Source organism: Phacochoerus africanus, chromosome 1 (assembly GCF_016906955.1).
Source record: "Phacochoerus africanus isolate WHEZ1 chromosome 1, ROS_Pafr_v1, whole genome shotgun sequence".
Classification (NCBI taxonomy): domain Eukaryota; kingdom Metazoa; phylum Chordata; class Mammalia; order Artiodactyla; family Suidae; genus Phacochoerus; species Phacochoerus africanus.
The window spans coordinates 189477837-189622015 of NC_062544.1; the positions used below are offsets into that span (position 1 = coordinate 189477837).

At 40.5% G+C, this 144179-nt stretch overlaps 1 protein-coding gene across 1 annotated transcript; it reads right to left on the reverse strand.

Moving 5' to 3' along the window:
• Positions 1–878: 878 nt before the first annotated feature.
• SLC7A14 (solute carrier family 7 member 14) lies at positions 879–116353 on the reverse strand. Its single transcript, XM_047755219.1, has 8 exons — positions 116139–116353; positions 54483–54938; positions 27791–28027; positions 24840–25057; positions 17755–17901; positions 15019–15227; positions 12243–13120; positions 879–1417 (listed from the first exon to the last, which is right to left on the reverse strand). The coding sequence occupies exons 2-8, from the start codon at positions 54784–54786 to the stop codon at positions 1095–1097; spliced, it is 2316 nt and encodes a 771-aa protein (XP_047611175.1). The 5' UTR covers positions 54787–54938; positions 116139–116353; the 3' UTR covers positions 879–1094.
• Positions 116354–144179: the final 27826 nt, after the last annotated feature.

A 144179-nucleotide genomic window follows, 5' to 3' on the forward strand; every position in this document is an offset into this window, starting at 1 on the left:
AGTTGCTGTGCTTCCATATTTTTGTTTTCAGAGTAGCACCCACCAGTCAAGTGGCTGCATATCTCAAAAAACTACAAAATTTATAATTTTAGAAATCTGAAATAGAATTTGCAATGTGATCTCAGTGGCTGGGTCACTTCTCCTTGTAAAGATTTTTTTATCTGATCATAAAACAAACAGCCTACTTCTTGAAGGCATATTAGTGTCATGAAATCATGCTCCCACTTTGCCTCTTTCATCATATCAGCAGGAGCTTAGAGTCTAGTATTAGAGAAGGCATGACAGACAGTTAATTTCTGCCAGTGCCCTTCTGGCCTTCACTGTAAGAGATGATTATTTAGTTTTTTTCTGGGCATTAAGTAGAGCTTTGATGGTGCTTCTTACCATTTTGTTGAGTTTGCATGACTGTTTTATGGTGCATCTGAAATCTTTGGGGTTATGGTCTCAGAGTCCCTGACCTTTGCTGCATCCTGAAGTTCTAGTTTGGAGACTGTGAGAAACTTGGCAAATAAAAAGAAGCATGCATCTCCATGAATTTGTTTTTGTGAAATTTCAGGACAAAATGTTGCTTGCTGAGGAAGTGCCAAGTGCCACCTGACCTCAGTGAGCAGCTCACAGCCCAGCATGCTGAGAACAGCGCTTTGCCCTGTGGTCTCAGGTGATTGAGATGCTGCCTTGCGCCCACCCCCACCTGCTTTGGCACCTCTCCCAGAGGAGCTGCAGCCTCAGTGCAGTTCAAGAATTTTACTCCCTGCTTCTTGGGCCTTAGTAAAAAGTGAAAAGATTCAATCGGCAAAGCAAACGCCTGGGAAACATTTGCTGCTATCAGCTTTGGTGGTTGCACTTTAGAATTTCTTGTAGCTTTTTTTTTTTTTTTCTTACAAGGGGACCATTTATGGGACCTGTGTGAAACCCTTTGACAGAACTGTCCTGAAGAGCAGAAGTGGCAAATGACACGCTGTGACTAGGGACTGACTTTGGGGGAGGCTGGAATTTTGAAATGAGAGCCAAAGAAGTTTCTACCTCCTAGCCCACAGGTTACATTACTGAAAGTAAATCATCAACATTTCTACACCTTTCTTGGGTGTTTGCTCTTACTCTGGAGAGTAATCTAACTCATCGTTTGCAATCAGGGCCTCTGAGTTCTGTTTGTGTTTGCTTTTGCTCTTCGCTTTGCTGCTGGTCCGGGTGTTTGCCTGCGCATCTGACATCTGCTGGTAATAGAAGCCTTTGTCTTCAGCCGGCCCGCCCCAGTTCTCCTGGCTCTCACCCTCAGTGGCATAGGAGAAACCCTCCTCCACTGAGAAGGGGTCATCCACGTCGTAGCGCTGGTACATGCTTTGGTGCAGGGCTTCTTCTCGGGCACTGATTTCCAGGGTGCTGTTCCAGATGCCATACCCAAAATAAATGAGCATGCCTGCAGTGGGGGCGGGGGTGGGGGAAAGCACAAGTGAGTAGGCAGTTGCTTTGGAACCATAGGACAAGCAGGGAGATCACTCCTAATGGTGAAAGCAGAGCAGGTGGTTGGATGTGTTTTCCATAGTCTACACAGTGTTTTGTAAAGACCCCAATTAGATGCCATTTAAAAGTTGAGAGGTCTTACATTAAGCAACATACATTTACAGCTTCTCCTAAAAACGTCAGAAGGTCTGACAACACTGTACCCACACTCCTGTATGGAGACTTTTGGCTGGAGGCGAGAATTGGCTGCCTCTGTAGACAGGCTGTGGGCTGGTGAGGTCACCTTAGTCCCCACCTCCTCTTTGGATGTACAGGGTGCCACTATACTCACGAGGTACCAGCCAGGAATTTGCATTTTCTACCCTGGGTTAAATAGTTCCATGCCAACAGTATATTCCCACCTTTCTCATAGCATTTTATTAGCTCCCACTTAGGGACTCTTTTATTTCACTTCTTAGCAATATGCATATATTAGCCTATGATTTACTTTGCCGTTTTTCATTCACCAAAGACATACTACATTACTGCCACTCAGAGCTTTCACTTTTGGACTCTCAGAATGTCTATTGTGCCACCGTTATGGCCCTTAGAACATCAGTTGTGTGATAGTCTGTGTGCACAGGATGGTTCAGTTTTATAGACTCTGCAGAAATCTGGCACTTAATGAATGTTTGTTGAAGGAATGAATGAGAACTGATGAGCATGAAATATCCAGGGCAACCTCCTCATTTTTATATCATTCCAGGCAAAGGAAAGAAACCTGCCTTCCTAGTTAATATGTAGCATTAATATGGGCTAATGCTTCATTTCTATTAGAATTTTTAGGAAAAAATATATGAAGATAGTCTGAGAGCCTCCATATTTGACTTTGAAAAGCCCATGAAGGCTCAGGGCCTGGAACACTGAAAATCATAGCCTTTGAGGCCATGGGGCATGATGGTTAAGAGTGTGAGGCCTGGGTTCAAATCCTGCCTTCATCACTATTAGCTGATCAACCCTCGACCAGTTACAGAGTCCCTTGGTACCTCTGCTTCTATGAAGCCATGAGAGTATTGTCCCTATACGATGGGGTTGCTATGAGGAGGAAATGAGATAAGCAGTGGTTCTCAACCCTGGCTGCCCCTGGAGGGTCATGAGTTTTTGCACAACCCTGATACTGGAGATTCTGATTTAATTGGTCTGCAATGTGACCCAAGCATAAGTGTTTGTAGAACTTCACAGGTGATTCCAGTGGTCAGGTAAGGCTAAGAACCCCTGAGATCAAACACATTAAAGCTCCTGATGCGTATCTTCACTGCCAACTCCAGCCATTTTGTGGCCTGGCCACTGGGGGCCCCTCGGTTGTGCACCCTCCTTTCAGGCCCCAATACCCCCTTCTGGGTGGCACTAGTCTCTTTGATTTTGCTAACTCCGTGGGTATCTGCTGGGCTGTTTGCTTAGTATCACAAGGTGAAGCCTGTTTTCCGTTTTGGTGCTTGAGGTATCATGCTTCCTTTTGAATTTGAAGTGTGTCTTTTTAAGCTTGAATTTCTACCTCTTGGTCTCAAGTGGCTCACCCCCACCCCTCCCCCCATTGAAACCAACTTTCCAGGAGCCAAAGTAAGCAGAGATTTATAGTCCTAATTGGTAATAAATCCTGGAGCTAATCATTTGCAGATGTAGCCATTCTCAAATAGCGACTTCATTTTTCTGAGCATAAATCTTTATTCTTTCTTGTCTGAGGGTGGCTGATGGCCATGGGGGATAGTTACTATCCTTGTGAAGAACAAGGCACCAAATTAAGGCCTCTTATTAAAAGGCCAGCATGCAGCTTTTTAGAGAGTACCTCTGGTGGAAGCATGTTTGAGATCTCAGAATAAATTTCAGGGAACTGAGTTTATCATCAGGCACACACCTTCTTTTGCCCAGTTTTTCTTTCTTGCTATCTTTTCTCCTAGACATTCAGGCAGGTGCCAAGGCTTACCTCCTCCTGCTTGGTTATATCTATCTATATCTATATCTAAAATATCAATTCTTTCTCTCTTATCCCCTTCTCAGATTGTATTTATAAGCATGTTGTTTCCCTGCTAAACTTAATACTATTTTTTTTTCTTTCTTCCTTGCCCCTGGCTTCTCCCCTCTGTGCTACACATGTCATCTCCTCATTCAAGCACTGGTTTGATATCTATTCTGACAGACTTTCCTCTGCCCCTACCAGGTATTGGGGTGTCAGGTAGATTAGTTTATGGGAACTATCTGAGAGTCTTGGTGTGGTTCTTCATAGAATCATAATCGTGGATATTTAGAGCTGGAAAAGAGTCTATGTCATTAGTCTATTTGAATACCTTTATTTCACAGAAGAGGGAATAGAAACTGGGAAAGACTTAAGTCACTTGCCTGGGTCTGCGAGGGGCAGCACCAGCATTCTATGTGGATAGAGAGAAGGCTCTAGCTTATCCAACCCTTCATACCCCCATCCCTTGCTGGGTTATAAACTATGCATAGTGCAGTAAATATTCAGTAATAGGTCTTATTTGGGGAGTGGCCTGACCCAGAGGGAACATAAGTGTATGTGTGTACACAGGCACCTGTGTGCACACACATAAATATATGTCGGTACACAAATGTGTTGACTGTGATTCCTTTGCAAAAGCAATCCATGGAAACCTGCCACATAAATATTTATGGGCCTTTTAATGTTTGCTCTGAGCCCCCTATAGTTTCACAGGTATGTACCTCTGTCTTCAAAAATACATTTCAGATATGAGTGCTGTGAACCAAGAAGCCACTGCATGCATGCAGCCTGACAGCATGAATAGCTGGCTTGGGCAAACATGTTCTCCTAGGGCTTGGCATTCTGTCTGCATTTATCTTTCTTGCTGGCCCTTGAGTTAATTCAGGAACAGTGGTATGAGGTGGAGAAGGACTGGAGAAAAGGGAAGATGGAGGGGGACAAAGAAACAGAGGGGAACAAATGAAGGGAGGGAGCGAGGGAGGAGAGAGAGGAGAGAAACATGTATTACCATCTGTCGCACATAAACAAGGGCTTTGTATTGGAGGAGTAAACAGAGCTGCTAAAAGCCTCCTGTGTAGAAGTGTTTTGTTTCTGCTCCTTTTTTCAGTTGGCTTAGAGAACTAAGCATGAAGTAGTTTCTGAAAAATCTGTAGGGATTCTGGGAATCCTGAATCATCTGGACTAAACTTCACCCAACACCTCTGGGCACCTAGGTCCTGCAGTGATGAATCCTTTATGTTGCACCTTTCCCTCAAAATGTTATACAAATGTTATCTTTTAGATGCCTCCTAACTTGTTTGAGTGTGTGTGTGTGTGTGTGTGTGTGTGTGTGTGTAGGTTATGGTTATGTGTGTTTCACAGACGGGAAACTGGGGCACAAGACAAAACACAGGGTTTTCCACAGGCACACAGTCAATGTTTAGTGTTCGGACTGTGGATGGTTCTGTGCCCCTCTGTGTCCTCCTAATCCAGCTGCTTTCACCTGTTTGTTTCCCCCACCTAGCCATGGTAGCTGCCAAGTATAGACTGATTGGAAACAATATTGCTTTACTTTACTTTTGAAGAATTTAAAACATGTAGGAGTGGAGACAATGGTAATAAAGAAGCCCACATACTCATCATTAACCCCTTCCCTTCTGATACCCACCCCCCTGCCTCTTTCTCTTTAGATTATTTTGAAAAAAAAAAAAAACCATTTCATCCTGTTTCATCTGTAAATGTTTTAGTAGGTATCTTTAAAATAAACTCCTTTAAAAGACTTAGTCCATTATCACATCTGTAAACTAATATCATTTGATATCCAGGAGCATTAAAATTTCCCTAATTATTATATATATGGGGATAAACTCTTCACTTTTCTAGGCTACTTTTCTAGGCTATATACTTATTCCAGTGATGCTGTCATTGTGTGAAATAGCCTTTGTGTCCTGTTATTTAGGTTGTTGCTGAGATTGGCATCATACTTGTTTGTAAACCCTTACAGATGGCAAAGTTTTATCTTTTGAGAGTGGATTTGCTTTTGGCATAAGCCAGAAGTCATTTGGAACCAAGCTTCAAGAGTAAGATGGCTAATGGGTAAATAATATGATTTATTCCATTTGGACTTATTTAATTCTCTTGTTCCATAAAAATTGAGATCTACTGCTTTGTAGCTTCACATCTGATATGTGAATAAATGAAAGGCAGATGAGATGTTAAAAGTCAGAAGCAAATCAGCTTTGCACTACAGCAGGGTCTTGGAGGCCTCTCTGCTGGGCTGGAGTTAATTATTTAGTTCGTGGATCATGGGGGAAGGGAATTTTTTAGTTGGTGGATCATGGGGGAAGGGGGGCTCAGGCAGCACCTAGTTAGTAGTAGGCACAGAAGTGTTTCAATATTTTAATAGCACCTATAGCTTTACTGGTTGCTCAGTAATGGAATGAGTCCCTTGAGAGGCTGTTAGCACCGACGGGAAGCATTCAAAGGGAGGCTCTGGCTTCTTTTCCAGACAGAAGTTCCCATCTGGGAACTAGACAAGATGAAGAATCATGCCTTCAGCAATTGAATGGACTTTCTTTATGTAATATAACACCTTGTGATTGGAAACCCCTTTATACAAATGCCCTTTCTCATCCATCATCCCAGAGAAGTTAAGAACTAAGCAATATGTCAATGATGGAAATGGTACTGGAGCTTTCATCTCTTGAATCTAAGTGGAGGGTTGCTCCCATACTATCCAGGGGCCTCCAGGGAGGGTTTGGGGATGGCTGGCTGCCTTCAGGATGCTGGGGCACCTCAGAATCAGCTGGGGAAATACCTACTTATTCCACTTGTGTTGGTCCATCCTAAGCATATTAAACAAATGACTCCCAACCCTACAAGTGAGAGGGGTAGAGGTAGGGCGAGAGGGTCCTCTGGATCATGTGGGAGAAATCCTAGAACAAAAACTCAACTCTGAGAAGAGAGTGGGTGACCTGGGACTAGAGAGATTTCCAAGTCTGTAGGAACAAGCTAAAGTTGTGAAGCAGGTGCCTGACCTCTGGAGTCCCCTAGGAGCTTCCTGTCTACTGCATGCAGCTCCATGCTCAGGGCTCTTGGGCCAGAGGAGGTAGGTCACCTGACCTCAGGCTGGGTGGAGCTGCCTCTTCCTGGGGTGCACTTTCCATCAGGAAGCCCTGCCCGCTGCAGATAACTAAGGCGCTTTGTTATGTCCAGACCGTTTTCATTTTTACTACTCTGGGATCAACTTTCCAAAACAGACACTTGCTAATGCACACATGAAGACTGGATGGTAATGAGAAGGTGGCCTCACATCAGCACAGTCCCCACCAACTCCCACTTTACTGATTATTTTTAAAATCCCACCACAAGCCCTTTTGATTATAATAACAGTAAGGTTTGTTTAATATGGTGTGGCCAGGAAGAGCAGGCTCAGGATGAAATGGGGACCAGGGGAGCGTCTCTCCTGGCCCTGCAGCTGATCTAACATCAAGTCATGTTCTTTAGGCCTCAGTTTCCCATTTGCAAAATAGAGCTGGGGACCCTTATTTTACTTGAGGAGTGCAATGGCTATGAGACAGAATGTAGCCTTGTTAAGGAATATTAAAATGCTCAGTGATCCAAGTCAGCAATTCCATCTCTAACTCAGCAGAAGCCCAAGGGAAATGTGTCCGTGTGTTCACCAAAAACATGTACAAGAATGTTTGTAGCAGTTCTGCTTGTAACAACCCCAGACTGGAAGCATGCTCAATGTCCACGGACACTAGAACAGAGAAATCGATTGTGATATATCAACACAGTGGAACACTCGATGGCAAGGAGAACAAACAAATGGAAACAACAGGCATATGCGGATGAATCTCACAAATGTAAGGCTGAGGGAGAGAAGCCTATCACCTGCCCTTTCACTGTGGTGGCGGTGTCTGTTTTGGGTGCCCTGCACTGGTCCACTCCGCCTTCATTCTCAACTGCCTCCTTCTCCTGAGGCCTTTCCCTGTGCAGCCCAGCACTTTGCCAGCAGGCAGCCTCAGGTGTTGCAGGATTTATTTGCACCCTCTCTTCTTCTTGGAATCACCCTGGCCCTGTTGCCTCCTCATCCTGACCTCTGTGATTTTAGTTGCTCTTCTGGGCATGATTTGATGTTGAAGCTGTCAGTTGTTTTCTCTTTTCAAAGGAGAATTTCAAACTTATTTACAGGACATATCATCAGGAATTTATCTTGGTGCCCTCTCTGGTCCCAATTCATGGCCCCCTTCTCTCCTTCCTCTTCCCTTCATCACAGTGGCTGCTTTGGATTAGTTTCCAATAGGATTTCAGATGAGAGCTCAGGCAAAGGTGTACAGCATCTTCTCTTTGGGGGTATTTATGGTTTGGTATAGGATTTATGAGGGCCATTCCCAGATCACGAGTCCTATCTATTCTCTAAAGCTATAGACAAGAATTAAGTTTTCCTCAGAGGAACTGCAAAAATTCCAAATGAACACTTGGCAGTCCCCAGAGTAAGGGTGCCTTTGACGTGATTAATTTACAATAAAGGTGCACAGGGACCAGTAGACCTGACAGATGCCTGGAAAATACCATCGAACAGTCTTCTCACTGGTTCCAGCTGGTTTCATATTCTCTGAGATACTGCCCAACCCCTTGAGGTATCTTTTACAAAACTGCATCATCTAAGAGAAAAGGGAAATTAAGTCTGCTTTGTGCCCCTTTTGTTGGGATTTTTAAACATTTGCTCTTTTCTATTTCTCTTGTCTAAAGGGAAAGAAACAAGTGCTGGGTAATCTTATGGGGACTGTACCTCGTTTCATGCTATGAATTGTGCTCTTCTGAAGGTCGAATGTAGCAAAACATTGTTTAAAAATGCTGTAATTAAGATTCATTTAGAGAAGGTTGGGCAAAAAAATGTGTCTAAGAAGATTATCAAGTTATGACTCAGCCTAACCATGTAAATATTTTAAAAAAGTAGCTGATGTTTCATAAGAAGCTCCATTTAGAAATCTCTCTACTGTTCTCCCCAGGAAACTTGTGTTATGAATTGAGAGATTAAGAAGAATAATGTGACATTTTTTTGAGGCTCAGAATTTAGAGATGGGATATTTATTCTGTAAGGCTATTAAAGATTTTATAAACCAGTTTAGGGTTGTGGGATGGATATATTTTATATATGCAAAAATATGGAGCTTATAATTAAATTACCTGCCTTGCTTGCTAATATATTTTTTAAATGATTTTTTTTTCCATCATAGCTGGTTTACAGTGTGCTAATATCTTCTTTTCGTTAGATCAGTGGTTCTCAAATTTGAGCATGCATCAGAATTACCTGGAGGGCTTGGTAAATTGCCCTCAGAGGTTCTGATTCTGTCTGTTGGTCTGGGGTGGGGTCTGAAATTGGCATTTCAAACTAGTATCCACAAAATACTGATACTGCTGGTCTGGGACCACACTTTGAGAACCACTGTTCTAGATCATTGAAACCTGGCTATACTTTCAAATTACAAAAGGGAGCTTTAAAAATACTGCATGCTTGGCCTTATGAGACCAACTGAATCAGAGCATCTCTTTGGGGGGGATCCTGGGCATAGAATTTTTCAGATGTGACTCAGGTGATTCTGAGTGTATTCAGGGTTGCAAATCTTTGTTCTAGGTGAAGTTTACTCATGTACCAGCTTTCAAAGATCATGATACCAAAGCAGTTAGTGTCTAGCAGCTGTGTGCTTATTGAAGTACAGGCTCAAGTGCCCTCTGTCTGGCCAGCCCAGGCTGCAGGGTGGCATCCTCCCATGCCAAGGAGTCTCAGTTTCTAGAGCCAGTGTGAAATTTGTGCTATCAGCAAGATTACAAAAGGCTCTCTGGGAGTTGTCTTCTGCCTGATAACTAGAAGGGCAGCCTGAGTCAGAACAGGTTCACGTTGTACTTTAGCATGTGATAGCTAGTCTAGGGAACAATGAATCATTTTAGAGTTTTAAAAGGAAGTCAAGAAAGAAATAGTTCTTATTACTTTTCCTGACATTTTCAGCAACCAGATCAAGGTTAGAATTATCTGCAGTTTTACAGATGAGTAAACTGAGGCCCAAAGGAGTTAACTGAACTTTCCAAGGTCACAAGGAAGTGGCTATGATTTCAACTTGGTGCTGTCTGACTCCAAGGGCAATTGCCCCTGCCACCACCCTGCTTTTGCAAAACTCCTCTGGTGCTCCAGAAACATGGATATTATGTAGGACCAAGTACATAATTGGTGGGTTCCAGTGCAAAATGAAACCATGGACCCTCTTGTTAGAAAATTGTTAAGAATCGAAGAAGACAGCACCAGAGCATTAAACCAAGTGTGGGGCCCAGTGTGACTCCACAGATCATCTACCCATGAAGCCAGCTCTGATGTTATGTGTTAATCTGTACAGGCCACATATCAAACATTCTGGGCAAATAAAGTTGCTCAGAGGCACTCGGGTGGGGAGGTAGGAGCCCCAGATCTAAGCATGGAGATTTCTAAAGTATAGTAATAACTCTGTGAATAAGTTCCTATTACTCCTTTTGACTTCGAGCATATTATTTAACTTCTTGGAGGTTCAGTTTACTTCCTGTAAAATTGAGGGAGAAGTGGGGAAGTGGTGGACCATGTCAGTATTTCTCAAACTTTATATTTATTTAGATTTATATACTGTATTTTTAGTAGGGTGACTATGATCATGGACTCTGGACCCACACCACCAGTTCTAATTTGGCTTTGCAAATTCTAACTATCTGACCTCAGTCAAGTGCCTCAGTTTCCTTATCTGTAAAATGGAGGTGGTTGTGAGGATTAACTAAGTTAATATAAATAAAGCCCCTGGAATGATGACTGAAATGTGACAAATGTTGTATGTGTTAATTATTACTTTGAATCATATGGCACATGTATTAGTACTAATGTATTTCCTTAATTTGACGCACTTTTAAAATTTAAAAATAACCAGATTCATGTGAATAAGTGAAAGTAAATAATAACTATATAATATTAAATAATTCATTCATATACTTGCTAAAATCAGTCCAAATATTAGCAGTGGAATGGTCACTACACTCTGGGGAACATTGTATTAGATGTTGAAGGCTTCTTCTGGCTTGAATGACCCAGGAAAAAATGAGTAAATTCACGTGTATTTGCGTCTATGCCTTCATTCAATTGATAAATACGTGACTCTAATATTTCTACTGACTTCAGTCATTTCTATTGATAGTAGCATTTGTCCATTGCTTAGCTTCTTGTTCCAGTAGAAAAATGTTTAAACAGAAAAGAGAGATTTGTGAATAAATCACATAAATGCTTAGAATTTTTATAAGTCAGTGGGGTCCTCTCAAGAGATCCCTGAAGTCTAACAAAGGATGAGGCTTCGGGTAGTGAGAAATGGGTACACAGTGCTTCCAGGAAGGCAGAGGCTGGCCTCAGAGGTGAGGAATCTGCTGGGAGACATATGCCCTTTCCTTTGAGTACTGTTTCCCCCTCCTTCCCACTATCTGAATCCTGTCTTACAGCCCCAGTTCAGATGCTGCCTTCTCAAAGTCCTTTCCAGCTATTCTGATAGGAAGTTTCTTTTTTTTCTCATCTGGAGTGCTTTATAATCATAGGGCGGTATTTATTAAGCACAGACTATGTTCTGGGCACAGAAGGCACCAAGTTGAACCCATATCGTTGACCTGGAGGAGTGGATGGGCTACAACTCAGTGAGTCTCTATGATGCCTTCCCCATGTATCTGTCTTGCCCCTCCTTAAGATGGGGTTACTTATTCTTTACTTTCCTATTCCTTAAAGCACTCTAAGGATCCTTCTTAGCTAAGTATTTGTTGCCAGAGACCCCAGGGTTACCAAGTTGTATAGGAAATAGAAAAATAGTAACTTTAAAATTAGTTTTCACTTAAACATCCCTCTCAAGGTGTCATGAGCACCAATCACCAGCCATTTCATAAACATCAGTGACGGTCATAGAGGATAAATATTTAATGTGAATATAATATAAATTGGTCCTAAAGGAAAACTAGAAATCTTGGGAAAGATACAGGACATCCTGAAGCAATGAAAGTGAGTTTAGAGAGAGAAGTGGTACTTCACTCAAAGCTGTGGACATCAAGGACCCGACAGAGTCCTATTAGTTGTTGACAGAACAAGAGAAAATCAGTGGGATGATGTGTGATGGGTGCTTCCCAAGAGAATGATTGGAATATCAAAGGGTTAAGAAAGACGTTGGGAAAGAATGAAAAACTCTTGAATATTTTACAAAAGTCATTAAACAGTGAGGGCTGTTAAATGGTGTCATGATACACTTTTGTCTAAAAATTGTGCCAAAAACCTATGCTTAATTCATACTTTGCTTCTTTAAAAGTATGGCATGATTGCTATTTTAATTTTGTCAAATATAAGATAAATAAAATTTTTAATAATTTTTTAGTTTCATAATTTTTAGTTTTTAAGAATTCCACTCAACCTTTCCCACCCTTGCTTTTATATGTCATTTTTGTCATTTTTGAAATGTGGATTCATTTTAAATGGACTTTCTATGGTACTGATTATCCACAAGAACGTCCAGTAATAGTATTCAATGAAGTGAGGGACTGATCAGTATCATTCTTCAGAATCACCAACCAAGATCTTAACAGGCAGAAAGGGCACAGTTGGCTCTTTTGACCCTAAAGCAGAAAGCAAGAATCCACAGAAACAACCAGCCAGATTTCTCTTGGATTGGGGATGCTGAGTCCAGCTAGGAAGTAGTTTTGGGATAATCCTGGACAAGGCCTTAATAAGGGACCTCCCAAGGCTCCAAAGGAAGTTGCTTACCCACAAAGCACCAGACCGCGAACCGGATCCAGGTGATGGTGGAGAGCTTTAGCATGAGATAGATGTTCACCAGCATGGCAAAGGCAGGCACAAAGGGGAGGCAGGGAGCCATATAGGGCAGTTTCTTGGGGTTCTCCGGCTGCTGTAGGATCACAAATACCAGGGCACTGATCAGCAGCACCATTAGAACGACCAGAAGGATGGCCCACCAGCTCTGCTCCGAAATGTAGTCGGAACCAAAGATAATGAAGGAGCAGAAGATGAACATGAGGATGAAGAGCAGGAGCACACAGATGGTCACCGTGTGCCCTGTAGCTGCTGTGGGCCGATCCATCTTGCCTGGAAGGCCCAGCCGGATCCTCATGGTGTAGTAACGGGGCCCAATCAGCTTCTTTAACTTGATGAGATAAATGTTTTCAGATTCATCAGCTTCTATGCCTGTGGTCATGTCCACGGTGCCATAGTTTGGGTGGTTGACGTTGTAGGTTGACTTGTCTGATTTCCCTATGAGCATCTCATTGTCACCCAAGGATGGTAAGTTCTTGGCCCCACATGTGTTGGTGGCTGGGCCGGAAAACTCTTCCCCTTCACTCACAGGAGAACAAACTTCCTTTTCACAGTCAGCCAGAATCCCCTCCTTCTTCTTTGTGTGCTCCTCAGACAAGAACTTGACAAACCCATCAATGTCACTCTCTGGCTGGTATCGAAGGAGCAAGACGCAGACAGAGACCAAGGTGTAGGCAAGGAGGGTGCCGATGGACATCATCTCGATTAGGTCTCTCAGGCTGACTAATAGGGAGAGGAGAGCTGCCAGGAACCCTGACACGATGCAGGCCACCACTGGGGTCTCTGTGTAGGAGCTCACATGAGCCAGGAACCTGGAGGGAGGGGCAACAGAGGGTTAGTGGTGAGCTGCACTTGGTGATTGATTCAACCTGACTTAACACCTCCTGGTCCTGCTTCTCCAGTGTACTTCTGGATTCATTGCTTTAAATACAGCTGCTGTTCCTACCCCAGGGCTTGATTCCTGGAATGTAATTTAAACAGAATTTACTTTAATTCCTTGGATTTGAAGCAGACTTCTTTATTATAAAGTTCCTACTTCATTATGTGGTGTGATGGGCTTACTGAATCTAGGAGGTTTTCAGAAATCTCAATTGAAGCCCAGACATTGCGTTGAGGAAGGCATAGTTGAAGAAGTCACACACCTGCTTGGGGGTCTTCCACACCTGTGTTACCCAAAGTGTGGTCCATGGATCAGCAGCACTGGCATCACCTTGGAGCTTGTAAGAAATATGAATTTTCAGGTTTCAGCCTGAGACCTACTATATCAGACTCTGTGGGAGTGGGACCCAACAAATTATGCTTAAAAGAAAAACAAAAAACCCCAGAAGACTTACGCCAAAGCTTGCGAAACACTTGCTCTATAACAAAAGTACAGAGACTTATTTGGCAAAATAACATAGTCATTAAGAACATGTACTCATACATGAAGGCTAAATCTGGCCTGTTACTAACTGGAGAAGATAGAGAAGACCAACAAGATGGTTGAATGGCAGGGGCTTCTCTTAAAAGTTTCTGAGGGCTTAGGTAAGTTCCTGCCCTCCTCCTCTCTTCTCTTGGCACTCCCTCCTCCCTCCTCTTCGATTTCCCCCTGTATTTCCATGATTCACACAAGAGTCTAAACTGTGCTTGGAGCTCCAGTATCTTTCCTCTTGGTTTTCTTTGATATCAGAAGGGCCTTTTGGATATATGAAGCTGTCATACTCCACCATGATCAACCTCTTCTTGATCTGTCCCACTTCCCCAGGATCACAGCTCTGACCTAGTGGTTACTTCAGGGGGTATGCAGAGGAACTGGTGCTGAAGATGACAGATGATGGTAGAGATAAAAGTTCCTGAGCTGGATCCCTCTGCACCCCTGAGAGATTCTTGGCAGTTTACTTCTTGTTCTGTGCACTTGAAGAATACCTTCTCTGTAAGGCCCTCACACAGTGGGCACTAGGAACCAAGAGATGGGGCTACATCCCATTTCTATCATGGGCAGAAAGGCCACTTCATGGCCACCTTAGGGGGCTGGAAGTGTCAGTACATTGGTGTGGTTAAAAGTCTGGTTGTTGGGGTCAGATAGTCCTGGGTTCAAATCGTAACCCCCTCACCCAGCAGCTGGGGGATTTGGGAGCAAGGTTTTGTTTTTGTCTTTGTTTCTATTTTTTTTAACCTTTTTGAATATATTCATCTAGGGTACTTTTCTGTAAAATAGAGTTATTGTGACAAATAAATGGGATACTGTATATCTGGGGTACACAAATATTCAATAAGTGGTAACAATTGTTGCTCCTATTAGGTTCTGTTCAGAGAGTCTTTTCTTTAATTGTAACTTTGAATGTTTTCAACTTCAGAGGGGCAGTTATCAGGTTTCAATGTGAGGGCAAACCCAAGATGCCCTTGAGATGGATTTTTCCTTCTGGCCACTCAGTGTAGCATTTTGGCACCCATCATCTTTACAAAGGAGCACAGAATGTCAAATAAGAGGGGAAGGGGGAATTGGTGGGAACATACCAGTCTGTGCTAGACTGATAGATCCAGTCAAACTGAGGGGCTGTTTTAGGACCTACACTATTTTTACTCATATTCTTTGCCAAGATATGTGGCAAGTTCCATAGTCTGTGTGACAGGCACTTGCATCAAAATTACAATCAGGCTGACAGTAGGTGACAGTCTCCCTGGGCAGGTGTGGAAGAACAGAATAAATGCCACAGAGTATAACACTTACCTGAAAAGGAGCCCATCACCAGCCATGGCATAAATGACCCTTGGCATTGGGAAGAGGGAGCCCAGCAAGCTGACTGTCAGTCCTGCAACGGACCCGATGGCCACTACGAATTTTGCAGCATAGAATCCACGAGCCACAAACATCTCCATGAGCGGGGATTCTGTGTCGATGGCATCATATGGCACCATCAGAGTTAAGATCATGCTCACCTGTTAAAACAAAAGGAAACATGGCTGGAGGTAGAGGGGTCTGTCTGAAGCATAGGTGGAGGTTCTGTAGGAGAGGAAAGAGGTCTGGTCCTGCATGGGAGCTTGGATTTGCCACTTCTTAGCATGTGCCTTGATTTTATACTAGTTATTTGGCTTCCGGAGCTCTTGGTCTCGGTATTTTCTCCCCACATGCGAATTTAATGGACTGGACTAGATCATCTCTAATCTCTCTGTGACCCTTTCACATCTGAGGAGTAGGTACTGCAGCTCCATGAAAGCAGAACTACACTGATAGTTCAATGAAGGCCAGATATTATCAGATGGAAGGAGCTGTACCCAAAGGCACTGGAGCCAAGGCCTGGCAGGGACCATTAGCACCTTTCCCACATGGACAGGACCCTCATTTTTAAAATATTTTCAGGGTCCTGCAAGGTCACAACTGTACTACTTCTTACCTCAGAGACCAAAGATCAAAGCTCTACAAGTAAGTGCATAGGAGATCCACAGCCAATTAACTGACAGGATTCATATTTCCATTTCCTCTCTGTCACTCAGTCCTAGGAACCAGGCAGGCCAAGAAATAAACTATGGCATCAGGATGGAATCCAGTGCTACTCTGGGCTATAAGACCACTATGGCTTTGCTTAACCTGGATTTATTTCTCTTCATATGTCATTGATCTTCTCTAACACCCCTTCCTTCATAATTGGTCCCAGACGTTGGAGGTAGCAGTCATAAGGCCGGGGACCCCCTGCCAATCCTGGCATCAGGAAGGGAGTCCAGAGCCCGAAAAGGAGAATGGTTCACTTCTAGATCACTTTTTTTTTTCTTATTTCTCAGGAGCCAACATCTTCCAATGAATCCATGGGCCAATAGGGAGGACCACAGGATGAATTACTGTAGCTCAGCAGTTTGGCTCTTCTCTTGGTGGTAGAATGGCAGCCTGCTGACCAACACAAGACCAGACAACCCCCCAGGCATGGTTAGGGCCCGTGCATTTAAAAGGGAATCTTTCCCAGCAACATCACTACTTGTAACATCTTCTCTGGGGATACGGTGGGGTAGACTGGAAGAGAGTGGGATTGATTCTCATGGCAATTCTCTGTGAGTCTCGAACCCACATTAGGATGTGTAAAAATTTGGTAGTTGCATAGAAGTACTCTGTAGTCTATAAATCACTATTCTAAGGAAGGAACTGTGATTAATGATTTCGTTGTGTGTGCTATAACAGTTGGCTCCTGGAGGAAGGGGAAGTGTGAAGGAGGAACAGGAGGGGGAATGCAGAGCACAGTGTTTCTACTGCTCCCCCTGCCCGCCACACTCCCCTTCCCCCACCAGTTGTTTCTGAACATTCTGTCTGCAGTGATTATTAAGGTTGGTTAAGATGAAGTCAGTTGCATGTGTGTGCATAAGGGAGGTGATAGCTGACCCCACCATAAGCATTTGGGTGGGCAAACCATATCCAATGCTGCTCTCATGTTTTCCTTTGGCTTCCAGGGCAATCTTATTTTGCGGTTTGCCTTAATGATCAATTGGCCTAGCTTCTTCGGGTTGTGGCTAAAGATGTTGTTTCTTTTTTGGCAGGGGTTGAGGGGTGGAGATTCTTGCCACATGCTATGGCAGCAGGAATAGCAGGGCTGATGGGGGTTACCCCAGAGGCCAGCTCTTTCTAATCGTGGTGATTGAAGTGAGTGGGACCATCAGGACTTGGGAGGATTGTGTAACCACACACCTGTTGGCTTATCAACTGGTTCTCTCCATTGCCAGGGGCTCAGGAGATGTTGGATGTAGCTGAACTATTTCTGTGATAGAAATTCTGGGATGAGAGCTGAGAGATGACACCTCAGAAGTGTGAGGAGTGTTCCTGAGGAGAAAGCCTGAAGGCTTCATTCTGAGGACTTCCCTTGGGAAGGAAACCTGAAGGAGCAAACTTGAGCCAGTATAAAAAGAGGGAGCAACAGCGGAAAGAAATTGCCATCTCCTGTCTTTGCCTCTCCACCCTCAGATTTAAGGGAAAAGCGTTTCTAGAGGATGATGTATTCTCTTTCCCTACTCTGGGAGAGCCTTGCCTCTTTGCTGCTGGGAAGCTCCCAGAAGACAGAAGAGCATTGAGGAGGGTGCACAGAGGCCCACAATGCCTCTGCTTGCACACCCACCCGTTACTGCCAGCCTATGATCTGAGCTCCTTGGACGGCAGCCCACTCCCTGTACACTATCCTCTGGGCAGCAGCAGACACCAAAAGCCTGTGCATAGGGTGAAGCAGGGTTGGGGGCCATGGCTGAAGTGAGGGCCTGGGCCTTCTCCTGTCTCCAGTTTGGTGCCCTGATTTTCTTCTTGTCTTTGGTGGGTGGGGTGAGTTTGGGCCAGTGTAAAAAGAGGGAGAAACACGAAACAAAGTATACAAACATGAAGAAGGCATAAGGAAAGGATTCCTTCCTGGCAGAAGGAAACCCAGTCCAAGAGCCACGTCTTAAGGTCACTTATGAAAAGGCCATGTGGTGGGTCCCCTAAGCATTTGGTACTTACGGATACATATGCTGTTAGGCAGATGATCAAGGAGGCAGTGATTGCATAGGGGATGGATGTGTTGGGATTCTTGGCTTCCTCTCCAGTGGTGGCAATGATGTCAAAGCCAATGAAAGCATAGAAACATGTGGCTGCTCCTTGCAGCACCTGTAGGGATGAAGACATTTGTCACACCCAGAGTGTCAGAGCAGCACTGGGGCCTGGCATATGGTCCCCGCAATTGCCCAATGCCCAGCAGACATCACTGAGTGGTAGAGGGGATAACATGGTGGAACTTGTGCTAAATGCTTGAGTTCTAATCTCTGCTTTCTAGCTGTGTGACACCGGGCAATTCCCTCATGTGTAAAATTAAGGGTAAGGATAATTATACTCAAGTAAAAACTAGATCATTCAACCCATTCAAATCATTTTTGAAAATAATTGGGGTTATAGATAATAAATTGGCTATCCCTATGTCTTGGAAACTCATTAACTTTTTTGTGTTTCATTTTCATTCAGTGGTTTTCAGCCACGATCAGGGGCTGTGTGACTACTCTTAGGAAATGTTTGGAAATATGCGGAGGTACTTGTAGCTACACAGAGACATGGGTGGGCACTTCTGGTGTTTAGTGTAGGGAGCTCAGATGCTTTTGCACATACAGTCCTGACCAGATTACCATTAGTGACCCTGATAAATCACCTCCAGGGCAACTTTCAGATCTGAAATTATATAAAAGGTTTTCAGATCTTCAAATAGACTCTTGTCTTCCATGGGAAGATAGGTAGAGATAGTTTGAATTTTCTGCTCCTTTGGGGGGTTTGAGGGGCCTGGTTGGGCAACAAGGTAGGGGAAGGGATGAGGAGTGAGGCAGTATGAAGCTGGGGAGGTGGTGACCAGTGACATCTGCTGGATGTCTGCCTGACAGACACCTATGTGATTCTAAGGGTGGTTGGGGCTTGATGATTCAAAATGTCAGAAAAAAATCTTCCATTGGGGAATGTGTGACTTTCTTCCAAAGAATCTATTGAAGTTTAAATTTTGTTTTCCCATCTTAATATTCTCATTATCAGCTGAAGGTAAGAAATGTACCTCTTTGAATGCTCGGGGATCCCCTTTTAGGGGAAGTTGGGAGAGATTTTCCTGGACTTGTGTTTATGGGGTAAAAGGATTTGGCAACATGAAAGCTCTAGCCACGGATCTGGGAGTGAGGCTTATTGTGTACTGGACTGTTTTTTTCCCTCCATGTTTAGCTTATAAGTGATGAAATTCTAAACATGTGCCAAGCAGATACCTGTCCCTAAATTTTTACTCTTACCTTTCCCACTGACTTCTCAAGAAGTAAAAGAGGAAATACGCAGGACTAGAACCTGCAAGGTACATCGCAAAGTGGAAGATGGTCTCAAATTTTCCAAAGCAGCCTTTGCTCATCTGTAAAGTGAGTTCATCTCTTCTACAGTCTCTCCCATTAGGATTCTACTGTTTAAGTTCTCCAACTGGGGATTCTTATTCTGATGCTTATGTAATTCGGCGGGGGGGGGGGGGGGAGGGTCCTGAGAATTTTTCTGAGGAAAAAAATGTCTATTTTCATTAACTTCTGACTGAATATCATCATTTCTTTCAATTATGAGTGTAGGTGACAAACTAATAGTACCTATGACTTTGTAATCAATAGCAATAAGGTATTTTCCCACATATTAGTTGTTGCAGAGATCTTGAAATATCTCTTGTGCGCATGCTGCTTCCAATTTATGACCATTATTGGACATAGATATTAATATTTAAAGCACAATAAAGAAGCACTTTGTTATATCACATTCTAAAAATATTTTTGTAACTATATTTCAATATACAGTTGACCCTTGCATGATGTGGAGGTTAGGGGTGCTCACCCCAGCACAGTGGAAAATTAGAGTATAACTTATAGTGACTCTCTGTATCCATGACTCCTCTGTATCCTCAACCAACCACTGACCAATATAGCACTGTAATATTTACTACTTAAGTGGAACTTCTCCATTCAAACTTGTGTTGTTCTCAGGTCAACTGTAATTGATTTTTTCAATTTCCTATGTAATTAGGTTATTCATTTGTAAACACAATTTATACATGATATAAACACAATTCAGAGGAGTCCATCAGTTTCACCAGACTACCAAAGAGTCCACAGCACAAAACAAAACAAAAACCACCTTAAGAACTCCTGATCTGTTCTAGTAGCTCAGGTAGAAAGATCTTCTCAAACAAGCACTTCTCACCAGAGGAGATAATTCCCAGTTTCACTCCAGTGAAGTTCTTCATTTCAGGGCTTGGAGACTATCTTTGGTCTCCAGACAAGGATATTAAACAGATCTCACCTCATTGTACATGGGCATTCATAGGTTTGGAAATGCGCTTGTTTTCATGTGGTAAGTACAAAAGAAATGAAACTGTGTATGGGTGTGTTTCTACTCAAATAACCACTAAAACTGCTTTCCAGATCAGGACACTTTCATGCATGAAAGAGTGTGTGGTGCCTAGGGGTGAGCATCTGTGAATAAAACTGGTGTGTGTGTGCATGTATATCTGTTTCTTGATTCATTGGTATTTTATCTTAACTTTCCTTAATGTTTTATGCAAATAAAACACAGTAATGACTTTTTAACTTGATGACATACATGGAAATTCTTTTCCAGAGTCCACTTGGTGTAACTTCTCTGCTAGTTAATACAGGTTGGTCCTTCCCTCTACAGAGCTTTGTGGGGAAGCAGTATATGCCTCAGTTGCTAGAAGCCTGGCTGCTCAATTAGTTGTCAAAAGAATGTCATTGGTTGTCTGCTCCTTAGCATCTAGGATCCCTAAAAGCTGCCCTGTGCCTTGCTGATATTTGAGAGGTGTTAGGATGAGATGGCTCTCCATATTCTGCCTTGGTGAGTCTGCCAGAAGCCTAGGAGATAATTAGGCACCTTTATATAATCCTCTCCCAAGGTAACAAGACAAAACTCCAACTTTAACAGCATTTCCAAATATCCTTATGCTCCATATCTATTAGCAGTCTGTCCACAGGGACAATGGAATGTGCTAATGGGTCCCAACAAATGGATTCAAATGTGGAGACATGGAAAACAACTTTTGTTTGGAATCTGTCAGCATTCTGCACAAATACTTGCCCTGAACCATTTTCCTGGGAGCTGTTTGTGCTGGTAGAGTGTCTTATTTGGTTAAAGAGAAACCATAAGATAGCATCAGGAACAAATAACATGCAGTGAACACGCATCCAGCAATGTTCAGGGACTGAGGAATTGCAGATGGAAGCAGGGGGTTCAGCTGAGGGCCAGAAGTTACTTGATATAGGGGAAAAATGTTTGTTGTTCTTAAACTCTTCAAGACCAAAGCAGCATTTGACCCAGAACCTGTAAGTGAGTAAACTATTCCTTAAGCTGTTTTCTTTGGAAGGAAGTAGTTGAAGCAGGGAAAGAGTAGGCTTCTGAGGGGTCCATGGCCAGAGGATGGACTGACCATTAACCCTTTCAGAGTCCTTGAGAATTGTTTCAAGTCATGTAATGGTATAAACCATTCCCTCCACAATAGCTTCCTTCATCCCCTCCTACCTCAAGAGACTGAAGAATAAATAAAGTAGATTGGGACTCTGACTAGTCACCTGACCAATAGGGGTTAGGTTTTCCTTCAGGAGTGAAGAAGTTCATGCAGCTGCTAAGTAGGCAACTTGATTTTGTTGAGGATTGTTAGATAACAGAGTAGAGCATGTGTTTATTCACTTGGTGGATGACATGCTCATGAGAAGGTTTTAGACCTTAAAAAATAGCATCTTTATTCAAAGTGACCTTGTGGAACTGGAAAAGTGACCTGAAACCAAAGTTGAGCAAGAACAGGTCTAGGCAGTTGGCTGGGAAGGACGTGTACGATGCAGAAATCCAAGCCCGGGCAAATAGCAGAGAGAATGAGTCAGCATCATCCTCACACTGGGCTGTCCTTTGTGCTCAGATGATGTTTTTAGTTACAGAAACTAGCACACATTTTAATTTCCTGCAGGGAGAATGGGTTTGCAATGATAAATCCAAAATCCCAGCCAAGCTTTTTTTTTTTTTTTTTTTGTAATGACAAGCCTACTGTAGATTTGGGTTGGAGTGAGGTCAGTAATCAAAACTGTAGAAAAAGATAGTTGGTCCCAAGCATCCAAACATGAGGGTGGTGGAGGAAATATGGGCTATGGCTCATCCAGGACTGGAATTGGATGTCAACTCTATTACAATCTAGATCTGTGATCTTAACTTCTCTCAACTTAAGTTGTTTCAATGTAACGTGGAGATTACTGCATTTGTCTTGCAGGGGTGTGGTGGAGATTAAATGAAAAGTGTATATGAGAGTGTCATAAGGAAAAAGTGTCAGGGATGGCATCCCCCCCCCCCCTTTTAAAATATGCCTGTAATCCGATTTTCTTTTCTTGCTATAGAAGCTGGTGGGAACCTGGGTTGGGTTTAGTGGGGAGCCTCTAAAGCTGGCTTACTTAGCTTCTTCCTTGACGAGGCAGCTCCTGACTGAGGAAGGATTTGGAGCCCCTGAGGGGGAGAGGAGACCCCTAAAGAGAATAAAGACCCCAGAACAAAGCACAATGGGAAAGGCTGAGGACTTGTTCGTCTTCCTCAGTATGGACAAAGGGTATTCAACAGAGGATATTAACTCTTTCCAATCTTCACATGGGGCCTAGACTACGCCGTGTACCATTTAGATAAGCTGCTAGGAAAGTATGAAAATTAAACAAGATCTGAGTAATTAAGGGAAGTTTACAAATTGCTTTAATATGATGTCTTATAAACAGTGCACATTTGGCCTGGGCTGGCTTGACTATGTGCCTATCTTAATGCTCCTCCCAGCCCTGAGACTTTAGAAAGGCTTAAAGGAAATGAAATGTAACATGTCAGATTTTTAAAAAAAATTTTTTATTTTCCCACTGTACAGCAAGGGGGTCAGGTTATCCTTAACATGTCAGATTTTAATTACTTTTTTTTTAAAGTCTCGGAAGGAAGAGGTCATTATACACAAGGCACTCAGTGTAGTGGAAGGGGCTTTGGAGCCACACACACCTGGGCAGGAATTTCAGTCCTGGCACTGACTAGCTAAGTGACTTCAGGCAAGTTAACCAATCTCTCTGAGCCTTGTGTTCTCTGCCTGCAAGTTAGGGATAGAAGGACTTGCTTTCATGTTTTGTTATAAGAGTGAGATAATGTTCATAGAGTACAACACCAGCACACCCAGCAGGTAGTGGATAAATTCTAGCTCCTTCCTCCTGTCATGATTGCCGCTATTGCTAATAACTGCACAGTGTACACAGAGAAACATTTAAGATTTTATCCTATTTTGCAAACATTTGGTGCAATTTGTTTCACCACTTGATAGATGGGAAAACCTGAAAGCACAGAAATTTAACTGTTGGCCAAAGTCTTACAGTAAGTCCATGACCCAGTAATTTCTTACATTGTTAAGAAAATGGGGAGAATATTTTCATGTGCTGTGATGAAAATGCAGTTGAATTCCGGGAAAACATTCTTTCTTTGTTATAATTTGTTGTTTTTCTTATTTAATAGGAAAGGAACGATTTGTATCATAAGAAAATATAGACTTGGGAGTCCAGAATGGGGTCAACAATGTTTCTTTGTCTCTTCTTCTGATTTTAATCAGTTTCAGGATTTACTCATTTCAAGGAGGAGGGACGAACTTTGTAGTTCTGCGGAATTCTTACTGATAAGCAGAAGACTAGAAATCTTGGCTTAAATTGCTTCCTTGCTTATTTCTCTGCATTGAGCAGTATGGCATGGTTTAAAATTCACAGAAGTTATTTGTATACACTATAAATATATAATATTTGTATATATATATAATTTACAAATATATAATATTTATAATGTATTTTTATTTTGAGTCTTCTGTAAGAGTGATTTCTGGTTCCTGGACCTCTTGGAGGAAAACCAATCTAAGCAAAAATTACAAAAGTAAAACTGGTGGAATCTTGGACTTGCTTCTGCCTCTGGTCCTGGGAAGGTTTGCCTCTCTTGGCCTGTTAAATTTCTTCACCTGTTAAATGGGGGGATGGGACCAGGTTGCCCTCTAAGATCCCTTCTAGCTCAAAATGCTCTGATTTATGTTCTACTAGTTAAAAAAAAAAAAGAATAGGCTGGTGGGTTTTACCAATGAACTCCAAAAGCATTTTTTAGTCATACTAGAGAAAGAACCCAGGTGTGACTTAGAACTTGTACTTGTCAGTATAAAGGGTTTGCCACTCAGACCTTTCCATCTTTCTTTAGTATAAACCAGATCACAGGGATGAGGTCTGAAAATGTCCTTTTGGTCCAGTTCACTCTCTTGCCAACCCCCAGACCATACCAGGAGGGCTTCTGTTCTGTGAATCATGCCACTGGAAAGGGATCTATAACCAGTATTCACTGGGCCTGCTCAGCTGCTCTCCAACCCCAGTGGGACTCTCTACCTTGAGTCAAACATTGGGATTAGATTTAAAAACTTTATTTTTATAGTTCCATACCCAGGCAACACTCATCCCTTTCTCACCTGCCTACTGTCCTCTCCTTCTTTCCTGCCTTGTCTATTTATGGACTGTCTTGTCCCTCTGAATAGGTTATAGAGAGATTCCATAGGACTGAGCTTTTCAGGTTTCAGACAAAGCTTTGGGTCCTGACTTGCGTATTTACACTCTGTGCTAAATAGCAAGTCATTTGACTTCTGTGAACATGAGTTTTTTTCATCTGTAAGACCAGAATATAAATGTCATCCTTGCAAGGTAATTAGGGAGATTAAATGAGATACTACATACAGAGCACTTAGCATAGTTTTATGCATATTGCAGGTGACCAAAACTTCAAATCTATTATTGTTATCTGTATAAAATATGATCTCAGGAAATCTTTGTGAAACAACAAATAAAAAAGAACCACTTCTTCAGAACATTCTAATTCAATTCAGATAAAAGGAGATAAAGAGAGTGTCATTAAGGTTATGAAACAAGCTGCATTTTCTTGAGAGCATGTCTCAGACTTCTCACAGGGTGGAAGGCAGAGTATACGACAGGTACACTCGGATTTAGGAATGAACTCACCCCTGACCAGCCGTGGGGCAAGAACCGGCCCTCAGCCCAGTATTTCCCATTGATGAAGAAGAAGCCTGCAATCATGATGAACACCCACACCGCCAGGTTCAGCACGTTGAGTACGTTGTTGAAGCCCACGGAATTTTTCACCCCCAGTGCGACAATGACAGTGACGATGATTGCGATCACCAGTGCCAGAAGGTCTGGGTACGATTGTTCTCCTTTCCCTAGAGGGGAAAGACATGAGTTACTATTGTCTAGGGGAGAAAAACTCCCAGGCCCATCCCACTGCCTCTGCACTCAGTTTGGAGAAGGAGAAGGGTGGTCCATTTTTGGTGGAATGAGAAGGAACTCTGTGTGTGTGCACACATGCGTGTGTCTCCACTGTGGTCCACAGGTGTCTGTTTGCAAATGGGAAGATTATGATATTTAGGTGAAATGACCTGATATTATCCTGGACCAAAAATTAAGATACATGATATCACAGTTATAACAGTACCTATGGAACCATGGTATGGAACATCTGAAATCATGATTGTCCAAGGACATTCAGGTGTATATATGGATATAATATGTTATTTGAACTATTTTATTTGGTTACTATTTACTTTATAGTCCATAAATTTTCCATTTCATTCTAGTAGTCTTCTTTTTATTAGCAAATTAAAATATATGTGTCTTTGAAAATTACTGGAAGAAGGGTGTTCTCTCCATTTGTGCGAATACGGTTGCAGAGAAAATGGACCAAACACAGCCTGCCTGTTTGGTCTTGTCTGTTGGCTGGTGGACTCCTGCCCTCTATGGAGTGGAAATAGCACTGCCTTGGCATTTAGGCTCCTGATTTTCAGCTTCAGTTTTGCCGGTAACTATGTGGCCTTGGGCAAATCCCTCCTTTCTCTGGACCTCATCTGTAAAGTGAACCTGTTGGGTTACCTGATTTTGGAGGACTTTTTCAGACTAAAATTCTATGAAATCAGTATACTGAGAAGATGTGGTCTTCATTTTTACCTTCTCATGGTACCTGGGTACTCAGCATTTTGGTCAATTCTTTTGAGATAGGGCCACCAAGGTCAAATGACTTGCAAATGGCCACTGAATTAGTCCCTGGAAGTTCTGGGGCAAGTCCCCAAAGCTTCCTCAATTACTGTTTAGTTTCTCGTCAATGTAAAGTCAGACATCAGGATGGAAAGTGGGTGGTAAGTGAGCACAGAGCCTGAAGTCTCAAGATTTTTGTTCTGTGTGCTTCTGATTATTTAGTATTCACTCATTTTGGTTAGCCATCCATTTATTTCTTTTAAAAATATTTTTTCTGGAGTTTCTGTCATGGTGCAGCGGAAACGAATCAGACTATGAACCATGAAGTTGTGGGTTGGATCCTCAGCCTCGCTCAGTGGATTAAGGATCTGGCATTACCATGAGCTGTGGTGTAGGTGGCAGACACGGCTCAGATCCTGCATTGCTGAGGCTGTGGTGTAGGCTGGCAGCTGTAGTTCCGATTGGACCCCTTGTCTGGGAACCTCCATGTGCCACGGGTGTGGCCCTAAAAAGAAAAAAAAAAAATTTTTTTTCTCATTTAAAAATTATTGTATGCTTCTAAAGAGCACATAATTATCACTAATTCTCTGTAGCATTCAGTTGATTCATCACTGTTGTATTTAAATGGAGCCCAAGTGCTTGGGTTCAAATCCCAACTCCATCACCTCCAGGCTGTGTGACCTTGCACAAGCCATTTAATAACTCTGAGCCTCAGTTTCTTCATCTGTGATAGGTAATAATAATAATAATCTGTTTCATCATGAGAATTAAAAACAGTCATGTGTGTTAAATGCTTAGAATGCTACCTGGTACACAGTAAATAAATACACTAAATGTTTGTGAAAAAGAAAGTGAAATAAATTATAACCCCCCACATAAAAGTTATTGTATGCTTATTTATGAAAAATTAAAGAAATCTTCTGAGGAAATCATCAGATAAGTTCCTTACAGTTCTTTTTCCTGCATTAGTTTTATTTTTAAGATTTTTCTTTTTACAGCCGTACCTGCAGCATATGGAAGTTCTGGGCTAAGGGTCACATTGGAGCTGCAGCTGCCAGCCTTGCTGAAGCCACAGCAACGCTGGATCCAGGCTGCATCTAGACCTATACCGCATTGTAGCAAAGCTGGATCCTTGCAATGAGTGAGGCAAGGAATTGAATCCTCATCTTCACGGACAGACACTAGGTTGGTTTTTTTTTTTTTTTTTTTTTGGTCTTTTTGCCTTTTCTAGGGCTGCTCCCACAGCATATGGAGATTCCAAGGCTAGGGGTCTAATTGGAGCCGTAGCCATCGGCCTACACCAGAGCCACAGCAATGCGGGATCCAAGCCATGTCTGCAACCTACACCACAGCTCATGGCAACACCAGATCCTCAACCCACTGAACAAGGCCAGGGATCCAACCCGCAACCTCATGGTTCCTAGTTGGATTCATTAACCACTGTGCCACGACGGGAACTCCTAGGTTGGGTTCTTAACCCACTAAGCCATAATGGGAAATCTTGTTTTTATTTTTATATAGTTATTAACATGATGCATGTACAATATGTATCCTTTGTGATGTGGCATTACATCAAAAACATATTCCATATTAATTAAAATAGTCTTTCTGGTCATCCTTTAATTGCTAGGTCCAGAACACTCTGCCATAGTTTACTTAATCATTGTTCCATTGTAGAGTATTTAAGCTGTTTCTGATTTTTTGCTATTATAAGTAAGGCTGTGATGAACATTTTTTCATATAAAGCTTTTATAGAAATTAGAATGTTTTCCTTAAGATAGGTTTATCCGCGGGGAATTACTTGGCCAAAAAAGAGGTATTTAAGTATTTAAGGCCCTGGATGCCAAATTTCATCCTGAAAGAGGAACCCGTTTATTTGGCTCAACAAGCATTCATGTTGGGGTTAGAGGCTGTGGCAGTCTCACCTAGGCCATTGAGGGTTCCCACGCTGTCCACCATCCAGCGGCTGATGGTATGGTTGGCCAGTGAGTCAAACATGCTGCTCAGAGCGCTGGCACCAGCTGCAGTGCCAATCAGGTACTCCAGGATCAGGTTCCAGCCAATGAAAAATGCTACAAACTCCCCGACAGTGACGTAGCTGTAGGTGTAGGCTGATCCCGTGGTCTTGGGGACGCGGACTCCAAACTCTGCATAGCAGACGCCTGCATGGGACACACACACATGGATGGTGGATTTCAGGAGATGAGCTAATCTCTTGGTGGTTAACTGTCTTGGGTAGAAAATGCTGGAAATCTCTGAGGTTTTAGAACAAATATGCAAAGTTTTATGTATATGAATCAACTCAAAGCCAGTTCTAATGTTTTCCAGCTTCACTTCTGAAAAACTTTTTAACCTGAACACTAAAACTAATTCTAAGGAACTCTCAGAAACTGACCTTCTTTATTATAAAAACTCCCATTTATTATATGTGTCTCTGTCATTGTTCCCTAGGTGTCAGTTATCCTGAGTGAACATGGGTCTAACTCATTATGACCCCACAGTTGGTGGCAATAGGGTTAGATTACGCTAGCGTTCTTCTCTGTTGTTTTCACATCTTACAGAAAGTGTTCCTCATTTGACAGTGATACTTCAAGCAATTCTTGAAAATCCTGTGCTATATTTGGTGGTGGTAGGGGGTTAATAAAAATGCTAATATGAATAAATGACTAGTTATTAACTAGGAAATTTAGCACATGCAAAAGATAATTTAATGAGCACTTTTTTTTTTTTGTCTTTTTAAAGGCGTCACTTGAGGCATATGAAAGTTCCCAGGCTAGGAGTTGAATCCGAGCCACAGCTGTGGCCACAGCCACAGCCACAGCTTCGGGGAATCTGAGCTGCATCTGTAACCAACACTACAGCTCATGGCAATGCCAGATCCTTAACCCACTGAGTGAGGCCAGGGATCGAACTCACATCCTCATGGAGCCTAGTTGGGTTTGTTAACTGCTGAGCCACAAAGGGAACTCCTAATGAGCACTTTTAGAGTGCCTATTATGTGCTTGATTGGGTTCCAAGTTCTGGAAATAAAAAAAGACAAGTGGGGCATGGCCCTGCCCTCAAAGGGATCTATACCAGGAAATCAGTGCACAAGAGCTCAGTAATGCAAAGGTGTACAGAACAAAGAACAAAGATGATCCATGTACATTAGCTGGTTTCAAAGTATATGGAGGAATTAATTGGGCACAGAAGATGGAAGATGAGGCAAAGACTGGTGGGGTGAGAAAGTATGGAGTTTTGGGTGAAGGGGATGTGCATGAGGGGACTAGGAAGAGACGAGGTGGGAGAGGCAAGCAGAGCTGCATGTGTTTTCCAAAGCGAGTCAGGGCCCACTTCCACCAGAATCATTTATTGAATTGTAATTTCAGGAGATGGAGATGAGGAATCTGCATTTTTACAACCTTCCTGCTTATTTGAGAAATACCGGTATATTGTCTTATTTTTGTTTTATAAACTTAGAGATCAAATTAGAAAGAGACTAGGAATACACCAGACTTTTGGAAGTTGGGAAAGTATTCTGCAGAGTTCTAGGAACTCTGGGTTTGGAGCCAGTGGGTGGGGTACCAAGTGGGAGGACAGACATAAGACAGCTTGGAGAAAACAACAGGAATGGCATGTAGGAGGATGTAGAGGGGAACCCAAAGTAAACTTTACTTTCAGTCCCAGTTTTGTTAAGGGCCAGCCCTGAGGTTCTCTCATCACAAATCAGCAGACAGTAGTTCACTCTTTTGTGATTAAAGACAGCAATTTTTTTCTTCTTTTGAAGGTAGTGAAATGCAAGGAAGCAAAAACAGAGATGGCAGAAATAACGACACATTGAATAACTAAATGCGATGCCTTCTCTCTCTTCCATCCCCTCAGTGGCAACAGTGTCAAGGCGTCCATTTGGAAGGAGGACCTGACCAGCCTGCTGCCCTCTTGTCTCGACTCTACCTTGAACTTGTGTACCCCTTTACAATGTTTCCTTCCTTGTAAAGTAGAAGAATTAGGCTGGGATACGCTCAAGGGTTTTCCTACTCTGACAATCTAGGACTCTATAGGATTCTGTCATTATATTGAATTTTGCTACAAAGTATATTGAGCATAATTTACTTCTTTAAATTTTATTTTTATTATAGTTGATTTACAATGTGTCAATTTCTGCTGTACAGCATAGTGACCTAGTCATTTATATCTATCTATCTATCTATCTATCTATCTATCTATCTATCTATCTATCTATCTATATCTATCTATCTGCACACTTTTTTTCTCGTAGTACTTTTTCTTTCACATCAGTTGCTGTATTATTACAGTTCTGTATTATGGAGATGCTCTCTAGGCTAGCAAAGCTGTCTGTCCTTACCTTGAATGGCCCAGACCGGTATTTCTTTTAAGTTTCTCTGTCAGCCCCCTTTCCTTCACTTTGTAAAGTACTTTTCCATCTCCTTCCTGGTGGTCAGACCATCACTCCTTCCTTCTTGTTGCTGCTGTGGGGCTTACCTGGAGAAATCCGACCTCTTCCTTTTCTAAATTGCTGCTTCCAGCACCTGTTGTTTAAATCGTTAGAGTGAGTCTAAAATTAAGAGGAAGTGGTCTCGAAAGGAAGGCCTGAGGAACTCCTTGGTGAGGAAAGTATGGAGTGTGTTAAGTGCTGTGTGTGAGGACCTGGTGATGCTTTCTTGGAAGCTTGGGGGTTTGTGTGTTCTCTTTTCCTAAAGGGAGCTGAGTTTGCACATAAAGAGTAGGTTTCTCTTTAAGTGCAGTGTGAAGAAGAAATTAGGAGGCAACTAACCTATTCAGGGTAGGAGACACAGCATTCTTTATCCAGTCGTTCTTATACCCAGTGAACTTCTTCTCTCCATCATTCTTTACCCCCTGATAATGTAAAAGGCTTAGAAATAGAACTTTCTCTAGGCAGTGCTTTTGAAACAGGGATTGATTTGATTGCAGATTTAATTTGAAGAGCCAGTATTGTAGAGTTTGAGTAATCAGACTTTCTCCCCTTAATATTTCATTTGCAAATTAAATTTAAAAACACCCAATTCACCATCAGAACCCACTGGCCAAGGGCAATTAGCCAAGAGCCATGTCTTCTTTAGGTCTCTGTCCTGAGTGAGAGGAGGAGACCCTGTGCTGTGCACAGTGCAGGAGCATATGGAATCTTAGCCATTCATTTCCCCAAACCTGCATGGATCCTAATGACTGGAGTTTGGGAAGAACAGTGGGAAAATCAGTTACCCACTAAGAGTGTAAGACAATTTTCTGCCCCCAGAAATCAATCTTTGGGACACTTTCTCTCTCTCTCTTTTTTTTTTAGGGCCACATCTTCAGCATATAGAGGTTCCCAGGCTAGGGGTCGAATTGGAGCTACAGCTGTCAGCCTATACTGCAGGCACAGCAACACAAGATCTGAGCTGCATCTGCAACCTACACCACAGCTCATAGAAACGCTGGATCCTTAACCCATTGAGCAAGGCCAGGGATCAAACCTGCAACCTCATGGTTTCTAGTCAGATTTATTTCTGCTGTGCCATGACAGGAACTCTACTTTCTCATTTTGAATGCACTGTAAGGGGTTTTATCTTTGAAACCTTCTGATTTATTTGTATGCAGGAATCCAAGCTTTTAGTGGGCACTGGGGAGTATCCAGCCTTCAGGCACTGAAGCTCTGTGGTGAGGAGTGAGTGAGTTCAACCCCAGGTATGCTGTAAAAAACTGGAAAATGTCAGTCATTCAGCTTTTCCCCCCAAGTATCTCCTGTGTAAGGGAGACCCACTCAAAGTATCTTTATAATTTCAATAAGAAATAAAAACCTCAGAACAGTGCCTCTCCACTTCTGTTAGAATTAGCCATGGCAAGTTGGCATGAAACAGGGAAGAATAATGAAGTGCTGCAAGCATAGGCTCTGGAGTTAGACTGCCTAGACTTCAACCCACCCACCTCCACCATTTACTAGTCAGTGTCTTTGGGGAAGTCCATGTCTCAGTTTCATCTTCTTTAAAACGAGGATAGGGAGGCGGGATTAAGATGGTGGAATGGAAGGACTGGAGCTCAACTTCTCTCCTGAAAACAACAAAATTTACAACGAAATGCTGAGCACTCTTCAACCAAATAGACCGAAGACTTTCAAAAAGATATTCTACTCCAGAAGATAAAGAGGAGGCCACATAAAGAGGTAGGAGGGGAGATTACACAGTATAAGCAACCCCATACCTCCTGGGTGGGAAGCCCCATAGACTGGAAGGTAACTCTTTCACAGAGACTCACCTATAGGATTGAGAATTCTGAGCCCCACATCAAACTCCCATGTGTGCGGATCTGACACTGGGAGAAAGAGTGCCTGGAGCATCTGATATTGAAGGCCAGTGGGGCTTGTGCACAGGAGCTCAATGGGACTGGGGGAAATGGAGACTCCATTCTTAAAAGGTGTACAGAGACTCTCACGTGCACTGGGTCCCAGGGAAAAGCAAAGTCTCCATAGGAATCTGGGTCAAACCTGACTGCAGTTCTTGGAGGACCTCCTGGGAAAACAGGGGTGAATTTGGCTTGTTGTGGGGGAAGGCCATTGGAAGCAAAGTGCTCTGGAGTATTCATCAGCGTGCCTTTCTCTGGAGGTGGACATTTTGGGAAAATCTGGCTCCACCCATCAGTGCTGAGGAGCCCCAGGCCAAACAACAATCCAGGTGAGCCAGGGCCCTCAGTAAACAGGCTGCCTAAAGACTCCCCAGGCACACAGCCACTTCTAATCTCACAAAACCCCACCCATCAGAGGGATAGGAATCAGATCCACCTACCAGTGGGCAGGCATCAGTGCCTCCCATCAGGAAGCCTACAGCAAGCCCCCTTACCAACTTTAGCCACAAGAGGGGCAGATACCAGAAGTAAGAGAGGCTACAACTCTATTATCTGTAAAAAGGTCACCACACCAAAAACCTATAAAAATGAAAAGACAGAGGAGAACTATAACTCAGAAGAGGGAGAAAGAAAAAACCCCAGAAAATCAGCTAAGTGATCAGGAGATTTTCAGTCTCCAGAAAAAAGACTTTAGACTGTTGATGCTGAAAATGATGCAAGACATTGGAAATAAACTGTAGGCATAATTTACAGGAAACATTGAGCAAAGAGATACAAGATATAAAACTTAGGAAGAGATGCAAAATACAACAACTGAAATAAAAAATTCATTAGAAGCAGCCAACAGCAGAATACAGGAGGCAGAAGAACAAATAAGCAAGGTGGAGGACAGATTACTAGAAAGTATGGATGTAGAACAGAAAAGAGAAAAAAGAGTGAAAACAAATGAAGGGATTCTCAGAGAACTCTGGGACAACGTTAAACACATCAACATCCATATTATAGGGGTGCCAGAAGGAGAAGAGAGAAAGGGACAGAAAAAAACTTCCAAGAGATAATGGCCAAAAACTTCCCTAACATGGGAAAGGAACCACTCACTCAAATCCAGGAAGCATGAGTACCATATAAAATAAACCCAAGGAGGAACACCCTGAGACACATATTAATTGAACTGACCAAAATTAAAGACAGAGAAAATCTTGAAAGCAGCTAGGGAAAAGAAACAAATAACATACAAGGGAACCCTGATAAGGTTATTGGCAGATTTTTCAATGGAAACTCTGCAGGCCAGAAGGGAGTGGCATGATGTACTTAACATGATGGGAGGAAAAAACCTTCAACCAAGAGTCCTTTACCCAGCAAGGCTCTCACTCAGATTTGAAGGAGAAATCAAAAGCTTCACATAGAAGCAAAAGCTAAGAGAATTCAGCAATACTAAACCAGCTTTACAACAAATACTAAAGGAACTTCTCTAGGCAGAAAAGAAAAGGCCACAGCAAAAATACCACAAATGACAAGGCTCACCAGTAAAGGCATATATACAGTGAAGATATGAAATCATCCACGCACAATTATGCTACTGAAATCAGAAATCATGAGAAGAGGAGAGTGCAAATGCAGGACACTGGAGATGCACTTGCAATTAAGAGACCAACAACTTAAAACAATCTTGTATATATAGACTCATATCAAAACTTCAGAGTAACTGCAAACCAAAAATCTACAATTGATACACAAACAAATAAGAAAAATCAACTCAAATACAACACTAAAGATAGTCATCAAACCAGAAGAGGAGAGAACAAGAGAAGAAGGGAAGAAAAAAAAGCAACAAAAACAAACCCAAGCAATTATTAAAATGGCAATAAAAACATACATATCAATAATTACCTCAAATGTAAATGGACTAAACACCCAACCAAAAGACATAGACTGGCTGAATGGATACAAAAACAAGACCCATATAGATGCTATCTTCAAGAGACCCACTTCACTTCTAGGGACACATACAAATTGAAAGTGAGAGGATGGAAGAAAGTACTCCACGCAAATGGGAATCAAAAGAAACCTGGAGTAGCAATACTCATATCAGACAAAATAGACTTTAAAATGAATATTTTGAGGGAGAAGGAAGGTTACTACATAATGATCAAAGAATCAATCCAAGAAGAAGATACAACAATTTTAAGTATCTATGCACCCAACATATGTTCACCACAATATATAAGCAACTGCTAAAAACCTTAAAAGGAGAATTCAAGAATAACACAATAATAGTGGTGGACTTTAACACCCCACTTACGGCAATGGACAGAACCTCCAGACAGAAAATCAATAAGGAAACGCAGGCCCTGAATGAAGTGTTAGGTCAGATGGACTTAATAGATATTTATAGGACATTCCATCCAAAAGCAACAGAATACACATTCTTCTCAAGTGCACATGGAACATCCTCTAAGATCACATCCTGGGCTACAAATCAAGCCTCGGTAACTTTAAGAAAACTGAAATCACATCAAAAATCCTTTCTGACCACAACACTATATGACTGGAAATCCACAACAAGAAAAAAACTGCTAAAAACACAAACACGTGGAGACTAAACAACATGCCTCTAAACAACCAGTGGATCACTGAAGAAATCAGAGGAAATTAAAAAATACCTAGAAGCAAATGACAACAAATGTACACACTCCAAAACCTATGGGATTCAGCAAAAGCCATTCTAAGAGGAAAGTTTATAGCAATACCAGCCCACCTCAGGAAACAAGAAACAGCTCAAATAAACAAGCTAACTTTACATTTCAAGCAGCTAGAGAGAGAACAGACAAGACCTAAAGTTAGCAGAAGGAAAGAAATCATAAATTTGGAGCAGAAGTCAATGAAATAGAAAAGAAAACCATAGAAAAGATCAATTAAACAAAAACCTGGTTCTAAGAAAAGATCAACAGAATTGATAAACCGTTAGCCAGACTATCAAGAAAAAAGAGGACTCAATCAATAAAATTAGAAATGAAAAAGGAGAAGTAACAAGAGACATCACAGAAATACAAAGGATCATGAGAGGCTACTATATGCAACTATACGCCAATAAAACAGAAAACCTAGAAGAAATGGACAAGTTCTTGGAAAAGTACAATCTTCCAAGACTAAACCAAGATGAAGCAGAAAAGAAGAACAGACCAATCAGAAGAACTGAAATTGAAACTATGATTTAAAAACTTCCAACAAACAAAAGTGCAGGACCAGATGGCTTCACAGGCAAATTCTATCAAACATTTAGAGAAGAGCTAACACCTCTCCTTATGAAACTATGTCAAAAAATTGCAGAGGAAGGGATACTCCCAAACTCATTCTATGAGGCCACCATCACCCTGGTACCAAAAACAGAAAAGGTACCACAAAAAAAAGAAAACTACAGGCCAATTTCACTGATGAACATCAATGCAAAAATCCTCAACAAAATCCTAGCAAACCAAATCCAGCAATGCATCAAAAGGATTGTACATCATGATCAAGTGGGATGTATCCCAGGGAGGCAAAAGTTCTTCAATATATGCAAATCCATCAGTGTGACACACCACATTAACAAACTGAAGAATAAAAACCATATATGATCTTCTCAATAGACATGGAAAAAGCCTTTGACAAAATCCAACACTCATTTCTGATAAAAACCCTTCAGAAAGTGGGCATAACGGGAACCTGCCTCAACATGATAAAGGCCATATATGACAAACCCACAGCGAACATCATTCTCAATGGTGAAAAGCTGAAAGAATTCCCGCTGAGATTAGGAATAAGACAAGGATGTCCACTCCCACCACTACTATTCAACATAGTTTTGGAAGTCCTATCCAACAGCAGTCAGAGAAGTAAAAGAGATAAAAGGAATCCAAATTGGAAAGGAAGAAGTAAAAGGATCACTATTTGCAGATGACATGATTCTATACCTAGAGAATCCTAAAGACTCTACCAGAAAACTGTTAGAGCTCATCCATGAATTTGGCAAAGTCGCAGGATACAAAATTATTACACAGAAATAGACTGCATTTCTATGTACTAACAATGAAAGAGCAGAAAGAGAAATTAGGGAAGCAATCCCGTTTACCATTGCATCCAAAAGAATAAAATACCTAGGAGTAAACCTGCCTAAAGAGACAAAAGACCTGTACTCTGAAAACTATAAGACACTGATGAAAGAAATCAGAGACGGCACAAATAGGTGGAAAGACATAACATGCTCTTGGATTGGAAAAGTCAGTATTTTCAAAATGACTATACTACCCAAGGCAATCTACACATTCAGTGCAATCCCTACCAAATTACCAATGTCATTTTTCACTCGAACTTGAACAAAATATTTTAAAGTTTGTTTGGAAGTACAAAAGACCCAGAATAGCCAAAGCCATCCTGAAAAAGAAAAATGGAGCTGGAGGAATCAGGATCCCTGACTTCAGACTAACTATAAAGCAACAGTCATCAAAACCGTATGGTACTGGCACAAAGACAGAAATATAGATCAGTGGAACAGGATAGAAAGCCCAGAATTCAACCCACGCACCTACACCCAACTAATCCATGATGAAGGAGGCAAGAATATACAAGGGAGAAAAGACAGCTTGTTCAATAAGCAGTGCTGGGAAAACTGGACAGCCACATGCAAAAGAATAAAATTAGAACACTCCCTAACACCATACACAAAAATAAACTCCAAATGGATTAAGGACCTAGATACAAGACCAGATACTATAAAACTCTTAGAGGAAAACATAGGCTAAACACTCTCTGACATAAACAACAGCAACATCTGCTCAGATCCACCTTTTAGAGTACTGACAGTAAAAAGAAAAATAAACAAGTGGGACCTAATCAAACTGAAAGGTTTCTGCACAGCAAAGGAAACCCTAAACAAAACGAAAAGACAACCCATAGAATGGGAGGAAATCTTTGCAAATGAAGCAACTGACAAGGGATTAATCTCCAAAATTTATAAACACCTTCTGCAGCTCCATACCAAAAAAACAAACAACCCCATCAAAAAATGGGTGGAGGATCTAAGCAGACAAGTCTCCAAAGAAGACATGCAGATGGCCAAAAAATACATGAAAAGATGTTCAACATCACTCATTATTAGAGAAATGAAAATAAAACCACTCTGAGGTACCACCTTACACCAGCCAGAATGGCCATCATCCAAAAGTCTACAAACAATAAGTGCTGGAGAGGGTGTGGGGAAAAGGGAACCCTATTACACTGTTAGTGGGAAAGTAAATTGGTGCAACCACTGTGGAAAACTATATGGAGATTCCTCAGAAAACTAAACATAGAACTACCATCTGATCCAGCAATCCCACTCCTGGGCATCTATCCAGAGAAAACCATGACTCGAAAAGACACAAGTACTCTGATGTTCATTGCAGCACTATATACAATAGCCAAGACATGGAAACAACCTAAATGCCTATCGACAGAGGAGTGGATCCAGAAGATGTGGCACATATACACAATGGAATATTACTCAGCCATTAAAAGGACAAAAATAAATGGCATTTTTAGCAACATGGATGGACCTAGAAACTATCATGTCAGTGATGTCAGTCATACAATGAGACACCAACACCAAATGCTTTCACTGACATGTGGAATCTGAAAAAAGGACAAACTGAACTTCTTTGCAGAACAGATGCTGACTCACAGACATTGAAAAACTCATGATTTCCAAAGGCGACAGTTCGAGGGTTTGGGGAATGTGCTGGGGTTGTGGGATGGAAATCCTATAAAATTGGATTGTGATAATCACTGTACAACTATAAATGTAATAAATTCATTGAGTTAAAAAAAAAAACACCTCAGGAAGGGAAACCTTAGTTTTTATCCTAGATTAAGTGGTAACTGAGTGTCCAAAGGCAAGTTACTTACCTCCCATGAGTAAAATGAGGGGCATTCAGAGAACATTCAGTCTCTCTTCTTGTGCTCTTGTTCTTTGGTTTCATAGCTTGAATTGGCTTTTAATCATTTAGGTCAGTGGGGAAAGCCCTGTGGGAAATACTGTAAGCCAGTGGTCTCGGCAAAGGTAGTATCGCCTCCTAGGAGGAATTTTGGAAATCTGTGGGTTTGTCTGTGGCTTTTATGATTATTGTGGGCACTGTAGCATTAAATGCGCAGGTGCCTAGGCTGTTAGAAATTCTGCAGTGTGTGGGACCGTCCGATAGAATGAGGCAGTATCTTGTGTCTTACATGACTCCAAAGGTCCTGGTGGATGTTCATGTAAGTCTAAACCTGTTTATAATTGCTGAAATTGAATCTATATTCATTTTACATGTTAATACAAAGATTTTTTTTGCATAGTTTTATGTTCCTTGAATTTTCCAGGGCTGTAACCACTAGGTAAATTGAGGGACAGTTGGCATTTAGCAAGAGTTGGTCATCATTTGGGAAAACCACAACATCAGCAGCTCAGGACTCATGGTCTTTGAGTACTAAATAGCACACCTACCTGAGTGTGCATTTGTAGCATTTGAATTCATAGTGGTTCTACACATGACTTCAGGCAAATGATGACTTCATTGTGTTCCCTAGTGTACTTATGACCCAGCATTCACATGTAGAAGTATTCTTTTTATTAGACATTACTTTTATTTATCTTCCATACAGAAGGCATAGTGATTTTTTTTAATAAAAAAGTTAAGTGCATAGGAAGGTAACATTATCTCTAGTTTGAACTGCAGAATAGTAAAACAAAAAAAGAATCTAAAGTTGATTTGGTATACCAGGATGGAGAGTCTCTATTCTAAATGAGAGAGAAGTTTATAAATAATCTCTACTCAGTTTTGTACTGCATTTCAAAAGTTTCTTGCCCCAGAGTTACCTTGCCAATCATATCTGCCTCGTATTGTTATCAAAGTCATTTTTCATTTCTTGGCTATTCATCAAGTGATTGGAGAGGGAGAGGCGTATTGATTCCAAAAGCATAACCATGTAGCTGGAGAAAATCAATGTAGAGTACAGTGTCAGGCTGCAGATGGCCATCAACGAGTGACTGTGTGCCACAGACAGCATGATGGAAGTTTTTGCATTACAGTTGTTCAGAGATGGCAAGTCTAGGTCCTTGAGAAATATGGAGGATTCATTGCAGCAGGACTAGAGAGAATAGGAGTGATTCCTCAGAGCCCGCCACTCTGATGCCCTTTTTCAGTTATCCACCTTTTAAATATAGTATAAACATACCCCTATTCTCATTTTGTAATATCCCTAGTGTTTTGCTTTATTTCTATAACTAGAACTATTTTTGGTTAAATTGACTAATTACTAGCCAAAAAGCAGTCCCACTTAGGACTTACATATTAAAAGGAGAGTTGGAACAAGATACCAGAAGATTCCCTATTTGAAACATTCTCTGTCAGTCCCCTTGTGTGTACCCCAAATGATGTGTGATTTGAAGTTCAGAAAAATTTGGTACCTTTCAATGTGAATTTCTTTTTATTAACTCTGAGATGGTCCTATCATATGTAGGTATAATAAGCCATACTTTGTTTAGATACTCCCAGAGAGCCTATAATGTAGAACTTTCCAAACTGTGCTCAAGATAGCACTGCCCACTAGTAAAGATAATTGCTATGTGTTCCTCCTCCTCACATGTCATCCTGTCACTCACAGCCTGCCCTGGGTCTCCAGTGCCCTCTGTAGAAGTGGAAGGCAAAGATTCTCCACCCTAGGAGGGTTAAAGGAGAGAGATCCAACTGGGAGCAGACAAAAGGTAGAGAAGGATTTCTCCACTTGAGAAATACATTTCCCTCCATCTTCCACCAAAGACAGCCATCAGACAAAAAGTACTTTTTAAAAGTGTACTTGTGCCTGGAAAGATTAAATCTAGTGTTTGTTTACATCCGAATGCCACTTACCCAGATAGAGGTTTTCCCATTGCATGTAGTTTAACTTGACTAATTCCCTAATCTACTGATCAGTAAATTTACTAACTTCCTGAATAACTTCTGACTTCCTAATTTCATTCCTTTAGTGCCTATGAAATCAAGCACTGTGGTGAATATTAGAGACATAAACAGTAAGTCAGGCAGATCTCCTGACCTTGAAGTGTCTGTATTCCAATAAGGAAAGAGTTTAATAAATATTAATAAATATGTTACTCTATATGGCTGGTATTTAATACTATGGAATACCTATGAGGTGCTCTGGGAGCCCAGTGAGGTGAGTGCGGTTTTTAGGGAGCATGGTTCTTTGGTTGCTGGGAAAGTGGGGATGAAGGGGGGAGGCTTTTGAGTTGCATTTTGAAGGGTGAGCTGGGCTTTGCTAGGCATAAAAAATGGGAAAGGGTGGTCTGGGGCAGGTGAAAGGCATAGCTAGAATGGCATATGCAGGCTACTCTGGGATTGAGGAGGATGAGTCTGCAGGGGTGGACTGGGATCAAGTGTCAAGGAAGTAGGACCTATTTAATAGTTTGGTGGAACTAAGTGAAAAGGATGGTACAGTTCAGCTACTATAGTTGTAAAGCTTCCTCTTGGTTGTAAAACACATTCTGTACACCAAGTCTTATTTGAGAGCCTAAATACATAAACCAGTAAAAGCAGCATGGTTCTCTCTAAGGAGGGAGTGGGAGACCTGAGACTCGTCTGCTCAGGATCTTCCTCATCACACACCTCTGACCGTCCTCTGTGGACCTACAGGCTGTGCTGAGCAGGGTGTGGAGAGGGATAGCAGCTGCTCATGTGGGTTGTTCACTTACTTGACAGATGATCCAACTGAGCTGTGTATTCAGTTAATGACGGAGCTGGGGCTAAAAAGGAAGTCTCCTAATACTCAGTTCCAGGAGCTGTCCGATTTCACTTACCCCAAACATTTACAAGGTACCATCTCAATGCATCTGTTAGGTTTTAGGGACATAAAGGTGAATGGGAATAATACATTTCTTTTTTATGTGTCTTATAGTCTAGTGGAAAAGATAGACCAGAAAAGCAACAATATAGTAAAACAAGAAAGGAGATATTAGTTGCGGTGTGTGTGGGAAAATGCATGGGCTGCTTTAAAGAACTGACACTGAGTTCCGAAGTGAGGCCTTTGAACATTCAGAAGGACTGTCCACAGGGACAGAGGGCATCAGGAGGTATGAGAAGGAGTGGAGAGGAGCATCCAAGAAAACAGTTAGCCAACTCTGCAATTTCATTCAGGCCTCTGGGATCAGTCCCATCCTGCGTGTTACACAGAGGGTCCATCAGGTCTGATTAGTTGTTTTGAACATGCCAGCAATTCCTCGTATAAGAAGTCAGTTCTTCCTGAGTGCCAATTACCTGCTGTCTCCCAGACCCAGGAAGGAATCAGCCAGCCATTGGATGATACCAGTGCAACTCACCGCTTAGGCCCAAATATGTCTTTTTTTTTTTTAGGGCCGCACTCATGGCATATGGAAGTTCCCAGGCTAGGGGTCGAATCAGAGTTACAGGGGCTGACCTATGCCACAGCTATAGTAATTCAGGATCCAAGCTGAGCCTGCGACCTACACCATAGCTCAAGGCAACGTGGGATCTTTAGCCCACAGAGCAGGGCCAGGGATCGAACCTGCTTCCTCATGGATGCTAGTAAGATTTGTTTCTGTTGTGCCATGATGGGAACTCCCCAAATATGTCTTCAAGGAAGTTCTCATCAAAGATAGCATTTCGCTGAGGTGGTTGTTACCTATTTCATCCTCATTTTCATGTTTTTAAGAAAATGTCTCTGTTCCATTTATAAATTCACAGTAGGACTATACATGTTGTATATATTGCCATGGTTGCTAGTACTGCTTATAATCACAGAACCTTAGACAGAAATAAGAGTGTGAATTCTCCTGGAAACATTTGTTTTCTCTGCAGCACTGAATTCCAGATGGTGGTAATGAAGTACCTCCACTGCCACTGTCCTCCCTGAGAAGCAGGTTGCTGGATCCTGAGAAACATCTATTCTGCCCTGTGTTGAATGTCGTAGGATGCTGTGGTCCTGCACCAATGTCCTCTTCCCAGTGCTCTTGATCAACCAAGAAAAGTATGGTTTTTTTTCCCCCCCTCAGGGAGTAATCCATCAGTCTCTCTCTTCCTTCCACCTCGACTGACTCTTCTACCTGAATAACCTTGGTCATTCCATCACCTGTCAGTGAAGCCCAGGCTATTTTTATAAATGCGTCTGGAAGAAAAGCAATTTGTCTGGGAAATGCCTGTTTCTTTGTGTCTGAGAAGAGACTTAAAATTTTTCTGCCAAAGCGGGCTCCAGGTGGACAGTAAGAGCCCGTGTTTAGGGGATAGGCAGCACTTTTAATCAGTGGGTGGGCAACACTCTTACTTACTGAACCTGATAGGCCTTCAATTAAATTTGCATAGGAAATAGAGACCTGGAAGGTTCCCCAGCCTATAGTACCAATACATCAATATAGAAACAGGAAGGAAAGAAGCTGTCCTCACAGCCAAAGAAGTGACCCCCCAAATAGGTCAAGAAAGTTTAAAACTTATTGATTAATTGGGACCAGACTATTTGTTTACTCTCTTGTCTAGATCTCCCTCTCTGAAAATATTTTAGAGGTTGTTGGAGGTTGTTTCCATAATGTGATGAATTCCAGTATTATAATTGTCTGATCATGCCACTGTTAGTATCATCACTAGTGTATATTATTTTATTTTATTGCTTTATCAAATGATAATAAAGATAAAATAAAAATAAAGATAATGTTCATGTGGTTGCTTTCACCTAAAGAATCTACAGAGTTAGCTATTCCCTGAGCTCATTTTCTGGCCCAGATTGGTTCCCCTTCGTTCCAGAGGTGGCAGGTGGGCTAGAAGTGCCCTTTTTTCTACTCCTAACATTTTTATATAGGTGACCTCAGGTTAACATCAAGGCAGCCTTGGAGGGGAAAAGATGTTACAAAGGGGAAAGGTATATGTTCGGTGACAGTACCTACACTAGGCACGTTGTACGTGGTTCCTCATCTGATGCTCAGGTAAGCTGCGAGGGAGAGCTGGGGCCTTCATGAGCAGCCCCTGTTTGCTTTAAGAAGCTGTGAGGTGTCATAGGAGCCACACAGCCTCTGAAGAGAGACCCAGAGAGCCCTTACACCAATCCAATGAGATAATGCACACAGGTCAATTTTTCCAGTGCCTGGCACACAGCAAGTGCTTAACTAAATGACAGCTAGAATTATTACTAACTGTGGCCTTGAGCAAGTACCTGATTCACCGAGCCTTAGTTTCTCCACCTGGAAAATGGCGATGATGTTGCCTACACTGCAGGTTGTCATAGGTCTTAGCATCTATCAGGCATTCCTCCAGCGGAAGCTGTGGTTATTATTGCAGTTGGGGAAAAGGAATCTCAGACAGCTTTACCTAACAGTAGCTTTTGGAGTGTTTATGCAAGAGCCTTTTTCTTGCAGGTGGGATGAAAAAGACTAGAAGTGAGTATTGTTGGCTGATAGTTTTAGAAACTCAGCATTGTCAGGGAGATCATCTAGAGTCTAGACCAAGCTCTATGTGTGCTTGATTCACTTCTAAATCAGAACCTGGAAACATTTCTTTCTAGGTTCTTAATCTTTCATCTAGAAATATTTGTTCTTTTCTACAAGTCCAGTTAGAAATTGTGAGGGTGAAGAGAAAGTTCTCATTTCCTCACTCAGCCTTTTTTTTGTCTTTTGTCTTTTTTTTTGTTGTTGTTGTTGCTATTTCTTGGGCCGCTCCTGCGGCATATGGAGGTTCCCAGGCTAGGGGTTGAATCGGAGCTGTAGCCACTGGCCTACGCCAGAGCCACAGCAACGCGGGATCCGAGCTGCGTCTGCAACCTACACCACAGCTCACGGCAACGCCGGATCGTTAACCCACTGAGCAAGGGCAGGGACCGAACCCGCAACCTCATGCTTCCTAGTCGGATTCGTTAACCACTGCGCCACGACGGGAACTCCTCAGCCTTTCTTTATGAGGCCAACTGCCCCACGTCCAGATGCATCTGGTGACTGGACCAAAAAGCGTTGTGGAGAAAGGCAAGGAGAGCAGGCATTGAAGTGACAGCCAGTTAAAAATCTTCCATCTCCTCTCTTTCTAGGAGTAGGGAGTGCCGCCATTTCTAAAGCATAAGAAAGTGGCACTGACAGAGATGAGAGTCTAAGAAGCTTCTGTGAGGGGAGCAGGCCACCACCCCCTGGCCTTGAAAATTTAATGGGCAGGATTAAAAGTGAATGCTAAGAGAACACATTTGAGGTCTTGTAGGGCCTCCTCAGTCCATTTGACAAGCAGGTGGGACCAGGTTCCACTGGGGCAGACTGGGTTCTCAGTGGATGCCCGGGAGAGTGAGACCCAGAGACTCTTTCATGGGCCTAGACCTGCTCTCAGTGGAGGACCTTCCCAGAGACACAAGAAACCCCTCATACGAGAGGGGCCATCTTAACTTTTTTCCAAACTGGGCCAATGTGTAGGGAGGGCAGAGCAGGGCCAGAGACTCAGGATTTAGGAGAGACTCTAAATAGAGAGAGACTCTTCTGGATGTGGGGATTTTGTTACAGTGCATACGTCTTTCTAGTTCTCCTCTCTGCTGGGATACAAACGCCTACCATTTTTACCTCCCTCCCTCCCTTTCATTTCCCCTTTCTTTAAAAGGGACTTTACAAATCTTTCCCCTCCCTGGGTTCTTTTTCACCCTAACGTGTAAGGCAGTCTAATCTAAACTCTTCATTTTGCAGAGGAGGAAGCTGAGGTTGAGAGATGTAAGTGACTTGCTCCAGGGTCCCAAGCTGCTGCAGGACAGGGCTAGAACTAGATCCCAGAAGCCCTGACTTCTTTCTTTTTTTTTTTTTTTTTCCTGATCCAGGCCCTTTGTCTCTTGCAGTGCTCACAGTCTGCTTATTTCTTTGCATTGATGCTGAGCCTTTTATCTCAGTTCTTTCCTGTCTTTTGCAGCACCTCTACCATGCTGAGCCCAGAGCAGGCAGCAGTCCCTCCCACAGCTGTGCTGAGTGGTCTTGGTCTGCACTGTCCACTCCAGCAGGTGCTGGAGAAGACATAAAAGAAGCCCAGGTTTTCTGGAGGAAACTCATTTTCACAATCAGCAGTTTAATTTCTATTAAATTGCGCTCACCTTTTCTGAACTGGTAACTGACATCCTTCCTACAGGGCTGTCAATCCAGCCCCACATAGAAGAGCTACATGCACTTTACAACCCCCTTCTCCAGGTGACAGGTGACAGAAAGGCACTGAGCTTAGAAGTCATTTTTATGACCCAGGTTGCAGAAGTTTTGATCTAGAAAAATGCTCTTCTAATCAATAGAATAGAGTGAGCTACAGGCTCTTTTGAAAACCAGTAAGCGTGAGAGTTTCCTTGATTCATTCAGTTCTCTCTGGCAAGTTTTAAAATTTTGAAGAGTGTATCTGCATGAAGCAACATGGGGATAGCAGTCTCTGGAGAAGGCAGAATTGGATTTAGGCTTGCCTTTTTCTGCTGACTGCTCTGTGGTCCTAGACAGGTCACCCAACCTCTCTGAGCCTCAGTTTTATCATCTGCAAAATGAATCTGACAGTGGTACTTATTTTGTAGAATTTGTTGCAGGCGGGAATGGATTATGCAGCTGGTGTTTAGCTAGTGCCAGACATTTTTTCAGTCCTTGATTATTATGATCCGTCAGACAGTGGGAGCAGTACTATCACCAATCAGGGAGGGTGTATATGCATGAGTGTAGGGCACAGTATTGGCTTAATAATAATGAGAACAACAATAATAATGTATTGAGCATTTACAAACTTATCTCTCAGAGATTTTTCAACCCTGCCATCATTATTAAGGTTTCAACCTCTGGAGTTCCCGTTGTGGCGCAGCAGAAATGAATCCAACTAGGAACCATGCAGATTCGATCCCTGGCCTCGCTCAGTAGGTTAAGGATCCGGTGTTGCTGTGAGCTGTGGTGTGGGTTGCAGATGCAGTTAGGATCCTATGTTGCTGCACCTGTGGCTAGGCTGGCATCTGTAGCTCTGATTGGATCCCTAGCCTGGGAACCTCCCTATGCTGTAAGTGTGGCCCTAAAAAGCAAAAAAAAAAAAAAAAAAAAAAAAAAAAGTTAAAAAAATCAAAAAAAAAGAAAAGATTTCAACCTCTCATCCCTCCAGTTAAGAGCAGTTCTCATATGTTTGGGGGAACAAATAAATGCAAGCTTTTGGCATGAATGAGTGATCTTAGATCACTGAAAATAGGTTGCAAAAGGACCAACCCTCTTGGTGGTTGCCTCTCAAGTCTGCTTTCAATTTGAAGAGAGAAAATGGTTTGTTCTGAAAAACAAAACAAGGAAACTCATCAGACTATCTAAATAGACCCTAAATACTTACAGCTCTTCCTCAGTCATGAAAATCCAGCCTTAGATGATCACTGGAATGGAGAGACTTTGCTGAAACCTTCTGTTATAAACATATATACATTCTTTTAGTATTCCTTTCCATTATGGTTTATAGCAGGAAATTGGATAGAGTTTCCTGTACCATACAGCAGGACCTCATTGCGTATCCATTCTAAATGGAATAATTTGCATCTACTGACCCCAAACTTCCTGCCCCTCTTGGCAACCACAAGTCTGTTCTCTGTGTCTGTGAGTCTGTTTCTGTTTTGTAGGTAGGTCCATTTGTGCCACATTTTAGATTCTCCATATGAGTGATATCATACGGTTTGCAGTATTTTAAACACAAAGATTAATTTACTATCCTCTTGGTGTTCTATGGGGGGGGTCCTCTTTACTAGAGTTTTCTGTTTCTCCTTTTGCTTTCTGTCACTGGGATGGTATGATAAATCCATTATTCTAATGACATTATCTCAAAAACGTTCTCATTTATTATGTCTTTTCTTGGCTAGAAAGAACATTTATCTTCACATTTCCTCATCCAGCCATGTCCAGATCCTCTCCATCCTAGGCTTCTTGTCAACCTCCATATCAGAGCCTAAGGCGTCTTAATCTCTGGCATGTTCTAAGCAATATGCTTACAACCAGACTCCCTACCTCTATCTCTCCTCACTGCATTACTAAAATACAGATTTGGTCATGCCACTGAGCTTCTCAATGACTACAGAATGAGAGCTAGCCTTCCTGCCCAGGCTCCTAAATCCTTCCTCTAGAACCCACTTTGTTTAAATGAATGACCTTGGTGGACCATTTTGGTTAAGGGATGATAGTCTTTGGAGAATGGCCAGGATGAACTTGAAGGGAGATGGAGAGATGTGCAGACCACTCTGGATAAGATATGGACAAGAATTTTAGGGCTTGATTTGAGTAGGCTAAGGAGTAGAAGGTGAGTTTGGAGGAGAAAGGCTGCCCATCAGTGGGGCTGGAGGATGGAGTCAAGAAGAAAAGAAGGTTGGTGGACATCCTCTAAAGGCGGGGAGAATTAGAACATCCTCTTTTCAGTTGTAAGCTTGTTGTCTGCTAGCATGGACTGCATTATACCTCTCTTCTCTGGCCCAAACTTTCCATGAAGTTCACTGCACATACAGCCTTAACTTGCTGTTATTTGGAGGACAGGAGAGAGTGGGGTATCATCTAGTTGGTTGATGAAGTGAAGAAAAGGGCAGAAGCAAATGAAACGTGGAATGGAGTAAACTTTAAGCAAATTATCAAATTTTTCAGAAGCCTCCTTTTTCTCATCTTTAATATGAAGATAACCACTTGCCACATAGGGTTGTTGTGAAGATTGAGTAAAATAATGTTTAAAGCAGTTAGAACTCTTTTAGTACATAGTAAGTGCTTAATAAATGGTAGCTGCTGCTGCTACCATTACTACTATTATTACTATTACTGTCATAATTACTTATCAGGTTTACTGTTTGTCTTCATCAGTGGAGATAAAGCCAGTAAATGATGTTTTTTTTTTTTTGTCTTCTGTCCTTTTAGGGCCACACCCGCAGTACATGGAGGTTCCCAGGCTAAGGGTCTAATCAGAGCTACAGCTGCCAGCCTATGCTGGAGTCACAGAAATGCCAGATCCGAGCCGCATCTGCGATCCACACCAAAGCTCACAGCCAGATCCTTAACCCACTCAGTGAGGCCAGGGATTGAACCCGCAACCTCATGGTTCCTAGTCCAATTTGCTTCTGCTGAGCCATGACGGGAACTCCAAGTGATGTATTCTTTAGGGTAAAGACAATTTCTTATTTTTTTTAATTAAAAAAAATTTTTTTTTGCCTTTCTCTAGGGCCACTCCTGCGGCATATGGAGATTCCCAGGCTAGGGTCTAATTGGAGCCATAGGCACCAGCCTACATCAGAGCCACAGCAATGTGGGATTCAAGCCACATATGCAACCTACACCACAGCTCACAGCAATGCCTGATCCTTAACCCACTGAGTGAGGCCAGGGATTGAACCCGTACCCTCATGGTTCCTAGTCGGATTCGTTAACCACTGCACCATGATGGGAATTCCAATTTCTTATTTTTCTTACTGCCCTAGGACTGGCATATGGTGGAGACCCAATACAGCTTTCCTGAATCATATCTTATTAGATTTTTGCCACTATTTCTTATGGGCAGATGATCAAAATTAGTGGTATTGTGCACCAGGCAGGGGGCTGATACTGTGTGTGCAAACTGCCACTTAATCTTTATTCAAATCACCTGCGATATGGGCTGAAAGGGTTATAGTAGAAAGTACATGAGCTTAGGAGTCATTCTGACCTATATATTCTGTTAGAGGTTCAATTTTATTAATATGAAAAGAACTAGAAATAAACAAGTTTTCCTTCCCCACTTGTGTTCATGGGAACCTCTTGGGGCAGATGGCTTTGAATGGCCAGATGTCACTGGCATGGAGGCTTTGCTTTGTGTTTCATCCCAAGTTAGCTGAATCTCTATAAACCATCCTGCTTCCATCCCTCATCTCTCAATAAGGCTATAGGTGGGAACCAGGAAGGAAAAGCTATTTCCCCTATCTGGTTTATACAATCTGAAATATATGAAAGGGTTTTTAAGTTTTGGCTTGGGCATGAGGTCTGGTTTTGGGCTGCTGAGCTGTTCAACTGTAGATAAGACCTCAACAAAGGGTAAAGGTTATAGCACAAGCTGCTTCCTCTGATAAGTGCCCCTCCACCCGGGATAGGGTTGTGGGCAGTGATGGTGTTGGGGAAGGAATGCTAGGAGGCATCTAGGAAGTCATTATAACTTCGGGTCTTATGAAATTATAGAGAAAGTGGCTCTTTCTCTTAGTCACATTTGTTTTATGTTATAAGCTGATTTGCATGGCATGGGGGATGATTCTACAGGGCAAACTCTCTTAAGAATCCACTGGCCAAGTAGTTTCTATCTTAACATATGTGTCCACTTCTCATAGGTCATGGCTGTTCCAGAGGTAGGTCCTGGTTCCCACAATGGAGGCGTTCTTAACCCTGGCTGCATATTAGAATTCTCTGGGGAACTTTAAAAAATGCTGACCCCTGGGCTCTACCCCAGGCCAATTGAATTAGAATCTCTAGAGGTGGAGCCTGAGCATTACTTTTATAAAAAGAAAAAGAGAAATTAAAAGAAATGTTAAAATGAATTACAAACTGAGAAAATATTTGCAAAACCTCAAATCTAATAAAGGGCTTGTATCCAAAATAAAGAAAGAACTCTTAAACGTTAATAAGAAAATGAACACTCCAATTAAATAATACAGAAAAGATTTGAACAAATACTTTACCAAAGAATATATATGCATGGCAAATAAATACATGAAAAGATGCTTGAAATATTCATAATTAGGGAAGTGCAAATTAAAACCATATTGAAATATCACTATATACCTTTTTAAAATGGCAAACAAACAAAACAACCACAAAAAATAACACCTAATAATTCTCAGTGCTGAGGAGGAATAGAGCAACTGGAACTCTCATGCATAGCTGGTGAAAATAAAAAATAATATTGCCACTTTGGAAAAAAGCTTGGCAATTTATTATAAAGTTAAATATACACTTGCAATGCAACCCAGCGATTCTACTTCTAGGTACTTAATCAAGAGATATGGCAACTTGTGTTCACACAAAAACCTGTACATTAATACTTATAATGACTTTATTCACAATGGCCCTGGTCTGGAAAAAACCCAATTGTCATTCAACTAGTAAATGAATAAACAAACTGTGGAGTATCCCTACAATGGATACACAACCTAACTTAATCTTAGATGCATCATACTAAGTAAAAAAAAATGAACTCAAAAGGGATATGGAATGATTCCATTTATGTGAGATTCTGGAAAAGGCAAGGATAGAAATAGAAAACAGATCAGGAGTTTCCATTGTGGCACAGCAGATGAACCCAACTAGTATCCATGAGGACGCAGGTTTGATCCCTGGCCTCACTCAGTGCGTTAAGGACTCAGCATTGCCATGAGCTGTGGTGTAGGATGCAGATGTGGCTAGAATCTGGCATTGCTGTGGTTGTGGCAGCGTCGGACAGCGGCTACAGCTCTGATTTGACCCCTAGCCTGAGATCCTCCATATGCTGCGAGTGAGGCCCTAAAAAGCAAAAAAAAAAAAAAAAAAAAAAAAAGAAAAAAGAAAGAAAACAGATCAGTGGTTTCCAAGGTTGGGGGTGTGTTGAGGGGAAAAAAATCACAAAGAGATATAACATAAAGGAATTATTTGGGGATGACGGAACTCTTCTGTATCTTGATTTTAGGGGAGGTTACACAATTGTGTGTATTGGTCAAAACTCATAGAATTGTATGTTTAAAATGGTCCCTGTTATTGTATGTAATTACAACTTATAAGGCCTCCCCTCCCCTCTCCCAACCCATTATTCAGAAACAAGTTTCCCAAGTAATTTAAATTCATAGAAAGGGTTGAAAAATATTGCTTGCATAACAAATTTGAATCTAGGTTCTGTTATTTAAACCTCAGTTTCCTCATATGCAAAACTGGAGATAATAAAACCTACCTAGAAGAGGCATTATGAGTGTTAAATGTGATAATGTATGGCAAGCTCCTAATACAGAAACACAAAATAATAATAACCACTTATTAGGCACTTTGTGCCAGGTGTTGTATAAACATTGTACATGGCAGATATCTTCAAGGAACAAAGGAACAAGGAACAAACTAAGTGAAGACCTGTGAATTGAGTGGGACTTGAAAAGAGCAGTGAAAGTGCAAAAAAGTAATTGAGAAGATTTGATAAAGGGCAAATGGAAGAACTCCTGGGCTCAGCTGAGCGAGACTGGAAATCGTAACTCTGTGGCAAGCTCCTCTGCGGGGCTGTATGACCTTTCTCAGGGGCCTTTTTACCAGGTGCAGACTTGGAAAGGCAAAGATTCTGGGGTAGACTTTTCTGGGTAGTTTTTGAGGTGAAGTGTTGCATAAGTAAGTCAAGGGGCTTAGAGAATTCTTGATAAAGATTAGAAGCAAATTATGATAGCAGTGAGGGAATGGTCCAAGAGTGGGGTTTTAGTTTAAGGTTCTTGAGACAAAGCAGTTCTAAGTGATGACAGTGCCAGGATGTGGCCAGGAGAGTGGTGGCTGATGTGACACCAGTGGTGGTGAGGGCTGTGGGCATGCCAGTGTCCAGTTATGTCTGGGCTCGGGTGATGGATGGGTTTATCCACCTGGATGTTCAAATTGCCTAGGGTCATGGTAGATGCTGGGTTGGGGAGGTACAGGGTGAGAGCAAATTGACTGGGAGGTAAGGAGATCAGGGGACATCACAGGCCAGGGGGCACTAACACCAGGAAGATGAATTTTAATGGACGCTTGCCACTGACAAGCATTGTGCCAAGAGCTTTGCATGTACTTTCACATTTACTCCACAACAACACCAGAGTTAAGCACTATTATTTTTATTTTGCAGATGAGGAAAATAGAACTTTGCAAGCTTTGGGAGATTAGTAACTTGCCAAAGATGGTAGAGCTAGGCAGAGGTGGAGCTTTGGTGTGACAGGGAAGGACAGGGATCTGGAAGGGGCAGCGGGAGGCAGAGCCTCCTGACCCTGTGAATGGGTGAGGAGCATGAGAATGGCAGCCTCTCCAGACTGGGCAGCAGGGCAACTGTGTTCTCAGGCTTGAGCGAGATTCTAGTTAAGGCCAGAGGAGAAAAGGACCATGTATTAAAAAGTGTGAGGATAGAGGAGAGCATGGTTGCTGTGATAAGGAGAAGCAATGAGAAGATGGATCCAGGGAGAGGCAGTACGGAGATGATTATGGGAGTGGAAAGAAAATGGTCGAGGGGGACTTTCTTTGGTTTAGTGACAAAGGATCATAGAGTGAGAGGCCTGGTTGAAGAAATTTGATATAAATATGCTAACTTTGGCACAGTTATTTTGGTCCTGGCCTGGCTGAGGGCTCTAAGAGGATTCTGGCTGGCCTCAGCTGGCCATGAGCCAGTTACAAAGTGTTGAGAAGTGTTACAGATGAGACCATATGCAGAGAAGGGCATCCCTAACTGGAGGAGAAGCAGGGTTTTCTTTTGATGTCTGGTGCAATGGTGAAGGCCTCAGTTACTGACCAGTACCAGGGCCTTTGGTGGATCTGGGCCAGTGAAGTACTGGTAAGTGTTTAACGACTCTCTGAAAACAAACAGCAAATAAATAAACTCTGATTTATAGCATTTGCCAATTTCTGTGGTATAAATACTCCCACCATAGCTCCAGCCTAGGTTACCTATATAGCAGCACCCATGAGCATGGTGTCAGGGAGGCGGGCTTCTAGCCTGTGACCGTGCCTTGTTTTAATTTCCAAATGTAATGTAGCACCATGAAGGACAGGATATGTGTGACTGATCTGTGAGAATTGTCTGTGGACCAGACCACAATAGGATGGGATTTAGAGGAGACCGTGCAGTCTGAATTTGCTGGACAGGACTCTCAGCCACCTGCCCTGTGCCCCTTGTAGGACCCCTTGGTTATATGTCTGCCTTTTGTCCTACCATTGCTATTCTGTTCTTCATGCTAACATTTTTAGATTTATAAAATTAATGGTGAGTAAGATTCTGGCACCTTCCCCCAAATAATTTATTTGCCAAAGAAGTTTGAAAATGATTGCAATCAGGTTAATAGAATTTCAAGCATCCACAAAATTTATTCATGTGAATAATTTATTTTCATCTATAAGAAAAAAATCCTCTATTATGCCAGAATTATTCTCAATAATTAGAATATTCGTGTATATCAGAGAATGACTTCAGGAAAAGATAGTGGTAAAACCACCAAGGGTATAAGCTATGACAGGAGATAAGTAAAATCAATCTGGAAATATTTTCCTCATTCAATTAAATGTCAAATATAAACCAGTGCATTTCTGGTTGCACAACCCTAGTCTGTGCAGCCCACATGGGTGAAGACTACTTAGTCTGGATGTATGATACTAACGCAGAACTTTTCTTGCAATGGCATGTATTATCACACAGAACTCTGGATGTAAAATAGCATTCCTGCTTCTCCAGGAACATTTGAAGAGGCCACGACATTCACTGCCAGTACATGGGTTGACCTACATGATCTGCCACCCCTAAATTCAGCAAACCCTCATGCTTTTGTAGTATAACCACCAAGAAGCAGGAAGTTTTCCTTCTCTTTTTTTTTTCAAGTTGTTCATTGACCCATCCCTGGCATGCCAGATCCCTTCCTTCCTGGCATCTGGGAAGATACTGTGAATTGCAACTCAAGAGGAGGTAAGGGGAAAAGGAAATAGGAGAGTTGTTTTCACAAGCTATTAATGTGTAAGTCATGGTACCTAATTAAAAAAAAAAAAACCAATGAGTTTTATGATTCTTTCTCAAGAAGAGGGAAGCACTAGCTGAGCTACCTTTGCAGAATGTCAGTCTGTTGAACTGCTTGTGACAGATGGTGCTTTGTGATTATCACAATGGCTTTATATTTCCTAGCTTTGTTTCCTCCTGCTTGGAGCTCACAATGCCAGTTTGAGGCTCATCAAATCCCAATCATAGATTTACACTTGTCATTTTGCTACTTTGCTGGCTACATCCACCCCCTACAAAGGGATTGGCCTATCTTCTCATGAAAGGGAAAGTTAGAATAAAAATAGAGCCATTAGGACATGACAGGGAGTGAGAAGTTGGGCAATGGCTAGGCACCAGTATAATTATTCAGATTGAAAAAGCAAAGAAAAGGAAGCTACTACAATTGAGCCAAAACTCAATGCTGAACTCCCTGGTAGTCCAGGCAAAGAAGGAGCATGATAACCACTTTTCTACTGCTTCCTATATCTCACCACTAATACATTAGAAGAGTGGGGAGAACAGTCATTTGTCAGCAAGCATGCACTCCACAGACCTTCACCTGCACCAAGACACCTACCTGATAATATGGACGCGAGGGCTGCAATGATGAAGGACACGATGACACCAGGTCCTGCCATTTCCTTGGCCACCAGGCCAGACACCACGTACATCCCAGTGCCCACGCAGCTGCCAACACCAAGTGAGATGAGGTCCATGGTGGTGAGCACCTGGGCTAGCTTGGTGCCATGTGCTGTGGTTGTCCCAGTTCCCTCCAGCATGGACTCCACTGGTTTGGTGCGCAGGATCCTGGAGTACATTGCATACCAGGCAGCCCCCCACTGCACTCGCCGTGGGTCCAGGGAGGTAAGGAAGCCACTCATCCTGAGCGATGCAGGTTGTGGTGAAGGTCAATTGATGGAAGAGTATACAGGAGCCTTAGTGGATGTTTCTGGAACTCATCTAGCGAACAGGGATCTCTCGTTTAAGAAAGGTCCGGAGGGACCCAAAGCAGCCTTCTCCTGGGCATGAATGTCTGCAGGAAAAACACAAGAAAGAGGAAGATGAGACCAAGTGAGATATAAACCATGACTTGGAGGCATGAGTGGAGGTCAGTGTACTGAATTGATAGGACTGATCTATCCTGTGTATTTGTATCTCAGGAAGGTTGCATTTCCCCCTTTGTGTCCTTGACCATCTGTGGTCAGCACTGTGTTGCCTAGTTGTTTGGAAGAGGATGGTCTGAGTCAGGGCTCTGCCACTTATGGCTCTGGGGCCGTGGGTAAGCTACTTCTCTCTGCTTCAGTTTCAGCAGCGTAATGGGATAATAAAGAGCTTAAGACAATGCCTGGCATGTGGAAAATGCTCTCTGTCAAACTCTTAACTGCTTCCTACCTGGCTCTGCCAAGGCTTGGTCTGTGATTTGTGGACATATTCTTTGGACAGATCCTCATTTTTTACATAAGGATATAAAACTGGGGGGAGTTTCTGTCGTGGTGCATTGGTTAACGACCCGACTAGGAACCATGAGGGTGCGGGTTCAATCCCTGGCCTTGCTCAGTGGGTTAAGGATCTGGCGTTGCCATGAGCTGTGGTGTAGGTTGCAGAGGAGGCTCAGATCCTGTGTTGCTGTGGCTGTGGCATAGGCCGGTGGCTACAGCTCCAATTAGACTCCTAGCCTGGGAACCTCCATGTGCCACGAGTGCGGACGTAGAAAAGATAAATAAATAAATAAAAAATTGGATCTATGACTCTCAAGAGGGCAGTGCTACCCCATGGGATTGTCTTGGAACTTTGCTCTCAAATGAAATGAAAAATGTTTTGAGAATTTTTTTGCTCTCCAAGGTTTGGGTTGGGGGAGTGTTCATGGCATTTGGTGACTAGGCCCCAGAGATGCTTAATGTGTGGGATGGTGTCATACTACTCTCAGATATCTCATTGGACATTCTTTTTTTTTTTTTTTTTTTTCCTTTTATGGCTGCACCTGTGGCACATGGAAGTTCCTGGGCTAAGGGTTGAATTGGAACTGTAGCTGCTAGCCTATGCCAGAGCCACTCTGGATCCTTTTTTTTTGGATTTTTTAAAATTTATTTTTTATTTTTATTTTTCCCACTATACGGCATGGGGATCAAGTTACTCTTACATGTATACATTTTTTTCCCCCCATACTCTGGATCCTTAACCCACTGAGTGAAACCAGGGATTGAACCCACATCCTCACAGAGACAATGTTGGGTCCTTGAGCTGCTGAGCTACATTGGGAACTCCTCATTGGACATTCTTGTGGATGAAAATTCTGGTTATTATGATCTGAGCCTAAAACCTAACTCTGTTTTACATGTAAGTACATGAGACTATTTTGGATGATTTTAATATACAAGTATCTTGATTTTTCCAGAAAGGCAATCATAGAATAAACTGAAGGAAGATTGTAAATTCTTTAGTTTGGAACTTAAGGAAACCAAGGCCCCCTTTCAGTACAATCCATGGTGCTACATCTCCACCTGTTAGAGCCTGCCATTTGAAACTGGCACATTTACACTGATTTTTCATATAGTGCAAGCATCTGATGACTTCATTGGTAATTGCCTCAGTTTACATACTGAAATATGTTACAAGTAGGTTACCCATGAATTTTGCTTTAGGATATTAAAGAGGGGTGTGTCAAAAATTTATTACAAAAGAAGAGGTGTTGGGACTGATAGACTTGAGAATTATTGTATTAGATGATTTCTGAAATTTTGTCAGGTTAGAAAATGCCAAAATGAAGCTACTTTCTTTGGAAGCCAGAAACTTTATAAAATTATGTAAAGAATTTTTAAAGTACAGCTGGAACATTGATTTGAAGTACTATGCTGATAAGCCTAGGGCATTTACATTTACAGAAAGTACCAGGCCATGTAATCTACCAATATTATTAATTAATACTACTTAACACTTAATGTAACACCTGTCTGCTTCTAAAGGCTTTGCAAACGTGACCTAATTAGGTGAAATGTGGCAGTTTGGTTCACAAGGGTTGGACCTATTGGTTTAATTTCTTCCTAGATTTGACAGTACTTGCTTCATGCTATGTGTTAATTCTTGACAACTTCTTAAATATTAATACAGTTGGATAGTGCCATTGTATATGTCAGAGTCATTCAAAAGCCTAGATGCCAGCATTTAAAAAGAAAAAAGATTTTTCAGATCTGTGAGAAAATGTATACCAGGAAGGCTGCAAAAACAACTGCTTTACTTGAGCTATTGAGCTCTTGTGGGGAAATCAGTGTACATATCCATTTAATTTAAACCCACTGGTATGTACTGAGCACCTTTTGTGTGCCAGGCCTGGTCTTTGCAAAGACATGGCCCCTACTCTCATGGAACCTCCAGTCTAGAATAAGAGATGATAGATACCCAAATCACAATGCAAGGGAGAAAGTTTTTTTTTTCTTTTCTGAAAAACCTGCCTTTTATTATTGTTCTTAATACAAAGGTATAGCATGGCCATTGTAGAAAAATCAGACAATGTAAACAATAACATTCAGTGAGGAAAGACAGGACAAGTCAGTACATAGGTAGAAAAATAAAACCAGATTGTTCTAGAGAGGGATAAGGGGTGTGGTATGGGTTGAATTATATCCTCTCAAAATTTATATGTTGAAGCCCCTAACCTTCAGCACCTCAGAATATGACCTTATTTGGAAAAAGAGTCACGGCAGATATAGTTAATTAAGATGAAGTCATAGTGGGATGCTGTAAAAGCAGTTCTTAGAGGGAAGTTCACAGTGATACAGGCCTTCCTCCAAAAAAAGAAAAAGAAAAATCTCGAATCAGCAACATAACCTACAACCTAAAAGAATTAGAAAAAGAACAAACAAAACCTAAAGTCAGCAGAATGAAGGGACTCATAAAGATCAGAGAGGAGATCAATAAAATAAAGATAAAAAAATAGGAAAAAATCAGTAAAACCAAGAGCTGCTTCTTTGAAAGAGTAAACAAAATTGGCAAACCTCTGGCCAGACTCATCAAAAAGAAAAGAGAGAGAACCTAAACAAACAAAATAATAAATGAAAAAAGAGACATCTCAATGGGTACTGCAGAAATACAAAAAAAAAAAAAAAGAGAATAGAACAATTATATGTCAACATATTTGCAACCTAGAAGAAATGGACAGCTTTCTAGAGACATACAGCCCACCAAAACTGAATCAAGAAGAAACAGAGCATTTAAACAGACCAATCACTAGAAATGAAAGTGAATATGTGATTAAAAAAAAAAAGAAAACTCCTTACAAACGAAAGTCCAGGACCAGATGGCTTAACAGGTGAATTCTACCAAGCATACAAATAAGAATTTAAACTGATTCTTCTTAAATTCTTCCAAAAGACTGAAGAAGAAGGAACACTCCCAAAGATATCCTATAAAGCCCCCATTACTCTAATACCAAAACCAAAGACATTACCAAAAAAGAAAATTATAGGCCAATATCTTTGATGAATATAGATGCTAAAATTGTCAGCAAAATTTTTAGCAAACCAAATCCAACAACACATAAAAAAGATCACATACCACGACCAAGTGGGATTCATCCCAAGTTCACAAGAATGGTTCAACATATGCAGATCATTCTGTGTCATACACCACATTAACAAAAGTCAAAAACCACATGATCATCTCAATAGATACAGAAAAAGCATTTGACAAAATTCAATATCCATTCATGATTAAAAACTCTTACCAAAATGGGTGTAGAGGGAATTTATCTCAACATAATAAAAGCCATTTATGAGAAACCCACAGCCAATATAATAACTCAATGAAGAAAAGCTGAAAGCCTTGCTGCTAAAATCTGGAGCAAGACGAAAATGCCCACTCTCACCACTTTTATTCAGCATAGTGTTGAAAGTCCTAGCCATAGCAATCAGACAAACAAAACAAAGCAAAAGAAATAAAAGGTATCCAAATTGGAAAAGGTAATATTGTCACTATATGCAAATGACATGATATATGGAAAACCCTAATTACTCAAATTAATAAACTAATTCAGCAAAGTAAATTTTCAGCAACATACATGATTAACATTCAGGAATCAGTTGCATTTCTTTGTACTAACAATGAAATATTAGAAAAGGAATATAAAAATTACCTTTTAAAATCACACCCCCCAAAATAAAATACCTAAGAATAAATTGACCAAGAAAGTGAAAGATTTATACATGGAGAACTATAAAACATTAATAAAAGGAATTAAAAAGGATTCAAAGAAATGGAAAGATATCCTATGCTCCTAGATTGGAAGGAGGAATTAGTATTGTTAAAAGAGCCATACTACCCAAAGCAATCTATAGATTTAATGTGATCCCTATCAAATTACCCATGACATTTCTCACAGAACTGGAACAAATAATCCAGAAATTTATATGGATCCGTAAAAGACCCAGAATTGCCAGAGAAATCCTGAGGAAAAAAACCCAAAGTAGGAGGCATAACTCTTCTGGACTTCAGACAATATTACAAAGCTACAGTAATCAAGACAGTGTGTTGCTAGTATAAAAACAGACATATGGATCAGTGGAACAGAATGGAGAGCCTGGAGATAAACCCAGACACCTATGGTCAATTAATATTTGACAAAGGCAAGAATATAAAAATGGGAAAAAGACAGTCTCTTCAGTAAGTGGTGCTGGGAAAACTGGACAGCTTAATGTGAATCAATGAAACTAGAACGCACTCTCACACCATGCCAAAAATAAACTCAAAATGGCTTAAAGACTTTAAACATAAGGCATGACACCATAAAACTCCTAGAAGAGAATATAGGCAAAACATTCTCTGACATAAACCACAAAAATGTTTTCTTAGGTCAGTCTACCAAGGCAATAGAAATAAAAACAAAAATAAACAACCGGGACCTAATCAAACTTTCAAGCTTTTGCACAGCAAAGGAAACCATTAAAAAAGAAAAGAAAAGAAAAGAAAAGACAGCCTATGGAATTGGAGAAAAAAGCTGCAAAAGGGGCAACCAATGAGGGTTTAATCTCCAAAATATACAAACAACTCATACAACTCAACAAGAAAAAAACTAACAAGGCAATCAAAAAATGGGAAGAAGACCTAAATAGACATTTCTCCAAAGAAGACATAGAGATGGCCAGTAGGCACATGAAGAGATCCTCAACATTACTAATGATTAGAGAAATGCAGACCAAAACTACAGTGAGGTACCACCTCACATCAGTCATAATGGTCATCATTAAGAAGTCTACAAATAACAGATGCTGGAAAGGGTGTGGAGAAAAGGGAATGTAAATTGGTACAACCACTATGGAAAACAATATGGAGGTTCCTCAGAAAACAATATGGAACTATCATATGATCCAGCAACCCCATTCTTGGGCATATATTTGGAAAAAAATTTAACTTGAAAAGATATCTGCACTCCTATGTTCATTGCTGCACTATTCACAATAGCCAAAACATGGAAACAACCTAAATGTCAGAAAGAGAAGAACAAATACCACATGCTATCACTTGTATGTGGAATCTAAAATATGGCATAAATGAACCTATCTACAAAACAGAAACAGACTCACAGACATGAAGAATAGATTCGTGGTTTCCAAGGAGGAGGGTGGAGGGAGTGGAGTGGACTGGGAGTTTGGGGTTAAATAGATGCAAACTGTTACATTTAGAATGGCTAGGCAATAAGGTCCTACTGTATAGCACAAAAAACTATATCCAGTCTCCTGGGATAGACTATGATGGAAAATAATATTTTAAAAATTGTGTGTGTGTGTGTGTGTGTGTGTGACCGAGTCACTTTGCTGTTCAGCAGAAATTGGCACAACATTGTAAATAAACTATACTTTAATGAAAAGATATTTTTAAAAAAGATGAGCTCGTACTGGAGTTGGATGGAGTCAGCAGGGTTGGTTCCTTTTGAGGGCTATGAGGTTCCTTTTAAATATTTTAAAAAATATTTTAAAATATTTTAAAAGATATTTTAAAAAAAGAGGAACTCATACTAGAGTAGGATGGAGTCAGCAGGTTGGTTGCTTCGAGGAATAGAGCTCATTCCTAGCTTCTGGTGGTTTGCTTGCAGTCCTTGGTGTTCCCTTGCTTGTAGATTCATCACCCTGATGTCTGCTTTCATTTTCACATCTTACTCTCCCTGAGTGTGGCTCTGTAGCCAAATTTCCTCTTTTTGTAAGGACATCAGTCATATTGGATTATGAGGCAGAGGAGACTGGGAGAGGTCCAGTAACTTCCCAGAAGGGCAGAGCTGGCCATTGGCCCACTTGCAAACCTCTTACTCCTGGCTCTCCTTCATGAGGTATGCAGGGTCAGACCACTGAGGGTCGTGCAAGCCAAGACAAGGGGCTTGCATTTATTCTAAGAGCCATGAGAAGCCAGTGGAAGGTTTTATTCAGGTGGGCCACATGGTAGGATTTACATTTTAAAAGCTCATTGTAACTGCTGCACAGTTAACTGAAGACTGAAGCCCTGTGATTAGTCAATCCCAGATGGATGTGCAAAGGGGAGTGGGGTGTGTACCTGCTGCTGAGGGCAGCCATGCATCTCCAACTTGGCTGCACAGTGGAATTACCAGGGGATCTTTCAGGACACTGGTGCCTGGCCCCAACCCCAGAAACCCCAGTTTAATTGGTCTGAGGTGTGGCTTAGATATAGGGATTCATTCCTTAAAGCTCTCCAGGTGGTTCTAGCACTGCAGGGCTTAGGGGCCACTGCCCTGTGAGTAATGACTAAAGTGTTGGTGTAGAAAACCAGACACTACCTGTGATGGTTAATTTTATATAACCATTTTATGTAACCTGGGCTAAGGAATGTCACATACCTGGTAAAATATTATTTCTGGGTGTGTTTGTGAGGGTGTCTCCAGAAGAGATTAGAATTTGAGTTGGTGGGCTGAGCAAAGATCCCTTCATACTATTTGCTAAGGGCAGAGGAAGGGTAACTTCACTGATTTGGCTTGAGCTGGGATGTCCCCTTACTCTCTCCTCAGGCATTGGTGCTTCTGGCTCTTGAACTTTCAGACTCAGATGGGGATTCAGTGCCACTGGCCCCTCCCAATAATTCTCAGGCCTTCAGGCTCAGACTGAATGACACCACCAGCCTTCCTGGTTCTCCAGCTTGAAGACAGCTGATCATGGGATTTCTCAGCCTCCGTAACATGTGAGCCAATTCCTACAAGAAATCCTCTCATATATATCTGTATAAATCCTATTGGTGCTCTTTCTCTGGAGAACCATGACTGACCCATTTTCATTTTTCACATGGGGCTCCAAGTCTGATGCGAACTTCCTGTTTCTCTTCCTGGGCAAGTAACTGGGCCTCTTAGCAGCTGGCTTCTGCAGGCAGTGACTGTGAATGCTGTGCTGTCTGGAGAGACACCCTTTTGGATATTTGTCATGATTGGCCCTTCATCAGAAACTGTCACCAGAACATTGAGAAAAGAGCCAGGCTGTATAGGGAGGTGACAGCTTCTATTTGATAATTAGAAATTGTGGTGAAGACATAGAGAATCAACAAGAATAAAGGTTGAAGGTGGTGAGAATTCCTTCTTGGCTCTCTTGCCTACATGTAATTCCTCTGAGTGCTTGCTTTATTAATACAAATGGGCTTCGGGCATTCTCCTTCTTGGTTGGAAATTTACTGGAGAGAACAAAACATACAAAGGAAAACATGCTTCTAAGTGACTGCTGATAATATCCATATTCATTACCCCTAGATTATGTTAATCAAAGAGAGTTTTGGAAGCTCATTGCTGTTGTCTTTCCAAGATGAGCAATAAAAGTGTGTTGTGCTTTCTCTAGCACTTTAATTCAGGTTTCTCAAAATACTTCACAGCTATAACTAAGGGAGGCTTGCAGGGCCTCTAGGAGAAGGGAGTCATCGCTGTGGTGTTTGCCAGCATGCTTGAGGGTTCGGTGGATTGCAAGCGTAATGATGGTAAGAGCAGGTTTATGTGAGGATGAAAATAGTTATGGTCTGGAAGTTCACTGATTAGGTAGGATTATTGAATTAGGTTGGAGCCTACCTTTGAAGGCGAGGAGAGGAAGGAAACGAAGGCTAACAAAATAGTGAACAGCTTCAAATCATTCCTGCTTGATTTTGCATATCCACTAAGGGATTACAAAAATCCCTTCCCAACACTCCCCATTAGTGGACGTCCAGCCTTTGCTGGGACATCTGGAGCAGTGGGGAACCTTGCCTGATGGAAGCAGACCCTTCACATGGCTGGACACTTAGGATTGTGACAGAATTCTTCTAATCAGTGTTGTCAGGCAAAAGAAGGTTACAGTTAGAGCAAAAGGTGCTGGGTTTGATGAGCCCGTCCTGGCACCTGCAGGATTCAGAGGGGCCTTCTGAGGCCCCTCCCAGCTCACCCTCCTTTCTACCAGCCTTGCTGATTCTCCTCTTCTGGGCTCAGTTCCTCCTTGGCTCCTGGTTAAGGACCTAATTCAGGAGCCATGTTCTCTGGTTTCAAACTCTGGCTCTGCCCTTACTATCTAAGAGACTTTGGGCAAAGCCTCTCTATGTTTCAGGTTTGCCATCTATAAAATGGGATAATAAGGGCACTAACTAGCTCACAGAGCAATGATGAGAAGTCAAGGAGTTTAACGTGTGTGGAGCTTTTAGCACATTGCCTGGCACATGTGAGTGCCAGGAAGTGGTAGCCCACTAGCGTCACCCTGCTCTGGCTGCTGACCAGGTCTTTTTGTCCCTTGTTGCTGACATCCCCTCCTACCTCCTTAGGCAGCTCCAAGAGGACCCTTGGCTTGCTTCCCAGCCCTTACCCAGGGCTCTTCTCTGCTGAAACTCCCCTGGATTCTCCAGCTGCAGACCGTACATCCTGGTATTTCACTTCTACACATTCTTGCTTGCCTTTCTCATACTTGTAGGGAAGGGTCTCCTTTCCTGTGTTTTGTTATCTAAAGGGGATCCTTAGCAGATTTGCTTGGGCCTTTGGATGTTACATCTCTTCTCATTCCTTTACACCATTGACTTTCCTGCTCCAAATGAACACACAACATTGGGAGGTTCACCTACAGTCACCACTCTATCCCTGAAAGCACAACCTCCTTCTGACCTTCATGCCTGTGGTTTTCTGTGGCTCAAGCAGTCAGTCTTTGATGGCAGATTCTCAGCTGAGGTCCTGGCCTTTGTTGCTCTTCTGTTTCTTCCAAGCTTGCCAGTTTTGGTTCCATGTTTATACCCTAATTGTGGAGTCACTTGCCTGTCAGTGACTATGATTTTACATGGGGTGGCCAGATACAGGTCAGGTATATGTGGATCCCACAGTCTGTGCTATCCAAACAGAACACCCTAGCAAATTGAATTAATATCTATGTCCTGGCAAATTTCTCCTGTTGTTCCTAGTTTTGTTCTCTGTAGCTATACAGTTTAGGGCTAATCTGTTTATAGAAAAGTTTTCAAGTTTTTGAAGGCAACTAACATATCTCTAGGAGTCTTATCTTCCTCAGACTAAACATCTTCAATTTCTTCAGTGATCAGCAATGTCTCACATGGTACATCTTCTACAACAATCACATTCTGATTTGCACTTCTTGAGCAGGCTGCAGTTTATCATGGTTGTTGTTTTTGGACCATAACAGAGTGGTAAGGGAAATGTTTTTGATAGGTTTGGCTTTGTGTGTGTGTGTGTGTGTGTGTGTGCGTGCGCACGCGCGTATGCACCTCCTAAGTCATACAATGCTGGTGCCTGACAAATTCGCTCAGATGTACAATTGGTTTTAAACCCAGAGTTCCTGATTTTCAGATTGCCAGTCATTCCTATTACGTCTTTGCTAAGTGTTTGATTGAAAAGACCCACTTCAAGTATTTCTTGGTCTCCTACCACTTTCCTTACCAATGTGTTAGCTCATTTACATTGTATGTGGGATCTCAAACACAGCTTGCTTTGTTTTGCTTGGACTCTGTGACAACTGAATAGTTATGCAAAAGGTTGTGTCATTTCAGCTTCCTTTACAAAGCTTGCTATTTCTTTTTCTGTTTCTAAAGTTATTGAGTACATTAATAAGCTTTTGCTGCAGTAACAAACAGCTCTAAATTTCACAATGTTGCAACAATGACTTACCTCTTTTTTCCTTATAAAGATTAAAAAATTAAAAAAATTATATCGAAGTATTGTTGATTTACAGTGTCGTGTTAGTTTCAGGTATGTATATATATATATATATATATATATATATATATATATATATATACTCTTTTTCAGATTCTTTTCCATTAGAAGTTATTACAATATATTGAGTATAATTCCCTATGCTATACGGAAGGTCTTTATTATTTATTTATTTTATATATATTAGTGTGTATCTGTTAATCCCAAATTCCTAATTTATCTGTCTCCACCTTTTTCCCCTTTGGAAACCATAAGTTTGTTTTTTCATGTCTGTGAGACTGTTTCTGTTTTGTAAACAAGTTCATTTGTATTGTTTGTTTAGATTCCCCATATATGTGATATCATACAATATTTGTCTTTGTCTGACTTACTTCACTTAATATGATAATCTCTTCATCTGCGTTGCTGCAGATGACATTATTTCATTCTTTTTTATGGCTGTATGTGTGTGTATATACGTGTATATATAATACACACCCCCCATCTTCTTTATCCATTCATTTGTCAGTGGATACTTAGGTTGCTTCCATGTTTTGGCCATTGTAAGCAGTGTTGTAATGAACATTGGGGTACATGTATCTTATGTTTTTTTCTTTGTTGGTGGTGTTTTTTGTTTTTGTCTTATTAAAGTACAGTTGATTTACAAGTTGTACCAATTTCTGCTGTGCAGCAAAGTGACTCAGTCATACAAATGCAATTTTTTAAACATTATTTTCCATCACGGTTTATCCCAGGAGATTGAATATAGTTCCCTGTGCTATATAGTATGACCTTGTTGTTTATCCATTCTGAATGATAAATAACTAATCTCATACTCCCAGTGAGGTGCATGTACCTTTTTTTTTGTCTTTTTTTGTCTTTTGTCTGTTGTTGTTGTTGTTGCTATTTCTTGGGCCGCTCCCGCAGCATATGGAGATTCCCAGGCTAGGGGTTGAATCGGAGCTGTAGCCACCGGCCTACGCCAGAGCCACAGCAACGCGGGATCCGAGCCGCGTCTGCAACCTACACCACAGCTCACGGCAACACCGGATCGTTAACCCACTGAGCAAGGGCAGGGACCGAACCCGCAACCTCATGCTTCCTAGTCGGATTCGTTAACCACTGCGCCACGACGGGAACTCCCATGTACCTTTTTGAATTAGAGTTTTCAGCTTTTCCAGTTATATGCTCAGAAATGGGATTGCTGGATGATATGGTAACTCTGTTTTTCATTTTTTAAGGAGCCTCCAGACTGTTCATAGAGGCTACACCAATTTATATTCCCACCAACAGTGCATTGTAGGAGGGTTCCCTTTTCTCCACATCCTCTCCAGCATTTATTTGTAGACTTTTTGATGATGACAAAGTGTGAAGTGGTACCTCATTGTAGTTTTAATTTGCATTTCTTTACTAATTAGTGATGTTGAGCCTCTTTTCATGTGCCTGTTGGCCATCTGTAATGACATCTATCTCTTGCTATGACTCTACTTCAGGCTTTGGATTGACTTCAGGTCTTTTCCTCAGTCTGAACTATGAGTCTCCATGTGTCTTCTTGTCCTGGGATTCATGCTAAAGGAGCAATCCCTACCTGACCTATGCTGTTCTTTTCTGGCACAGGCCAAGAACAAGGGACTGGGGAAAAGTGCAGTGCCTCTTCTGCTTCGGCTTGAAAATGGCATTTCCACAAACTTTCCATTGGCTAAAAGTAAGTCAAGTGATCAGGACCAAAAGTTAATGGGGTATGTAGTATGTTCCTCCCATAGAAGCCAAGTGATTCACATGGCAAAGGGTGAGATTGTATACTTTTTAAAAGGAGGATGTGAATAGTTGTGATGAGAATATAACTTATATCGCTGAGTGTTTGCTATGTACTAGGCAGAGCAATTGCATTTTGTTTTTGAAGCTTTTTTTTTTTTCTGAAATGATCAGAAATTTATACATCTAAGATATAAATGTAAAGAGACTTTATTTTACTCATTCCTGTACTTCCACAATTAATTCTGTAAAGGTATAAAGATCGATTTTCTTTAATGAGCAGTGTAGATCCAAAATTCATATCTGCTTCCAACACCATGTAGAACAAAATAATAAGTCATTTTAACTTTATTTGCCTGAAATAAACTAATCTTCAAATTTTTGTTTCAGCCTTATGGGGCTAATTGATCTTTACCTAGTCTGGGACAATATTTTGGCTTAAAAATTTCCCATTCTGCTTCCCAGTTTGTCAACAACACTTCAGGGGTTGAGAATATTATCTGTATGTATTTGGCAGAAACTGTTGTGAAAACACTCTCAAGAGAATGTCTGGTGCCTGCTTAGGGCAGAAGGGAGGGAAACTTGTTCAGAGATCCTGTTTTTCCATCACTGAGATACCACTTTCTCCCCCAACACCCTGGTCAGAGAAGCTGTCACGGCCCAATGTCACCCTCCTCTCTTTGTCACCCTCCCCCTTTCCTCCCTCTGACATCACACCGGTGCTCTTTCCACTGCTCCATATTTAAGAAGGTGAACAGAGCTGCCTGCATTTTCTTTGTATGATCTTTCTGTCTTGTCAGGCTGGGGATGATCCCCAAAGGAGAGTGAGACCTTTACCTAGTTGTCTATGTGGTAATGTTCCTTTACAGGAGCTGAGGGAAAGTAAAAGGATGTGTAATGTACCTCAAAACTCTTCCTAGTGTCTTGGCTTCAGTGGGGTTTTCCTCATTGCAATTTGGAGAAGCAGGAGTCTGCTAAATGCTTTTCATTATTAGCCAGCTGGCTCCCTTAGCATTGTTCAGGAAAATCCTTAAGTAGATACATCCCTGAAGCGTCTCTTCCTGGATATGCTAACAGGAAAAGCTTAGCCCACATGAGAAGCTCCCTCACAAATTCCTAACTGCAATTTGGAGAACTGACTTTGTACCTTTGGGTTTGGAGCTCATATTTGAAACTGCTTTTGTGTTCCCTATTCACACCCAGGCCTCTTTGTACTTTGATTTGGTTATTCTGGAGGCTGGCCGTCTATCTCTAAGATCCCTTCCAGTGCCCCCAAAGGAAATTTCTGCTATTCTAAAGGGTCTGCATTTTAAGTCAGGTGATTTCAAGCAGACCCTCCACATTTTAATAATGGCCATTTCTATGTGATACAGCAATAAACAGACAAGTGGACAGAATCTTAATTTTATAGATATAGCTAGGTTTTTTTTTTTTTTTAAGATGAAAGCAGGTTTATTGAGAGGTACACATTCCATAGGTAGAATATGGTCCGTCTCAAAAGGTGAGATCAGCCTATTGATGTAGGTTTTTATACATGCTTCATGAACTTTCATTTCTCAACAAAGCCTGGCTCTATATACCCATCCTCCTTCTATGCTTGGTAGCACTGTTCTCAGTACACATTATCTGCTTTAGTGGGTTCAGAACACCTACTAAATGTCTGGCACCGTGTGTGCATGATGCACAGATGGAAAGAGGAGGAAGATGACCCCTTGTTCTTAGAGCACCCAGGCTGGCCGGGAAGACAGTCGTGACATGAAATGACTGTCCAGTGTGGTACAGCAGGTCTCCCGCCTGACTACAGTGATTTTACTTGTTAGCCATTTTCCTTGTTGTTTTCCCCACCTTTCCCACTAAACTATCCGCATTTTCATGTTTCCTATTCATTTTAGCTCATATCCCATCTGTCGTTAAATGTGTTAACCACTTGGGCCTCCTCTTCTCTGATTTCCTAGGAGACTCCAAATCAGCATATTTTAAATTGTGTCTTGCCACCAATTGTTATACATTTGGAGGCTTGGATTTCCTTAAACCCTCCAAATGGTTTTGTTTTGGAAAGAAAATGAAATCCAAATTCCCTAAATGGCCTCAGGGCCCTAAGCCATCTAGGGTCCACTTCCTCTCAGAGTTCATTGCCTGCTACCCTCTCTTTAGTTTCAGCTACAGTGACTTCCTCTCTGTTCTTGAAACACACGAAACTCTTCAGGACCTTTGTACTTGTTTCCCCTATGTGGAATCTCCTCCTCAGATCTTTGCATGACTCTCTTTTGATTCTGATCTCAGCTGAAATGTCGTCTCTGCACAGGAGTCCCTCTGGGACCACCTGGGCTAAAAGTAGCCCTGGTCTTTCAGACTCTTTCTCTCAAGTTCTATCATCTGTCTGTCTGTTTATCTATCTATCTGTCTATCTATCCATCTATTTATTTATTTTTGTGTAAGATATCTCTATTTGACATTTATTTATTCATGTTTTCATTGTCTTTATCTTCTCTCCAGACTGTAAACTCCTTGAAGGTACGTATTTGTCTGTTTTGTTCTTTGCTTAATCCCCAGGGACCACAGCATGGACTAGCAAACAGTAGGTAATTGACAAATGTTTGTAGAATGAAGATTTTTCCACAGTGCTAAAAATAGTATTTGGCATAAAATATTTCTTTATACAAGGTATCATTTACAATAGCAGTTTGTAATAATCCTTGATCTCTTGAGACATCTGTTACAACAGACGAATGACTTCCTTTGTTGAATACCCTTTGCACACAAAATCAAAGAACACAAAACCTCAGAAATCATTTAATATAAACCTCAGATTTTATAAATGATTAAACTCTATTTTCATTGATTGCCTCCACAAATCCCTTTGGGGAACCAAATTATATATATTACCTAGATATAGAAATTATCTATATTACCTATTAATTAGTTATAAATAAATTATCTTTCTGTGTTTTTGATCCTTTAATATTAACTCAAGGGAAGACAATTAAAAATCCACAATATTATAATATTAAAACATTTAACATTAAAACATTAACATGTAGTTAAAGTTAGAGTTGTACTTTTTGATGTAGATGGTTTGAGACCTTGAACAATCTTTCATCCAATCAGAGCTATAAAAATCTCATAAATCATGGAGTATGTACCATAGAAGATAAGGTATAATTTTTAGTTTGCATCATTCTTTTTTTTTTTTTTCCAATCTGGGAGGAAAATAGTTGAGAACTTTGACAGCCTGGAATTCAATATGTTTTTGAAAAATGGAAATTGCTTTGCCCTGTGGATGCACTGTTCACTTCTAGCTTGAGTCTGCTTTGAGGATAGCACTCACCCAAGGTCTGCAGGCCCTTGGCTATGCCCTGGATCCACAGCCCAGTGAACTCTCTGGAGGCAGGTTCCTTTCCTGACTACCAGCATGTCTTTTCATTAGGAAATCTGAGAACTGGGAGAGCATATTTTGGTTCCAGCAGCACTTAACTCACAGAGGAATGCCAGATATCATTTGGGGACTTTGAAACACATTTCCAACCTACAAGCTATTTGGCTAAAAAAGGTTTGCTTTTAAGCTTTTGAGTTAAAACCGCAAGTTCTTGAGTTCGAGTATATTCCTTATAGAGCACTTTAAGGTGCAAAAGTTAGTGAAAATATAGTCAATAACATGAATCAAAGAAATGGGTCAAATAAATAATACTTCTATATACTGGTGGTGGGAATGTGAAGTGACAGATATTTTTGGAAAGTAAATCTATTATGTGAAAATAATTAGGTGCAAAAAAAGTTTTTTCCCCCCAAAGGGCCATTGCAATGCCATTTATAGTGGTAAAAACTAATCTAAATGTCTAAAAATAGGGACAGAGATAAATGAGGCATTCAAAGAATAAAATAATTGTTCTTAAACAATATTTAATGACATAAATTGTTCAGAAGATATTAAAGTAAAACAGTTATGACAATAAGGGATATAAACTGGATATTGTGTATGATCCAATTTCATTCTCTTCTAAAGGCAGAGCACTTAAATGTAAAAAGGAGGGATCAGTGGTGGTAGAATTGGGAATGACTTCTCTTTTCATCATTTCTATGTTCAGCACATATTTTCTTTAAATCAGGATAAAATATTTAATTAAAAAGCAAAACAGAACACAGAAGGTCCCAGAATAATGAGCACCCTCCTCTTCCTTGTTTTTTGTAGTTTTGCTTCTATGCATCTCCACTACTGGAACTGTTTTAGGTTCTGTTTTTCCTGTGGCATTAGATTAGCCAATATTGTATCACTTGCTTCACTTTGGAGATAGACTTTTCAGGGAATTTTCAAGGAAACTCTGACTTGGTTACAGAATCAGCAGATTGGAATCACCAGATACTTGGAGGTGGGATTCTCCCAGTTGATGCACAAAGCTCAGGCCAGTGCAGGAAGGTAGAATCTGTCCTTGAAGCAAACTTTAGTCTTGTGACCCTGGCTTCTCCTAGACTGGTTTTCTTTCTTCGCATGTTGACTATCCCCCAACCCCCAAAGGCAAGTAGTTCTGACAATTTCTTGTCAGACTGTTCTAAGAATTTGAATTAGTCTTAACAGGCTCATCTTAACAAAGCAAACAAGCAAAGACACCCCTCCTCCTCTTCAGGTATTGTCACACTTTAGCTATTGTCGTCCAGGCTGTCTCCACTTCTTATCTTGTCCGTTGCAGGCCTTCTCTGTTCTGCTTTCTGCAGCTTCCTTGCCACCAAAATTGCATTTCTGAAGTCATCAGTGGCTTCTGTGTTGCTAAATTCAACAGACATATTTTAGCCCCCATCTCCCTCCCTTGACCTGTCAGAGGTATTCAATGGGTTGTTCATGTCCTCCTTCTCAAACACTCTTACTTCATCTTAGAGCAGTGAGATCCATGGGTGTAGGTATGTCATGTGCAAGCTTCATGGTGATCTCCTATCATTCTTTTAGGAATAAGCTGTTGTGATTTTCTTCTTCTTCAGTGTAATGAGATTTAAAAGGAAGAATGCATCCTAGAAGATCCTCACTGCTGGTACATTTTTAGTCCTTAATATGGTGTCTGTTATTAAATGGAATTATAGAATGGTATCTACAATGACAATGGATTGGTCAGTGTGGGTCAACATCAAGAAACCATTATGTTATGATGCTGGAACGTCTTTGCTGAAAGAGTGGTCTAGAAGGGGAAGAGACACCCTTTAGTTGAACATGAAAGAGAAGTGGGAGAATCTGCTTAACAAATATAAAAGAGAATTAAAAATATTACTTGAGGTAGAGGGTTAGATGGTTTACAGTCTTTCAGGTCCATCTGGACTTTTGGTCATTTGTGCATCTTGACCCCTACTTAGAGCTGACCTGTCTGAGACTATTGTCGTCTCTGAGATGTGAAGATTGAAAGTGCAAAGTTTCTTTGCCAAGTGAGGCTGATGGACCTGCTGCCCTAGTACCTTTGACCTCCTCCCTTCTCCCGGGAGATACCAGCCCAGATCTGACCTCCTCTTTTATGTTTCCCCTAGAAGAGAAGGCCATGATGTCTGGTGTTTAGAACCAGCCCCAGAAGACCCATTTACTATGTTCTGTATCAATAAGATCCATCAGAAATAAAATATCTCTAGGACCAAGGATTGGGGTGGTAAATGGGATAGATTATATTCATATTTGGTAGCTGAAGAGTATTCCAACAAAGAGCCTTTGTGTTGAGAGTCTGGAATTGAGAACACTTATTTAATTGGTTCCATGTGTCATAGGCAAGTGCTGAGAGTATAATTTCTTCCTACCTGGATTTGGGTCTGACGAGGACCCCCATCCCATTTTAGTTAATGAAAAATCTCCAAGTAAAAAGGGAACACATAAAAGGACTAAAACAGCCCACTTGCTAGTTTGAACTCTAGGTCTTATTCTGTTGCAAGTTGATAAAGGGTAAAATAAAAAAAAAGAGAATCTCATTGTGATGCTAAAAACGGGGAGGTCACATGGTTATATGTCTAAAATGCAAGTGATAGTGCTTAACAAAGAGGGTCTTCCAGAGTTCCTGTCATGGCTCAGTGGTTAATGAATCCGACTAGGAACCATGAGGTTGCAGGTTCAATCCCTGGCCTTGCTCAGTGGGTAAAGGATCCAGCATTGCCCTGAGCTGTGGTGTAGGTCACAGACGTGGCTTGGATCCCACGGTGCTGTGGCCCTGGCTAGGCCAGCAGCTACAGCTCCGATTAGACCCCTAGCCTGGAAAACTCCATATGCCACGGGAGTGGCCCCAGAAAAAGGCAAAAAAAAAAAAAAAAAGAGGGTCTTCCCTTTCTGCCTTCTCTATTCACACACCTCAGGTAGAAATGTTTGCCCATCTCTTTCTGTGTGCCAAATGCTGCCCATACCCTACCTTGGGTAACCTTCACTTATGTCATAGTATCCCTATATGATGGTTACTGTGTACCAGGCATGATTTAAACTGATATATAAATTCTTACAACAGCCCTTTGAAGGAGATATTATTTTTAACCATCTCCAGTTGAAAGATGAGGAAACTGAAGCATGGAGCAGTTAAGGCATTTGTTCAGAGTGACACAGCTGCTAAGTGGCAGAGCTGGGACTTGAATCCAGGCAGTGTGGCTCCAGAGCAGGGGCTGGTCTAGAGCAGCGCTGTCCAGCAGAGCCCTATGATGACATGTTCTTTGCAGTGTTCCATATGGTAGCCATAACCACACGTGGCTCCTGTGCATTTGAAATGTGACTAGTGCAGCAAAATAGCCAAATTTAACATTTTATTTAATTTCAGTGATTTAAATTTAGACGGTCACCCATGGTTAGTGGCTATTATACTGGACAACATAGTTGTAGAATCTGCATTTAATAACTTCCCAAAATAATATCAGAAAGGTGGTGGTGTCTTTCACAGGTGAGGACAGTGAGTGTCAGGGAAGTTGGAAAAATAACGCTTTTACCCAAGGCTCTGAAGATGGAATGTGAAGGAGCCAGGATGCCAGTCTCTAAAATCACATGCTCTGGTCACCAGAGATGTACCCGTCACCCCCATCCACTCTCCCACCTCTTCATCTCTTTCCAAACAGGATGGGAAAGCATATCTTTCTTCCTTCACCCTTATCAAAGCGTCTCTTTTTCCCTTCCTCTATTATTAACGCAGTAATAGTAGAACAGCCCTTTGTGACAGAACATCATGCTACATGTGTGGGGGATGTGGCATTACCCTGGCTATACTGGAACAGCTTAACTTGGTAGGAAGTGTATACCCATTCTTAACCTTAAGGGCTTATCTCAAACTGTTATTTCATTGTCTCTTTCTTCTTGGTTATGCCTTGCAAATCATAACAGCCTTTGGTTAAAAGTACTAAAGTTATGTCTACCTCAAGCTTTGCTGTTTAGTGGGAACCCTACCCCCTACAGAAAGCCCTAAAACAAAACAGCAAAACCTCTTTCAATTAGGTTCACATTAAATAATATTATTATTAAATTATATATATATATATGTATATATGTGTGTGTATATCTATATCATGCATGATTTGGGAGACTGTCATTTTCCTAAGGCACAGTTTTGAAAAAACCAACCTTATGTTAACCTGGGGTGAGCCAAGAACAGTGTCTTGTCCTCACTCAGTAATCTCTCAACAACTATTAATGTTTCATTGATTTTCCTTCCTCTATCTCCCTTTAGTAACTTAGGACTTCTCTGAATAGGAAGTCTCATTTTAACTGCTGGGTATGAACAAAGACAACAGAACTATGTTCAACCAAGAAAACCCTAATTCAAATACTGGTGCACCCAGGCTTTAGGCACCCAGGCAGTCCTTTCTGGCATCAGAAGAGAAGAAATGCTGTGACTTTGTCAGATAGCAGCCTACTCATCTGATCACAAAATGTGATTGCTGTCTTATCTGGAGACAAGACTCATCCAGCTCCCAGACAGGCGGCAGAATCTAATGTTTCCTGGTGGGGAGGAGCATGCCAGTATTTCCAATGACCTGGAAAGTAGGAGTTCATTGGAAAACAGCTTGAGAAGAGACTGAGGAGGACTCTAAGGGCATTGAAAAATGGGGAGAAAGTGTATCTGTGTTTGCATCTCCTCACTGCTTCCAGTTCCTCTGTGACATATCCTGGACTCTGTGGGTCTCAAATAATGATTGAGTTATGCAACTACAGCCAACCTGATGATACTTAAAAATCCAGAGCATTGACGTAAATTAGTGTTCTCATTTCCACTGACTCACTCAGAGGGAACAAATAGAGAGGGAGAAAGGGATAAGAAGGCATTTTATAATTTCTCAAGATATGAAATCTAGCACTGTGCTATTTAATAGAAGCTCTTTCTACTCCCAAGTAATCAGACCTCCAAGCTACCTCCTGGAGCAATTCCACTATCAAAACATGCTGTTCCCTTTGCACCTACCAGTAAAGCAGTCGGGGGTGGTTGTGTCCCCTCACACTAATGGACAGCTGGCTCTAGAAGGTGATTTAGATCAGCCTTTCACTTGTCAAATCATTTTTTTCTCCGTGAAGGCTGGACTTGAACTAATATTGCTGTGAGAGCCACAGCACCATGAATAACATCACATGTAGGTGGGTGATACACAGATATCTCTGGTCTTTCAAGTTAGGCCCCCAGGGATTCTCAGCCTTACAATCATTTAGAACAATTTGAGTCACTTCAGGAGCTTCAGTCCCACTCCTACTCCCAAGAGATTTATCTGACACAGGGACTTGGCCTTAGTGATATTGGGGGGCTTCCAGGTGATTCCATTTTGCAGCCAGGGCAGAGACCCTAGATGGACCAGCTAGCACTCTCAGGTCAGCAGGCTCCCTTCCTTCTTCTCTTCCTCCTCCCTTTTCCTTCTCCTCATTTCTCCAATGATTCAAGCCAAATAAGTGGCTTTCTGAAGTGGATGGTTTTATTTTCTTTTATGAACATGATAATATTTTTCATCTCCTTAAAACAATATATACCTATTGTAAATAATTTCTACATGGCTTATGGAGGTCTAAAAAAGAAAGTCACAATGACTCATTTTCCACTAGAAATAAGAACTCTGTTTTGGTGTATGACTTTTTAGATCATTTTCTAGAAATATATATGTGTGTGTGTGTGTATACATATATATTTCTTTTTAGCCCACTCACAGACACACACATGCACACATTTTTTTTTTTTACAAAATTGAGGTATTGTCTTATGATTTTTTTCACTTAGTGTTATCAGAGATATTGATACAGTAAATGCAGAAGTCCAGCATTTTAAAGTACTATAAGATTTGCTAATTTTATGTATACAGACTGTCCCCATCTTATGATGGTTTGACTTATGATGGTGTGAAAACAATACATATTTAGTAGAAACAATACTTTGAATTTTGAATTTTAATCTTTTCCCAGACTAGCGATACGGGTACAATACTGTCCCATGATGCTGGGCAGCAGAAATCAGCCACAGGATCTGAGTGTGAATAGCTGATACACTTACAACCATTCTGTACCACACGACCATCCTATTGTTCACTTTTAGTACAGTTTTCAGTAAGTTACATGAGCTGTTCAATACTTTACTATAAAACAGGCTTTGTGTCAGATGATTTTGCCCAATTGTAGGCTAATTTATGTGTTATAAGCACATTTAAGGTAGGCTAGGCTGAGGTATGCCTTTTGGTATGTTAGGTGTTTTTAATGCATATTCACCTTATGATGGATTTCTTGGGATGTAATTCCATCATAAGTAGAGGAAGATCTGTAATCAGCAATTAGTTTAATTCTTCTTTTAATGGACATTGAAGCTCTTCTCATTATTTTGCTCTTATAAACAGTGACACAGTGGACATATATTCTGCAGATATTTCCATACAATCCCTTACCTTAAGTTCCTAGAAGTGGAGTTGCCAAGTTAATAGATATGCATCTTTTACAATCTGGTGACTTTGCCAGACTGTCCTTTCAAAAGATTGTGTCGCTTTAAATGCTCCTCATTTAATATGCCTGTGCCCATGTACTATCAATTTCATATCTTCTGAAATTGGAAGCACCCATAAATAAAAATTTGCATCTGCAAAACTTGATTCAGGCTGCACTTACAGAGTGCCTAATATGTGCCAGGTGCTAAGAATACTAAGACACATAAGCCAGAGTTCTTGCCTTCTCCTACCTGGACACTTTTGTGTATGTAACTATTACCTGGGGCATCCTGTGAAAATGAAATTTCTGCCTCAGTAAGTCTGAGATGGGCCCTGAAATTCTGCTTTTCTAGGAAGCTTGCAGAAGTTGCCAGTGTCTGTGCAGTTGGTCTGCATCTAGCAGCAAGGCTCCATCCCACTTCTGGGCCTTTGCAGTAGCTCTTCTCTTTACCTGCTTTGATCTTCCCACTCTTTGCTAAGCTCAGTTGTTCCCACACATGGCTGCACATGAAAATCACCTGGGAAATTACAAAACCAAAAACACAGACACAGCTCCTTAGGCTTTTCCATGAAGCTATTAAATCCACATTTCTGGGAATGGAGTATAAGAATCACTATTTGAAGCAAAATCACAGACCAGACTCTTGGAGCTGGTGGTTAGTTTGCTCCTACTGACCCCCAGACCTCATGCTGAGCATCATTTCTCATCTATAAATGAGTTCATCCCTGTCCCCCCTCTATAAGCTGTTGTAGCATGCTGCACTTCTCCTTTGGAGCACTCCATGGAATAAATAAATTAATTGTGTCATTATTCATTAGCATCTGTGCCCTTTTTAGTCTGAGTTTCATGAGGGCAGAGTTGTGTCTGTCTTAGTCACTGTAGTGTCCTCAGCACCAAGCCAGGGACTTCTGGCAAATAGGTGGCACTCAGTACACAGGAATGAATAAATGAATTGATGTTATCTTCTAAAGCGCTTTGTAAATATTTTCACATTCAGTTCTCATAAGTGTGTAAGGCAGGAAGTACAGACATTAATATCCCTAACCTACAAATGAAAAAGATGTTTGGAGACTCATGAAGTGACTCATTCATGATGACATAGCTTAGGTCCAGACTTGGACACTGGCTTTCTGTCCCCTCTCTGTCTATCCAGGCTGCTCCTCGACAGCTTTTGTACTCAGCTTGAGCTGAGGAAATTTATTTAAATGTTCCCAATGTGACACTTATTATGACCTCAGAAATTAAGAATGCTAACAGTTATCCCTACCTGACATCCTGTGGAAAGGCACTTGGCTTGAACAGTGACATGAAGAATGCATCCTTGGAGAATAAACAATGGTTCCTGCAGTCACTTCCACATTATGTTTTAAATCACAAACAGGGGAGAAAACAGGCATAGATCAATCAGAAGAAAATCACCTTCCCCCAAACCCATGGAGGCATGGAGAGTCTGAATGAAAGTGAAAACAGAAAAGCAATTTAAGCTTTTTACAGGAAATTTTTGTAATACCAGGGGCAGAGGCCTGATGGGTGATGGCTTCTTTAAGGAAATGATGAAGCTGGTGCTACTATGGTTTCACTTGCCTATAATTTTATGTGCAGAGAGGAAAAGAGGAAGCTCTTGGCTTATAATTAAATGATGATGATGATGGTTGTGACTGGGCATATATACAACGAGGGGTTGATTTGAAAATAGGTCAGGGGTCCTCAATTCTATTAGCCTCAGTGCCACCTTTTTTATAGCACATATTGCATTATAAATGTGATGGCAAAATCACACCCATTCCTAACCTGATGTGAAATTCATAGATAATATAATTAACCCACAAACATTATTTAAGAAAAATCAATATAGTTCATTCATAGTATGAAGAACTATAAGGCAGTTAATTTATAACAAAAATGCTCTTCAAACTGTAAATGCTCAAGCACAGTAGACTGAAGTGCTCAAACTTGCAATCTGTGCCCAGAATCACTATGATCCCAAGAGACACAAATGATAAAATTGTGGGGTATTGGCAGTCCACATAGTACTGATGGGGGTTTGTGGGTGAAATGATTTTCTGAAAACTTTCAGATTAAACCTAATACTGTTTTTCCTTGATTTGTATGTTAATTACCTTTCTTTCTTTCTTTTTTTTTTTGTCTTTTAAATTTTTTTTTATGGCCGCATCTGTGGCATATGGAGGTTCCCAGGCTAAGGATAGAATCAGAGCTACACCTGCTGGCCTACACCACAGCCACAGCAACACAAGATCTGAGCCACCTCTCAACCTGCACCACAGCTCATGGCAATGCCAGATCCTTAACCCACTGAGTAAGACCAGGGATTGAACTTGTATCCTTTGCTGAGCCAGGATGGGAACTCCCGTCCTTTCTGAAAAATTCACTACATATAAATTTTTAAATTGAGGTATAATTCACATGTCATAAAATTCATTTTTCAAAGTGTGTGATTCAGTGGTTTTTGGTTGCATACCTATCACAATTGTCTAATTTCAGAATATTTTATCACCCCTAAAAGAAACCGACACTCCATTTCCCCTTCCCCCAACTCCTGGAAATCACAAAGACACTTTCTGTCTCCATGGATTTGCGTATTTTGAACATTCCACGTTGTAATAATACCTGTGCCTTTTGTGTCTGTCTTCTTTCACTTATAATGTTTTCAAAGTTCATCTGTGTCATATCATGTATCAGAACTTCATTTTTTATGGCTGAATAATGTTCTATGATATGGATACACCATATTTTGTTTGTCCATTCATTGGTTGATACCATTTTTAGATGTTTACACTTTTTTGGTTATTATGAATAATGTTGCTGTGAATATTTGTGCACAAATTTTTATTGGGATATATGATTTCAAGTCCATTGGATATCTACTAGGAGTGGAATTTTTGGGTCACATGGAAACTCTATGTTTAACATTTTGAGGAACTGCCAGACTGTCTTCCAATGCAACAGCAGCATTTTGCTTTCCTCCCAGCACATATAAAATTTCCAGTTTCTCCACATCTTCAACAGTTGTTCTTGTCCATCTTTTTTACTATCACTATCTTAGTGAGCATGAATTGGTATCTGATTGTGGCACTGATTTTGCATTTACTTAAAACTAACGAACATCTTTCCATGTGCTCACTGGTCATTTGCATATCTCCTTCAGAGAAATGTCTGTTCAAATTCTTTTGCTCATTTTTAAGTTGAATATTTGTCTTTTTATTGTTGATCCCTGAGAGTTCTTTATATATTCGGGATGCTAGATCTTTATCAGATATGTGATTTGCATAAAAATTTTTTTTAATGGCTGCAGGGTGGCATATGGAAGTTCCCGGGTTAGGGGTCACATTGGAGCTAAAGCTGCTGGCCTGTGTCACAGCCACTGGAACACCAGATCTGAGACATGTTTGTACACCACAGCTCACAGCAATGCCAGATCCTTAACCCACTAAGCAAGGCCAGGGATTGAACCTGCATCCTCATGGATACTAGTCGAGTTTGTTTCTGCTGAGCCACAATGAGAAGTCTGTATCTGCAAATGTTTTCTCCCATTCTGGACTGTCTTTTCACTTTCTTTCTTTCTTTTTTTTGTCTTTTTGCTATTTCTTGGGCCACTCCTGCGGCATATGGAGGTTCCCAGGCTAGGGGTTGAATCGGAGCTGTAGCCACCGGCCTACGCCAGAGCCACAGGAACGCGGGATCCGAGCCACGTCTGCAACCTACACCACAGCTCACGGCAATGCCGGATCATTAACCCACTGAGCAAGGGCAGGGACCGAACCCGCAACCTCATGGTTCCCAGTCAGATTCGTTAAGCACTGCGCCACGATGGGAACTCCCTCTTTTCACTTTCTTGATGGTATCATTTGCAATGCAGAAGTTTTTGGTTTTGTTGTAGTCTGATTTGTATTTTTTTCTTTTATTGCTTATGCTTTTGGTGTCATATCTAAGAAACTATTACCTAATCCAAGGTCATGAAGATTTATGCTTATGTTTTCTTCTAAGACTTTTATAGTTTTAACTCTTATATTTAGGTCCATTTGGATCTAATGGATCCATTATATTTAGATCCATTTGGAGCTAATGGATCTTTGATCCATTCTGAGTTAATTTTTGTATATGGTCTAAGATAAGATTCTTTCATATGTGGATATCCACTTGCCCCAGCACCATTTGTTAAAAAGACTATACTTTTCTTATTGAATTGTATTGATATCCTAGTCAAAATGAATTCCCCATAAATGTAAGGGTTTAATTCTGGTCTCTCAATTCTATTCCATTGAATAGATCTGTATGTCTATACTTATGGCATATATAAAATTTATGCACAATATTTTCATATAAAAGAGAATTATGTTCTGGGCTCAGATAATTGTCAATAGATTTTTCATCTGTATGATGGTCTAGTAGGACATTTGAAAGTCATATGAGATACAGAGCTATTCTTCCTCCTCTGAGACTGCACTGCCCATTGCAGTACATCTGGCATAATTAGCTCCTGCCAACTAAATGCCAGTGTGCCCCTCAATCATTTTGAAAGCTAAAATATCTCACAGATTTTTAGACTGTCCATCAGGAAGCAGTATTCCCATTGAGAACCACTTCTCTAAAGGTATCTTCTGTACCCTTCAGCCTCGTTCCTTCTCTGCCTTCTCCAGCCCATCTCCTACATGGCTAAAATATGAGTCTTTCCAGGTTTCCTTGTTTAAAAGCTCTTGATAACTTTTTATGTTCTGTGAAATGAAGTTCAAGCTTTCTAACATGACCTATCAGCTCAATTACCCTACACATCCCCATCCTGAATGCCACCTGGCCTGTGGAACTGCCCGTGCCACTACATGCTGCCTCTCCATAAGGCACACTGACAGCTCTTGGGAAATCACATCATTTTTCAGAATCAGCTCCATCAGCTCCTCTGGAAGCTTTGTGGGTCTTCTCTCCAGCTGGTGGTACCCTGCCTTGTCTTCCCAACGTGCTTTTGGACTTTGAGTTTTGCTCATCTGGCATTTCTGGCTCCACTTCTGTCCCAAGCACATTGCTTGGCACACTGTCAGGGTCAGCGAATTTGGTTGAAAGAATGAATCCTCCCATAAGTACTCCCATAAGTTCTTATTCCCTAGAAAACTAACTGTTCAGTTTCTCCAGAGTCATTGATTAGTCTTGCAGCTCATAAAGATTTATTATCATTTATTTATATTATATATACCTTTATGAGCTACAAGGCTAATCAATGACTCTGGAGAAACTGAACAGTTAGTTTCCTAGGGAATAAGAACTTATACTGAAGTGGAGCCAGAGATGCCAGATGAACAAAACACAAAGTCCAAAAGCATGTTGGGAATGCAAGGGTCTGTATGTATAGTTCCAGGGAGTAAGGAAAAGAAACTTCCAGGTGAAAACATCAACTTCATCAGCAGCGGCATCATCAACATCAACAACAGAAAGTCTTCCAAATGCTAGAAGTTCTCTAATGGGCCAAAAAACCTTTTGGTTCCATAAGGGAGGAGACAGTTTCCCAAATATCCCACGTGAGATATTCAGGGACAGTGGAACTCTCTGATGGAAGATAAGTAGAAGCAATGGAGTGATGAGGAAGCCCTGGAGAGATGAGGACCTGAAAGCAGCCACAGTGCAGGGAATGTTTGGAAGAATAAGTTTGTCTGAAGTGGTAGCTGCTGTGTTTAAATTACTTGTGTGCAAACATTGGCACTGGAGTCAGCCTTGGGACACCAGGCCTCCTGATGCCCAAGTCACTGTTAAAATTTTTTTGGTATGATTTGATATTTAAAAATGACTTTTTTCATTCCAAAAGTAATACACCTTAGTTGGGAAAATCTTAAGAAATATGGTTAAATAAAAAGAAACAGATGGCATTGTGAATATTCTTGGGTACAGGTTTCTACTAACTTTCTCTCCAGTATATTTAACCCCTCCTTGGTGTGACTTTGATATTCAGTCATCGGGGAAAACTGCACATTTCAGAGCTAAAAAAGGGGCAAGAGCAGGAAGAGGGTAAACAAGAAATGGCAAGGAGTTTGCCAGCTGTTTTCTCTGTCTGAGACTGTGCTAGGCATGGCTGGGAGCGATTAGAGTATTGATTCTATTACATCTTGCACTGCACAGCTGTGACGTCAGCATCGCAGTTCAGAATGACCAGAACAAAATTAACCATGAGTCAGATGGCAGCTCCTGGCTTTTTAAGCTAGGGAGAAATGATTTTTGTTGGGGTTTATTAGTTCAATATTTTCTCTTCTATGTTTTTGTTTCATTTATTCAGTATGAAGTCCAAGGGGCCATTTCGAAACTGCACCTTAACTGATATTCAGCATTTTCTTCTTCACAAACAGCTGGCACTAAGCCTGCGCAATCTCTCTGGCATGGCTCCCTTCCTTCTTCCCACAGTCCTCACACACTTCTGTCTTCAGGAGCCACAGCTGCCCTGACCACTTCTGACAGCCCATCGGCTTCTGCTTTCAGTTACTTCCTCCCTGTTCTCTGCCCCGTGGTAGATGCTGCTCCTAAAGCCCAGTCCTAGTTATTACCTACTTGCCCAGAAATCTTCAACAGGTCCCTGATACAAAAGGACTGTGTGTCCCCTTAGCAGGTTATTTGCCCTAGTCCGCCTTTCCAGCAAAATGCAAAATGAACTTGCTTGCATATATTATCTATGACCACATTTTAAAATATTTGCTTAGACGAGATTCCTAGAGGATGACACCTTATAACTCTTCTGCCTATTATTGGATAACTGACATATTTATCTCCTTTATTAAGTATATTTCTACCCCGTGCAAACTGGCACAAAATTCTGCCTGAAGTGTGTATACTACAACTGTTGGTTGAATTAAAAGCCAGTTCACCTCCCTGGGTCTCAGTTTCTGTGTTTGTAAAATGGAGGCATCGAATTATGTTATCTTTTAAGCCATGACATTCCAAGGTTTTTGTAACTTTAGGTTTTAGCTAATAACATATATTTAAGATATGATATCCACAAACAGTTGAGATCACGGTGCATTTCTCATTACGTTAACTAATGAACAATGTCCCATGGGGCTCAGGATAGCCTGCAGCCTGTGTGTGTGTGTGTGTGTGTGGCGGGGTTAGATGTGTGTGTGTGTGTGTGTGTGGCGGGGTTAGATGTGTGTGTGTGTGTGTGTGTGTGTGTGTGTGTGTGGTTAGATGTTGGGAGGCAGTATGGCAATGTGGGAAATCCACAGAGTTTCATTCCCTTAGTCCTGGCTTCCATTTCTCCTCTGTGCGACCTTGGGCAAAGTACCTTAGCCTCTCTGGATTTGAGGTCTTCTTTTGTAAACACTATTAATCATGTCAACTTTGATGGGAGGACTAAATGGGATAATGTACATAGGGCTCCTTGTAAGGATGGGCTTTAATAGTCATGCTATTTTTGTGATACACATTTCAGAGACTCACTTAGGCACCATGTGGCCTGGATGATGACACACTAGTTTGATATAAAAGGGTTGCTTTTTGAGGAAGGCCTTAATCCTCTTTTTCAACATCAGCCCAGTGAATGGTGAGTCACCTCATAAGCCTCTTTTCTGTATGTGTATTTTTAATAGTAGAATCTAGACACAAGGGCTGTTTTAAGCATTCCCCAGAAAACCTGGAGGAATTAGGTATCAATTTTGCCCTATCCTAGATAGATGCAGACACAGCTAAGGAAACCAATTCATTGATTTTTTTCAGGTAAATTATTTCAAGATCTATGTGATCCTACTGGCTCTCCCCCACTCCCATCATAGCCTTCTAACAAAAGCAATATTAAGACCACTAAGATACTAAATGAGAAAAACAAGAGGACCCTAGAAGAGGCCAGAGGAATAAATGCATAAATGGGAGCCTCACTAAAAATATAGTGTTCATGAGGCCTCTCTGGTCCCTCAAGGAATTCCTTTCGTTTCACCTGTCTCTCAGTCCTGATGAGTCAGAGAGGTGGATCAGGCCTTGAATGGTTCTCACTGCCTGCTCTTTCCAGTGGTTCTAGGTGGATTATGGAGCACAGTTCTCCTCTTTAGTGTATTTCTGTGCTCCTGCCTTTTTGGGGATGAACTGGTTGGACTTCTTACTGGGTATAGGTTGTCCTGCATGTGTTATGGGGGTTCATTGGTAAGCTCATCCTTTGGAATGTGGAGCCAACTTTCCCAGAAGGCACATGATGACCTGTGGTTCTTTTGCGCAGTTGAGCCTGTGTCCACAGGGATCTGGTGGGGAGAGGTAGGCACCCCATCAACAGAGGCTGACCCGGGTTCAGTAAAGGAGGAAAATGTGGCAGAGAGGAAAGCAAGTTATAAATAAGATAAGTGCTTGCTGATTGGACATTGTCTTACTGTTTGTATGTCAGAACCATGCTCTCTAAAGGGAGATTGGCCTGCCCCTCTCCTCAGCTGGCACTGCTTTTGCACCTTCCTCTTTCTAGCTGCTGAGGCCCAAGGATCATTCTGTTTAGCTGGGATCTTCAACATGAATATTTATATCAACAAACTGTTAATAAATTTTGGTAAAATAGTCAAAATGGCTCTATTAACACACATTTTATATTTATAGTAGAAAATGGCACACTTTGGAATGAAACATTTCTGTGCTAAAAGTCTATCTCTAGGATTAATCTCCAAAATATATAAACACCTCTTGCACCTCAGTATCAAAAAACCAAACAAACCAATCAAAAAATGGGCAAAAGATCTAAATATCTCCAAAGAAGACATGCAGATGGCCAAAAAACACATGAAAAGATGTTCAACATCGCTAATTATTGGAGAAATGCAAATCAAAACCACAATGAGGTACCACCATACACCAGCCAGAATGGCCATTATCAAAAAGTTTACAGACAATATATGCTGGAGAGGGTGCAGAGAAAAGGGAACCCTCTTACACTGCTGGTAGAAATGTAAATTGGTGCAACCACTATGGAAAACAGTATGGTGGTTCCTCAAAAAACTAAAAGTAGAACTACTGTATAATCTAGCAATCCCACTCTTGGGCATCTATCTAGAGAAAGCCATGATTTGAAAAGATACATGCACCCCAATGTTCATTGCAGCACTATTTACAGTAGTTGAGACATGGATGCAACCTAAGTGTCCATCAACAGAGGAATGCATAAAGATGTGGTACATATATACATTGGAATATTACTCAGCTATAAAAAAGAGTGAAATAATGTCATTTGCAGCAATATGGATGGACCTAGAAATTATCATACTAAATGAAGTTAGACATTGAGAGAAAAACATCAGGGAGTTCCTGTTGTGGCTCAGCAGAAACAAACCCAACTAGTATCCATGAGAATGCAGGTTTGATTCCTGGCCTCTCTCAGTGGGTTAAGTATCTGGCATTGCTGTGAGCTGTGGTGTATAGGTTGCAGATGTGGCTTGGATCCCACATTGCTGTAGCTATGGTGTAGGCCAGCAGCTGTAGCTCCCATGTGACCCCTAGCCTGGAAACTTTCATATGCTGTACCCGTGGCCCTGAAAAATAAAATAAAAGAAAAAAAATCATATGATATCACTTATATGTGGAATCTAAAAAAGGATACAAATGAACCTATTTGCAGAACAGAAGCAGACACACAGATTTTGAAAAACTTATGGTTACCAAAGGGGACAGGTGTGGGGGGTTGGAGGGAGGAATGGATTGGGGTTTGAGATTGGCATATGCACACTGAGATATATGGAATGATTGGCCAATAGGGACCTGCTGTATAGCACAGAGAACTCTACCCAATATTCTGTGATAATATTTGTGGGAAAAGAATCTGAACGAGTAGGTATGTGTACATGTATAACTGAATTACTTTGTTGTACAGCAGAAATAATCACAACATTGTAAATCAACTATACTTCAATAAAACTTTAAAAAATGAAAAAAAAAAAAGCCTGTACCTAGCCTGAACTAGTATGTAGTTTTAGGCAAGTTACTTTAGCCCCCCCAACCCTAAACTTTAGTTTTCTCAAGTATAAACTGGGGGATTTAAAGCACCTGTGTTACAGGGTGGTTGTGAGTAATTATATCAAATAATGTACATGAAGTGCTTAGGATAGCTGAGGCACATTGGAAGTACTAAGGAAACAAACCCAAACAAGCCCCCAAACCAAACCTTTTATGATTTCATATATCATGTCTTCAGGCCAGGAAGTTTTCAATTAGCCTTCATTTGTCACTTTTGGTGAGTTATGTAATTCCATGTTGATTTTAAGAACAGTGAATGCATCTGGAGTTGCCTAATTCTGTTACCTAGAGAAGCTTAATCCCATTTATCAAACTCTTAACCAAGCACAGATTCTGTGTCAGGTACTGTGCTGGGTGCTGAGGCAGGAGTGAAGGGGTGGGACCCCTTTGAGCCTGTGTAGTGGAAATGTCATTGTATTGGGAGATGTAGATGGGAAGGAAGTAGTAAGACCTCGTGGATAAGAGTGGAAGTCTGGCATCCAACTACCTCTGTTCACATCCCAGCCCTGTCACTGGCCAATCTTGTGATCTTGTAACTTGTGCTCTTCACATTTCAGTTGGATTTTTTTCCTTTTGTAAAATGGGGGCAATAATAGCATCTCCCCTAAAAGTGCTGTTGTAGAGACTAGATGAGATGCTCATGGAACTTGCTTAGAAAATGAAGGGCTGATAGTAAGCATCAGTAAATGCTGTTTGTTCCTATCTATTGAGAGGCAATAGTCTTAAGGTCTAGTCCTTTCTTTCTCACCAAATAGTTTTATAGTCTTGTGCAAGACTCATGTCTCTGAATCAAAAGGGAAGGAAGTGGGTATTGGCTGGGCTTATTGGTCCTGATGTCAAGGGAAAATTTCATTGTACTACACACTGGGGGCAAAAAGGCTACATCTGGAATAGAGGGAAGAGCTCCCCTAGGGCACCTCAGTACTCCCCCGTCCTGAGTTAAAGTCCCTGGGAAAGGGCAACAATCCAATTGAGGCAGGATTGCTTGGAGCCTTGGTATTTTCAATTCAGAAAATAAAAGGGCTGGGTGGGAGGGATTAACTACTTACATTCCCTTTTAGATTTACAATTCCCAAGTTCTAAATCCCAGTTTTCCTTCTAACTTGCTGTGTTTTGTACACTGAGGTATCTGGGCAAATAGTTTTATTTTCAGATCACCATGGTAGATGTGAGTAGCTCAGTAATAAGACTGTGTGGGTGAAATTCAGACACACCCACTTGGTATGAAAAACATCAAATGACAGGGTTGAACATGATGTTTTTCCTATAGTGTCGTTCTGAATGGAGAATTACAAAGTTGGATTTCAATGACCGGGCTTTTTCACTGGCTGTAAATATAAGGTTATAGTATAAGAATGGCTTGTTTAAGCTTCTCCTTACACCTAAGCAGAATGGGGTGGCAATTCCTTCCTGTTATAACAGTGCTTATACTGATATAAATAATTCTCCCTGCATGTGGCCCCGTTCAGGTAAAGAATGTGAGCTGTTGTTTTTCACGCTAGTAACTGCTTGGCTGAGTAACTGTCCTGGGAGGTTTATATAGGAGTCTAATTGCGTGAAAGTCTGTTTCATAAAACCCACAAATGACAGTGCTTTCTAAACCTGTACCTCACAAAGTTACTCATTAATGTGTTCCTACCAATTGCCAGTATTAATGCTGATAAAGAGCCCGTTTAAACAGAACATTAGTGACTTCAAAGGGTTGTTTCAATTGTTGAATTAGTTCATGGCAGAAGAAGATAGAATGCGGTTCTTTCTTTTTTAGAAAGGTAGATTATCATTAATTAAAATTTGATTTCTTAAGCAATTGTAAGATTTTTTCATAATCAGAAAAGATCTATTTCTCTTAATCAGTAGAACCAATTGATTTCAGAAATACTATGTTACTTTTTCTTAAAACTTTACTATAAAAGTGGTAATAAACTATCATTATAGAAAATTTAAAAGGTAGGAGAAAGACCTATAATCTATCACCTTAACATGCCTACTATTTTACCAGTTTAAAAAATTATTTTTATGTAAGAGGTCTAGCGTTCACAAAGTAAGTTTTCGTTCCTTTCTTTTTCTCTAGCAAAAGATTTTTTTTACTTTGAACACTCAATATTTTGCTTGATTCAAGAATGGGATATTGATTAATACCTGTTCTAATTGAATGCCATAGACTTTTTTTTTTAAAAAATTACTAATTCTAATACCTAGGTTATAAAACAAGCAAATAGATTCAACTGACAACATGCAGAGTTTCTTTCTATCTCTCTTGAATTTGGGAGGCCACATTTTGGTTGACTTTATTAGGTGTGACTCCAGTCTCACACAGTGTGTGATTAACAACAAAATCAAACTGAACCTGTTCAGTCTACTGGCATTTCAGAGGTGAGAAGGACCAGCTCAGGCCATTGTCCAGAGAGGCTGAGTCATCCATCAGGACCAGGAGCTTCCTTCCATAACGTAGCATCTGTGCTGGTAGCTGTGATCTCCAGTCTGAAGAAACAGGCACTGATAGGACTGGGCTGGTGGAGGTGGGTGAGAGCCCTGCCTAGGGTGCCTGATGGTCTTATTCCGCATCTCCCCATGGAGCTGTGACCTCCAAAATTCCACTCTCTCTCATGAATTGTTAGGAAGACTTTTTTCTAATCCACCCCCCACTGCCCTCACAGACTCCCTGAGGCCTTCTTGGTGCTCTGGTATGGGGCGGGCACAGTTCCTCAACTTTAAAAACAAAACATTAAAAAATTTAAATTATGAAATATTTCAGACATATGCAAAAGTATAGAAAGCAATATCATAGCCACTCCTATTTAGCAGACTTTTACTAATTTTGCTGTATATCTCTCTTTTGGAAAATAAAAGGTAGCAGCTGATAGCTAAGACTCTCCTATTTCATCTCTTCCCTCTTCCTCCATAGAGGTAACTACTATCCTGGAGATGATATATATCATTCCCATGTTTTAAGTATTTTTTAAAACACATAAGTTGTATCCTCATTGATTATTGTTTTGTATGTGTTCAAAATGTTTAACCATAGTATCAACTAGCTTTTTTGCTCAAAAAAATTTTTTTGTTTTCTTTTTAGGGCTGCACCCATGGCATATTAAATTTGTTAATTTGTTTTTCTATTCTTCTTTTTTTTAACCATATGGGTTTCATTTTCTGTGAATTGCTTGTTTCTAATGATTGCCCATTTTTTGCTGTGTTGTTTTTTATACATCTGTAGGGATTTAAAAATACATATGATTTATACCAATCCTTTAATAGTTATATGCATTGAATATATCTTTTCTAGGTTCCTTTTCTTTTTTGTGAAGTTCATTTTATCGTGGTGTCAAGGAGACTGTTGACTATAGTACTTTTGCTGATAGAAACCTCACATTAAAAGGGGAGTTTTCTTTCCATTGAAACTTGGTTTTCAGAACCTAAAACAGAAGATGCTAAAATATCATAGCAAATGTAGACCTCCTATGCTGTTTCTCTCCATCTTGGACAGCTAATATAAAATTTTCTTCAAAAGAGAATTTAATAAAGCTTAAAGTCATTCAGTTATTATGAAAATACTGAGGAGAGAAATTTTACCAAAAGAAGGAACTATGGGGGTTGGATTTTCTTTATGCAGTTAGCTGTGCTGTTTATTATTTAAAAAAATTTTTTTTTGGTCTTTTTTAGGACTGCACCCACGGCAAATGGAGGTTCCCAGGCTAGGGGTTGAATCAGAAGTGTAGCTGCCGGCCTACGCCACAGCCATAGCAATGCAGGATCCTTAACCCCCTGGGCAAGGCCAAGGATTGAACCTGCATCCTCATGGATACTAGTTGGGCTCATTAACCACTAAGCCACGATGGGAACTCCAGCCATGCTCTTTAAAAAATTTTTGGCTAAAACATTTTTTTTTGTTAAAAAAAACAAAGAAGTCACTTAACTAGGAGATGAACCTCTTTCCTGAGAGACAACTCAAGCATTGCCTCTTCACAGAACCTCTCATAATCTGCACATAATGGACCAAAGTTTTGGTTTATGGGTAAAAATAGCAAGGGCAGAGAGTGGCCCAGCATTTGCAGCTCTTCCTAATAACAGAAGGAAATCCTGAATATCGTTGGGTGGTGTTTTTAACTTCCAGTAAAAAAATATATTCAATTAATCTGTTTGACTTATTTAGCTTATGCATTGATATTGCCTGACTCACATATATAACTACTTTCACCATGGGTCTAGAACAATACATAGCAGAAAAGACACGCACACATTTAACTGTGCAGTGTTGACTTGTAAAAAACAGTACCAGCCTGTTCTCTAAATTTTTCTTTTATTCTTACACATATAAGAAAGAAATGAGCTATGAGAGCTAACCTTCTTTTCTATTTTAACATTTATTCTGCATTCTAATATTTTTTATGTGGTTCATAATGTGGCTTGTCTTTTTTAAAAATAGCATCTTTTATTGTATAGAAATCCTTAATGTTAATGTAGTCAATTTATCAGTGTTTTTGCTTATGATCTACAGATTGTGTAAGAAATCTTTCCTTATTCTGACATCATAAAGATTTTATTTTATATATTTATCTAAAATTTTTTTCAAAACAACTTGTTATTGAAGTATAGTTGATTTACAATGTTGTTTCCAAATTTTTTTACATTTAGTTTTTCATATTTGGGAATTTAATCCATTTGGCATTTGCTTTATATATTTTGAGATTGTAATATTCGGGTTATACAGGTTCAGAATTATTAATATATTCCTGGTAAGTTGTTCCTTTTATCATTATTTTATAGTAATTTTTGTTTATAATAATTGTATTTTTATACTACAATTATTTTGTTCAATTTTTTTTTTGCTTTTTTTAGGACCACACCCATGGCATATGGAGGTTCCCAGGCTAGGGATTGAATCAGAGGTGTAGTTGCTGGCCTACGCCACAGCCATAGCAATGCCGGATCCTTAACCCACTGAGCAAGGCCAGGGATCAAACCCACATCCTCATGGATCCTAGTCAGTTTCGTTAATGGCTTAGCAATGAAGGGAACTCATTATTTTGTCCAATATTAACAGCTATAACATCCTCTTTTGATTAGTATTTGAATATGTTAATTACATTTTTTTCTATTCCCTTAATGTTGGAACCTTCTGTATCTTTAGTTTTTTAAGTATATCCCTTAAATAAAATATTAAAAATCCACCATATAACTTTAAAATTACTCATTTAATATGTTTATATTTTTGGATTACTGGAATATTCAGACTTTTTCCACATATTATTATGTGTTGTGTATTTACCATGTCCTTCTTTTTTTTCTCCTCCTCCTCCTTTTTAAAAAATTTCCATTAGGACTGAATAAGTTTTCATTTTTACTCATTTGGTTGTTATACAAGCTGTTATTTTTGTTAGTTTTATTAGTTTTGTTAGTTTTTGTTAGTTACTTAATGTATGTAATATAATGTATTAATGTAAAATATGGAGCTAGTTAATATCTTTGTCTACATTCTGCATGAAACAATTGCGTTTAACTCCTTTTGTTCTTATCAATTTCCCTCACTCTTCAGTGTTATTGTTGGCTACTATTTTATTTCTGCCTTGTTTTTAAGTCCTCACTGCCTTGGTCATTATCCTTTATTTTTGTTTATTTATTTATTTTTGATAAAGAGGTATTTATTTATGTTTAACCCACAAGTTGCCAATTTCTTTCCTTGCTCATTATTCTTCTGGGTTCAATATTCTTCCTCTAGAAGAATATTCTTTAGTTGTTCTTTCATTGGAGGTCTCTGAATGACTAACTATTCTGTTTGTTGGAAAATGTCTTTATTTCAGGCTTACTCCAAAAGTATATAAAATACTAATTGACAGTTATTTTCCCCCAGTATTTTGAATGTATTATTTTGTTGTCTTCTGATATTTATTGTTGCCATTGAAAAGAGTGCTGAGATTTCACTATTGTTCTTTTCTAGGTAATCTTTTTATACACATTGTCTACACTTAGGATTTTTTTTTTGTCTTTTTGCCATTTCCTGGGCTGCTTCTGCAGCATATGGAGGTTCCCAGGCTAGGGGTCGAAACGGAGCTGTAGCTGCCGGCCTACGCCACAGCCACAGCAATGCGGGATCTGAGCTGCGTCTGTAACCTACACCACAGCTCACCGCAACACCAGATCCTTAACCCACTGAGCAAGGCCAGGGATCTGAACCTGCAACCTCATGGTTCTTAGTCGGATTTGTTAACCACTGAGCCACGATGGGAACTCCTAGGATTTTTTTTGTCTTGTCTTTGGGATTCTGAAGTTTATTACATGTATCTAGGTGTGGGTTTATTTTCATTTATCCTGCTCAGAACTGGTGGTTATCTATATGTGAGAATTCATATCTTTATGAAATTCTGGAAAGTTTTCGGGAATTATATTTTCGAATAGTATTGCCTACATGTTTCTTTCTTACTTCTTATTCTCCTTGTCTTTTAATGGTGTTTTCATATATCGGACTCTTTTATCTTTCTTTCCTTTTTTTAGGGCCACACCCACAGTATACAGTGGTTCCCAGGCTAGGGGTCAAATCGGAGCTATAGCTGCTGGCCTACACCACAGCCACAGCAACGTGAGATCTGAGCCGTATCTGAGACCCCCACCAAGTGAGCCCAGGGATCAAACCTACGTCCTCATGGATGCTAGTCAGATTCGTTAACTGCTGAGCTGAAACGGGAACTCCCCCTTTTATCTTTCTTTATTGCATCCTGTATAATTGCCTTAAATCTGTTTTTCAGTTCACTGATTCTCTCTCTTACCATGTCATATTGACTTCTTAAGCTTAAAACTTTAATGATTATATTTCCATTTCTAAAAATTCAGTTGGTTCTTTTGCAAATCCATTTATTTATTTTTCTCTCATGACATCTTGTTCTTTCTTTGTGGTCTCTTCCCCACTTTATTTTAGTTTTTAGATTATTTTAAACACACTTATTTCATAGTCTCCTTCAGCTTTTCTGTTATCTCAGGTTATTGGGATAAGCTCTAGTTCTTTGTGTTTACTCATTCTGACTCATGGGAGAGTATTTTTTATGTGTTTTATAATTTTCAATTGTGAGCAAACTTAAGCGGAGTTTGTTGTGTCTGGGCTATCCCATCTCACCTTGTTGTGGGAGTAACCTTCCAGAGGTGTTTTTCATTTTTCTTCTGCCAGGTGCCTCATGGGTATTTGTGGCCCAACTTTTATGTTAAATTCTCAGCCTTTTATGTTAGATTCTCATACCAAGTGAATAATGTGAATCTAGACTCCACTCTTGCATGGAAAGGCTTGAGGTTTTGATTTCTCATGCAAGACTTTATTTGTTCTCTATTCAGAACACTGGGCAGAGACAAGAGTCCTTGATGATCACTAATGTGGTGAGTAGGATTTTTCTTGTCTCTCCTTTCACTGAGAATTAGGTCTTTTGAGGGTCCTAAATCTATTTAGGGGGTTTCAGTTCCAACTCCCCTCTTCCAGTGGGCCTAAATCTACAATTCTTCCTGTATGGACCTTCAATGCCAAGTTCTTAAGCATTAGTGCCCCGTCTTGGGTCTTATAACCCTTCTTCCCCTCACTCGTCCATGTTTTTCTTCTGACTCTCTCACCTCTTCATTACCTGAGCCTTAACTATTACTAATACCACTTCTGATTATACATATTGTGGCCTTAAGTTCCTTCACAGTCTAGGCCCCACAGCTGTCAGCTTTCTGAGGATGTGACCCATGTTTTAGTCTTTTTCAGAGTTAATATAAAAACCTAGCAAACTTCTTGCAACAAATGTTTGTTAATTGATTCACAAACTTGCCTGTGTGGGCAATTGCTGTGTGTGTATATAAGCTGTTTTCCACTTGAACTGATATAGTTGGAGGTTCCCTAAGCCTCAGAACCTACTGGGGTATTGTGGAGAGAGCACTGGATTAAGAGTCAGAAGTCCAGGGCTTTAGACTAATCTTTAGACAAATTATTCTACCTTTTTGAACCTCAGTTTGTCTACACAATGAAGATAGTATATTTGTTCTGCTTACGTTGCAGGGTTGTAAAGAGGATTAAATAAGAAATACCATGTAGAAAAGTGGTATAAACCTTAAAAGGCTATCCATGGGGTACTGTTGATAATGTATTGTTGTTTGTGGGTCAGGATATGGTGAACCACAGAGGCAGTAATAAGATTTCCTGATTCTTCCTGGGAAGTACTGTTTATGTTGGCATCATCTGGTTGCTGGCCTTGCTACAAGAAATACTGATTTTGCTTGTCAAACTCTCTTTAATGTCTAACATGTTGACCAAAGGAGCCATATTGATATTCTAAATGGCTTAGACAAAGTTTCATTTTTGGTTGTTAAATTCAAAGAATTGCATCATATTTTATCCTCTCCTCTAGTAACATACTTCTTCTTTCCTTTTTTTTTTTTTAAAGTCTATAGAGTATTTTCTCCCATGTTGCCTGTCTAAGCAGAAATGGGGCTCCCTCACGTCTTGCCTCCATTTCCCTTTCTTCCTTTCTCACCAGGGTGCATCCAGCCCCTCTGTATAGATTTGTACCCATAAAAAAAGTACATTCACATGTACATTCACAGTTCAGCAAATACTGGTTCCTAAAAGTTGTAAGTAAAGCAAACTTATGCAAATAGAATATTCTATTTTCACATTAATTAACACATGTTCCCCCTTTGGTTTTTTTTTTAAAACTATTTATTATTATTTTTTTCCCACTGTACAGCAAGGGGGTCAGGTTATCCTTACATGTATACATTACAATTACATTTTTCCCCCAGCCTTTGTTCTGTTGCAACATGAGTATCTAGACAAAGTTCTCAATGCTATTCAGCAGGATCTCCTTGTAAATCTATTCTAAGTTGTGTCTGATAAGCCCAAGCTCCCGATCCCTCCCACTCCCTCCCTCTCCCATCAGGCAGCCACAAGTCTATTCTCCAAGTCCATGATTTTCTTTTCTAGGGAGATGTTCATTTGTGCTGGATATTAGATTCCAGTTATAAGTGATATCATATGGTATTTGTCTTTGTCTTTCTGGCTCATTTCACTCAGTATGAGGTTCTCTAGCTCCATTCATGTTGCTGCAAATGGCATTATGTCATTCTTTTTCATGGCTGAGTAGTATTCCATTGTGTATATATACCACATCTTCTGAATCCAATCATCTGTCGATGGACATTTGGGTTGTTTCCATGTCTTGGCTATTGTGAATAGTGCTGCAATGAACATGCGGGTGCACGTGTCTCTTTTAAGTAGAGTTTTGTCCGGATATATGCCCAAGAGTGGGATTGCGGGGTCATATGGAAGTTCTATGTATAGATGTCTAAGGTATCTCCAAACTGTTCTCCATAGTGGCTGTACCAGTTTACATTCCCACCAGCAGTGCAGGAGGGTTCCCTTTTCTCCACACCCCCTCCAGCACTTGTTATTTGTGGATTTATTAATGATGGCCATTCTGACTGGTGTGAGGTGGTATCTCATGGTAGTTTTGATTTGCATTTCTCTTATAATCAGCGATGTTGAGCATTTTTTCATGTGTTTGTTGGCCATCTGTATATCTTCTTTGGAGAAATGTCTATTCAGGTCTTTTGCCCATTTTTCCATTGATTGATTGGCTTTTTTGCTGCTGGGTTGTATAAGTTGTTTAGAGCAAAAATAAACCCATGGGACCTCATCAAACTGAAAAGCTTTTGCACAGCAAAGGAAACCAAAAAGAAAACAAAAAGACAACTTACAGAATGGGAGAAAATAGTTTCAAATGATGCAACCGACAAGGGCTTAATCTCTAGAATATATAAACAACTTATACAACCCCCTTTGGTTTTGAGCTGCATTCAGTCAGCATTGAATTTAATATCTGTCTCTCCTTCAAGTTCAGTCTCTGATAAACTGTAAACAGACACTATTTAGGAATCTTGGTGGTTCCTTTTTTTTTTTTTTGTCTTTTTGCCATTTCTTGGGCCGCTCCTGCAGAATATGGAGGGTCCCAGGCTAGGGGTCAAATCAGAGCCATAGCCGCCGGCCTACGCCAGAGCCACAGCAACTCGGGATCCGAGCCACGTCTGCAACCTACACCACAGCTCACAGTAACACTGGATCCTTAACCCACTGAGCAAGGCCAGGGATCTAAACCCGCAACCTCATGGTTCTTAGTCGGATTCATTAACCACTGAGCCATGATGGGAATTCCTTGGTGGTTCCTTTCATTAAATGAAAAATCCTTGCCTATAAATAACCCTAGCACTAGCTACTGTTAAAGTGTTCTTGTAGTGGGTTTTCACATAAGAGGTATGTGTGGGTGTGTAATCTTTTATCCTGTCTCATTTTTGAGTCACTATCCCCTTTAAACACATGAGTGACAGAAAATTGAGCACAGAGCCTCTCCAACTTCATCAGCATGCTGTGGCGTGGAATGCTGGTGGAATAAACAGTGGTGAATGTTGCCTAGACTGGCCCTAATCAGTGGGTAATCATGGTCACATAAATTATAGGTTCTCTCTGGAGAACAGAATGATTTTTTTTTTTGAGTCATTTCCAGAGCCTTTGAAGTGCCACCTCCTGTTGTTAGAGATCTATTGTGGTGAGGTAAGATTTTATCTGCTGGCTCTTGTGGAAGAGACACACAGGGACTAGAAAGCATACTGACAGGTGCTGGAGCTGGAAGAAGTAATTGGATCTGAAACCCTCATTTCATAGACAAGGAGAAGGTGTACCCAGGGTCACACCCTGGTTAGAGGTAGCAGTCCCAGGATCCAGGAGGTCTGCCTCCGTTTCATCGGTTTTGGTTTTATTTCACTAAGTTTTAAGTTCTAGCAGTTTATCCTTTTGCAAAAGTATTAGGCTATAGTCTCTGAGGTCAGACAGATCTGTGTTAGAGACTCTCTCCCACCTGTTACAAGTTTATAGTTTTTCTGAGCCTTGGTTTCTTTATCTAAAAAATGGGCATAAAATGCTCACCTAATAGGATTATTGTGCTCATTCATTTTAATATATATGAACTGCCTGGTACATACTAGATTAAAATACAGATATTATTGTTATTACTCTAGGAGATGGGGCTGGACAAACTGCTACCTCTACATGTTCTATAGTACTTTCTTTGGAAACTAAGTTTTTCCTCATCTTTCCAGATTTGGGCTCTAGGTAGATTGATATAGGCCTTTCTTGGGTATCAAGTGCTTTATTTTTATTTTTTTATTTGTTGTCTTTTTAGGGCCACACCCACGGCATATGGAGGTTCCCAGGCTAGGGGTTGAATCTGAGCTGTAGCCCCGGCCCTACACCACAGCCACAGCAATGCCAGATCCGACCTGCATCTGAGACCTACACCACAGCTTACAGTAACGCTGGATCCCCAGCCCACTGAGCGAGGCCAGGGATTGAACCTGTGTCCTCATGGATGCTAATCAGATTCATTTCTGCTGAGCCACGACAGGACCTCCGAGTGTTTTATTTTTAAAGTATTTCTAGCCGTCAAGTCTGGTTCTCATTGCAGAGTCCTGGATTGTTAGGGGGCAATCTCTAAGCTATGAGGACCAGGAGAAATAGATTTTTACTTCCTATGCCAGCCTGGTTCTCTCTCTTGAGATAACCAAGTTGCTCTTAGAATATTAACTGGGCTGGTATAGGGAGTGAGACACTGGAGTAGGGCGTTGGAAGCTGTGTACTGGAGGTGGGGGTGGAGCAAGGCAGCAAAATGGGGGAGACTAGCTGAGCTCAGCTCCAACTGAAATGAGGAAGACAAGGAGCTGATGGTTCTCAAGTGCAATAGTAGTTCAAGGGACTAAAAGATAAGTGACTAATTCAGAGTCTGGTCCTTTCCTTGGAAATGAGGCCTCCATGGCTCTGCTGACTGGCTGATTTTGGCCAAGGTTAAACAGGCAGTTGTAGATAGTCTGGGGCTGTGTGTGTAATGTGCATGTGCATATTAATTATTGTCAAGTTGAACTACAACAAGACTTGTGTAAATCACCTCCATCTTTATTACTTTTCCTAGGGAAAGGGGAGTGGCAACAGTTACCTCGCTTGGTTTGCATGCAGGCAGTAAGGGAGAAAGTTGTCTAGAACATCGGGGAGCCTACAGTTTGGTGGAGAAAGCAGTGATTAAAAAAAAAAAATCATGGAGTTACTCCATGGCTCAGGAGTAACGAGCCTGACTAGTATCCATGAGGATGCAGGTTTGATGCCTGGCCTCACCCAGTAGGTTAAGGATTGGGCCTTGCCGTGAGCTGTGGAGTAGGTCGCAGAGGCAGCTCGGATCTGGCAATACTGTGGCTGTGGTGTAGGCCGGCAGCTGCAGCTCTGATTTGACTTGAACTTCTATATGCTGCAGGTGCAGCCCTAAAAAGACAAAAAAAAAAAAAAAGTCATAAGGGAGCCTGAGTCCAGCCCTGCACCTCTTCTTGCTTGTGCAGGGCTGAGGGGCACCAGCAGAATGATGTGGAAAAGAGCTGGCTGTCTAGGCCCTGGCTTTTCTATGTGCTATCAATAAACAGATGATCTCAGCTTCTTGTCCTATTGAAACAGCCCCTTCCCTGCTGCCACCAGAAAATGAAGAAAAAAATGGATGAGGGGAAAACTAATGAATCAGAAAAATAATGGAAAAATACAAGAAATGGAGGAAAGAAAAATAAAGGGAGGCAATCAAACCCCAAAGAGCTTTGGCATTTTCTATAGTGGTCCACACTAGAACTGAATTGAATTGAATGTGGTCCATGAAATGAATCTTTAGATTAATATTATACTGCTGATGTTATAAATGTTCAAGCTGGGAAGAACCATGGCAATCATCCATGCATGGTAACCTTTCTGTCTTAGAGGAGGCATCTCGGGCCTAGAAAAGCAAAGAGACCTGTGCGAGGTGAAGCACACACAGCTAGAGAGAGGCTGACCTTATACTGCCACCCAGATTCTACTTCCCCATGGTGTGTCTTTGGCACCATTTTGGTTTCAGGCAGGCAAAACTCATCTGATTCCCTCCTCACATACCCCCCTCCCCATCTGCACTTCCGGCCATCCCCACCAACCCTTTCACTAGAAGTGAGGAGGGGCTTTTGTCAGCTGAAAGGGGGGGCCCATGAGTCAGGTCGAAGCCCAGGAGAGAGGGCACTCACTCTCTCTCTGCAGTCCTGGGAGCTGTGCTCATCTCAAGATCCAGGCGACGTGGTTCAACACCAGCCAAGAAATAGCAACAATGGTCCCTCATTCTATAGCTATGAAATGCTTTTTCTTGTACACTTTTTTCACAGTTTTACTCTCCTGACTTGACTTTTCTATTTCCACCCCCTCTCTGTTTTCCTCATCTTCCCACTCACTGTTGCCTGAACCTTCTGTCACTCTTCTGGTCTCAACTTCACTGTACCAAAACCTGTGGTGGCTCTCACTGCTGTGGCTTAAAGTCTAATCTCCTTAGCTCAACAATCAAGGACCAGGAGAGATGAGTTTTACTGATTTTTTGGTGTGTGTGTCTTTTTGTCTTTTTCTAGGGCCATACCCACAGCCTATGGAGGTTCCCAGGCTAGGGGTCCAATCAGAGCTGTAGCCGCCGGCCTATGCCAGAGCCACAGCAACACCAGATCTGAGCCTCGTCTGCGACCTACACCACAGTTCACAGCAACGCTGGATCCTTAACCCACAAAGCAAGGCCAGGGATCGAACCGGAAACCTCATGGTTCCTAGTTGGATTCGTTAACCACTGAGCCATGATGGGAACTCCAAGTTTTACTGATCTTACAGCCATTGAGCTTATAACAAATCAGTTCTCCAAAAAACTCTAAATAGCTGAGCAGCAAACAAATTCTGGTGAAGATCACCTTATAGTTCATTAAAAAACCAAAAAGCCGACACTGAGACCTTTGCTTTACATTAAAGCAAAGTTAAAACAGACCATCCTGAGTGATGTGATGCAGTCACCTCTAAGCTACATCTTAACATTCCATTTACAGCTGATATTATCCTACTTTTTGATTAGAAACTGGCTCTGCAAATGATCTAAGCTGTGAGATTAGCTGGCAAATTTACTTCATTTTCTAGTGGCAGTGGTTCCCCCTTGATTTTTTGAGTTTATTTTTGTTTTGGCCTTTTGCCAGGGAAGGCTTGATGTCTCTTGTCTTAAGAAGAGAAAATTACCTTAAAATCCAAATAGTTTCCTGTATATAAATTAGGCTTCTGGGCTTGGTGAATCTGGATCATTAGTTAAGAGCTTCGTGATGATGCCTTTTGCAAGTAACTTCCGAAAATTGGGGACAAATTGAATGATTCAGAACTGAGAAAGGACCATCTGCTTATTTATGTGTGAGATATACCTCTTACTCCCAAGCCAGGAACACTGATAAAGACTTTGACTGGGGGAAAAGAAATGCATCTCACTTTTCACTGTGCAGCACATGTCCCCATGCCTTCCACTCCAGCTCTTCCTGTGAAGGAAAGTACTTTAGAAAGAATGCAGTCTTTTCCCCTTCCTTCTTTGTAGACTTAATTTTCCTTTTTTACTCTCATTCAACATTTTCTTAGTATCCATTAGTCTATCAAGATTAAACTTTAGAATTCTCTTAAATGGATCAAAATGGCCTTTCAAGTTACTTCCCTTCCTTTCAAATCCCCCTTTCTGTTTTGCTTAATAAATATCCCTTTGCCATTACAGCTTATTAGTTTTCCTGTACTATGTTCTTGCTTTGGGGTAATCACATAATCTCAGCCATCATGGAAAGAAATGAGTTCCTGTAGGCAAATGAAAATGCACTTTGAAGTTCTATAACCTTAATTTATTTCAAGTCTAAAGATGTATTATTGTGCATCGTTGACTGTTTAGAACAAATTTGTCTTCAGAAACCATTCACAAGAACCTTGAGGGTCCACGCCATTGTTTTTGTAAGTAGTAACTGGCATTACATTGGTCAGTTGGGCCTGTAATTTTGTTTGTTTGACAGTTACATGAAAGAATTCAAATCACTTCTCTGATTAAGAAGACTAAATCAAAGCAATAAATCATAAATGCAAACCTAGGCAATTGGGATTAGTCATTTTTTGTTATTCTTGTTTTGTTTTCTTTTTATGGCTATACCTATGACCTATGCCATATCTGCGGCAATGTGGATCCTTTAACCCACTGTACTGGTCTGATTGAACCTGCACCTTCACAGTGACCCGAGCTGCTGCAGTCAGGTTCTTAACCCACCGCGCTGCAGCAGAAACTCCAGTGTTTTTATTTTAGCAACAATATACTGAGCAGAGGTTCCTATTTTTATTAACAGCTCCTCTGTATTTTTTCCCATTGTAGCTTCAGTTTTTAGTATATTTGTTGAATGAGTGAATAACTGAATGAATAGAGAGCCACTATTTTTCTCTTTCTGAGATAGAGTGTCTGAAACCTAGAAAATGTATGAGTAGCCCAAGGTTCTACACCAAGTCTTTGGAACTCTGGGTCTAGTCCTCTGATAAAGCCATGAGGGTAAACCTGCCAAGTCATTTTTATCATCCAGCACTTATGTAAGATACATTAGGATTAGCCTGTTTCAGAAAGAATTTTAATGTTGTGGATGAGTAGTAGGAATGGAGAGGATTTTGGTGTCATATGGTACAGCAGTTGAATCTGGCTGTGAGACCTTGGACAAGTCATTTAAACTCGATAATTCTCATTTGTAGAACTGGAATAATCTTACATCATAGGATTAAATGAGTAAATGTGAGCTGTTGTTACTATGATCAGAAGTGTTATGGTGTATGATTATAATGTAATTACCCTTGACTTTGAGAAGAACACTCAGTAACCTGCCATTTTGGAATTACATCTATAAAGAACCTCAAAAGGCTCAGTTGACAAATTCTCCCCAAATTCCTATTGTACTGTGTTGACACCATAGTATTTATCTACAACTGTGGTTTGGAATGGACTTGGGGGCAGAAAAGAACACAGGCTAGTCACTGAGACAGTACTGAAACAGAAGTCTTGTTTCTGTTTTGACAGTTAAGTTCTATAGTGGCATGTTTTCATTGTCTATATTAAGAATTTATTTCTGGCACAACCATCTATACTCATTCAGATATTTTCTTCCTCTATGTTTTGATGCTGGAATAGAAAGTGTGTCAAAAGTCTGTGTGACTAGAAAAAAAGCTTAAAATGAATCCCAACCGTCTGTGTAGTTTGTGTCTGCTTGGAACCAGAATAACTAGTCAGCCCAAGGGGAGAAGAAAAATAGATAAAATGATTGTCAGACCTCTTTCAGAGGTAATGATATTGTCTGATTTTTAAAGAACCTTTTGAGAGTTGATTCTTTGGCATTTTTGTGGATGAGTCATAGTCACCCCATGAATGTTTTCTGTATTGAAAGTGACTAATGAATACAGTTTCAAATGTCAGGGTCCACATGCGAAGATGACTGACAAAGATAAACCAGACCTGGTGCTCTCAGAGCAGGGTCAGATCACAGCACCCTCTGAAGTGGAATAAACAGAATCAGCACATAGTACAAGAGATTTGCCCCTTACAGAAATAACTCAACCACTAGGGTGGCTTATTCATGACTGGTGGTTAAACTGAAACATCTATGAGAACTCCTTAAAGGAGACTAGCATGTTAACTGATAAAAGACAGGCTATGAATTAAGAAGTTATAACATGTATGAAATAATGTCCTAACAGACAATGGATGATACATAAAGACTAGATAAAGTCTTTACCTTCCACTGAAATAATTTTCCAAAGTTTCTTCAACACTAGGAAAGGGGAAACAAGACCTCCTACTGAAAAGCACAACTATTCTAGCAACCTGAAAAGTATTCTTGAGTGGAATTTGAAAGAAATCTCTAGTCCCTGTTGCAGCCTGGCTTGGCAAATTTCATGAAACTGTCTGTCCAACTCCATTGATCCCAATGTTGTGCTCACAGGTCAGCTTTGATCACTCATTCAGTTTTCCTGATTCTGCAGAGCTAGAAGACTTGATAAAACTGATAAAAATAAAATTTCTATATCTAATGAGCTTGGTCAGATTGTGAAACAATCATGACCCCATGAAGCCCTGCCTGAGAAGCCAGTTCTTAGATTTCTTCCCTAATTCTCTTTTCAATACAGTTTTTACGGAAACACCACATGTTTTTGTCTTTATTATTATTTTATTTATTTATTTATTTATTTTTTGTCTTTTTGCTATTTCTTGGGCCACTCTCACGGCATATAGAGGTTCCCAGGCTAGGGGTCGAATCGGAGCTGTAGCTGCCAGCCTACGTCAGAGTCACAGCAATGCAGGATCCGAGCCGCGTCTGCAACCTACACCACAGCTCATGGCAACGCCAGATCGTTAACCCACTGAGCAAGGGCAGGGACCGAACCCGCAACCTCATGGTTCCTAGTCGGATTCATTAACCACTGTGCCACAACGGGAACTCCGTTTTTGTCTTTAAATGACTCTTCAGAATGAATTTAAACAGAAAATGTGAGTTTCCTTGATTTTCTAAGAAAGAAAAACCCTATCACTGTATACCTAGTGTACATTAAATTAAATGCACCATGCTGATCAATTTATGCAAAACACTTTGTCCTTGAAGCAGAATTGGTTTGGTTTGGGAGTTGTCTTTTTTTTTTTTTTTTTTAATTGGCAACTACCAATCTTGCTTAAATTTATCCAGTTACCCACTTATCTGGTCTCTGGGATAAGGAGTCTAGTAACCTGCTACTTACAGTGAATTTAGGATAAACTTTGCTTCGTTATCAAATGATAGGAGTCATGGACCCTGCCCTCTTTTTTCTTGGGCACACTGTTTTCTATGGTAATCTCTACCTTGATGGCATTGATCACATATATCCTCTAGACTAGAAAGTGCCCTCCATAATCAGCTTCTTAGTATGATAGGTGGATCATTACAATGTGGGGGATGATAAGTTGTGGGTATTCTAAACAAGGTCCTGGAATATGCATCTGAGCACAGTGCATCCATCCTTATGTGGTTATGCAGTGAATGGGAGGTATGGAGAATGGGAAGATGATCTGTTATCTACCCTTGAAAAGCAGCAGCTTGTTGTGGAGGAAAAGCATAGGACTGGGAGTCAGAGAATCTAGTCTGGTTACACTGCTGTTTTTAGCTGTGCAAGCTTAAGCAGGTGGCTTCCCCTCTCTGGCCTTCAGCTTCATCTCTTGTAAAATGAGTGGATTTACTTAGATGATCTCTATTGGATGTATATTGGAAGTGAGGTGGAGGGAAGGTGGCCAGAGAAAGAGGTGGGAAATAAGCAATTTCAGAACCTAAATATGCACAGACTAACTTGACCATGGGGTGAAATTTAAGAACATAAGTCTGGGAGTTCTCGTTTGGCTCAGTGGAAACAAATCTGATTAGTATTCATGAGCACACAGGTTCCATCCCTGGCCTCACCAGTGGATTAAGGATCTGGCATTGCCCTGACGTTTGATGTAGGTCGCCGACACGGCTTGGATCCCAAGTTGCTGTGGCGCAGGCTGGCAGCTGTAGCTCCAATTTGACCGCTAGTCTGGGAACTTCCATATGCTGTACCTGCAGCCCTAAAAAGCAGAGAAAAAGAGAGAAAGAGAGAGAGAGAGAGAGAGAGAGAGAACAAAAACAAACATAAGCTTGGATAAATCACTAGGAGTGTGGAGGTGGGTGAAAAATTTAACCCTGCTATGAAGAGGGTTGGTTCTCTGGAGCCTGAAATCCTATCTCTGAAATGCTCTGTGTACAGGCAACTTCATCTTTTTGAAGTCTCCTTCATCTGGAAAATAGAGAGGCTGTGATCATTTATATGCAAGTATGAACAGCATATTATTTACAGAATCACCAGAGATTAAGACGCCTTCTGTTCAGGCTGTGCCTCTATAATCTCTGGCAGTTTGAAACGAGGAGGCAGAGGAGGGTGTGTGAGGCGGGGGAAGAATGCCATGCCCATGTGTTGGGTGTGCTGCTTGTCTGTGTTTCTGAAGAGAATGCTCTCATATAGAAGTAGCTCAGGGTCTGATCTATCACCTGGTTGTTATGAAGGAACCATGTCTTAATAGTGAGCAATGGAAAATGTGCAGTTTCATAAATACTTTAATAATCACATTGTGTGTTACACTGGATTGTGCTTCAGTGATGAGTAAAATTCCTGAAGGCAGTACAGAGCAGGACACAATGCTATGAACTAAGAGGATAGATGCGGCTCTAGTCTGTCCTATCCCTAATTTGCTGACTGACCTTGGGCAAGTCACTTAACATCTCTGTTTTAATTACTTCAGCTGTAAAACATAAGGAAAGGAGAAGGCTGGCTGGGGTGATTTCTGAAGTACCTTTTAGCTATAAGATTAGACTTCATGATTCTGATGTCGGCCATGAACCGGCCTTGAGTTCAGTGACATTCCCCAAATATTCATAAAAATCCTATTCAAAGGATAAGCTCTAGGCTGAAAAAATACATCCACTCAGCTGTATTCAAGTTTCTTCAGAGTCTTTCCAATAAGAACTTTTACCATTCTCCAGGCAGGTCTACTTAACCACATCAGTCTGCACATATGTCATTTTCATCCACACTTCCAGCATTTGCTTATGTTGTTCCCATTTCTACAATAGCTTTCCATCTCATTTTCCACATGAGAAAATATTACATATCGTTCAAAGTATGATTTAATTGTAATTTCTCTGTGGAGGTGAGTCATTCTCTGGTCTCTTTCTGGAGGCCCCCTCATAACATGTTAGAGCATTTATGTCACATTGCATAGATAATTAGAGGAGTTTACATGTCTGACTGCTGGAGTGTTGGTGATTTGAGGACAGGGATTGTGCCAGTGCTGAGCTAGATGCATGCTTGTCACAAAGTAAGAGCATAACCCAGTGTTTCTCCAGTGAACTGCAAAAGTGGTGTTTTTCAGAATCATATTCACTAGTTTGGGGTCCTCAAATGCCAGTGTTTGCTCTGGGTCTTGCAATATGGGCATGTTTCTCTATTGGACCTCCTTGCCCCTACTGAAGTTGAAAGTGGCTTCTATATAAACTTCTGAAGGCCAGTTTGAAAACCACTGATTTGACACTATATTTTACTTAATAAAATTACTGGAACCCAAGAAATACTTCTGAGCTGCTGTAGACCTCACATGAGTATGTCTGGATTTCACCTGGGTAAGGATACCAAAAGTAAAATTGTCTCTGTCTGTATTAGTTGGGGAATTAGGAAGCATGAACAGCATTTCACTTTAAGCACTATTTCTCATTGGAGGGGCAGTGCTATTGGCACTTTGGGTGGGTTTTTTTTTTTTATTGTACAGGTTGTCTTGGGCAGGATAGTTAGCGTTCCTGATCCCAGTCCACCAAAACCAGTAGTAATAACCCCTCCCTAGTGTCTATAACAGTAAAAAAACAAACAAAACCAAAAAAAACAACCCTCTAATGAGACAGCACTGCCCTGAGGTTGAGAACCACTAATTTTAGAAGAAATCAGGAAGCCTCCCATATTGTAATTACCATTTTCTAGACATGCAAGCTTAGATCTAAGATCTTCTTAATACTAAAGACTTTGAGCTGTCAACCCTGGTTCAGGACTGATATAAGCAAGTTGAGAGTCACTTTTGACTAAGAACTGAAAGGAAAAGCCATTCCTTTCTTTTGTAAAGACTTTATGGTTTAGGGAGTTCCTATCATGGTACAGCAGAAACGAATCCGACTAGGAACCATGAGGTTGCAGGTTCGATCTGTGGCCTTGATCAGTGGGTTAAGGATCCAGTGTTGCCATGAGCTGTGGTGTAGGTCACAGATATGGCTTGGATCTGGCATTGCTGTGGCTGTGGCATAGGCTGGCAGCCGTAGCTCCAATTAGACCCCTAGCCTGGGAACCTCCATGCGCTGTGAGTACGGCCCTAAAAAGACAGAAGACAAAAAAAAAAAAAGACTTTATGGTATACAAGGAGTTTTAACAAATGCTATCTCATTGGCCCTTCTTGTGATATGAGGGGTAGATTTAGCACATATTAAAATCCATGGAGAGATAGATGGATACTGTAAGGTATTCTATTTGACTAATTTGGTAAGGTAGGTTTAAGAAAAAACAATCCAAAAATTTATATGGAACCATTAAAGACTCAGAATTGCCAAAGCAATCCCGAGGGGGAAAAAACAAGCAGGAGACATAACTCTCCCAGACTTCATACAATATTACAAAGCTACAGTCGTCAAGACAGTGTGGTACTGGTACAAAAACAGACATACAGGCCAATGGAACAGAATAGAGAACCCAGAAATAAACCCAGACACCTCTGGTCAATTAATCTTCAACAAAGGAGGAAAGAATATAATATAGGAACAAGACAGTCTCTTTAGAAAGTGGTGCTGGGAAAACTGGACAGCTGAATGTAAATCAATAAAACTAGAACACACCCTCACACCATGCACAGAAATAAACTCGAGATGGTTTAAAGACTTAAACATGAGACAAGATACCATCAAACTCCTAGAAGAGAACATTGGCAAAACATTCTCTGACAGCAACAGTACAAATATTTTCCTAGGTCAGTCTCCCAAAGCAACAGAAATAAAAACAAAAATAAACCAATTTTACCTAACCAAACTTACAAGCTTTTGCACAGCAAAGGAAACCATAAAAAGAACCCTACAGAATGGTAGAAAATAGTTTCTTTTTTTTTTAATAATTTTTTTATTTTCCCACTGTACAGCAAGGGGGTCAGGTTATCCTTACATGTATACATTACAATTACATTTTTTCCCCCACCCTTTGTTCTGTTGCAACATGAGTATCTAGACAAAGTTCTCAATGCTATTCAGCAGGATCTCCTTGTAAATCTATTCTAAGTTTTGTCTGATAAGCCCAAGCTCCCAATCCCTCCCACTACCTCCCCCTCCCATCAGGCAGCCACAAGTCTCTTCTCCAAGTCCATGATTTTCTTAGAAAATAGTTTCAAAAGATGAAACCAACAAGGGCTTGATCTCTAAAATATACAAACAACTTATACAACTTGACATCAAAAAAACCAACAGCCCAATTGAAAAATGAGCAGAAGACCTGAATAGACATTTCTCCAAAGAAGATATTCAGATGGCACATGAATAAATGCTCAATATTACTGATTATTAGAGAAATGCAAATCAGAACTACAATGAGGTACCACCTCACACTGGTCAGAATGGCCATCATTAACAAATCAACAAATAAAAAATGCTGGAGAGGGTGTGGAGAAAAGGGTACCCTCGCTCACTGGTGGTGGGAATGTAAATTGATACAACCACCATGGAAAACAGTATGGAGGTACCACAGAAAACTAAATATAGAACTATAATATGACTCAGCAATCCCACTCCTGGGCCAGATAAAATTTTCATTGAAAAAGATACATTCACCCCTGTGTTAATTGCAGCACTATTCACAATAGCCAAGACATGGAAACAACCTAAACAGATGAATGGATTAAGAAGATGCAGTATATATATGAAATGGAATACTACTCAGCCATAAAAAAGAATGTTGCCATTTGTAGCAACATGGATGGAACTAGAGACTCTCATACTAAGTGAAGTAAGTCAGAAAGAGAAAGACAGATACCATATGATATCACATATCTAGAATCTAATACATGGTACAAATGAACATATCTGCAGAAAAGAAACAAACTCATGGACATAGAGAAAAGACCAGTGATTCCCAAGGGGGAGGGGGAGGGAGTGGGATGGACTGGGAGTTTGGGGTTCGTAGATGGAAACTATTGCATTTGGAATGGATAAGTAATGAGATTCTTCTGTATAGCACAGGAAAATATATCTAGTAACTTGTGATGGAACATGATGGAGGATAAAGTAAGAAAAAGAATGTTTGTATATATACATACACCTGGGTCACTTTGCTGTATAGTATAAACTGATAGAACATTGTAAATAAACTATAAAAATTTTTAAAAAGAAAATTAATTTCACATGTGATTTTTAAAGTTTTAATCTTACATTTAATTGAAACTCACCACAAGGAAATAACACTCTGGAAACTCTCCCTCTCTGCCTTAAAAGCTGTCTGGATTGTCACTCAGTCAAAAACCTAGAGGCAAAAGCCAGAAAACTCCATCAAATGGTGAAGATGTGGTAGATGGAAGCTGTAGAAGGTACTGGATCCTGCACCAACATCCATTCATTTCTGTCAATGCAGGCAGTTCATACTTTCTAAGAAAAACACATCCTGCAAAGCACCCACATTCAATACTGATCCATTGAAACAATTGATCTATGGCCTAACTTGCAAAAGAACAGGAGTCATCTTGCAGAAAGAGAACGAAAATTCCTGTATAGTTGCATAAGAACTAATGACCCAAAGTTCTATTTACCCTCTTGATTGCTATTCTAGCTAGAAAATGTAGGTAAAGTTAAAAATCTCTCAGAGAAAAGGACTTGTGTTTGAAGTGGCCTAAAAAGGATGCATTTCAGTTACTGAGGAACTAATGGTTTTCAAAGAGGTAGTGTAGCATGGTACTTAAAAGCACAAACTTTGTTAGGTGTTTGAATTTGGGCATGTTATTTATCTACTTTGGGATCCAGTTTTTTCATCTGTGAAAAGAGGATAATAATATTATCAACATTATAGGGTCAGAGTAAATATAAATTGGTATTAGCTAGTATTATCAGTGTCATTATTATTGTTATTGAGTGAAGTGCTAGCATGAAATATCAGAACTTCCAATAAATAATGAAGTAAAAATAAGAATCTTCATTTACTTTTGATTATTTGGGTTAAATGAGACAGAATATGGGTTATTCAAATTCTTGGCCTCATTTCATGGAAACATAGAATGTTATAGCTTGCAGGATTTGCAACAGTGTTTAATGCAAATTTCTTGTATTAGAGCTGAAGATGATGAAGGTAAGAGGAGTTAAATCCCTGCTCAAATTCTTGCATTCTGAAGTTTGAATGCTTTTTTTCTGATTCGTTATTCTACCCAAGAAATTTCTGTTTGTTGACTATCTTTGAACAGTGGTTCACCTGTGGGTGTGAAGGAAATAATACGAAATTCAAATACATCCATTTTTCTACTTTTATCAGTTCTGGAAAAAGTTTAGTGGCTAAATTCATCGATAAAACAAGTTTTCATGATGTTAAAATCAGTGGATTGAGAGAGAAGGCTCAAGCCTTGCTTCTGCCTTTGCTGTTTGAATGACCATTCTCAGCTTTGATCTCTCTGTTTACAAAATGAGAGAGGTGGGTTATGTGATTGTTACAGAATATTGGCACAATAATATATAAATATATTCTCTAATGAACAATTACATCTTTATAATTATGATAACTAATTGTCATCAGAATATTCAAACACCTGGATGCAACTGTTTTTTAAATTGATAATTAATTTAAAAACAAAGGAAATAAAACAATTTTAAAAAATGAGCAGGCCATGGAAACTGCCTTGCTCATTTGTAGGACAGTTTATTGGGTTGGAATATTTTGCTTTTGGCAAATAAGAATCGGTTAATTCCAGGCATTTGGTTATTGACTTGCTAGAATAGAATGATCTGTTTTTCTTTCATTTTTTGTCAGTAATCACCAGTTAAAACTTTTAAGTGAGGCCCAGTTATTCCTGGAAAAGGATAATATTATGTGATCTGACAGGTAGTGATGTCATCAGCTCTTGACCTTAATTAATATCTGAGTTTTCATTCTAAGCTAAGCTCTTTCCGAATTTAGGAACAATAGTCATTGTGTGCAACAATCATGAAGGCCAATCAAATACTTTCTAAAGGAAACAAATATCTGTCTAAAGTAAAAGTGAAAAATAACATATAACTCTATTTAAGCATTAAGTTTATGAAGTTGCCTCATCAGAGTGAAATGCAAGAGCCTTGGGCTGATGTGTCCCTTGTTCCACAATTCTCAGTTGCAGTCTGTCTTGGCCATCACTACCTATGTCCCCAGAGGTGCTAGGCATATGGATGTCAGGGTAAGATATGATGTTCTGGGTTTGTCTCCTGTTTCATTAATGAAAGGGAAATGCTTATTTCTTGACTTGATAAGTTTATGGCATGAACTGACTTGGAACAGCAAGTATTGAATTCAGCAAATATTTATCAAGCTCCCATGTGCCAATCTATAGTAGTTCCAAACATCTGAGACCACAGCATTTCTGTGCTAATATAGGACATGCCTCAATCAATTGATTAAGTGAATGATTGTGTGCTACCAGCATGAGCTTCAAAGGTACATTGTTGATTGTATTTATTTCCTGGGATAGAAAATCATTTAAATCTCTCAAGCTAAAGACAGTGAAAATTAAATTTTTTCAACTCCGAGGTAATGTATTTTCTCTCTTCCAAAATACAAGTCCTTCCAAAAGATAAATGGTTCCCATGAAATGAAGAAACCGTGATTGCCAACAACTGATGTTTATTATTAAAGCCGATGTAATAATAAGGCCAAAGTTGACAATCTCCCTAAGTTCCCCTTTAATTCCTTATGCAACAATGGTCTGAGAATGGCATGCTTGACCAGCATCAGGCTGAGAGTATATCTCAGCCATTTCTCTGGCAGAGTATCTTACAAGTTATCATCCATTCCTTTGTTAAGACTGTGTTAAGAGCTGCTTATCTATCTAGCTTAAGATATATACATAATATATACTTATGTACATATATATATGTATGAATAAGAGCCTTTAGGTTTTTCTAAGTTGGAATTCAGGAAAGCAGCAGGACAGTGCAAAGAAACATTTACTTTACTTTATTGTAAAATGGAATCCATGTGAAGCAACTCCAGAGGTCACCAGCTCCTTTAGTGAGACATGTGCTGTCCTTGCTAGCCTTATTGTCTTGAACATCTTTGGGCTTTTGAGGATGTCCTAGGCACAAATGGTTTTTTCTCCTTCCTTGGCAGAAGTTTCAAAGCCAAGTCTCAAGTCCATAGTCCCAATTTCATGTTCTCAGTTGCTGTGAGGTTGTTTTAAGCATCTTCCAAAGCAGCACAGTCCAGTGGAACTTTATGCAATGTTGGAAATTATCTATACCTGCACTATCCAATAAGGCAGTCACTGGCCAAGCACACCAGCAGTAGCATCCTTGCAGTTTCACCCAGTGAGGATTCAATAGAAGTTATGCATTTAATTGTGAGTTATGACTTAATTGGTTTTACAGGGGATTTGAAGAAGAATGTTAGTCTTAGCACTAAGAAGGCAAAAAGGGGTCTTTAAGTAAAGGATAACAAATGGGAGGAATATGTTGTAAATATTGTGATAGAAAAGCAGAACAGTGCCATTTGAACTGAATTTGAATTTGAATTTCTAAATTATACATATTGGAGTGGAATAGAACTACCCAATTCAATATAAAAATTTCATCCTTGCCAATGCAATTACTAGGGCTATAAAAATACACTTAATGAAGGTGAGGATTTACTATGGGCTGAAAGAGAAGCTAGCAGAAATGGATAGAATATCATGGTTTCTGTATGTTAGAATAGACTAGAACTCTAGGGCCATCTGTAATAAAATTATGCTTGGCAGAATTGTGAAAATTCAATGAAATGATTTATGGAAAAACCTAGCAAAGTGCTTAGGATTTGATAGATATTAGCACTAGGTCTTTTATTTCTGACTATATTTTTTGAAGCCTCTTCCAAGTATCAGTGAGAACATAGGAAGATGCTTAGGGTAGTTGAATTTGATGAAAGGGGATAAGCTCAAGTTCTTCCATTTTGCCATCTTGTCTGGAATCCTGAATTTGCAAAAATTATTTTGTTAAGAATAGATCATAAAAGAGGAAATACAGACAACATAAAGGCAAGTAGAGAAATACCACAGCACTATCCCCATTTGCAAATTATTGCCATAGGAAAAACAGTTACTAAAGAAGGTGTGTCAAGTAGCTCAGTTATGTTGGGTCTAACACTGGAATAGCAAGGCCAGAGGGAAAAGAGCAGGAGGGAAAAGTAGGTAAGAGGTCTGCATGTATTTTAAGTGTTAATAATTACTGAATACAGTTGACTTATGCTGATGTTCTTGTTAAAGATAACCGAAGAAGACATCATGGAAGAATATTTGAGGCACCATGGGAGTAGTGGAAAGGGCACTGGCCTTGGAGTCAAGTCAGCTGGGTTCCAATCCTAACTTTACAGTCACGTGACTTAGACTAATAATAATTTTTTTTGGTTTTCAAATTCTCCTTTTTGTAAAACAATGATGTTTAATTATCTTTAAGGTTATTCCAGCTCTGTAACTCAAGGGTATAATTCTAAATGTGAAAACACAAGTGGGTTCTAGTCTTCCAGATTCCCTGAAGCCCTGCTGTTCTTTCAGGAAAGGCTGCTGTTTTAGTCCTCTAATGTGTTTCTGCTATCCTGAAGCTCAAGTTGTGTGAAAAGTGGCATCTCAAGCAGCGTGCACAAAAGCAGTTGGTATGGTGGGAGTGAGTGACAGTGGGTGGGTGAACAGATTAAAGAAGAAAGAGTTGGAAGAGAGAGTAGTGTGTGTGGAACAGAAAGCAGGCCCTTTGACAGACTATTGTTATATTCTCCAATAACAGCAATCCAAAACCAAATGCCAAAATGAGGACATGAAAATAGCTTGGACTTCAGAGTTAAGCAGACTTGAATTTGAATACAAGCTCTGGATTTGAGATACATAACTTCAGTTTTCTTAACTTTGTGATACTATGGTTAGCAGCTGTTTTGAGGCTTGAATGAGATAATATGACATACCAAATAATAGGTTCTTACTAAATACACTCTTGGTCTCCCAAAATTGGCTTAGTTCCTTCCTCATCTAGCCCATAATGTAAAAGACTAGTCAAAAGGAACACACAGGGCTGTTTAGAGATCTAAATAACGTGTCATGGAGAGAGAAGTGTGCTGAAGAGAGAAAAACCTTAGTCAGGAAAAGAAAGCTCAGTCTCTCTGTAAATGAAGCCACTTCCTATGTGCAGCCTCACAATTCTCTGGTTCCTGACAGCCACAGAAGTGTTTATCGGAACAGAAACCCTAACTGCATTTACAACACTTTACCAACAGAGAGATTCACCGCGCAGGCAGAGGAAACAGAATGAGCTACCACATTCTTTACCGTCAAGTCAGTTAAAGCTGAACCCTGGAGTGACACCTGTCCCTTGCTCCTCTACCCAGGAGTGCGAGGAAACCTCCTTTCAAACAAAGTCCGGGGGAAGGCAGAGAACCAGGGAATGCATAACACCTTTACCGGCTTGCTCCACCTGAACCCCTTTACGTGATTCTAACGCAGTTTCTGTTAGGAGAAATGTTGGCAAGCAGCGAGCCGCCAGGCTCTAGGCGGTATTAGCTCATAGCCACAAAGAACTTTCAGCACCACGGACAGCGCCACCTCGGCTGTCCTGTTTGTGGCCCAGGCTTCTGACCAGTGCTATCCTTATCCTGTCGTTCTCCCAGACCCCTTACTGGAGGGGGCTCGGGTCGGGGGTGGGGAAGGGAGAGGAGACGGGTTATCATTCTGTCAACTCCGGCCAGTGACCAGCCCTGCCACTTTGGCGAGAATCCCTCCCATGGGCCGGTTCGTTTTTCCCCTCTTAGTTCAAGGCTTCAATGGCACAGGTAGAGGAGCTCCAGGAAGAGGTCAGAGCTGTGGAGTTCCAGCCTTCCCGCGTCTTTACTCCGCCTTCACTTTGCTTCTAGTCATTTGGGGACTTCTATTTACTTTTCATTTACAATACAAAATACATGTTAGGGTGGGCGACTCAAGATCGAGAAGGAGGTTCAGCACTCCTCCTCGGAGGTCGCGCGAGGCTACACTGTCCTACTCTGGCCCTCTGTATTCCTAGCACCGTGCTTTGGGAGGGAGAAGGCGAGGAGGGTCTGACTAGGTGGGGGTGAGAATCCTTTCCCCAGGGCAGCCCTCTCTGGCCAGGGAGCTTTCCTGGACACTTCGCACATCACGTCTTCCTCGTCGCCCCCAGCGTGTCACCGCTCTCTGGGGACCTGTGTGCCCCTCGGAGCGCACTGGCCTGGCCAGGTCACTGGGCTCAGCTACAGTCCCTTTGAAGAGTTAGCTCTCAGGTAAAAGGGCCGATGTTTCCCTGCCCTCCCCTCGGTCTTAGGCGTCTCTTTCTTTCCGTAGGCTCTTTCCGAGGTTGAGAGCCGAGCTGCGCGGGCCGGGTGTGTGCCAGGGGCTGGAGGAGCACCGGGGGCGAGGGGCGGGCGGCGAGGGAGGACAGGCCCAGCGTCTGTGGAGACCCGGGCTGCCAGGATGCTGCTCGCAGCTCCTACCTCCGCCTCTAGCTCGCGCCGCGCCGGAGCTGCATTTGTATCATCCCCACCAGACAGCCCTGCGAGTTGGAGCCTGGCGCCCCCCAACTCGGACGTGGATGCTGTCCAGGCCCCATTCCGGGTCAGAGCCGGAGAGACCCTGATCCAGGTCCTTCCTTCTACCAGGAGATCCCTTCCCTGAGGGCACACTCAGCCTCCGCGCCATGTTCCCGCTTCCCCCCTCCCGGTGGCTCCGGCTCTACGGTTCATTCAACGAGAGGCTATCATCCCATTCGCAGGGCTTCAGCTAGGATGCTAGGAGGGGGACAGACTGCGGCGAAGGGGAATGTTCACTCACCAGAGGACTGGAGGAGATGAACTGGCTGCCAGAGCTGATGGCTGGCGGTCACACTTAGAGCGCCGAGCTCTGTCTCTCCCACTGTGATGCAGGGTGGTGGTGGCGAAGGAAGGCAGGAGGCAGCCACTGCTGCCGAACACCTCCTCAATTATTCAGATTGTCCCCTCTACCCCGCACCCCTCCCCACGGCCTGTCAGTCCTCCCTCCAGCTACCCTATCTCCGCCTTCGTAGAGTCACGTGGGCTGCCCAACCCCTTACATTACAGAGCCGAAGCCTCTCACCAGACGCCCACCCCCCACCATGCGCGGGCATGCGCGCGCGCGCACAGGAAAACACACACACAAACGCACTCAGCCGCCTGCCACTCTCAACTCCTGTATAGCCTGCTGAACCTCAGGGTGCCGCTTCCAGTTGTTTCGGGCTTTCAGAGGCTGAAGAGGAAGAGATGGCAATTCTTTGCCCTGGGAAAGTATCAGGCAGGATTCTGCAGTGTGGATGGGTTGTGAATGCACAGCCTCTTCCAGAAGCGTCACCCCTGCTGGATTTGGCATTAGAAAAGCTGGTTACCCAGACCTGCTTCTTGCCCTCTGAAAGCTCCCCCCTCCCCCACCTCCCCACCGTCCTCCACTGAGCCCTTGCTGCTCTTGAACTTCTTCCACCTCCCTCAGCCTTACTGAAAAGAAAGGATGGGAAAGATTCATTTCCCCTCCCCTCCTAAAAAAGACAGGACCTTCCTCCTCCTTTCAAGCTCAAGTAGGCCAAGTTTATCTTTGGGTTCTCAACATCTTATGAGTAGAAAGATTTGAGGATTTGAGATTTGAAGACTGACCAAGAATTTCAGTCTATGTGACCTTGGGGGATTAACATCTAGCCTTTCTTCTCTCAAATATGAAATGACTCCCTCATGGAACTGAATATTCTTAAAATTCCTGACTTAGTGCTGGACACATATTTGGAACTCAATAAATGAGGGTACTTCCCTTCTCTCTGTTAAAATATATTTCAGAAAACAAGGAGATTGTGATTTGTGCCAGTAGAATGGAAGTATCTTTTGTATACTGAGAGTTCAGGCTAGACAAATATCATCTGAATGGAGACAAGAGATACACAAGGCTTATAGTTTTTCACTGGTTCTATTAAGATGACTATCCCAACCTTAGAAATCTATACATAGAACTTCCATATGACCCCGCAATCCTACTCTTGGGCATATATCCAGACAAAACTCTACTTAAAAGAGACACATGCACCCGCATGTTCATTGCAACACTACTCACAATAGCCAGGACATGGAAAAATGTATACATGTAAGGATAACTTGATCCCCTTGCTGTACAGTGGAAAAAAAAAAGATGACTATCCCAGAGCTATGTTATGCCTCAAAAGGATGAGGACTACATGGTACAAACCCAGACATGTTTGACTTAATCAGAGAATGAATTATTTAACATGCTTTGAATATACTGATTTAGATACAAAGTATATGAATTCTTGCATCTTCGGTCTAAGCCCTCAAAATACCTGGGACCTAATGAGACATAACTCTCCATCCTTGGAAACAAATTCACTGGGCTTATGTTTGAGAAGAACACTGGCTGTCTGACACCTCCTCCTTAGAATGGGGCCATTCAATTCTACCTTTACGTTGTATTCTAGCTCAAAGGTCCTGCATCCTCCCCAGAAAAATGAGCAGTGCCGGGACAATCTGGGAAAGTCCACCTAGCTTAGGTTCATTACTGCCTTGGACCAGCATCCAGGTCTGAAGTCTTAAGACATCATAATAATTTGAGCTTATGAAAGTCCTGCAGGGTATATCAGATCTTATGGGATACCCAAGAACCTGTGAAACATTTTAGGAAAAGCATAGAGTTAAAGAATCAGAGGTTTGGAGTCTTAATGCAGTCTCTGCCAGTTATTTATTGTATGATGTTTGGCAAATCACTAAAGCTCTCAGAGTCTTAGTTTTACAATGGAAAAGATGTCTGCCCACTTTCTTCATGAGCTAGTTGTAATGTTCAAATGGGATAATGTATGAGAAGCCATACCATGAAGGGTAAAAAGTGAGTAAATGAAAGCTGTTAACATTATGGACTAGAGAAAACCTTCAGTTTATTCTAGTCAAGATGCACTATGGGCGTGAAGGGATAGGAAGATGGGATTTGTCATGGAATGGGCCGCTACTAAAATGTCAATGTTTTCCTCTAGGTCTGTGAGTGTGCATGCAATTCAAGGTGTGTTGTATTTTGAGCTTTATATTTTCATTTTCTCTGTATTCTATGATGGGTTTCTGGATCAAATCTCATTTTTTCCCCTAGCTTTTCATTTTTAAAACAATATTAGCCACAATCACCATGGTTATGAGTATTTAATATCTGAGATAAGTTTGTGCCTGTGTTTCAGGTTAGGTTTAGAATTTTCTGCCTTTCCTAGGTAAAACTGATTTGGGTTAGAAATTCAAAATGGGTTTAATTTCAAAGAAAAAATATTCAGCATCCAGGAGAAATTTTTGGTTAGTTATCAGCACCTTGAATGGTGATAGGAGTCACCAATCCCCCCAAAACCCAATGAAGTCATCATACAGCCAGGAATTCTTGCAGAACTCCCCACCTGTAAGCAGATTCTAGTCCACTTTCCTGGTTTATGTCCTTTTGGTATCTTTCAGAAAGTGTCAATCTTGACCTCTTTATAGGGACATCAAAAGACCAGAAGGTGCCAACTCATGCTCTTATGTATCACTTTTAAAAAATTGTCCAGGCTAGGTAACGGACTCCTACTTACCTCTGTGTTATCATGGGGAAACATGGAAAATGGAAGCCTAAGCATGAAATTATTTAAGTTTGCCTCAAAAATGGTACCTTTAGGAGGAGTTACTTGGAAGAGTATAATTAAAAAAATTTTGGACACTTCCACCAGAAATTGCTCTGGGACTTCGAATAACTTTTTCAAAGCAGTTTTCAATGTCCAAGTCACGTTTCCCAGCACAGGCAGAAAAATGCTTTGGGGACAGATCTTGCATAGATTGCAATAGAAAGTTACACCTTAACAACAATTTCTTGATAAGGTTTCCCTGGGGTCCTGCTCCTTTACTTAGAAGCTCTTATCTTTTACCTGTCGAGTGTTGCCTTTATGGCCCACTGCAGACACAGCTGTAGACAGAGCATTAATGAACCAATGAATGGGAATGTAATAGATAAAAATGTAGCTGGGCATTTAGAGCCACACATAGCAAGAACAATTGATACATATCTCAGTTCCAGGGCTAAGCAATGATACTACAAAGTGACTGCTAATTAGATCTTGAAAGTACACATCCTAGTTTTCTTTTTCCAACAATTAGAATATGGGACTATTAGCTGATTTATTCAGTGTGTTCTAGACACTTGAGATACAGCTGCAAACAACACAGAAATGATTCCTGCTCTCCTTGAGCTTACAGTCTAGTGGTGGTGGGTGGTGGGGGGAGGGGGGGAGGTCAGACCTAATCAAGTAAACAGAGAAGTGGAGATAAGTACCATGATGAGAACAAAATAGAGTGATGTAACAACAAGTGAAATGTACCACTTCCATTCACTGGTGGAGATCTGACAAAAGCAAATGCAGGGGTCTAGACATACAAGTTATTACTTGCCAAGGAAGGGGCAGTGCCCTCTTACCTAAGGCCTTTTGCCAAAAGTCTACATCGTTAGCAGGGTAATCACTAATTTTATGTGGGTAGATTATGGTTAGGCCTATAGGAGATGGACCAGACATCTTAATGACAATTACCTGTTTTTTTTTTTTTGTCTCATAATTCATGATAATGAATACCTGATGCTTTCTTCTTGAAGGATCTCAAGCTCATCAGTGCACCCTGACATTTGCCTCTAAGCAGATTCAGAAGCTAAAAAACCAAAAACACCAATAGCCTGGCCAGAGGCTTGTCAAGAGCCCTCTCATAGAGGGCTTCTTCTGGGCAGCAAAAGAAGAAGAGAAGATACAGAACTAGATTCCAACATATCATAGACACACAATAAAATATATTAAATAAATAACCTGCTGCTAGGATTCTACCAATTAGACTGGGAATTTATAAGCCAACTGTCTATGAGTAATTATCTTCTGGGTATCTAAATTCCAAGAGTAAGAAGGGGGATGATAACTGAATCATGTTCATTTCATTCCTCACAAATTTACAATGAGGAATAGCGCTCTCCCTACCTCCATCCCAAACTGCATGAATAAATTTCCTTAATGATGAAGCTGTGGAAAGAAGCCAAGAGTGTCTGTCAAACCAATGGAATTCTCTGACATGGAAGGAAACCTTAAAGCAATCACCTCTTCCCATTTACTATACATTTTCTTTAAATACATTCACTTTTCTACTTTATTTTAGAGAGGTTTCTAGCACTTTAAATAGAAAACTGGTATCAGTTGTCATAAATAAGATACTCATTTAAATATGTATAATGAAAATAAAACGATGCTATTATAGTTAAGCCAAATACTTTTGCCTGCCCAGGAACCTGAAGCTTGCTTTCTTTATCTTTTAAAAGAAAATTAGCAACTGCTAAAGAGGTGTTAAATACATATTGGCACCAAACTGAGATTTCTCCATGAAGTAATCAGAAACATTGAAAGACAAATAGAAAAGGATAACTTTCTTACTGTATGATTACAGGTCATTTAGTGCTGATGAGTTCTAGTACTATTTAAAGCAGTATTTCTCCCAATTTTATGATGCTTAGGAATCACGTGGGGGTCTTATTTAAAATGCAGAATTGGATTCAGTAGGTCTTGGGTGAGACCCAAAGACTTGCATTTCTAACACAATCTTAGTGATGCTGATTGTGCTGGTTCCTGGACCACACTCTTTGAGTAGCAAGGATCCAAAGTATCAATGATGGTATGTATCTCACATTTTGGGATATGTCAATTCTTATGTATAGATGAGAAAAGTGAGGACTTAGAGGTTGCAAATAACCTAAGGTCCTGTAGTTAGCTGGTAGATGAGCCAGGTCTAAAACTCATTTCACAGGCTTCCTGTCTCTTAGCCCACTGTTCTTTTTCAAATAATCTATATGGTCACTGCTTTGCTAATAGAGTCCCCAAAACTCTTTTTCAAGGGGCTATGACATGAACACCGAAGTTTGGACTGCTGTATTCTATAGACTGCTCTGTGGTTAACAGACAAGTTCAAACTCTTAGCAGCTTAAAATAACAATACTAATTGTTCACATTTGGTCTTCACTGTGGATCACTATGGGTTTTGCTCCATGTAAGTCACTTTACATCATTTTATGATGCCCCATCTAAACATGATTCTTCAGAGTTGACCTTAGCTGGCAGGACCGAAACTGGAGGACCTTGCACCAGCAACTAAATTCTCTGGCTTAGACGTGATGCATATCACTGTTGCCCACAATCTATTGACCAGAACCTGGCCCCACTCAACTGCAATTATAAGCAAGCATTGGAGAAAATGACTGGAATAAGAGTAGAATCAGATCCAGTGAATATTAAAAATCTACCAAATGTAGTTTTTCTATCAGTTGATTGATAATAACCCTTGATTCTGTTATCTCAATCTTTTCTGTCTTCTCAGGATCTCCCATATCTAATAGTCCTAGGGCAAAGGGGGCCACTATTAGCTGCACCCCCAAGTCCTCTGTATCATGAAAAAGCAAAGGGCAGTATAATTGTAGAGGGAATGCAGGATGCTAGGAATCTTTCCTGGTAGCAGGGGCATCAAAAAAGACAGGCCAAGTCAGGGAAAGTGGCCATGGTGACTGGGAGAGAGAATAGGGTAGAGAAAAAGAGAAGTAAGGGACAGGAGAGGAAGCAAACATTTCTTGAGAGGCTACTAAATGTTAGGCTCTGTGTTAGGATGTTTGCGTGATTTTGTCCTCATAACATTCCTGTCAGGTTGTTATCAGCCTGTTTTATACTCAAGGAGATGGAGGCTCAGAGGGCTTATATAACTTGTCAAGGTCAACACAGAGGATAAACCAAGATCGATGCCAGACTGTAAGCCTAGAATCTCTCCCAGGATATCTTAGAAATCACTCTCACAAAGCAAGGCAGGACTTGTCCTAAAGACTATACTGCTTGTTCATACTGACATTGGAATTCCTGAGTTTGGCTTGGCTGTAGTAGTCATGTGCAGACAAAAAGCTGAAATGTCCTGATCCATAGTGGCCACTATTTGCTTGTACAGTTTTCCTGGGAGATGAACTTCTGAAGCCACTGAGGGGAGAATGTAATTGTTAAGGTCAGTGTGGGTGTTGGGGAGTCTAGCTATGGAGCCTTAGAGTGATGGGGGCTAGAATTATCCCATGTACATTTGAGGTCAAGATGGGAAGGAGCAGGGACTCTGGAGTAAGACAGACCTAGGTTTGTATCCAAACTCAGACTTATTAGAGACGTGGTATTTTGCAAATCGTTCAAGTTCTCAGAGTCTCAGTATTACAACCTATAAAAGGGTAGTGCCTTAATGCCTAACTGAAGAGTTGTAATGAAGCCTGGAAATAACATACACAAAGTGCCCAGCACAGGTAGTTGCTCTATGTCAGTGGCCAGTCTTAGTATTATCAGTAATAAGAAGATGCTTCTACCTACCCAAGTAAGTTCAGCAATGACAGTTTCCTGTTCTGAGCCTCATGTTCTCTATATACCTGAGGGATTAGGAGCATATATCCTCTAAGAGCTCTTCTATAGACTCAAGTCAGTGTACCAGGAGTCATGGGGTTCTCCTGGGGACACCTGGGGAATGGCCCTGGTGAGCAGACACACCCAGTGCAGCACCGAGAAGGGAAACAGCTTATGCTGAATGAAAAGTCCTCTGGGCCCACTGGCAGGGTTCCTGAGCCCCAGACAGTGGCAGACTTCCTTTTGTTGCCATTGCCACCAACCAATGACCTGCTACAACAATAGGCAGTATAAGGATGACTATGGGTCCAGAGGTGGTCTTTTAGCCACCTTTGCATATAGGAAAGGTCATGCTGCTAACAGAAGCAGTGCTTGCTAAGGCAGCAACTACAGCAGCAGCTTTGAATACAGAACAAAAATGTCTTATTGCACCAGAGAGAATTGGAGGGAGAGGAATGCCATTCACACTAACGGCATTGTTAGCTTACTCCAGTCTCAGCAGCCCATGCTGTTGCCACCAAGTGGAGGATGGATTATACTGGTAGTGGGTCAATTATGTCCACAGAAGATTCTCTTCATGAGATAGGCAGGCAAATCGCTACCCTCTGAGTAAGCATCTATCATGTAAAACAGTGATTATTTTATTGTCAGCCTTTTAAAGATATGTATTCACCTGCTGTGTATAAGCTTTCTTCTGTTTAATTCAGTGACTTTTAGAAAATATTTCATTCCATTTACTCATTTCTTAAAGCTCTTAAGATGACCAAAGACTCTATAAAGCATTCCAGTGCATTAGATGAGGGTGATTTAGAAAAGAGAATGAAACTCCAGTCTCTGTCTCTTCCCCGTCTTAGCTGGGGAAGGTCTAAATCCTCAACCACAGATGTCTCTTTTCAGACTCCCCAGGGAAGGAGAGGTCAACTGCCCCATCTCCCTCCTTCCACAAAATGTTATAGTGTTTAATTATCCTTTGCATTAAGATTTTTGTCTCATTGCCTATGTCGGGTACCAAGAGTGCCTTTAAGATGATTCAAGGCAAGGATCACTATGTCCTACTTGGAGGATTCTGTCATCCCAGTCCCTGCAGGTCTCTTGTCTTCAAATTGGTGATCCCTCTGGGCACTGGCCATGGACTCTAGGTTCATCTTGGCCTGAGACACCTTCTCCATGTGGTTTGGAGTAACTACCTATGAACCTCAGAGCTTGAAACATGACTCGGACTCTTGGATCAAGTCCTGAACCAGACACCAGCTCACTGCTTTCTAGGTTCTCACCCTGCAGGCCCCACTTTTAATTATCTAGCCAAGTCCTGTGTTATTGCACAGGAGATACACTGAATTTGAATATCTTCTTGTTTTTATCTATGTTTATATACTTTGTTCAGTAGAGGCTTGAACATCTATGGAAATGGTCTTCAAACAGAAGGCACTAGTGATGTATAAAAATGCTGTTATGAGAAATAAGTATATTTCTTATAAGACTCCCTTTATCCCTGCCCTGTCCTGATAAGTAATTGTATAGGTTTGCTTCATTCATGAGCTCTGTTTCCAGTCTTGAGCTTTCCTTTCTGTTTTCTGGGATCTCCACCTTCTGATGTGGAGCCAGGGTGATACAGATGATGATGGCAGTGCAGTGCCTTTCCTCCCACTCCCTGAACCTCAAGCCCCCTACTCTGGCTGAATCAGCTGCTGCTCTTTTCACTATGTTTAGTCTAGGAAACATTTGTACCAATTAATGTATCATTATAACAAGTACTTTAAGCTGTAATGGGAAATGAGGCAAACTTAATCCCATCTCACAATAGCTTCAAGACTTTGTTTTGTCCAGAACAGATGCTGACAATGGCTGGTTTAACAACCAAGTGCCCATCTCCTTTGAATTCTGTAAGTGGCTTTAACATCCCTGATTCTTTACTAAATGTACTCTGCATAAAACTTGGGCTGTCACACACATTTTAATGCTTTTGGTTGGTTAGGAATCCTCATAGCACAAGAGAAAGAGGGTCAATGTGAAGGAGAGCAACAATAGAATGCTTGCCCTGTTCAGGAAGGTGATGCGACCTCTGGCTTTGAGAGAGGTGTGTGTCTAGTCAAAGGAATAAAACAGAATCTTTAGAGTATTGGGTCTTTCTCTCATGTTGGGTAAGTGAATTACAAGATAAAGAAATCCCAAGTTTTGCATATTGTGTTTATGGAGTGTGAAGGTTAACCTTCAGTAATGTGAGGTGTGGAAATGATTGCTATGCCCTGAGGCCTCCCCTGATAAGCCTTGGGGTGGATTTAGGACAGTTGTTGGGGGAGCTGTTTATTTGAGAAAAATGAAGAAGATGAAAATAAAACAAACAAAAACAATGGGGAAGTGATATCAGCCTGGTCAAGCAGAACAGAAGACTTTTTAAAAATAAAAAATATAATGGCTCATTTATTGGGTGCTGACTAGATGGGGTTCGGTAAAGTCAAGGATATCAGTCATTTATTGAATAGTCAAAATAAATTCTGAATGATCACATTAGTGGTAGAATCTGATGTGTGAATTTCAAGGAGAACTTCAGAATAGCTACCCTGTGGAAAATTCATTTAACGAACCTCAAATAGATATTTCCCAAGAGCTGACTATATGCATGGTGACCAAGTTGGGCCTTTGTGATAAAGGAAAAGAGGAGAAACAGAATTGCTTAAAACTGAGTTGTTGAGTAGAAGTGAGAATATTTTTTGGCTGTAGACCCTAGGATGGTGTGTATGAATGAATATGAGATAGAGATAAAGGGAAATCGATGTCTAGCAGTCTGTGATCTGACATTGAGTGGCCAATAGAGAGAATGTATGTGGCTGTGACCTGGACTTTTCAGACTTCCCTATGAAAGTCCTTCTAAATGTAAGGCTCGTGTAACTGAAAAGTTGGGGACTTCAGGCACACCTGGGTGCAGGTGCTGAGAGAATATCATGAGGGGTCTGTCATCATTTCTCAGTTCTGTTTGTTTCTGAGTTGGCTTCATCCTTCGTCCTCAGGTTCTCCTCAAGGGTGGCAAATGGCTGCCAGTGGCCCCAGACCCACTTTTTTTTACCAGGTTAACAACCCCAATAGAAGGAGAGTATCTTTTTTTCTAATAGTTCCAGCACAAGTCCCAGGGCTAACTCTCATTGGATTGACTGATGTCATTTGCTCATTCACTGATTAATCACTAAGTTCAGGGAAATGGAATGTGATAATTGGTTAGTCTATTTCTTGTGCTCACTATAGTTCTGGGAGGTGGAGTTAGCACCACATAAGCCACATGGAATGGGTGTGAAGATAAGACACTCTTATTAGGAGAAAGAAATAGATTCTAGGCAGGTGAAAACAATGGAGCATTTCCCAACATTTATTTGTGAAATAATCCTTTTGTGTGTGTGTGTGTGTGTGTGTGTGTGTGTGTGTGTGTGTGTTTAGGGCCATACCTGTGGCACATGGAAGTTCCCAGGCTAGGGGTCAAATCAGAGCTACAGCTGCCGGCCTGTGCCACAGCCACAATAACGTGGGATTCAAGCAGCATCTGCAACCTACACTGCAGCTTGCAGCAATGCCAGATCCTTAACCCACTACTAGGGATCCAACCTGCATCCTAATGGATACTAGTTGGGTTTTTAACCTGCTGAGCCACAACGGGAATTGTCCTCTTTTCTTGAGAATTTTATTTTATAGAACATACTTGGGGAAATGCAGCCTCAAGTGATCAGATCCTTAAAAATGTCTCATAATATTCATGGTCTTGTGCATAGAGATTCTTATCTGACCACATTAAGGTTATTTTAAATAAAGATGAAAAGCGCATTGCCTGATTTTTTTTATACCCCTCGGAACTGCCATACTGACAACGACAATAGTGATTAAATTTGTACTTTAAAGTACCACTGTGCATTTTTTCAGTACTGTACATGTTATCAAGTTTTTCCCCATATGCCATTTCATTAGCTCTGAGATGCTGTCTACTATAGTTAATTATTCAATGACCTCAGCTACCAGACATCAGTCTTCTTGTCATTAATTGTCAAAATATCATACCTGATTTCCAGCTCCCTTTCGCTTTACCTGTCACCTTGCCAGGCTCAAATACTCTTAATGAAGATGTTAAGTGTGCTAATTAACTTTACCTTGGTGAAAATATCTTTTATTTTAGTGCTATAAGAAATTAACAGAGGAAAGTTCTGCTTGAAGGAAGAAGACTGGCAAATTGCTCCCGCTGTCAGTCTGAAAAGTAACAGAAGGCAAAGGTCCAGATTCCAAGCTATTTATGTTCAAAAGCAGTGGTGTTGGGATGGCTTAGTTGAAGCTGCCACTGAACACTGGGTAATTCATTTCTCCCCAAGAATATATAAATGTATGCATGCATTTATCTGTGACAATGTGTTTGGTTGCAAGTAAAGGAAAGTCCAACTCAAACTGACTTGAAAATAAAGGGAATTTATGGCTCTTATAGCCCTATGTCTACCTTAGATCCTATTTAGGACAAAGATAGATAGATAGATAGATAGATAGATAGATAGATAGATAGATCGATCATATTATATGTAGGGTAGTATTCAAGATTTGGTTGATTCAGTGGCTTAACACAGTCATCAGAAAGAGTTTCTTTTTCGTGTGTCAGAATGGCCACAGTGGATCCAGACTGCATCATATGCCATTCAGAAGAAGAGAGCATGTCTTTCTTTGCTATGAGCCCCCAGCAATCACCCGCTCTAGTCTCACTGGCCTCAGTTAGATCTTATGCCCCTTTCTGATCAAAAGCCCTAGCCGTAAGTTTGAATTATGCCAATTAATATTCTACCCCTGAAGCCAGACTTGAAGTTATTTTCCCGTCCATCTTATGGGGGCTGAGTGAACTGGGTTGTTATCAAGGAATGAGAAGTGCATATGAGGGAGGCAACCTTAACAAAACCTATTAGAGTAGGAATATATTATTGTATTCCCTCTCATTCCCTCTCTACTTCTCTGTCCTTTGAAATGTTATCTATTTATCCTCATTCTACAAAGGATTTCAGGCAGACATAGGCCATCCCTAGGAGGGGCTTGGGGATAACAGAAAGAGCACTGGATTGGAATGAAGTGATGCCATATCTGATCTCTATGACCTTGGGAAAGTATCATATCTCGTATCTAAAATTCAACCTCTCTCATTGGACAAGTGAGAATAATATTTAACCTATTATCTCACAAGGTTGTTGTGATCAAAGAAAGATCATGAATTTAGTAGCATTTTCTAGTTTACAATTCAAATGTAAATTATTACTATTTTTTTATGGCTGGCATTATTTAATGAGGAATAGAGATTTCAGAGCAATCACTCAGAACAGAAGATTTGCTTTGGAAAGTGTTCTGTCCCAAACCTCCATTTGCAGAAAAAAGCAGCAGCAGTAGCTTTTAGATATATGGTGCTAAGCACGGGAAACAATGACTTTGGAATAGCTGGAGAAAGACCAGATGGATGCCTTTATGATCAAAAGAGTTATTTTTAGAAACATTTTCAGTATCCTAGGACAGTGTCATGTGGGGAGAAAGTATGCTCTGTAGCATAAAGTATTATACTAGTATTCTCCTTGGAATATCCAGAGATAAAAAATATGGGCTTCGGAACAAACACCAAATTATCACATAACCTAAGCCAATCAGTAACCTCGTTGATCCTCAGCTTTCTCACAGGACAAAGGAGATAATATTCCTGACTTGATAGTATTTGGGGATGGTTATAAAAATTGGTGTAAGTTGGTGACATATAGTGCCAAATGGTGCCTGGCACATAGTAGCTGCTTACTAAATGATAATGCCTCTTGTTGCCTGAAGTAATCAGTAAATGGATAAGTGGATAAAAATAGGAGGACCTAATGCCTGAGGCCTTCTTCTTTAACCCTCAGATGTCCATAAATATCTTTAAGAGAATTCTTTATATTCTTAACCCTGGAAAAATGGTTTAGAGATGGTGCTAGGATATTTAAAACCAGATGGTGATTCCTGAACTTCTTAAAGTCTCTTAGCATGCTTGGCTCTTTGTTTCCAAGTCAACTTCTATTACCAGAGTGATTTGGATATAAAATACAAACAGGTAGCCATTCATTTAGTTATCAATTAGGTCGACTTATAGACCTAATTCTCACACTTTGAAAAGTTTATAGGGTTCTTTTAGAAAATAGCTATCCTTCTTCAAAATTCAAGAAATCTCAATGGTTGTTAAAAATTTGGAAAATCAGTTTTGACCTTTATACCCTGGAAATATCTGCTGGCCAGTGTATCTATGAATTAATACTTTGATGTTGGTTAATATTTATAATTGTGAACCAAGACATTGCTAGTACTTCTGAATCATCAGGTATAGGCTAACATTCAAAATAGATTTGGTATTAAATGCATTTTGTTCCATTTGAATTCTTTGAAATCTGTATTCATAGTACAAATTCTGTCCTATCACTAGACTTTTTTTTTTTTTTAAGGGCTATAACCAAGGCATATGGAGGTTCCCAGGTTAGGGGTTGAATAGGAGCTACAGCCGCTGGTCTACACCACAGCCACAGCAATGCAAGATCTGAGCCGGGTCTGTGACCTACACCACAGCTCATGGCAATGCCGCTGGATCCTTAACCCACTGAGCAGGGCCAGGGATCTAACCCACATCCTCAAGGTTCCTAGTTGGATTCGTTTCTGCTGCGCCACGGAAGGAACTCCACTAGATGTTTTTAATAGGCTGAGCTTGAGAACTTTGTTTCTGGACCTGGAAATAATATAGAAATCTCAATCCAATTGGAAATTCCAAGTAGACTTTGTACTCTAATAAAAACTGTAGTGATATGCAAAGGAATAGAAGTTCATGTTTAAAGAAGACTGTAAACATTATAAACAGTAATAATCACCAAATACTGTGGGCTAATAGATCACAGGATAAAGAGTTAGGAGGTGTAGGTTCTAAATCCTAAGTATTTTCATAACCTTGAGAAAATCACTTAACCTCCCTGGCTTCCACTTCTTTATCCGTAAAATAAAGGAGTTGTACTAGATGATTGCTGAGATGCCTTTAGATTTTAACATTTTATGTTTCTGTTCTGATGTGTAGTAGGTAGTGTGTGCTTTTAATACAGAACTGAGTTAGGCTACAGTTAGAAAACTAGGAACAGCTTGTGGCAAATTTATTAACTGTTACTGCCCAAATGTTACTGTTTTTAATTTTAAGACATTTTACCTTTATAAAAACAATCACCATTTAAAACTATTCAGTAAGCACAAACTTCAGGGAGCAAACTCCAAATGTACGTAATTCATTAGTATTTCTGAGATTGAAGTACCTTATTTTGGATAGGCATTTTGGACTATATAGCAAGCTATATTGATAACTGAAATGTGAATTTGTCTGTTTTGAGCAAATTTGCTATCTTGCCTCATTAATAAAAATTGCATTCTTCAATCTTGAAGTAAACAAATAACTTCAATTATAGACACATTTATTTATGTATATGCTGTTAACACATTTACATCAACTGACTGAAATTCATTAATAATTTTCTAATCAGTATTTTTGTATTTGTTGACACATCTGCTTACAATCTCTAATGGTCTGTCTCTTATTTAATGACTAATCATAAAAAATACTTAGGACAACAACAAAAAAAATCTTTAAAATGTCCAATTGTGATAAGCACTGGGATCAACCTATGTTGGATGTGTAGACAGCTATCAGTAAAGATGGCTTGTGGACAATTCTAAAAAGCCAGCATTGATAGGCATTAATCTGTTGGTGGACTTTGGTCATGGCATGTTCATTCAAGCTGCAATAGTTTTGTGATGGAAACTCCTCCAGGAGCCAATGTAGCAGCATCAATTTCAGCTGATTAGATTGCTGCCTTAAATATGCACCAGCAAGTAACAATTTAAGGAGACAGCTGACATGGTACAGGAGCCAGAGATCAGACACAATGAGAAATGTATTCAGACTTAAGCAGTGGAAAGTCAAGAGATGTATGATCTGTGTCAAGCAGCAAAGTTTGAAGAAGGCATGCTGTAACCCTTATCATGATACCAGGCTTTAGTGGCGAATGCAAACACACTTTCTGTGAAAGCAGAAAAAGGGAAACTTTAATTGTAGTTACTGTGGTGAATAGCTAAATATAGAATAAATTCAAGAAAGCATTTATTATTAATCATATGAACTGCATGTTATGTTCAAAGTACTGTCAGGCCCTAAGATCTTATTAGTATGGCTCTCATTATAGAAAAAAAAAGTCTTTTAGGATAGTTTAGGCAAATAAGTAGGGTCCAATGCCAAACCAGGTGTGTCTGACAAACACAGTAACAACAAGAACCACTAAAATCAAATCATTGTAAAGAATAAGGATATTTACCCATAACCCAGAGGTAAATATAACCTGTATTAACTTAATCCACTTGCTCTTTGTTTTCCTTCTCTTTTCTTGGTTCTTCTTTCTTCCCTGCTTTGTAGTTTCATGCTGGTATTAAGGGGTTGTCCCAGAATTAAATATTACATCTTCTAAAGAGAAAATACAAAGGGAGAAGAGATATTGCTTCTGGAGACCTCCTTCAGGATATCAAGAAATAAAGAAGCCACGAGAAAACTTCTTTTTGCATCTAATTGACCCAGATGACATCATGTGACTAGTGTGTAGCCAGTTATAGCAAGGAAGATCGAATGGCCTTAAATGAATCAAGCCCACCTCTCAGGCTAAGTGTGTAGACACCTTCTGTCAATACAAGGGTACCTTGTGTGGGAGGAATGGATACCTGAAGAAAATCAGAGTCCTGTTAAGAAAAAGAAGAAAGAGAAGAATGGGTGCCCAGAAACTATCCCTAGAATCTGTCCTTACCAGCTTGTATGAGATGAGGCAAACCAGCTAGCTTCTTGGAGCTCATTTTCCTTATCCAAACAACATACTTGATATCCATTTTATCTTTCCTTAGTAATGATACTTCCTTTTTGTTCTGGTTGGAAAATTACCAGCTAAAGTCTATACTTAGTCTACTCTGCCACTAAAGACTTTGGAAAATCTCCTTAAAAGGTGAACTGACAGGTGATAATGTGATTTTCTTGTCTTTCTCTGTTTTATCTTTCTTCCTACATTGAATCAGGATGTAATCTTTAGAGCCCAGGCTTCTGTTTTATATTAGGAGGTGATCTTGAGAATGGAGACCAGGTGTCAGGATGGTGGAATGGAAAGATAGAAGGACGCTGGGTCCTTTATGACTGTAGAATTGCCAGTTCAGTCCTGGGATTCCTACCTAGAGCCTCCTTTTATGTGGGAGAAAAAGTAACTCATAAATCTTTTAAGCCACTCTTATTTAAAATGTTTATTACTAGTAGTAGAACATATTACTCAGAGGATCATCTCCAATCATCAGTGTATAATAATTTGTTAGTAAAGTTGATATCACTATGGCAAGTCATGGCCATGCAAATGGATGATCTGTCAAAATTTCCATATGCTTTTGCAAAAGTTTTTTTCTCTTCCAATGGAGATGTTTAATGAAGTCTAATTCTAATAAATTAAATCATCATATTTTCTAATAAATTAAATCATTGTATTTTTTATTTATCATACAGATGAATACTTGAAAAATCAGGGCATTCATGAGAGACTGTGAAATGAGTAAAATTTCTTCTCCATATTGCTTTACTCTGAGACAATCCGCATCAGAGTTCATGATTCATTTAATACTTCAGTACCAATTTTTCATAGAAAAGTGCATCGTCTTAAAGGGGAATACTTCTGTACTGTTACAAAACTAAGTGAACAGTTCTTAAAATATCTTAAATCATATTAAATTTGAACTGCTGTTCAAGTGTGTCAGGAGCTACTCAGTGATGGCAAGTGCTTTGATTGGAAATTGTCTGTATTTATGCCAGTGGTTATTTGTCCATTTTTTTTCTGGAAAAATTACATTAAGACATATTTGCATTGTGTTTCCTTTAAACTGTCTAGATACATGGCATTCACAAATAGAATATGACTTGTACTCTCCTTTATGCCCCCGTGTTCAAAGATAATGACATTCACTTATGCTTGCTCTTCCTTCCATCTTACTAACTGTGAAACTGTACTCTGTACTCTGACTCCAATATCTGCCTATGGTTTCTTTGCTTTGAACAGTCTCCTGGCATTTTCTGCTGGGTACTCTTGTATGCCTCTTCTTTTTCTCCCCCTATAATTTCTCTTTTGATTTCGGGAGTTAACATTACCTTGGGTGAAATCATCGCCCTTTAGCACCTGGCTGATTGAGAATGAGTTTCCATTTCATTATCTTTTCAGCCATACTCAACTCCTAGACTATATTTTTGAGTGAATATAAGGAATTGTTTTATAATTCTTCTTTTGGTTTAATATGGTGGCCTTAGTGAATGAGGTAGGGAAGGGGGATCAAGGAAGTAATAGTGGAATTTAGTCCTTGATTTTAGTTTTAAAACTTTGTGCATCCTCTAGGTTTTTACTTAGATTCAACATTAAGTTCTAGATCTTCTTTATTTAAGCAATCACTTATGGAGCCTCTACGTACCCATGCCTTGCCATTTACTTGGAATAAACAGAAGATACAATATCTGCCTTCCAGGAGCTTACTATCTAATGGAGGAGGTGGAGAAGTACACTGAGAATTACAGTTCATTATGGTGGGTGCTATTGGAAAACTTTAGAAAAGAATCAGGAATTGCCTAAAAACAATTATTAGTGTTTATGGCTTTCATTTCATGAGCTGACCTGGACATAAAGTAGAGGTTAATCAGTTAGGCAGAAATGAACAGTGATTCCAGGCAATATTTATAAGTCTCTATCACCTGTAGAATATATTTTCCTTAAACTTGGTGTGGTTCTTAGAATGGCAGGGTCCCTCACCCTAGCACCTAGGAAATCAATAGTTGCTGTCCTTGGTTCTGAAATAGACATTTCTGTGTAGGTAAAGCAGATCAAATAAACAATGCTGGTTTCTAAAATTAGGGGCAGAGAATGATGATATTTATCTAGAAGGAGGCTGGGCAGGCTCCTTTTGACTCAGAGGAGGAAGCGTTTGTGAGCACTCATCACTGAGAGACAGAGAGGAGGTCCCTCATAGTCTAATTCTTTTTAAAATAATTTTAAATTATAGTTGATTTACAATGTTCTGTCAATTTCTGCTGTACAGCAAAGTGACCCAGTAATACATACATACATATATATATATATATATATATATATACACACATTGTTTTCCTCACATTATCCTCCATCATGTTCCATCAAAAGTGACTAGATATAGTTCCCTGTGCTATACAGCAGGATCTCATTGCTTATCCTTTCCAAATGCAATAGTTTGCATCTACCAACCCCAAACTCCCAGTCCATCCCACCTCCTCCTCCTCCCCCTTGACAACCATAAGGCTGTTCTCTATGTCCCTGAGTTTGTTTCTTTTCTGTAGACAGGTTCATTTGTGCCATGTATTAGATTCCAGATATAAGCGATATCATGTGGTATTTATCTTTCTCTTTCTGACTTACTTCACTTAGTATTAGAGTCTCTAGTTCCATCCATGTTGCTGCAAATGGCATTATCTTTTTCTTTTTTTATGGCTGAGTATTATTCCATTGTGTATATATTCCATATCTTCTTAATCCATTCATCTGTCAATGGACATTTAGGTTGTTTCCATGTCTTGGCTATTGTGAATAGTGCTGCAATGAACATAAGGGTGCATGTATCTTTTTGAATAAAGTTTTGTCGAGATATATGCCCAGGAGTGGGATTGCTGGATCATATGGTAGTTCTATATTTAGTTTTCTGAGGTACCTCTGTACTGTTTTCCATAGTGGTTGTAATTCCTTTGCTCTAATTCCTTTTATGATTCAGTGGGTTCAAGCAAGGCTCACCACACTAGTGTGGGGGAAGTACAGTGAGTGGAGGTGCTCTCTGCCCCCATGTCCTAATGCAGCAAATGTCATAGATGTGTGTGAGCAGCTGAGGGTGGGTGTCTGGAAACACACAGTACAGCAGCTATTCCTGATCCCAGTTTCCCAGCAGCTGTTGTCAGAATTGTGGCCCAGAGTGTCTTTATAAATGCATCAACTCTGTGGACATTTTTTAAGAAAAAAATCTAAACGTGGGACTGCTTTCATTTCCTGAGTAATATGATGGCTAGATTTTTCTGTCTCCAAGGGCTTGTATCTGTTTCTTTCCTTAAAACCACTGTGGAGGCAGCACAGACCTGGAAGCTCAGTTTATTTATTTTCCAGCCTTATGATTTTAGGGAAATTAATTCTTTTTTTTTTTTTTGTCTTTTACAGGGCCACACCCCTGGCATATGGAGGTTCCCAGGCTAGGGGTCCAATCGGAGCTGTGGCCGCTGGCCCATGCCAGCGGCCACAGCAACACCAGATCCGAGCCACATCTGCGACCTACACCACAGCTCATGGCAACACCGGATCCCCAACCCACTGAGTGAGGCCAGGGATCAAACCTGCAACCTCATGGTTCCTAGTTGGATTCGTTTCCGCTGTGCCATGATGGGAACTCTGGGAAATTAATTCTTTAAGCATTGGTTTGAAAATCTGTAAAATGGAATAAGAAACTTAGCTTGCAGAATTGTAGTGAGGCTTTATAGGCATAGCATATGCAAAGTGCCAGCACAATTCCTGCCTAACAGTAGTTACCCCATAAATAGTATTAAACTTAAATATTACTATTCCCAGTAAGGTTTCTTTTTTCTTAAAGGTATGTGTGCAGAAAAGCCGAAGATAGTATCTTTTGATAGAATCCAATACAGTCTTGTTGCAACTAGGTCTGGAACACCTTTATTTCTTTTATTCTTTCTGGGAAAGGAGCTGACTAGTAGGTATATGGCAGAAGCTAGGACAGTGAGGAATGAGCCTTTTATGGCTTTGAAGCTAAATTTCTTCTCTAGGTAGCTCTTTTCTTAGATTTCTGTTTCTTCTCTTGTACTATGGAGTACAGAAATGAATTCATTATATACCTGTTCCTAGTTCATGCCTCACTATCTCCTTAAGTTCATACTTCATTATTCATCATTGGTTCACAGAAAACTTTTTTTTTTCTTTTTTCTTTCTTTCTTTCTTTTTTTTTTTGGCTATTTCTTGGGCCGCTCCCGCAGCATATGGAGGTTCCCAGGCTAGGGGTCGAATCAGAGATGCAGCCACCAGCCTACGCCAGAGCCACAGCAACGCAGGATCCAAGCCGCGTCTGCAACCTACACCACAGCTCACGGCAACGCCGGATCGTTAACCCACTGAGCAAGGGCAGGGACCGAACCCGCAACCTCATGGTTCCTAGTCGGATTCGTTAACCACTGCGCCACGACGGGAACTCCTTTTTTTTCTTTTTTAAGGGCTGCATCTGGAGCATATGGAACTTCCCATGCTAGGGGTCAAATCAGAGATATAGCTGATGGCCTACAGCACAGCCACAGCAAAGCAGGATCCGAGCTGCATCTGCAACCTACACTGCAGCTCACAGCAGTGCTGGATCCCTGACCCACTGAGCGAGGGCAGGGATGGAATCCGAATCCTCATGGATACTAGTCGGATTCGTTTCCACTACGCCACAATGGGAACTCCCAGAAAACTCTTCCTTTGCCTATATTTTATTTCAATATTTTCTTCTCTCTTTCTCTAACCCTAACCTCTCTTTCCTCCTTCACTCAAGGTCTCCCACTCTTGCTTAATTTATGAGTATCTTTCTGTTTTACTATTCGTATGTCTGTTTACACATATGAATATAAATGAAAATGCGTAGTATTGTCGTGTGTGTGTTTTATATGTACAGAAATGTCATTTTGTCAGAAATCTCATTTGTTTTCTTACTTGAAAGCATACAATTATGTTTTGAGCTTACTTTTCATTGCAATATGCAGACCTAGTTCATTCTATCAAACACCTGCATAGATTTCCTTCTTATGCATCTACTGCATTTTACTTATGAAATCCTTTTATGGTTGACTCTTACTCTACTATTTCAAACTACATTCCAACTAATATTAATTTACGTGCTTCCTTGTGCACTTTTTTGAGAGTTCCTTTGAGTATACATCCAGGAGTGGAATTACAGAGTTGTCAAGTACAAACATGCTCTGTAGTCTTGATTTCTTTAAAAATGGCTGCTCTGCTTTGCCTTTCTACTGGCAGTGTAAGAGGGTTTCTCTTTTCACACATCCTAATCAGACCTTAATATTATCAGATTTTCCTATTTTTTGACAACCTGATGTGTATAAAGTGGCATCTTTCTATTGTTTTGTTTGAATTTCTCTGATTACTGGTGAGGTTGAACATTTTTTTAACTCATATATATATGTATATTATGACTTTAAAAATTTTTTAAACTGTATTTTTATTATATGAATATAAATTTTTATTACCAACAAAGTTTTACATTTTTACTACATTTTTTTTTCCTGCCATGCAGCATGGGGCTCAAGTTACTCTTACATGTATACATATTTTTCCCCCCATCCTTTGTTCTGTTGCATTATGAGTATCTAGACATAGTTCTCAATGCTACTCAGCAGGATTTCCTTGTAAATCTATTCTAAGTTGTGTCTGATAACCCCAAGCTCCCAATCCCTCCCACTCCCTCCCTCTCCCATCAGGCAGCCACAAGTCTATTCTCCAAGTCCATGATTTTCTTTTCTGTGGACATGTTCATTTGTGCTGGATATCAGATTCCAGTTATAAGTGATATCATATGGTATTTGTCTTTGTCTTTCTGGCTCATTTCACTCAGTATGAGAGTCTCTGGTTCCATCCATGTTGCTGCAAATGGCATTATGTCATTCTTTTTCATGGCTGAGTAGTATTCCATTGTGTATATATACCACATCTTCCTAATCCAATCATCTGTTGATGGACATTTAGGTTGTTTCCATGTCCTGGCTATTGTGAATAGTGCTGCAATGAACATGCGGGTGCACGTGTCTCTTTTAAGTAGAGTTTTGTCCGGATATATGCCCAAGAGTGGGATTGTGGGTGTGGGGAGCCGAGGAGGTACAGGAGGCCAAGGAAGGGAAGGGAACTAGCCTGATGGCACAGTTCTGAAGGCAGGGTTCCTAACTGAGGAAAAAAAGCCTACCCGCTGGCCCAGTTCTGAGGGCAGGTTTAAAAATAGGGAAAAGGGGCTTACCTGGAGGCCCAGTTCCGAGGGCAAGTTCTAAAAATAATGAGGCTCACCTGCTAACCTGACAACAACGGCAACAATAACAAAATGAAGGCTTTGCACAATAGTGCAAGAATAAAAATTACTTCTTGGAAAATTCACTCTTTCCTGTTATTTACTTATTATTCAGCCTTTTCTGTTATTTGTTTGTTATTCTTTGTAATTTTTTATATTGTTTTGTGATTCAATAAAATTGGAACAATAAAAATTGGAACAGTAATAAAATAATAAGTTTCACCTTGGTGAAATTCCTCCTATTCAGATCTAATGTAAGCAAAAACAAAGTGTTCATTGGTTTGTTACAAGTAAAAATAGGTTTTAGAGTTAGGTAATTGTGGAGTGTACAATAGGTTAGAATAGGTTAGACATACATTATTCTTGGTGGAAAAAAATAATAATCTTGCTTTTAATAAATTTTGTAGGGGGCTTTTAAGTTTTATAAAATTAAGTTGCTTTGATATAAAAAATATTTTCTCATCCTGTCCCCTGACCATAAATAACACTTTGAAGTTAGTACCCCAAGCTTTAATCTAAAAAATGAGTTTTTGCAAATGTCAAATTCTTGTGCTTGTGACCTTTCTAGTTGTTAAAGATTAGCTTAAAACAATAACGGGTGGCACTTGCTAAGAGTAACCACAAGACGTTCTATACTGAATTGCCTTATTTTCATATAATGTTTTTTCCACATAATGTTTTGTACCCATTATAATTTTACATGATGCATTGTATCCATTAGTTTTAATTAAAATTCTTAGAACACAATGTACCATGTAGTCTAAAATCTAACCTTTGAAAATATGACCTAAGCACTGTGATGTAAGTTACAATTAAGCTGTCTATATAAGCTGCTACTTATGCTAATAAAATTTGAGCAGTCCAGCGCCCTGAAAGAAGGGACAAAGAGGCTGTCTCCGTGTGCTTCGCTGACACTGTCCATCCCCAGAGGGGCACCCTGGCTGCTGGAGCTGGACTCCGGCATGCAAGGTCATATGGAAGTTCTATGTATGGATTTCTAAGGTATCTCCAAACTGTTCTCCATGGTGGCTGTACCAGTTTACATTCCCACCAGCAGTGCAGGAGGGTTCCATTTTCTCCATACCCCCTCCAGCATTTGTTATTTGTGGACTTATTAATGATGGCCATTAGGACAGGTGTGAGGTGGTGTCTCATGGTAGTTTTGCATTTCTCTTATAGTCAGCGATGTTGAGCATTTTTTCATGTGTTTGCTGGCCATCTGTATATCTTTGGAGAAATGTCTATTCAGGTCTTTTGCCCATTTTTCCATTGATTGATTGGCTTTTTTGCTGTTGGGTTGTATAAGTTGTTTATATATTCTAGAGATTAAGCCCTTGTCCACTGCATCATTTGAAACTATTTTCTCCCATTCTGTAAGTTGTCTTTTTGTTTTCTTTTGGGTTTCCTTTGCTGTGCAAAAGCTTTTCAGTTTGATGAGGTCCCATGGGTTTATTTGTGCTCTAATTTCGATTGCTTTGGGAGACTGACCTGAGAAAATATTCATGATGTTGATGTCCGAGAGTGTTTTGCCTGTGTTTTCTTCTAGGAGTTTGATGGTGTCCTGTCGTATATTGAAGTCTTTCAGCCATTTGGAGTTTATTTTTGTGCATGGTGTGAGGGTGTGTTCTAGTCTCATTGCTTTGCATGCAGCTGTCCAGGTTTCCCAGCAATGCTTGCTGAATAGACTTTCTTTTTCCCATTTGATGTTCTTGCCTCCCTTGTCAAAGATTAATTGACCATAGGTGTCAGGGTTTATTTCTGGGTTCTCCATTCAGTTCCATTGGTCTGTCTGTCTGTTTTGATACCAGCACCACACTGTTTTGATGACTGTGGCTTTGTAGTATTTCTTGAAGTCTGGGAGAGTGATGCCTCCTGCTTGGTTTGTGTTTCTCAGGATTGCTTTGGCGATTCTGGGTCTTTTGTTGTTCCATAGAAATGTTTGGATTGTTTGTTCTAGTTCTGTGAAAAATGTCCTGGGTAATTGGATAGGGATTGCATTGCATCTGTAGATTGCTTTGGGTAGTATGGCCATTTTTACAATATTGATTTTCCCAATCCAGGAACATGGACTATCTTTCCATTTCTTTACATCTTCTTTGATTTCTTTGATTAAAGTTTTATAGTTCTCGGCATATAGGTCCTTTACCTCCTTGGTCAGGTGTATTCCGAGGTATTTGATTTTGTGAGGTGCAATTTTAAAAGGTATCGTATTTTTGTATTCCTTTTCTAATATTTCATTGCCAGTATACAGAAATGCGACTGACTTCTGAATGTTAATCTTATATCCTGCTACTTTGCTGAATTTATGAATCAGTTCAAGGAGTTTTGGGGTTGAGTCCTTAGGTTTTCTATGTATAGTATCATGTCATCTGCATGCAGTGACAGTTTGATCTCTTCTCTTCCTATATGGATGCCTTTTATTTCTTTTGTTTGTCTAATTTCTGTGGCTAGGACTTCCAAAACTATGTTGAAGAGCAGTGGTGAGAGTGGGCATCCCTGTCTTGTTCCAGATTTGAGTGAGAAAGCTTTCAGTTTTTCCCCATTGAGTGTTATATTTGCTGTGGGTTTGTCATAAATGGCTTTGATTATATTCAGGAATGTTCCCTCTATACCCAGTTTGGCGAGGGTCTTGATCATGAATGGATGTTGGACTTTGTCAAATGCTTTTTCTGCGTCTATTGAGATGATCATATGATTTTTGACTTTTCTTTTGTTAATGTGGTATATGATGCTGATTGATTTGCGTATGTTGAACCATCCTTGTGAACCTGGGATGAACCCAACCTGGTCATGGTGTATAATTTTTTTGAGATGTTGTTGGATTTGGTTGGCTAAGATTTTGTTGAGAATTTTTGCATCTCTATTCATCAATGATATTGGGTGATAGTTTTCTTTTTTGGTGGTATCTCTGTCTGGTTTTGGAATGAGGGTGATGGTGGCATCATAGAATGTCTTTGGGAGTGTTCCTTCTTCTTCCACCTTTTGAAAGAGTTTAAGGAGGATGGGCACCCGATCCTCTTTACATGTTTGATAGAATTCGCCTGTGAAGCCATCTGGTCCTGGACTTTTATTTGTAGGGAGTGTTTTTATGACTTTTCTTCAATTTCATTTCTAGTGATCAGTCTGTTCAATTGGTCTGTTTCTTCTTGATTCAGTTTTGGCAGGCTGTAAGATTCTAGAAAATTGTCCATTTCTTCCAGATTGTCAAACTTGTTGCCGTATAGTTGTTCATAATATTCTCTTATGGTTTTTTGTATTTCTGCAGTATCTGTTGTGATTTCTCCTTTTTCGTTTATAATTTTGCTTATTTGGGTTCTTTCTCTCCTCTTTTTAGTGAGTCTGGCCAGGGGGTTGCCAGTTTTGTTTACCTTTTCAAAGAACCAGCTCTTAGTTTTATTAATTTTCTCTATTGTTTTTTGAGTCTCTATTTTATTGATTTCTTCTTTGATCTTTATAATTTCCTTCCTTCTGCTGACTGTAGGTCTTTTTTGTTCTTCTTTTTCTAATTCATTTAGGTGGAAGGTTAAGTTGTCAATTTGGGATCTTTCCTCTTTTTTGAGAAAGGCCTGTATTGCTATAAATTTCCCTCTAAGCACTGCTTTTGCAGCATCCCATAGATTTTGAGAGGTTGTGTCTTCATTATCATTTATTTCAATGTATTTTTAAATTTCCTTCTTGATTTCCTCATTGACCCATTGATTTTTTTAGTAGCATGTTGTTTAGTCTCCATGTAGGTTTTTTCTCATTTCTTTCCCCGTGGTTGATTTCTAGTTTCATGACATTGTGGTCAGAGAAGATACTTGAGATAATTTCTATGCTCCTAAATTTGTTGAGGTTAGCTTTGTGTCCAAATATGTGGTCGACTCTTAAGAATGGAGGTTGAACATTTCTTTACATAGTTATTAAGTAGTTGTGTTTCCTTTACTGTGAATTTATATTATTATTTGACCCCTTTACTATTTGTATTGCAGAATCCTTTGTATATTTTAGATATTGATCTATTGTTAGTCATAAACATTATAAACATCTTCTTCCAGATAGTCATCTGTTAATTTTGTCTCTAGTGTCTTTTATGACACTGTACAAAAGTCTTGTGAATGAAATGGAGGAACTTATCAAAAATTTTAGATCGGGTTATAATTGGAATATAACATAGGTATAAAAATTTGTACAAATCATATGAGTACAGCCTAATGATTTATCATAAAGAGAACACTCCTATGTTCATCTTTCAAGACTAGAAACAGAATATTATGAACATTTCCTTTTTGGTCCCTTTTCTTTACCACACCCTCTTTCTTCCCTAAAGTTAACAACTGTCTTAGTTATCTATTTCTCTATGAAAAATTATCCCAAACTTAGTGACTTCAAACAATAAACATTTATTATCTCATGGTTTCTGAGTGTCAGGAATCCAGGGGTAGCTTAGCTAGGTGGTTTGAGTTCAGAGTCTTATTAGACTGAGGTTAATATGTAGTCTAAGACTGTAGTCATCTGAAGACTTTCCCAAGACTAGAGGATCTGCTTCCAGGAGGCTCACTCCAATGACTATTGGTTGGAGTCATTTCCCCTCTGGCTGTTAATTTCCCATCTGTTGTGATGCCTTAATCCCTCACCACATGGGCCTCTCCCTAGGACTTCTCAAATTTGTTAGCTAACTTTCCCAGAGTTGGGGTAGGGGTGGGGTGGAGGGAAGAAGCTGAAGGTGGGGGAAGGAGGAGCTACAGTGACTTTTGCTGACCTAGTCTCATAGGTCATTTTCACTTTATTCTAATTGTTGGAAGCTAGTCTCTAAGTCCAGCCCACACTCAAGGGGAGGAGAATTAAATTCCCCCTCTTAAAGGGAGGAATATCAAATAACTTTTAAAACATCATTAAAACTATCTTTACTTCTAATCTCTTTCCAATTTTCTTCTTTGTGTACTTTATGGACATAGAATCATACTATATATATTCTGTATCAGGCTTCTTTCATTCAGAATTATGTTTGTGGGATTCATTTTTGAGCATAGAAATGTTCTATTCATTTTAATTTCTGGATAGTATTTCACTATGTAAATATATCACAGTTGATTTATTCATGGATATGGGTTGATCCTAGTTTGGAGCTATTACAAAATAATGCATGAATGTTCTTGAACATAACTTTTGGTGCACTTATGTATGCATTCTGATGGTTATGTACTTCAGAGTGAATTACTGGGTCATAGAGTATGCACATATTCAGTGTTAGTAAATGATGCCAGAGAGGTTTCCAAAGTGGTTGTATTGATTTACATTTCTACCAGCAGCAGGTGAAAGTTCTGATTACTCCGTATTTTTGTTAGCACCAGGTATGACCAATCTTTTTAATTTTAGTCATTCTAGTAAATGTATAGTGGCATCTCATATTAGTTTTAATTTGTGTTTTCCTGATTACTAATGAGATTCAGCTCCTTTTCATTTCATTGACCATTTGGATAACTTCCCTTGTAAATTGTCTCTTCGAGTCTCTTGTCCACTTTTTAACTGCGTTGTTTATCATTGTTATTGATTTGTAGGAATTATTTATAAATTTTCATGACATGAATTGCAGATGTCTTTTCCTATTCTATGGCTTGCTTTTTTTCATCTTCCTACTGGTGTATTTTGATGAATATAAGTTTTTGACTTGAATCAAATTTTCAATCATTTCCCTTGTTATTAGTGCTTTTTTCTGTCTGTTTAATTTATCTTTCTCTATCTCTAATATGAAAATATTAGTCTTACTATCTTTATTAAATTTTAATGTTTTACCTTCTCCAGATAGATCCTCAATCCACTTGACATTGATTTTTGTGTAAGGTGCAGTAGAGGTCATTTCATTTTTTAAAACATTCAAATAAATAATTGACTCAGCATTGAAAAGATTGTTCTTTCTCCCTGCTCTGCAATGCCACCTGTGTTGGTTATACTTCAAGAGTCCATGTGTGTGGGTCTCTTTCTAGACTCTGTTTTATTTCATTGATCTATTTATCTATCTCCACATCAATACTACACTCTATTAAAAATCGTGTGTTCATATATCTTGAATTTATTCAAGTACCCTCTATTAAAATTATTTAATATTTTTGCCCATTCTTGACACTTTGAACTTCTTTATTAATTTTGGAATCATCTTGTTCATTTCCACACACACACACAAAACATACTTAGAATTTCAACTTAAATTGCATTAAATACTGAGATCAGTTTGAGGGAGGATCAATTTATTTACAACATGG

Coding starts and splice junctions, on each gene's coding strand:
- SLC7A14 (XM_047755219.1), bottom strand. CDS start 54,786: ATGAGTGGCTTCCTTACCTCCCTGGACCCACGGCGAGTGCAGTGGGGG. Junction 17,902..24,839: donor TGCCCCACGGCTGGTCAGGG/GTGAGTTCATTC, acceptor TCATCCCTACAG/GTGCTGCAAGGAGCAGCCAC. Junction 13,121..15,018: donor GGTGATGGGCTCCTTTTCAG/GTAAGTGTTATA, acceptor CCCTCCCTCCAG/GTTCCTGGCTCATGTGAGCT.